The sequence below is a fragment of the Papaver somniferum genome, chromosome 7 (genome assembly GCF_003573695.1).
Source record: "Papaver somniferum cultivar HN1 chromosome 7, ASM357369v1, whole genome shotgun sequence".
In the NCBI taxonomy this organism is placed as follows: domain Eukaryota; kingdom Viridiplantae; phylum Streptophyta; class Magnoliopsida; order Ranunculales; family Papaveraceae; genus Papaver; species Papaver somniferum.
This window is the reverse complement of record NC_039364.1, coordinates 87,534,885-87,679,063: the sequence shown is the minus strand read 5'-3', so window position 1 is coordinate 87,679,063 and position 144,179 is coordinate 87,534,885. Positions and strand designations below refer to the sequence as shown.

Below are 144,179 nucleotides of genomic sequence, written 5' to 3'. Positions count from 1 at the left end.
GAAACTAGACAAGGGTGCGCTTTATTTATTAATTTTCTTGGCATGTTGCAGATTCCTTTTACTTGTGATAGCTCTATTTGGTTTTGATGACCCACGGATATTTCGGCTATTACTTTATGATACGAGGTGATTAATCCTTTCTTATGTCTGGCTGAAGACGTTAAACTTAGCACTTCTTGGGAGGTAACCCAATCTCATGCAACACGGTAATATCTTTCCTTATCTCTTTTGCTTCAAATGGTAACAATTTCTCCTTGTTCATGCTTTTAATTTTATCTTTAGAACATTGAGGACAATGTTAGATTTAAGTTTGGGGGTATGGGAGAAACTTTTTAGTTACAATATGAATAAATAAACTCCAACTCCTAAGAATTTATGCCTATTTAGGATGGCACTAACTAATCTAAGTGGAAGGAAGCATTTTGATTGTAGGAGTTGGGGAACCAATATGATTAGATGGCAACATCTAGAAGAGTCTATTCATAAAAGCACATAGCTCAGGTGTTAGAAATAACATGATAGTTTCACCATATCTCGTTGAGTCCTTTTCACTTCTATTTTTATTTTATTTTGTTTTTAAACTATGTTTCTAGAAGTGATTAGGTGGGGCCCACGATTCAAGTTGTTACCAATGCTAGGGTGAATTAGAGTGATTGAGTTACAAAGAAAAAGAAAAAAAGACCAGACCAATTATACCAAACGGATCAAAAAAAAAAAAAAATGATGAATGAAATGAAAAAGCTGGAAAAAAATAAAAAAATAAGATCAGTGAATAAAGTCGACCACTGGTTCCCTTGTATATGCTAGTTGTGTTGAACTAGAATTAGGATTATCAATCACTGGTTCCCTTGTATATGCCAGTTGTGTTGATATTAGTCAGACTAAGTATCTCAATCCATTAGGATAGGTTCATTTTGGCGGAGGCCTTCAGACAGATATGGGAACGCCGTTCACTTAGTAAACATCAAAACCATCTATGTTTTTCTATTTCCATCTTCTTGATCTATCCATGTGATTAGTTTTGACTCCGGATATTGATGTCCATAGTGCGACTATCTGAGTAGAGCTCTGTCACTTTATATGAATTTTAGTATGCTTGAGTGCAAACTCGTGTACAACAATTGGAATTTCGCATCAGGGTACTTCTTCCTGTAGTCAATAAGTATGCCCACCAAGGAGATTCTTTAGTGCCTTTCAAGGTTCTGCGTAGATAGCTAAGGTCTGGAGTAAAGGTTTTGTGGGTATACCTCTTGTAAGCCCTCCTAAGACAACACTCCGCCACTAGGGACACTTAGGGGTTTAAAGGCTTATTGCATACGCTAAATGCAATCGACGATGCCTGCGTCCGTGAGTTAGGATTTTATTTTCTATTTTAGATTTGCTCGAGGACTAGAAAATAATAAGTTTGGGGGTATTTGATAGACACATTTTTGTGTCTAATTTATCTTGATTCTATATATTGATAGTGCTTATTTTTGTACTTATTATGGTGTTTTATGTGTGTGTAGGTATTTTTGGCCAATAAACATTTTTGGAAAAATCTACTCGAAAAGTTGCGCGGGGCACCCCCATTAACACTTGCTATTCGGACCCCTCAACTGGACAAGGGGTAACCAATTATTAAGGGACATCCATTTCCAGGCAGCTGCTAAAGGGAGACCAGCACAGGATAGGGGGAGGTCCTCATCATTTGAATTCTGGTTTTGGCGGGAAACAAAACCAGCGAGCCTGCAGTTTAAGAAATCAAAATTTTGAGAAGTTTTAGGAAGATTCAACCTCGTATTTTTGTTGGGATGGACGTGATATAACTAAACAGGCCTGGTATGGGTGATTTAATCGATCAAATTGGGCTGAATAATCCGGAAGAAGAAAACAGAGGTTGACTTGTAAAAGGAAACCGTATGGAATTATTTTAGGAATTTCAGGGAGACTAAAGGCGTGATATTGTTTCCTAAGGTGATATTCTATCTAAGGAAGAGTTTCGGATGATTTGGAAGTCTTAGAAACGCGTAAGGAAGTCGGCAGAGAAGATTATTGCCGTGGCTTGCACGAAAAGAAAAAGAGGAATTTAATCGCTATTTTTAGGTTTCTGAGGAGTATAAAAGGTGTGTTCGAGTCCCAGCGAAGGGGATGAAGTAATTGGAGCAGTCGCAGAGGAGTTTGTAACACCACAGAGCTGAACTGATCAAGTTGCAGGAAAACCCGAGTTTCTGCTGCTGCTGCTGAAGAACAAACGTTGCAAATAAGAACAGCGTCTCAAATTTGTAACGCTGCTACAGTAACTTCTTTGTAACAGTCAGTCCTTTGTTTTGCAACACCATTACATCGTTGCAAACAATCAGTTTTATAGTTTTTCATTCTTTTAATCAACTTTTGGGCTAAGAACAAATAATTTGAGCAAGTGATTAATATGAGGAGCTAAACCCCATTGCTGAGGCGATGGAGGAAGCCATTTTTCCAAATATTATGTGGTAAATTCTATTTAATTTAATTTTTATAATTCTTTTATGATTATTTGCACTGAACTGAAATTGAATTTATGATTCTGATTAAGTGGTTGTGTTCTCAATTGATGGGTCATGCTTAGGTTAAGTCTTTTGATGGTCCATGCTTTCGATTTAAAACTATTGTTTTGAGAATCTACTTGTCTAGGCGAATATTAGAATCACTTCAAACGTAAAGAGTTGCATAATTATTGACTAGATTAAATCATATAAAAATTGGAGATTGGTGGAATCCTGAGTCTTAGTGCTTTTTATAATCTTGATAACAATTTCTTTTTAAGTTTTCTATTTTAATTTGAGTCTAAAATCGAGTCCACACAATCCGAGTTGAACGAACTTTACTACCACTTTCAAAACTACATCACCCGGTGCTGGAAGGTTGGAAGGAGAAGTGTGATTAGCTTTGAATGGAAGCCCCAGTAAACGGCGGCAGTAACTCTAACTGTCCTACGGTAGCGAAATTCCTTATCGCATAAGTAGCGACCTTTTGGTTGAAGCAATCCTTACTTGCTCTTCGGGAACCGACCTAGTTCCTGGTAACATTCTTGATTCATATTCAAAGATTCCCCCTATATCTGTAGGTGTTGTGAAGAACCAAAGGACCTTTTGTTGGTTGTTGACCAACGTAAAGCTATTCGATGAAAGTCGTATGTACGGCTTGGAGGGAGATCTTTCATATCTTTCGAGATCCACCCTAGAATATGGGGTCAAAAAGCCAAAATAAGTCATTTTAGCCCTTATAAAAAGAAAACTTATTCTTGAACCTCTTTCACGTAAGATTGAAGTTTCCATGGAGTCATGAACAAAGAAGAAAGGAAGCGTCAAAGCACTACCAGGCATACTTAAGAAAGAAAAGGGATGAAGCATGAATACAAAAGCGATCTAGTCTTGTTTGAACATCAAGGTCATATACATATATATTTAACACATAAACGTCCAACTTAGCGTTTATATTTCACTTCTAATTTGAGATGGTCTGATCAAAGAAAACCTAGACAGATGAGTCATTTAAAACCTAAGAACACGGCTCAGGCTGGTTTCTAGACATATATTCCGTAAAAGTAAATTGGGAACCCTTGTATATCCTCTGATCCTGGGAGACTACCAAAGTTGCAGCAATCTTCATGCAACTCCAGAAAATGCAACGCCCTTCCCTCAAAACTAATATTCAGTAGTGTAGTTCCAGGGACAACAAGCAAAGCGAAAGGAAGCTCATATGAGGTTTGAGTTAGGTAGAAGCTGTGTATTGGATGCACAAGGTAGTTATGTCCTTACTTAGTCTTAAGAAGCCTCACAAAGGGGGTCGCAGTGACCAGGCCCGGGCGACTGTTTACCAAAAACTCAGGTCTCCGCAAAGTCTTAAGACCATGTATGGGGGCTGACGCCTACCCAGTGCCGGAAGGTCAAGGAATAAATAAATCTAAAAAAATTGCAAGATGAAAATCGTTGGAAATAGCTATGTGTACTCACAATAATGGCTATTCTAAACCCTAGTTATCCTTCTTAAAACATAAGAATAAATTCTCATAAGAAGTTTCCTAGACAAAAACAAAACAAATCTAGGAGAACCTTAGATACGGTCAGCAACCAGAGAATAGACAAGGGCAAGTTCATCAAATGCTTTTTTCAGTTCGTTTTTCAGAAAAGCAAGATTCCTCAATGCAATATCAAGTTGTTCATATATGACCCCAAAATCTTGAAGAAGATTTCCAACCAATTGAAGATACATCTGGACTGAAAGATCTTTTTCATGATCAATTGCTTGAAAGCAAATTATGGAGATGGGTTCTTCGTGAAGTTCAACAACCTTGGCATAATCAAAATTATCTTCCTTTTTGCATCCTTCCATTGTGTACACCAAAATTCCAAGAAAGGTCTTGACGTTACTGAACGTGTATATATCAAAAGAAATCCTTGATATATATTTATAAGAAATTTTCACAAGGGAGCCCTAGGGTTACTTGTAAGCGTTCGGTAATGGGTCGGGTGCACAGAGTTCATGGTCATGACCCAGAAATCAAAAACCAGGGAACCAAAGGATCTACTCGTTTAAAAGCATGTCTTGAGAACAAGTTCTGAGCAAATGACAGGAAACTTTGGCTCATAAAGAGTATAACACAAAGTAGGAAATCAACTATCATTAAGGAAGAACAAACCAAAAAGAAAAAACAACAATTTTCCGGAGCAAGGCTCAAAAAAAAATATCAAAGCCAACAAAAATACAACACGGACCATTTCAAGAAGGGAACAACTTCTTGAGAGTTATGTGTATCTTCTTATGATCTAAAGGGATACACATAAGGAAATTTTCAAGTTGTAATTTTATGAGCATGAAGCTCATCAAGGGTATTGATATTTTACTTTTCTCCTTCTCGACATAAAACAGAAGTTTTATGAGGACCTTCAAAAGGATTAACAAGGGAAGGACAGGAGTTACCTGAAACGACTGCTTTTCTCGCCTTCTTGATCTTACGCTTTAGACTGTTGATACAAGTCTTGAGTTCCGAAACACAATTATTGATGTGAATATAATCAGGAACACCCATTTTTGTAACAAGATCATCATTGAGGGAAAGAGAGGAGTTTGGAGATTTTTTCTTTCTTCGAAAACTTTTTCTCTTTACAGACCTACCAGAATTATCCGTCATCCATATAATATTGTTCTTTTTACAGTTGTAACCAGAAGTTGTGTCATATTCACAATCACGAAATGGCCCATCACAACACTTTTCTTGATTAGGAGATGGACTTCTGACAGCACACTGAGAAGCAGGTTTGATTACTTTTTTAGACATCCATACAAGAATGTTATGAAGTTTTTCATTTCGTAAACGAATATGACATCTCATTTCGATGTGACCCTTTTTTACACAATAATAACAATGGAATGGAATGTTTTTGACTGTTCTCATATGAGCTGTTTTTGAAGATTTATACTTTTTGTCCTTAGGAACATCAGATGCTGAAGATAGTCTTTCACTTTTGGTAGCAGTGAAATTTTCACTGGGAGGTATTGTTAGAGCATTGCTCGGTCGAACTCGCATGCGTTTCTATCTCAAGCATGTTTGTCAATGTTAGTGATCAAAACTATAAGTCTTGATTTCTAGTATACTATAGCTAAGTCTTGGACTAGGATATAAAGTGTAGTTGAGCTCAAGAACTCCATGGCAATCATCATATAAGACGAATGACTACTCAAGGAACTGGTGGATCTTCATCAACTAAAAGGTATATGGAGACTTGAACTTATCTATCACTCAAAAGTCTATCTACTTTATCTCTTATTTTGAGGCAAAAGTCGTTTTGCTATATAGACTTTGATTATACACATTTTTTATTTTGAGCCGAGTTTATCTCTCCTATCTATTTCTCGAAATATGTTTTTGTAAGCTTATGCTTTGACCAAGTTCATCTTTACCTAGTGACGAAAGTCATGTTATGTTTCAATCACTTTGAAAATTGCTCTGACGAAAAATGGTTTGTGAATAACAACTAATATAACGTCCTCTGAGAATGTTTCAATGATTGAAATGAGAGTTTAGATTATATAACCAATGATGGATATAAGCATTGTGTGGTAACACATATATGTATAAGTCTTTTTTCCTTGAACCGAAGTTTGCGAACTTTGTTGATCAAGTGAACCGGAATAGTGGCGTGAGCTAAGTCCGCGAACTGGCGGAAGTTCTCGAACCGAGAATATCTGCTGGAGTTTGTGAACTCCTTATGGGAACTTAAGTTTGCGAACTTGAGTTGGTTATATCTAAAAACGATTTTTTGTGAACTTATTCATATTAACCAAGGAATGCTAAATGCAAACCGTGACTATATAGTTCATGAACCGATTCGAGTGAATCAAATCGTTTTTGCTTTGGTTGTGTCTTGTATAGTTAAATAAGATTTCCTTGCAATTGAACAACTCTCTAACTAGTTCATTTGAGTCATTTGAACTAGTTATGGTGAAGAAGAACATGGTTGATATGAAAGTGCTCATATGGCTAACCATTTGGTTAACTATTGTTGAACCAACAAATGTTCATGTTTTGGTACAGTTACATAAACCCAAAATAGTACATTTCATTTGTGTGTAACAGATAAGTTTTCGATCTAACGGTTGAAAGATATTAGCTTGAATCTAATCAGGTTTTCATCTAACGATGAATATTGAATGCTTTGTTACCAAGCTAACATTGATTGCAAACCCTCATTTGAAAGACTATATAAGGGAGAACTCTAGAAACTGGGAAACCTAATCCCCACACCTTCTGTGTGATACTAGTTGTATGTGTTAGAGTCGATTCTCCTTTAACCTTAGGTTTTCTTCTTAAACCAGGTTAACGACTTAAAGACTTCATTGGGATTGTGAAGCCAGGCCGATACTACTTTCTCGTAGTTGGGTGATCTGATCTTGCTGATTCTATCGTGTTGAGTACAATCGTAACGATTGGCTTGAGATCTTTATCTCCGATAGGCAAGATAGAAAAGTAGTCACAAACATCTTCGTCTCATTGTTTGTGATTCCACAATATCTTCTTTCGCCGCGTCGATTAAGATTATTGTGAGATGATTGATAATACTAGGCTGTTCTTCGGGAATATAAGTCCGGGTTATCAATTAGTTCCTGTTCACCTTGATTTATCAAAAGACGGAAAAAAAAACTTGTAGGTTTATCTATGGGACACAGATTTATCTATTCTGTAGACTTTTCTGTGTGATACAGATTTGTTTGTTAAAGTTTTCGACTTTGGGTCGTAGAAACTCTTAGTTGTGGGTGAGATCAGCTAAGGGAATCAAGTGCGTAGTATCCTGCTGGAATCAGAGACGTAAGGAGCGCAATTGTACCTTGAATCAGTGTGAGATTGATTGGGGTTCAACTGCAGTACAGACCGAAGTTAGTTTGTAGTAGGCTAGTGTCTGTAGCGGCTTAATACAGTGTGGTGTTCAATCTGGACTAGGTCCCGGGGTTTTTCTGCATTTGCGGTTTCCTCGTTAACAAAATTCAGGTGTCTATGTTATTTCTATTCCGCATTATATTTTGTTATATAATTGAAATATCACAGGTTGTGCGTTTGAATCAATCAATTAGAAACCCGACCTTTGGTTGTTGATTGAAATTGATTGATCCTTGAACGTTGGTCTTTGGTACCTTTCAAGTGATTTCTCTTGTATTCAATTAGACTCGCAGATTTCTATTTGCTTGAGAAAGAATTGAATCAAGAAAGAGATATATAACTCTTTGATATACTTTATTAAGATTGAGTCTTATTGATTCTCTTGAAAGTATATTGGAGTTTGTCCATACAGATTGCTAAGAGAAATATTGGGTGTGGTTGTTGTACCCCCTCTTTTTCAATTGGTGTCAGAGCAGGCAAACACGTTAAAGACCTTATCAGTCTGTGTTTGTAAGCGATCTAACTCTATGGGCAAGAGTACTATCTCTAATAAACGCGTCACCAGAAATAAAATTTTTGTCTCGTCTATTTCTATTAAAGAGAAAGATTCTTCAATATCAAATATAGACGAACCCTGTGTTCAAATTAGACAGACAGGCTCCGACATGTGTTCTTCCGATTACCCGTTTCTCTAAATGAATGGGAAACAACTGAACAGAGTGATTTGATTCTTAATCTTGTTAGAATCCAAGCTGATAGATTTAATCGGTTAAAACATCATGTCGATGTTCTCCTTGGTGTTGTAAGGGACTGCAAGTTCAAAGAAAATACCGAAGATCATTCTTCATGTATATCTCTTGAGGAAAGCATCAAAAAGGATGCTTTGGAAATTGAACATCGCTTGAGTAAGCTCTCTATTCGAGGATGCTCTAAGCAGTCCAACATATCAAGTACTTCTGCTACGCCTGAAAATGTTCCAGCTCCAGAAGTAAAATCGGAATCCTTTCCATCCAGAAAAGATGTTTTAGTCTCCTCCAGTCAAGGGTGTTCTACAACACATGGAAGGAAGAAATCTCCTAACGAGACTATTAAGACTATATTGTCTAATCACTCTTGTGATCAGAAAGTATGTCTCTTTTCTGAGGAAAAATGTTCTGGTAAACAAAAAGATAACTCTAGGTTGAATAAAAAATCCTTTGTTCAACTTCAACGACTTAATCCTCAAAGGTGTAACTGACATCCGTATGTCTAAACCAATTGGTTTTCGTAATACCATGTGTATGCTTCCAGGAAGGCCAGTTTGATGAGTTCCTCAAATGTTTCGAAGCAGAACAGAAGTCTTAACAAAAAACATTAAAGAAAGGAACAAGTCTCTCCTATTGTCAAAAGAGATGATAATGTTGTCCTTGATGTGAATAAGATTCCAGGAGAAAGGAGCAAAAATGATGATATGAGAAATATCCTAAATGAGATGATTGAAAGGAATAAGGAAACTATCAACATGTTGTCAATTCCCCCAAGGCAAAAATCCTATGGTAAGGACTCAAACTATGTCTCATATTTTGATGACAGTAAGTTTTATGATAATTTCTCACATCAAAATGGATCCTTTTCTAGATTCAACCGAAAACACAATTCTTTTAATGAGCTCAGAGCTCATACTTTTTCTAATTAATCACAAGGGTTAAAGAACTTACTCATAAAAATGTTGTTGAGTAAGATGTGTCAAGTTTCAGGTATACTGTTAGCATACTACTTCTGATTAGTAAAGCTATTTTCTTATCGCCTATAGCTAAACTTCTGATCTGCAGAAAAGGTTGCTTAAGTATGTTTTGTCGGTTTTTTTCTTTTGTAACATTGTTGTCTGCTACTCTTGTGCTCTAAATTACTCCTATGTTGGTATGGAATTTATTGAGCCATTTATGATTTTTCATGTAGCATAAAGATTTTTTTAAGCTTTTCCTTGGGTCAAGTTGCGTTTGTACGGGTACCCCTGTTACTGTTACGAATCAATTCCTTGAAACCTAAAGGTCTTCTTCCCTAAGAAACTATATAAATACAAAACCTCTGAGTCACGTTTGCGTACTCTAGGTTATTTTGGTTTATCAAGAATGTCGTCCTCTTCACGAGCTTGTGGTTTTGCTAAAAGCTTTCTTGATAAAGGTATTGGTTTTGAGTCCGAAGAGAGGAAGAAAAGAACTCTTGTTTAAGATGATCATCCCAATGCCTCATGTTACTATGCCTACACACATGAGGATGTTGAGAAAGGGGATATGGTTTCTGCTGAAGTGGTTCATGATTTTCTCAAATACTTTGAGGAATCAAAACTTCAGCTTGTTGATACTTTGAAAAGTCTTGATGTTTTAAGAACTGAGTTGAAAGAGGTTACCTCTAACCTTGGCCTCATAAAAGCTCACATCAATGATCTTCTCAAAGAAAATCTCTTCTACGAAGATGCAGCGGATGGTGTCAATCACAATCTCAAAGACCTCGAGACTCATGAGGATTCTGAACCGTCTTTCTGACTTCTGTTCGTGTCCGGCTTTGGCATAGGAGTCTGGTTTTGATTTAGCTTGTTTAGTTTATTGTCTAGTAAATCTTCTAGTTTTTTATTTTGTTTAAGAAGAATAACTAGAAGTTTGGAATAGTCATTATTGTGATTACACATAGATATGCCCAACGTTTTCATCTTCATGTTTTTCGATATATTGGTTTAAATTCTAAAATTGTTTGGAAGATTATTTTTGCAGTATTAATCTTTATGGTTTTATATATTGCAATTTGTTATGGGGGATATGTGTTTTTGCGTCCGTGAACTGTGATTGTCCCATACCTTGTCAAAAGTTAAGTCCTTTATATGTCGATATGCATGTGTTGATAAAAGAAGGAATGAACTTTTGACAATTACAAAAGTTAAGCCTATTATGTCAAATTATTGATGGAAGATAGGTTAAATTCTTTTGTTTACAAGGATTATGTCTATTGTATGTGATTGTGAAAATGGTGATGGAAAATAAAATGAATCCTTGCTTATTCCACGGTATAAGGTCGATCTCCGATCCACAATTTTTGTGTATCAGGTTCAACTATTCTAACTTCACCAACAATATTACCCATCATGCGCAGGATATCAGCAAAAGTAAATTCAGGCATAAGATATTTGTACTCTAACCAGTAGGGAGAAACTGAAAAATCTAATTGATGATAATCCATACTTAAATTCCACTCTTTAAGCATAATCAAGTAACCATCAAAATCCAAGCTCCTCCAAAAAGTATAGCTTCTTTATCTTCATAAACTTGAAATTTAATGACAAAGATATTGGGTTCCAAACTACGAACCTGAATCATCCACTAATTATGTCTCCGTAAATGAGGCCAAATAATTTTAGCTGCGCTCTCTGCATCCTGCCAAGACATAATACCAGAAGCATATAATTTACCAGCAAGACTGTACCTCCATTATCTAATTCCAGCTAAAATGGAAGTATTAGAGTGCATAATCACCTTTCTTGTAACAGGCTCATCGTTAATTGAAACATCCTCCATTTGTTGAGTAATATTATTAGAATCAGAGTTTGCCATAAGGATGAAGATGATGTTAAAGGAAAGAGAACTGTGAAGGGTATGAGTGAAAAGGAAACTGATACTTCTGGTTTTATAGAGAAACATGGGAAGAGGTGTCAAATTGATATGATGATAAGCATGGTATAAAAGTTTAAGAGGTGTCAAAGTGATACTGAGATATGTATTGAAGAAAAGTTTAAGAAAGTGAAACAGTCGATAAAGGTTTGTGAAAAACAAAGCAACTGAATCATTGTAGATAAGATCCAGGAAATTTTTCCAACCAGGTGAAATATAATAACAAGTATTAAGAACCCAACTCAGATAAGACCAATTTGAAGAGATATGGAAGAATCTATGCACCAGTGCAATAAAAAGCCAACTGTGAAGATGCCAACCTTGAAACTGCCAACTTTGAAGAAAACCCATGATGTGATAGGACAATACTGCAACAACAATGCGTGGCAACAAGCAGGGGAAGATTTAATCTGCCATGAGAAAGAGAAATTAAAACCAGAAATTGACACAACAGGTGAAAGGGAAGTTAAAAATAAAATTAGGTTAGAAAAAAATTAAAATCAAGAAAGTAAAAATCAAAATTAAAACGAAGTAAATACACAGAGAGATTCAGACACAAACAGAAAACAAATGATTGAAGTAATTAAGACGGATCAGATCGAAATAATTGAGAAGAACTCAAAGTTGACTAAGGTTGACCAAGGGTTTGACTATTGCTTGACCATATCCGCTCTAAAGCATCAACCCCAAACTGTCATGTTGCTTAGATGGAGCAGTTTAGATATGAACTTGGAAGAAAAAAAACTGAAGGAGAATGAAGATAAACGGAGGAAAAAAAAAACTAAAAACTAAAAACTTTGTGGTGCCCGGGATTCGAACCCGCGACCTTTAGTTCATTATGACAAAAATTCCAGCTACAACAGGGGCTCTCTTGGTTTTCAGCATGGACCATTTTCAATCTTTTTATGTCAATTGATCACTTAGATTTGACAAAAAATAGTGGTCATATAAGGTCCTCCCTCGCTTCGCTCGGTCGGCCCAATGAACTTGGTTAAAACGAAAGCTTACCAACATATATTTAGAGAAATATGTAAGCGAGTTAAACTCAGCTCAAAATATCAAATGTGTATAATCGAAGTCTATATAGCTATACGACTTTTGTCTCAAATAAGAGATAGAGTAGATAGACTTTTGAGTGATAGATGAGTTCAAGTCTCCACATACCTTTTGTTGATGAAGTTCCACAAGCTCCCCTTAGTAGTTCTTCATCTTCAATCGATGAACGTCGTGAAGTCTAATGCTCAACTACACTTTCTATCCTAATCCGAGACTTAGATATAAGTAGATTAGAAATCAAGACTTATAGTTTTGGCAACTAAACTTGACAACAAGCTTGAGATAGCAACGCTTGCGAGTTCGACCGAGCAGTGCTCTAACAAATGTTTATTATGATTAAAAGTAAATATACTTGTACATTAATCCTAATTAGTTGACTTTGATCGTATAGTCAATCGGTCTTGTATCGTAATCATTGTTAAGTGAATATCAAGTTGTTGTATTGTCTCGACTTTTTCCATAGACGACCGCACTTGGTATCAGACTTATAGGTTGAAATAAAAAGATTTTGGTGTATTTGGGTACCCTCGTCTTTTCATTTTCAATAAACAAAATTCGACAATTTGACCCAATTTTGTGTCAATTTACAAAATTTAATTTAATTTGCCCTGAAACGGAGAATGCACGATATCTCTGTTCCTATTGGTTGAGACTAAACCTAGGAAATATAGGAATCAATGTATTTAGTGTCCGGTGGGTACAAAACCCCAGCAAAGTCGAAAAATAAATAAATAAAAGGAAAACCGTGTCTGACTAGGTCAGTCGCAGAAGAAGCTCGGCCGCACCACTTGGTCGGTCATGCTCCGCGCCTCCTATGGCCGACCAAGTATGCTCCATGTTGGCGACCTCACGCCTCTCTTTTTAACTGACCAATCAAATCGGTCATTGCCTACATGCTTCACTGCCAATAGCCGGCCAAAATAGGCTAGTTGAGTTGTTTAGTTTTGATTAAAATTAAATCTTGGCCGCCCAAGTCAGTCGAAAAACGGTCACGACCACCCAACTTGGCCGGTCAAATTAGCAAGCCTAGCTCCTGCTACACTCGACCAATCAGGCGCTATAGTGACTACCCGTGGTTCTCATATTGTCTTGACCAATCATCAGGTCATTCGTAGCCTACATGCTCCGCTCCTAGTGGTCAGCCAAAGTAGGCTAGTTGAGTTATTTGATTTGATTAAGGATTAGATCCTGACCGCCCCACTCAGTCACAAAGCGATCACAACCATCCAACTTGGCCAGTCAGTTTAACCAGCTTAACTCCTCCCATGCTTGACCGACCAGGATCCATGGCGATTACCTCTCGTCCTTTTATTTTCTCAGCCAACCAGATCGCTCGCAGCATGCATGCTCCGCTCCAAATAGCTAGCCAAAGTAGGCTAGTCGAGATGCTTAAAAAACCTTATTAGGTCAAATATATTGCCTATGACAGTTGCGGATTCATCTCGACCGCTCGACTTATAAAGTTGATTTGACCGATCTAGATTTAATCCGGGTCGACCAATGAAACATCGCGACTGCTACCAGTCATCCTCTTCTTAACGGACCAATCACATCGTCCATAGCTTAAATGTGCAACAACCAATGGTCGATCGAAGAGGGCTGCTCAGGCTTCTTAAAATTATATAGAAAACATTTAAGACTGACTGTGTAAGTCGCATGTGCCAAATATTTTAAACATTAATTTTAGAGGATTTATGGCAGAACCTAATCGTTTATTATGAACGATACATCACATGTATCGGTTTGTTTAAAACCCAATAACAATACATTATGTCTATCAGTTTTATTTAACATAATCGAGAGAACCACGTCTTTCAGTGCTTCTCCTGGCAAGCCACGCGAGGCTTGTTTTGCTACAACCAAGTTGTGCACAAATTGAGAACATATCATGATAACCATAGGAGACAATTTGTCACCGATCAAATCAATGTTGCAAACAACAAAACAAAAGGAAAATTAAAGAGAAGTACAGGTATACCGACTCACAGAGATGTGTTGAGATCAAACAAAAAGAAAAAAGAGAAAATTCTTGCGGCAGGGAAGGCCCGAGATCTGGTGCTATCAAACCAAAAAAAATAAAAAAATCTTACGACAGGTTTCCTTCTCAGATTTCCCCAGAGAATCGCGAACGAACGAACAGTTCTTCCCCACTAGGATTTCCGCCGGACATACAGATGGGGATATATAAAACAATAATATTATTAATAAAAAGCTAATTAAAATAAAATTGCTCGGTTGATTACGAGAGTTGCATAAATAACTATCAAATCGATTTTTTTTCTGAATATGCCAAAACAGATCTGTTTCCATCAAATCAAAACAGATTCAAATTAATTTTTGCATTACTGATTTGAACAAAATAGAAGATTATGGAAAAAAATATAGATCATGGGTAAATATCAAATCAAATCAATTCCTAGTGATTTGATTCTAAGGAAAAGAAAAAAAAAGAAAAATAGGATATCTGATTTGACGATGAGGATTCCATTGATTTCAACGCAGTGTATTCGATAGCTAACCCAAAAAAAATAATCAAAATCCATTACCGCAGGGTAGAGCTCGTGGCTGATAACGTGTTGTAGTGGAAATGTAGGGAAGACAAAGAGGCAAGAGAGTTTTTTCATTCATCAGTCTCTTAGGGTTACATGGATACAATATGTATAAAGGGGAAACACTAGGTAATTAGATGAACCACACATCCATGGGTTATAGGCCCTGTAACAGGAAAAACATAATACAATATTTTTTAGATAAGGGTTACTCAAAAAAAAACAAAAAAACAACAAAAAGTCAGGGAAGAACCTACTCATCCACTGGTTTAAAGCCTTTGCCAACAATCAGTCAATAAGCCTGCTGCCTGGCTACTATCATTTTTTGTGGTCAGTTGCGGAGCGATCCATGTGCAAAGTAAAGTGACCCCTATAGCCGCTGATATGAGTGGGGTAAATGATTATCTTCTACACATGTTGACACGGACAAAGTCAAGAAAAACCTCTGAAATGATTTCAAATCCCTTTAGAAAAAGATCTTTTGTCTCATGGTAGCTTGCTCCAGTCCCCAGGCAGCCCCGCTTTGAGGGAGAGGCCGAAATTAGGATAACCTTCAGGGACCCGGCTTTCAAGTAATGGAGTATTACCAAGCACCCTTTACGATCTCGGACAGTGTATATGGTTCTAACTTCTTCTCAGCAACTGGCTTCTATGGCTTTCATGTGATTATAGGGACTTTCTTCTCGATCATATGTGGTTTCCACCTTCTCTTATATGGCATATTTTTCCCAAGGATGTGAAGCTCTTACCCGCTGTTTGACTGCTAGACTTTCAACTGTTGAAGGCTCGAAGAACTGAGTGTGAAAGACTAAGGTGGCTGCCCCTTGTTGCGTCACAGAGTTGGCGCGCCAGAATCCTTTTTATATTCTATTAAAATCATCTCTTTATTTTCTAACTCCTATTTTTTGAAATGTAATTTAATTTAACAAAAAGGGAAGATTCATGGACAATATTATGTCATATCTTTACTATTACAAAGTACCGCAACAATTCTCTCTCCTCCTCTCTCTCACACTTAGGACCGCATATGGGCGGATATTAGCTAAAATCAACCTCGCATCCCAACCTCGCACCCACAAACAACGGGCGGATTTTGTTACCCTGCCGCTACGGATTGCGCGGGTTTGGGTTTAAACCCGCTTAAACCTGCTTTATATTCAATAATCATTCACACACATGTTTTAAAGTTTAAATAAACTATTTACTTAAGTTCTTGATAACTTATAAAAACAAACCATAAACATAACTACATAAGTCTTCATTGTTAAGCTTAAACTACTAGACTTCCAATAAAAACAAGTTTAAACAGTACGACTACTTGAAAGTTCAGAATAAAACTTAAACAATAAAAGTTTCCAGACCAACAGTAAGTGACTCATGTCTCTTCTGTCATCTTCAAGTCTCTCCTCCTAGCATCCTCAAAGATCAAGGACTTCCGATACCGTCTTTTTAAATAACTCTGCAACCAAATTGAAAATTATGTTACATTCCTTTAACATCTTTACTGACAAATACAGAAAATAGAAAACAAAGAAGAATAACATTTTGAAGATTACCTTCCTCAATGCTAGAGGAATCATCTGGTAATACTCCATTAGTTTTATCAATGGTGTATATTTAGCGGGGTTTTCGGGCGGGTTTGGGCGGGTATTAGCTAAAACCAACCTCGCACCCATAGACAGCGGGTTTTTATTTTCATAACCAACCTCGCACCCACAATGGGCGGGTTCGGATTAAAAACCCACGGCTTTAGCGGGTACGGGCGGGTTTGGGTATGATGGGCGGGTCTTGTGCAGCCCTACTCACACTCCTTGTTCTCCAACAAAACCCATCAAGAACAACCATTCTCTGCTCAGATCTTATTTTCTAGGTTAGCTAGTAGTTTAGTGTAGTTTTTATTATGTTTCATACTTATGTACACCATTATGGTGGTTTTATATACTCTTTTGAGGTTTATCTTCGCTTTAATGGCGATTCTTGGTTATTGGGTTGGGTTTTAAGATCAATAGTGATGCTCTCCATGCTCTCCAACGACGAAATCATCATCTTGGTTGTCTCCGTCGACGAAATATACATCGGAATCTCATCATCAACTTATTCGGCGACGGAATCTCCATAGGTGATGTTTTTGACGATGGAAGCTTCATCACTAGTTACAAGAGATTTGAGCAAATCACTCCTACTTTGGGAGCAGATCTTTCTATAGAAGAAAAACAAACTAAATGGTTGGAAGTTAATTCCGATAAAAACCATCCTTCTTCCGATTCAATCGGATTTTATTCATACTTGTATTTGTCTTACTCCGGTAATCCTTCTCTTTCTCTTGTCGGATTTCTCGGTATTGTACTTTTACGGTATGTTCTTGTTACTTTGTATTCTCTTATTTTCGATCTTAAACTCATTGTAACCTCGAATTTTCATTAATGAAAAGGTTCCTTGTTTATCAAAAAAAAACAAAAAAAATTACTATTATAAAGCCAAGAGGTGAAATAAGGTCTTTTTACTACCATATACCCTCGTACACCGGCAAAAGAAAAAAATAATTTGAGGGTTATTTTGTCAATATGCACTATGTACTCGAATTCAGATTTCTAGTTGTCTGTTTTCAAGTTTTCTTCTACTTTCGAGAAACTTGAAAACAAATTTTAGCCAAATTGAACCAAACAAATTTTAGAGTCTAAATTGAAATGAATTTGAACTCAATATTTTGATGCCATATTTTTCTTATTAAACTCTGGATTCCTATAAAAACATATGCACAATCCGAGATGTATAACATCATCATCTACCACTTTGAATATCAACCACTAAAAATTAGTAGGAAATACCAATTAGTCCAAATAATAATATATTAGAGTGAGTTTTGTTCAGTTCACCTAGTTAACTGTCTATTTGGTCCTTTTTTTAAATATATATTATTGTTTGGTCATAAATATTACTGTTTGGTCCTAGGGTGACGTCTTCAGCGATGTCACATTATTTTAATAGTAGCAGAAATACCATTTTTTTCTCTTTTTTCTCTCTCTTAATAAAAATAAATAAATAAAAACTTAAAAGTGAAATATCTTTTGAACCACATGTCCAGAAATGATAAAATTTATATCTTCGGAAAGCCCTCGACGAGAGCTTTCCAACGAGTACCATTGTTGCTATACTTCAGAGCTTTTAATTTTTACCTTATCCTTTAGGTAAAAATGAACATATGAGTTCATTCTACAAAATGAACTGGTATAATGAACTACCATTACGAGTTCATTCTACCATATGAAATACCATTAGGAGTTCATTCTAAAATATGAACTCCTACCACGGGTTTATTCTACAATACGAATTATCATTTACGAGTTCATTTTATAATATGAACTACCATAATGAACAACTATTACGAGTTCATTCTACAATATGAACTACCACACTTAATTATTATTATGAGTTTATTTTACAATATGAACTATAATAATAATGAATTATCATTGCGGCTTCATTCTTTAAAATGAAATACTATTATGAGTTCATTCTACAAAATGAACTGCTGAGAATTAGAATGAACTAGCATGTTCAACAATATTGTTCATTCTCATATATAAACTACTATTATATCGAAAAAAGCTAAAGTTACGAAACATAATAGAATGAGTACTCGTTGTGTAGATATCGTCGACACCTTTCCGAATATATAAAATTTATTAATTTTCGATTTATATTTTGAGCGATATTTAATTTTTAAGTTTTCTTATTTATTAATGTTAAAAAAAGAGAGAAATTAGTTGAGACAAAATAAAGAAAAAAAACTATCATGTATATCACGTAAGAAAAGAGAAATGGTAGTTTAGATACTTTAATATTTTTGAATAAATAAAGACCAAACAGAACTCCCCTTTTGTTGGTGGACCAAACTAATTTGGGACCACATAAAATAGGACCAAAAGATATTTTCCCATAAATATTAACGGTCTATCGTTAGATGGTGAGAATTGATATATCGAATTGTACTCATTTTTGGTAGAAATCTAGAGCAAGCTTGAAAACCGTGGCTAATTCTTCTTAGTAAGCACAAGGATTGGCACAAAATCTTTATGTAGAGGCATCTCGTGGCTTTAACTGATTTCTTGTAAAGGAGTTTTAGTGATGTTGTATTGTATCTTTAATTTTATTTTGTTATGATTGTTCTTTCAGCAATAGCAAAGGAACGTGCATTACTTGTATCTCCAGTTCGATTTTATTATAAATTTACTCATATCATTATCCTCCCTTTACTTAGGGTACGTTTGGCACCAGTGGAGTCCAATTTTTAGGTAGTTCAAACAACCTAGAAATTCAGCTGCCTAGAAATTCAACTCCCTCTCGTCCAATATTTGTTGTTTGGCATCAAGTTTAATAGGTTGAGAATAAGGAAGATGTAGTTCGTGAAAGTATGATTTTATCACAAGAGATAAGACGACTGAAAGAGATAAAGAAGAATGAAATTTATTTCTGATAGTGTGAATCGTTTGAAATAAGGATCCTATTTGTGCCAATCTTTTCTGATAAGCGAATTTGGTTTTCTAAATTAAATCTGTCTCATTAGTACATATGAAAATCAGGAAATTGAAGGGGCAAAAAGTAGATTAGGGTTCAGTATGGTGATGAAAAAAGAAGAATTGAAACACCATTTTGATCATGAAAACTTCTTTTCCCCTAGATTATATTTACGAATAATGACTTATTTGGTCCAAATTTTTTTTCTAGGGTTTGGTATATCAATCAAAGACATGATCAATAGAAGTATATGAGATATGAGAGGAAAAACAACATGAATTTAACAATAACCAATGATTAAAACATGGGAAAATAATGAGATTTATCCAGATTAAGCTTGGGAGCTTTTATCTCTACATATGAACTTTCAGGAAGATGAGCAAAAAGTGGGGAAGAAAAAGTGAAGGATGGAAAAAAAAAGGGAGGAGTTGGAACTCGCATAGGGTGGGGTGTCGACTTCTTTTCCGCAGATGGAAGGAAAATGAGTTGACAAGAAAATAAATTCCACCCTAGAAAAGTTATGCCAAACGATGGTATTTTGAACTACCTCCTCCAACTACGTCCTTCAACTCCTTTCCGCCCTCAACTCCACCGGTGCCAAACACACTCTTATTTTAGTAAGTCATGACATGGTTTGGCCGTTTTTTCTACAAAATCCAAGTGACAACGAGTTTGAAGCTAATTTTCTGATGACATGTTCCACTTATATAGCTCTACATTCCTGCCAAAAATGAGAGTATTCCGATGTACGAAACTCCGCCATCTATAAAATTTAATTTCAACCGTTAATCTTCAACAGTTAATATTCGAAATGGTAGATGGTAGTCTTATACGTCTCGGAATGATCTCATTTTTGGTAGGAATGTAGAGATATACAAGTGGAACATGTCACTAAAAAATTAGCTTCAAATACATCGTCGCTTGAGTTTTCTAGAAAAATTGGCCAAACCATGTCATGATTATGTCAATACAACCATGTCATTGGATCCTACCCATTTTAGTAATTTATTTTGTTATAGTGAAGTACAGTCCTCCTCAACTTTTACTGATTTCATAGCAATACAAAGTAATTGGCACGTTTGTACCTTCGTTATGTTAACAAATTGAGGAGTTCGGTATTTTTATAAAAAAAAAACATTAATAATAACTTGGTCCAAAGATATTTTAGGAAAAAGTATTTGGTTTTTTTATACTTTTCTGCGCAAAATACCCAAAATGGAAATAGGAAAGTATGGTATTTAGACGGTATCAAATGTTACTCGTTTTTTACACCCATTTTTTTTTGAGGGTTATTGAACCAATCTTGTGATTCTTTTTTTTTGTGCGATTGATGACCAAGGTTACTCCACTTCATTATAAACGTACACCCACTTTCTAGGCTAGTTCAATATATCATCCGGAGTAAAAGAATTATTGGACCAATTTGTAGCAATAGTTGAGAAATAAAGCCACAAACACAAACACATATCTCTCAGCCTACTCGGTAGCAATAGTTAACAAGATTTCATTAAAACACATCAAGAGTAGAGTCGTCTAATACCGGGGAGCTAGAATCTCCTCGCTGGTATTTGATTTATCTACTAGAAGTTTAAGGTTAATACATGAAGGCGGGGTTACATCCCAATCAAAATTACCAGAAAGTTGTTTTGCTTTTTTAGCTAGTGCATCAACTACTGCATTACCTGTTCGGGGAACGAAAAAAAATCCTAAAAGTTTTCACAATATCCTGCTCTTCTTTCTACTTCTTCCAAAATAGCATTACTGCTCTAACAGATGCTTGTTGAAGAGCCATTAATGCTTTTAATTAAACTTTCACAATCACCTCCTATACTGAAGTTGGATAGCTTTTTCTCATCTTCCCAAGTTACTTCCTGCAACAGTCCTACTACCTCTGCTACTTGCGGATCTGAACATTCTGAAGGTCCTTATGTAATTAGAGTTTGTAATAAAACTGGTGAATCACTTATAGCCTGCTTGGATAACACTTTAGAAGTTGTTTTTTGACTTCTAGAAGAAAAAAATTCAGAAATCAATTTTGATATATAATTTCAGAATGACTTCTAAAAGCAAAAAAGTCAACCTTTTGTGAAAAAACATGTTACTCCCTCTGTTTCAAAAAGACTGTCCTCTATTCCATTTTGGTATGTTTCAAAATTATGTCCAGCTTCTGTTTATAGTCATATTTTTCCAACGAACTCTCTAATATGCCCTTAAGTTTTTATATTTATAAAATCTTTTTTAATGGGACCCAATCCAAAATATTAATGAAATTTGTGTAATTAAGGAAACAAAAATATCCTTGATTCCTTTTTGTATTTCCCATTTACAATTCCATAACAATTTTTGGTAGTTTTTATTACTAACAGTTTTATTGAAATAAATTACGCAAGCAATTAAGGGTAGGCATGTAAACTACTATGGTCTCCTTAATATTTTGACAAAGTCAAAGCGGACTGTCTTTTTGAAACGGAGGGAGTACTTCTAAATGCTGCTTTTGACTCCTGCTTCCGGTATCCAAACAGGCTATTAGAAAACAAGTGAAAACTTAAAAGCTAAAAAGGGACCGGTGGGACTTGAAAATGAGAGGGTAACTAGTACATTACCAACTTTTCGTTGGGGAACCTATATGGACTATTCTTGTACAATCTACATGCCCGGTTATGAAATTGTATTTAAGTTGTTTTAACAAGGTAAACCTAGTATATACCCGAATTTTACACGGACCAAATTCCAACAAGAACAAGTATTGTAATCTATATTTCAAGATACGAATTCAACAAGAACGAGTCTTGTAGGTTATTTACAGTTGATTTAGTACTATCTAGGGTTAGATACGTACAACCTGTGATATTTCAATTATAAAGATAAAATAATATAATGCGGAAAATAAATAACACAGACACTAGAGATTTTTGTTAACGAGGAAAACTACAATCTTGTAGAAAAACCTTGGGAACTAGTCTGGATTGAATACACACTGATTTAAATTGTTACACCAATTACCTACTACCAGATTTCAGACTAGATGTAATACTTGATTTAGTTGTATTCGTTCACCTATATAACTCCTAGCAGAACATCGATTTTCTTTAAGGTTATTTTGACTTGGGGTAACAAAAAAAACGACCAGAATTGCGATTGGGTCACGTTTTTTTTATATATTTTTTAATTTTAGGTCATAGGATTATGGTTGACCGTTTTGACCGACTAGGTTTTTTTTAGTTGGTTTTCTAATTAGGGTTCCATTATTTGTTGTTGATTGAAGTTTCATTGCCACTTCTAATGTAAAAACCATCTCATGGGTCTTCTCAGAAAATAGGAAACTAATGGAATTGATGCGAATGTGTTAATCAAATGGAATGAAAGAAAAAATGTGTAAGGTATGGTTTGTTAGGAGTTGAAAAGAATAAAAGGGGGAGTCTCGAAGTGGGAAGGTTAAGATACAGAAGAAGAAGGTAAAGGCATCGTGAAGAGGTAACATGGATTAGTTAGTAAATAAATCAAACTCAAATATTATATTGGTTATTTCCTCATTTAAATGAATTTCCTAATTGTCAATACGTTCAATCACGGTCCTGTGACCCAAACTCTAATTAAAATTTTATCGTGACTCAAAGACAACTCTGATCACTTTTCGTGACCCAAAGTCAAAATATTCCTTCTCTTTAGGAATTGATCTTGTAAATCTTGTGGCAGAACACCAATTCTCTTTAGAATATATTCTTGAAAATCTTCTAGCAGAACGTTAATTCTCTTTAAAAGATGCGACTGAATAATTAGGGTTTACCATTCCGTAACCTAATGGATTCTTGCTTACAAGATCACCTAAAAATAATTTAGAGATATCTTGATCTATCAAATCTAGGGTTATGAAAAACACATAGAGATAGGTTCCATAACTATTAAACATGATAGCTTCCACGTGCTTTACGATCCCCAAGTAAAGTCTTTTGAAATCTCGTTCTTGTTCGTGAAGAACAAAGATATGGAAAACTTTCAAGGGATAGTTTGTGTGATTACATGAAACCTTTATTTATAGTGAATGATCAAGGATAGATTTATTGGAAACAAAGCTACCTTGTCTAGGAAAGGAAAACAATGTGACTAAAATAGGTCTTTAGTCACGTACTCATGGCTTTAATTCGCGAATTGTTGCCAAAAGTTCGTGTACAGTTTCCTATTCACGAAATCAACTTTAGCCACACATATATGTGTAGTTATAATAAATCACTCATAACTTCTTCGTTATAACTCGGAATTGAGTGGTTCTTGGCTTGTTGAAATCGTGTTTCCATTCACACATGAGGACCTTTCCAGGGATAAAGGTCATCCTCACTAAAGTCTTGGGCTCAAATATCCTCGAGTCTACACATAAATGTATATATACCGTCATAGAAATTGTTTCATAGAGTGCGCACTTGTTTCGATAGATAGAGAGGTAGAATAAACAAAAGAATCAAGAGTTTTTATTAATCTTTAATGAAGGTCTCCAAGATTTCTTCGTGTAGTCTTCAATCTCCATTCTTCAAGGATAATTTTGACTCTATATTCTATTTCTTAATCTTGATCTAGTCTGAAACTGACTTTTAGGAGACCAAATCAAGAATGTTTTTTTCATCTAAATTTCCCAACTAAGGTGACATACCAACGCTAGTGGGTTCAACCACTCTAACAATCTCTCCCTTTGTCAATTTTAGTGAAAAACCATTTTACATATGTTCTTATTCCACTATGCTTCTTCATTTCCTCGATTTTGAAGATCCGTAGCATATTAAAAACTGATGCGAATACTCAAGTTAGAGTGCTTAGAGTGAATAAATCAACCTACTCAAGTTATTAAGCCAATGCTTAGTATTTTAGATTCCCAAAAGTACAGTTGTACCAAAACTTTGAAGCAATACTACGGTGATATGTTTTCCCCTTAGTCCTTACTTACTTCTTTTACATAATATGTAAAACCTATATATTACTGTAGATGGTGAAATCTGGATAAGGGGCAAAAGTGCCATTTCAAGACCATAGATAGAATTCAACTCTCACGGGAGAGATTAATCCCTTGTTCCTCAAGGAACTCATAGTCACGATTTCTTGTATACGTCTCTGCGAGACACTACTGGTCGTGATTCCTAGCACACATCCCCGTGAGATACTGCTGGTCACGTAGGTTTTGTAGAGCGTAAAACTTCTCAGGCAGACTTATGAACCAAAACAACCACAATTCCAGCATGTCTTCGCGAGACGCAGCTGATTGTGATGCCATGATTCCTAGTATACATCCTCGACGAGATAACGTTGGGTTCACATCTCTTCTCGAAATCCCAGAGAGATTCACATCTCTATACAAACTCTCACAAAGATTCAAATTGAAAAAGCGGGGGTCTATCAACCACACCCAATATTTCGTTTGGAAATCTGAATAGACAAACTCCAATATACTTTCAAGAGAAACAACTAGACAGTCAGACTCAATATAGAGAAAAGTATATCAAAGAGTTTTATATCTCAATCTGTCAATTCAATATGAAATCAGCAAATAGGAATTTGCGAGCCCTATTGAATATAAGAGAAATAACTTGAACGGTATCAAAGACCAATATTCAAGGATCAATCAATTTCAATCAACAACCAAAGGTTGGATTTCCCAATTGATCGATTCAACGCACAAACTGTGATATTTCAATTATATAACAAAATATAATGCGGAAAAGAAATAACACAGATACCAGAAGTTTTGTTAATGAGGAAACCGCAAATGCAGAAAAACCCCGGGACCTAGTCCAGTTTTGCACACCACATTGTATTAAGCCGCTACAGACACTAGCCTACTACCAATGAACTTCGGACTGGAATGTAGTTGAGCCCTAATCAATCTCACACTGATCAAGGTACAGTTGCGCTCCTTACGTCTCTGAACCCCAGCAGGATTCTACGCACTTGATTCCCTTAGCTGATCTCACCCACAACCAAGAGTTTCTACGACCCAAAGTCGGAGACTTGATAAAAAAATCTGTCTCACACAGAAAAATCTATTGGAATAGATAAATCTGTCTCCCGCAGAAATACCTACGAGTTTTGTTCCGTCTTTTGATAAATCAAGGTGAACAGGAACCAATTGATATACCAGACTTATATTCCCGAAGAACAGCCTAGAAATATCAATCACCTCACAATAATCTTAATCGATTAATGAAACAAGATATTGTGGAATCACAAACGATGAGATGAAGATGTTTGTGACTTCTTTTAATCTTACCTATCGGAGATAAATCTCAAGCAAGTATTAGCAAAGATAATACTTAATTAAGATAGTAAAAGTATGATCAGAACACGCAACTAAAGAGAAATAGTTGGGTCTGGCTTCACAATCCCAATGAAGTCTTGAAGTCGTTAACCTACAGGGTTTCGTGAAAAAACTAATTTTAAAGGAGAATCGACTCTAGTCGCAACTAGTATCACACAGAAGGTGTAGGGATTAGGTTTCCAAGTTGCTATATTTCTCCTTTATATAGTTTTCAAATTAGGGTTTGCAATCTAAGTTACCTTGGTAACAAAGCATTCAATATTCACCGTTAAATGAAATCCTGATTAGATTCAAGCTAATATCTTTCAACCGTTAGATCGAACTTAGATTGTTATACACAAATGAAATATATCCTCATTTAGGTTTATGTAACCGTACCTAAACATGTACACCATGTTGGCTCAACCGTAGTTAACCGAGGTTAGCTATAGGAACACTCTCATATCAACCTTATTCATATTAACCGTAACTAGTTCAAATGACTCAAATGAAACTAGTTAAAGAGTTGTTCAATTGCTATATTCTCATAGAAGTATACAAGAACACAATTGAAGCAAAATCGGTTTGATTCACTCGAATAAATTCATGAACATTATAGCCACGGTTTGCAAAGAATGCATTCCTTATTATATAAATGTATTTGTTCATGTCACAACTGATTTTAGAACTTTAACCACTCAAGTATGCAAACGGGTATGCATACTTGAATAGCCGGACCAAGTTTGGTTTTCGCCAGTATGCGGACGAGTACGCACACCTCCTAACCCAGCAGAAATTTCTGGTCATAAACCTACGCCAGCATGCGTATGGGTACACGCACTTAGGTTCCCGGACTTCTCAAACCAACAGGTACGCATACGGGTATGCATACTATGGTTCCCGGACATGGATCACATATATGCAAGAGTGCACAACATGTTTATAATCCAATGTTGGTTAAGTGTTCTAAACTCTCATTTCAATCATTGAAACTTTCTTGGAGGATGACAATAGCCGTTTTCACACACTATTAACATCAAAGAAATTTTCAAGTTATTGAAATAATCATAACGAAACATTCCAAGTCTACATCAAATGATTGTATCACACAAACCATGTAAGATGTTACTCGGCAATTTTCACATGATCATCTTTTGACTTTCGTCAAGAATATAAGATGAACTTGGTTGAAGCGAAAGTTTACCAACACATATTTCGAGAAATTTGTAAGCGAGTTAAACTTATCTCGAAATCTCAAATGTGCATACTCGAAAACTATACTAATACGACTTATGTCTCAATATAGGAGATAGAGTAGAAATAGACTTTCCAAGTGATAGATGAGTTTTAGTCTCCACATACCTTTTGTTGATGAAGTTCCACAAGCTCGCCTTAGTAGTTCTTCGTCTTCAATTGTTGAACACCGTGAAGTCTAATGCTCAACTACACAATCTATCCTAGTCCGAGTAGGGCTGCACAAGAACCGGTCTACACGACCTGAACCGGAGTAGAACCGAAAAACCGGACCGGTACCGAACCGGAACCGGCTTGACCGGTATCGACACCGGTTCTGAAATTTGAGAACCGGACTAGGCCGGTACAGACACCGGTTCTTGGGGAGAACCGTACTTGAACCGGACCATCTGTACCGGTTATTATTAGCCGTTGATATCTATCTAGGTTTTTAATCCTAGACGTTGACATCTAGATAGGATGTCGAGAAGAAAAAAAAATGAAGAAGCATTCTTCAGTTCTTCTTCGTTTCTTCTTCTCACTCAGCGGCAGCATCATTTTATCGATTCTCTTAGGGTTTGAATCAAGATTGAATATCAGTGGATCACCATCTCTATCAGGATTCAGGTCAGTATTCTTCTCCTTAGGCTTTGAAACTTTGAATCGTTTGATTGTACATTGATTTCGTATTGAACCCTAGAATATTGATTTTTTTGACATAATCTCTAGCAAACTTTTTGATTTTATGAAGTTCAAATCATGGGTATGGTTCTAATTTTAGTTTTATGATCCGAGTTTTGATTATATTGATTTTTTTAGGGTTACTGTACATCTGGTTGTATTGATTTTTTTAGGGTTTATTTTTTCCTTTTATTTTGTTTTGGTTTGTCTGATTGTCTCTCAGTAGAATTCCTTTTCTAATTTCAGTTTTATGTTCTAAGTTCGTTTGTATTTTTTTTTCTTCAGCTATTGAGAAGATTAGTCCAAAGGCCAAAGCAGAGAAGAAGGAAGAATTAGATTTTTGGGGTTCTCAAGTACTGCACAATGGCTTGTGGTATGCTCAATTTTTACTCAACTCTTATATAAAGAAACAAGCAATAAGAGTTCAGTGCATATGGATATGGATCACAATGCAGTTTAGCTATTCCTTGGCTTTACAATAGGATTTCATTTTACTCTCATAAATGAAGGATCAACATTTTCTGCAGTTTGATGTAATTTGAAAGTACATATATGATTTTACTTACCAATTCATTAATCCGGTGTGGAAATTTATGAATGCATGCTTGAAATTGGGATCTGCTAGATGTATTTCTGTCGTTCTGTTATTGGAATAGGAGATTGAATCGAGTTTTGGTGAGGGTGCATAGTGATAACCGGCTAAAAGGCTAGAAACATGATCTCCATGCATATTATTGTCCCTCACTGAAACATAATTATTGGCTAAAAGGCTAGAAACATGATCTCCATGCATATTATTGGCTCCTTGGCTCCTTGCTAAGAAATGGAAGGTTGGTAACTTTCTTTATCTTGCTGTCCTTGTTGAAACATAATTTAGATTCATTTTTATATCAAATTCTCATTGCTACTATGTAATGTATGGAAATGAATGCAGGCTAGGATTGCAAATTGCAAGTGCAGGCTTTGCAGCCATCCATTTTCGCTTGCAATGATCGCATTTCATTTCTTGTCGACTTGCCGTAGACAGACTTATGGTTGTGGAAATGTTGTTTTTTAATTTTTAGCAAATTGAACTTATTTTGGATTGTTGTTTTGAAGTTATGGAAATGTTGAACTTAAGTATGTATGCAACCTGAACTTATTTTGGATACATTGATCATATGAAAATGTTGTATAACTTAGTATTAATTTGTAACGTATTTCGGGTAAAAAAACCGGTACCGGTACCGGAGGTACAGGTACAACACCAGGTACAAGTACAGGTACCGTTCCTCAAAAAGAGGTACCGGACAACACCAAGTACAGACACCGGTTCCATAAGAGAACCGGTCCGTACCGGAGTATGTGAAGCCCTAAGTCCGAGACATCACTATAAGTAGACCAGAAATCAAGACTTATAGTTTTGATCACTAACATTGACAAACAAGATTGATATAGCAACGCTTGCAAGTTCGACCGAGCAGTGCTCTAAGACAAATTTCTCGGGAAATGTCATATAAGGTTGAATATTCTTCATCATAGGAACGAGCCTCATGTAGGAATCGAGTCTCCTTTTCAGACTCTCCACACGAATTTTGAGGCATCTCATGCCTGTTCACGTGACTCATCCTAGTCATTCTTACAGATCGGAGAATATCTCTCTATCTTGGCCAACTTAGCTTGTAGTTGCAGGAAATCCTACACTACACCCCTCATATGATTTCATTAACACTCAACTCATTTTAGATTAATAATCTTAATTTTATTGATGAATCTTTGAAAAATCTTACAAGAAAAGATAAATGAATCAAGAATAACCACTGCTCTAGATTTTCTCTCTCCTATTTACTTGTTTCTAACTCAAAAAATATCTCCCTCCTCCTTTACAACTGAACAACTATTTATAAGGAAATACATAGTGGATGACAGCTAATCTGTCCTTTATTTTCGGATATGGCTTGCGATATTCTCTCAACCTTACAAATGTTAATCTCACAAACTCTCTAATTTTCGCAGGACCATCATATCTTTCTCATGATTTTAACCGACGTCGTTTATTATATAGTTTCTGAAATTGTTCTGCGACGCTGTTGTGTTGTGTTGTTGATAATTTCGCTGAGACATTATTGCTGCGAGATTATGATCCTACATCTTGCCTCTTCTCATATCTTCTCTGCGAAGTAGAGAATGATGTGAGAAATGCCGCAGTTATCCATCATTTCATATTCTGCATTTATCACACGTATCCTTTTTCCCATCTGTTTCTTGACACGTCTTTTGTAACCGTTTCTTTTTAACCGCTTATATCTTTCCATATTAATCGTGTTTATCTTCTCGAGGAAAAATTCCCTCTATATATACTCTTTCTCACTCTCTTTTTCTTTCTTTTTATTTTCTCTGCAACTTCATCGTTCTTCTGCAAATTCTGTTATTGCAACTTTTCTTCTTTCTTCTTCTTTCAATCTTTTTAAGTTCTTCTTCATCTTCATACTATTTCCTCTGTAGATCTTCATCATTCGTAATTTTCTTCAAAATAATCTTCCTGCTAGTATTTTCCATGGATTCATCAAGGTTAGTTTTCTTTTTTCTTTCCTATGGGTTTTGCTGAAATTGATCTTGCTTACTTCCTTATTTGATGTTGTTTATGTGATTCCCATACTCTTGTTATTTCAGCAAAAGCGCCTCCAACACTAAATTCACGGTTCAGAACCCTAATATTCCCAAACCGCAGCATAAGATCGTTGTGCATAAAAGAAAGTCTGTGAATCAGAAGGTAATAAGAAACACTATTCTTTTCTAATAAAAATATTGTTGCCTCTGTTCCTTATCTGGATTGTAATTCGCAGGGTGATAAGGATGTCAATAAACCTCTCAAGAAATCTCGCCACCTTAAAACTGTTGAAACCTCTGTTCCATTCCACTTACTTATCTCTTCTAAATCTCCTGCGACATCTTCGCAAGATAAACCATCATCTTCAATTCGCGAAAAAGCTGCCTCAGACTTCATTTCTTCAACTGAATTTTCAATGATTGAAACCACCATTATTGATCCTTCTGCGAATGAAACTTCTTCTCTTCCCATTAATAATGTTTCTCAACCTTCTATCGTTGCTAGTTCTCCGCCTAAGCCTCTTCTTTTTTCGAAAGAAACTGTGGAAGGAATAGATATTGTTTTCAAAGTTTTGTCCGAAGTCCTAGATGATGGCAAGAATTCTTCCATTGATCATGTCAAGTCTAGTATTTGCGAAATTCTGAGTAAGTATTTCGGTTCTGACAGAGCTGCTTCGCAAACAGCTTTGGAAAAAGAGTGTAATGCTCTTCGCCTCGAAAATCAAAAGCTTCAGAATGTTTTGCTGGATCGTGACAACCTTCGCAAGAAGAATGATGAATTGAGAGGTATGATTTTCTTATTTGTGTCTTCAATTTGCCTTTCTAATGGTTTTTTCCTTCCCATATTTAATTATCCTTGAAATCCCTCTTTCACATGTTAAGCCTTAAACCGGAAACGAATAATGGAGATATCAATTTGAATCTGATGTTGAAGAAACCCGTGTTGATAAATAGATTTTGATGGATCAATATAACCAATTAGATAACCTTTATTCATATTCTCTTGATCATATAAATAATCTTACCAATGAAAATACCCAATTAGTTCAGAAGCAAGATTTATTAAGTAATGAAATATCTCGACTTTCTTATTCTTTAACTAAAGCTAATTTAGGGATAGAAACTTCATCAGATGAGAATAAAACCTTATCTCAAGAGAAGCGATCTTGTTTAAACAAGATGGCGATATCTTCGCAACAACTTAGCATTACTCAGAAAGTATGTGATGACCAAGAAAAATCTCTTCGCTCTTTGAGAAATGAACTTAAAGAAGTGACAGAGTCATCTATTGCTGAAAGAGATACACTCATTCAAGGTAGAATAGCTTTAAGTGTAAAGGCGAATCAACTTAAAGAACAATATTCCAAATTAGAAGAATCTTATTCTTCTTTTGCGAAGAAAAATGCCTTTCTTATTTCTAAAGAGAAAAATCTTCAGTCTCGACTTAAAGGTTTAGTTGGAGATAAATTTGATGATGCGATGGGCCATTGGGAGAATAGTTGTCTGAATTTGATTTAACATCTTATTTAGCAAAAGGAAGGTAGTCATAATATTTTGGCTGCCTTAACTATCTTTTCTTTGTCATATCTTTTTGATTTTTTCATCTTATTGAAATTTTGTATTTTACCTTTCGCAGAGTCTGAGAAGAATCTTCATTCCTCCATTTCTGCTTTGGAGGCTAAATATGCCAAAATTCACAAAGAAAATGCATTACTTGTCTCTATCCTTACTAGTTCTCGCGACCGAGCAGAAAGAAGACTTGATTATCTTGCTTACTTTAAGGATATTCAAGATAGGAATCATCAGAGAGCACTTCTTCGTCAAGTTCATCTCCGGGCTGAAGTCCTGGTAAGTGATATCTTATTGTCTAAATCTCTTCCTCCTACATCAATCGAACCTTTGGAAGTAGATGATGATGAAGTTCCTCGTCCTGCTGATAGTGATTATGATTACGAAAGTGGTGCAGAGGATAATCTCTTGGAAGATGAAGAAGAAATTCCTTCTAAGGAAGCATCTGCTGGTGTTAATCAAAATGAGAATGAAAAATAAATCTCTTTTGAAGAAGCAATTGCTGGCAAAAATCAAGATGCTAATCAAGGCGAAGATCAGAATCAAAATGAAGGAGAAGCTTGCGATAATGAGAACACTGGCGAAGAACGTCTATTATCTCCTTCTACTGGAATTAATATTGAAGCATGAGCTTCTTGTCTTATCGTTATTACTTTTTTGCGAATAACATTCTTCAACCAACTTTGGAATCAATTTTCTCTTTTAGTATTTTGCTGGTGAAAAAGATAATGTTTCTTGTTTATTGATTCCCATACTTGCCTCTCATTATCTTTCTTCCAGAAAAATAATATGTTATGAATACTTATGAATATTTTATTTTATCATGTGGTCTTATTTTGCCTTCCTAATTAAAGGTCTTATTATGCCACCTCTTATCATTGCGACAAAATCGCAGGACGTCCTTGCATTTTCATGCAAAAACCCATTGATCTTGCATTAACTTTTTCTTTTGTATTATGGCCTCTTCAGGAATGTTGCGACAATATGACAGGCTTAAATATTCTTGCGAAAATAAAGCCCCATGACATTGCCGTCTTGCGACGAAATCGCAGGACGTCTTCGCACTTTCATGCGAAAACCCATTGATCTCGTCTTATCTTTTTCTTTTGTATTATTGCCTCTTCAGGATTGTTGCACAAATATGACAAGCCTTAATACCCTTGCGAATAAAAAGCCTCATGACATTTGCGTCTTAAGACACTTATCAGCTCCCTAATGGAGGGTGCCGCCCTTATCTCCCCCTGGTTGTCCCTTCAAGGAGGCGTACTTCTACCATACAAGGTTAGCTCCTCCCATCCGGTCTTAACAACAACCAGTTGTTTTCGCAGCCTCTTATCCCTTTTACCTATATGGCTTATGGTTACGAGACTTCACCCTAAGTGGGGTTTTCTTCAGGCCGAGTGCAGTATAAGCCAAGACTTGTCAAGAATGGCAAGGTGCGCTTCAAACGCCCCTGGCACTCTTGACTCAACCGTGTACCTCGGCGCCTTGATCAGATCTGCACTCCTTGGGAGAGTCCTTATTACCTTAGTCGCCCAACCTAAGTCATATGCTTAAGCTGAGAATCCAAGGTGCCTCTCCCGGATGGGCTTTATTGACCCCAAATCTCCATGACTCAGGTTCCGGTGGCGGTGTAGCCTTTCCCTGAGCCATGCAACAGGTACCCCCTTATATGACGTACTTTAGGTCTTACATTTGCCTCTTGCGAAATTTTATTCGCGAACTAGGGTGTACGCCATAAAGGTTCGCCCCTTTCTTTTATGTCATTGTTCTTTGATTATCTCTGCGAAAGTTTCGCACATCATGATCTTGTTTTGATATGAATAATCTTGCAATTATTCTTTCAGAATCCATAACTTCTCAAAGCTTCTTACGGATAATATCTTTTTAAGTACAACCTGTTCCATGGTCTGTCAAGTCTATGACCAACATCTCTACCTTCTGGATCCATTAATCTATAAGCTCGTTCCAACTATCTCCTTAATGATGTAAGGTCCATCCCATTTTTTCGCTAATTTTCCACCATTTTCTCGCTGATATATGGTGTCTCTCAGAACTAAATCTCCTGGTTGAAATTCGCGTATTTTGACACGTTTATTATATTCTCGGGCTAATCTTCGCTGATAATTCTCCATATGTTGTAAAGCTTTTTCTCTTCTTTCTTCTAATTCATCAAGTTTGTTTAAGATCAAACCCGCACTAAGATTTTTCTCCCAAGCTTCTCTTTGTTGTCGAATAACAACTTCTGTTGGTAAACCGCTTCAACTCCGTATGTTAAACAAAAAGGTGACATTCCAGTAGCTTCTCTTCTAGTTGTATTATAAGCCCATACTGCATTATGTACTTGTTCGCACCATGCTCTGTGATGTCCTTCCAATTTCTTCTTTAATATATCTGCAATTGTTTTGTTTGTTGCTTCTACACTGCCCATTAGCTTGTGGATACAAAGGAGTAGACTTTCCACATTTTATCTTAAATGCATTAAGTAACATTTCTATGTTCTGTCCTTCAAACTGTTTCCCATTATCAGATACCAACTGCGCAGGAATTCCGAATCTGCAAATGATATTTTCGAATATGAATGTAAAGATATCTTTGTCGCGAATATGCTGTACTGCCTTCACTTCTGTCCATTTTGTGAAATAATCTGTTGCGACTATTAAGTATCTTCTTTGTCCAGAACCTGGTAAAAATGGCCCCACAATATCTAAGCCCCACTTTCCAAAAGGCCACACACTGGTTGAAGATGACAATGGTGCTCCAGGTGCATGTATTTTCTTTCCATGTCGCTGACAATCTTCGCAACGTCTTGATATTTGTTTTGCATCTTCGTGCATGTATGGCCAGTAATAGCCTTGCATTTTTGCTCTATGTGCCAAAGATCTTCCCCCTATGATTGCCAGCATCCCCACTATGTAACATTTTTAGCACTTTTTCTCCTTCCTCTCGTGTCAAACATCTGAGTGATGGTCCATTAAAGGATTTTCGGTATAGCAGCCCATCTCTTAATTCATAATTTTGCGCTTTTTAACTTGTGTGTTTCCAATCTATTTCTTGGTGTTTCTCCTTTCGCCAAATATGCATGAAGTTCCGTTCTCCAATCTGCGATATTGTTCGTTTGTTCTTCTTCTTCACGTCTATTATCATCACGTCCACTTCTTCTTCTTCTTTATTGATTGATGGTGACAGAAGTGTTTGTATTTTTATGCATCTCGCAGTTGGATCTGTCATCATGCTTGAGATGAAAGCAAAAGCGTCTGCGAGTCTGTTATCCTTCCTTGAAATGTGCCTCCATTTTATTTTTGGGATTTTCGCTGACAATTCTTCAACGAGCTTCTTGTATTTCTTCAAGGATGGTTCATTTGTAGTATACTCTCCCTTTATTTGGCGAATAACTATGCGAATCACTAGTGATCCTGGCATTTTCTAGTTTCATTTCTATTGCGAATTTTAAGGCATGTATCACAGCTTCATATTCCGTTTCGTTATTAGTGGATGCGAATTCCAATCTGAATGAAAAAGCCATCTTTATTCCTTCTGGCGAAATTAAAACAATTCCAACTCCATTGCCTTCTCCATTTGATGATCCATCTACCAATATCTCCCATCTATTTGGTTCTGTTAATAAATCTTTTGGATCTCCGTGTTCTTCTTCTATATCCATCATTTCTTCTACCGCTTCATCTTCTTCTAAAGGAAATTCTGCCAAGAAATCTGCAACAACTTGTGATTTTGGTGAAGACAAATTTCATATTTAATATCAAAGTGGCCTACTTGTGCATTCCATCTCTCCACTCTTCCTGATCTTTTAGAATTCTTCATCACTGATTCAATTGGTACTTTTGTTAATACCTTTATCTTGTGCGCTTGAAAATATATGCGGAGCTTAAATGATGCATAAACTAATGCTAAGATCAACTTCTCAATCTTTGAGTAATTCTTCTCGGCAGTATTAAAAGTTTTGCTAATGTAATAAATGGGTTTCTCCACTCCTGCGTCTATTCGCAATAACACAACACTTAATGCATGCGACGTCGTCGCAAGATAGATCAATAATTCTTCTCCTGATTCTTATTTTTGTAAAATAGTTGTATTCATAAGATGTTCTTTGATCCCTTGAAAAGCTTTTTCGCATTCATCAGTCCATTTGAATTTCGCACCCTTCTTGAGTATATCGAAAAAATATTTGCATTTGTCTGATGATCGCGAAATGAATCTCCCCAGCGAAGCTAGAAGTCCATTCAACTTCTGTACATCTTTTATTGTTGCTGGTGTTGGCATGTCACGAACTGCTTGCACTTTTTCTGGATCAACCTGTATTCCTTCCTTTGATACAATGTAGCCTAAAAATTTTCCCGATGCAACTCCAATAGTACACTTCTCAGGATTCAATTTAATGTTATACTGCCGCATTTGTTCAAAAATCTCCCTCAGGTCCTGTACATGGTCTTTGGCTTCTTTACTCTTTACTAACATGTCGTCCACGTATACTTCTAATGTTTTGTGTATCCATTTTGCGAACACCTTCTCTACCATTCTTTGGTATGTCGCTCCCGCATTTCGCAAACCAAATGGCATTTTCGTGTAACAATATAAACCTCTAGGGGCGAAGAAAGCAGTATGTTCTTGATCTTCTTCAGCGAGAGGGATTTGGTTATACCCTTTGTACCCATCTAAAGACGATACCCTATCATTTCCCGCTGCGGATTCCACCATTTGAGGAATATCTGGTAACGGAAAACTATCTTAGCAACAAGCTTTGTTTAAATAAATCAGTGAAATCTATGCAAATCCTTATTCCTTTGTTTTTCTTTGGGACAATGACCATATTCGCTATCCATTCTGGGTATTTAGCTTCTCTTATGATTCCCGCATCAAGCATTTTCTGTAGTTCTTCTTCTATTTGGGAATGGTATGTTGTTGCGATTTTTCTTATTCTTTGTTTAAATGGTCTCACATTCTTGTTAATCTCCAACTTGTGACATGCAATTGATGGATCTATTCCCGGTATCTCATCCATGCTCCCTGCGAAAACGTCTTTATATTCTCGCAAAAGGTTAACAGTTCTTTCTTCTTCTTCTACATCCATCTTGGTTCCAATTCTCAATATTAGAGGTTCTTCCATAGTCCCAACGTTTACTTCTTTTGTTGGTTCTGCGGCAGTGTAACTGGACTCGGATTCTCCCATTGGTGTTGGTTCTTTTATTGTTTTCACAGGTCCTTCTCCTTCTTCCGAAATTTCGCTGGGTATTCCCCTGCCTTCTTTTGCCCTTATCATGTATACTCTAAATTCTTCTTCTTTCTTTGCCTCCTTTGCCAACTTTCTACGAAATTTTTTCCTTTTTGCTTGTCCTTCATAATGCTTTACTTCAATTTGATGACATAATTTCGCATTGTCAACATCTCCTTTATTTACCTATTCCATTGGTGTGGGGAATTTAATACATTGATGCAACGTGATACTACAGTTTTATCGCATGTATCCATGGTCTTCCTAGCAACATATTATATGGCGATTCCATATCCACCACGCATAGTGTCACATGTGTTTTCGATCTCTCCTAGTGGAATTCGTACCACTATTTCTCCTTTAGGTTTTGTTGGATTTTCCAAAGCCATGAACAAGATATGTTGAACTGGACATTTCTTCATCTTTAAATCCCATTCCCCTGAATGCATGATAAAATATTATATCCACTGAACTTCCTGTATCGACTAAAGTTCTGTTATCCATTCTTCCGTGGATTTTGTTGTTGTCCCCTCTCTTTTCGCGTAATAGGCACTGTAATGACCAATGGAGATGTATGGTTCAAATTTTCTTTTGGTATTTCTGCCGCCATGAATGTGATTTTTTTTTTTTCCAATCTTTCAAGGATGATGTCTTTTCTACGCCATAACCTTCCTTCCTTCAAAATTTCGTTTATGTATTCTTCCTTTGATGTTTTCATGGAACTCATTAATCATTGTTTTTGTTATCATATTACACTCCAATCTTTTGTCATTTCATTGACTCTAATCATTTTTCTTTTAACTGGTTCACTGATTTATTTAATCACTTTCTTGATTTGAAAATCTCAACAACAATCTTCAACTTTCGATCTTCATGTCCCTGTTTCTAGCGCCATTATGTAGTTGCAGGAAATCCTACACTACACCCCTCATATGATTTCATTAACACTCAACTCATTTTAGATTAATAATCTTAATTTTATTGATGACTCTTTGAGCAATCTTACAAGAAAAGATAAAGGAATCAAGAATAACCACTGCTCTAGATTTTCTCTCTCCTATTTACTTGTTTCTGACTCAAAAAAGATCTCCCTCCTCCTTTACAACTGAACGACTATTTATAAGGAAATACATAGTGGATGACTGATGAGTGCTAAAAAGTGCATATTTCTATATCTTTTTGTTGGCATTTAGCTCATCTTTTGTGCATTAATTCTACATTTATCCCATATTCGTGTTTTCGTTGTTTTCAAGAATAAATACTTTTCTTAATTAATTTTGCATTTTTAGGTACTAAATAAAGCATGGTTAACTCACGGAGCGAAAAGAGCAAAGGAACGGCAAAGACTCTCGATAGGAGGAAGCGAAGAATGATTTTTGCAAGAGCCGGATCAACGAGAAGTGGGCTTGAAGAGAAGAATTGTTCTTAAAGAAGATATGGGCTTGGCATACCCAAGGCCCAAACCCTTACCCAAATCCATTTCCATTATCCATACCCATTTCCATGAGAGCCGTCAGATTGGATCCATCTCATCATCCAACGGTCGCCTCATCATTGTGCATCAAACTCCGAAGATCCCGTCAAACACCATAGTACCTAACTCCATCTGGAGCCGTCAGCTTCGTTGTATCACTTAATCCAACGGTCTCTCAGAGCTTGTCTACATCGTGCCTTTCGATTCAATTAGTATGTGATTATCCAACGGATCTCCTTGCTGCGCATCAACTTCAGATGATTCCGCTCAACACCCTAGCCATCGAACCCATCGACCTAAAACAAAAATCTCCTTCTTCCCAAATCAATTTTCCCCAAATTTCTTTCTTCTTCCCCGACCATGGCAGAACTGCTCTCTGCCTCCACCTCGAGCTTCACCACTTCCACCTTCTTCCCCGACCATCACAGAGACGCTGTCTCAACCACCATCACCTCCCCTACCTCAACCCCCATCTCCCTAGCCTATTTATTTCCCCATCTCACAACCACTGAAACCCTAGTTTGGGGTGAGTAAAATAACTCGAACTAGGGAACAATTAGAGCAGCAGAGGCGTCAATTGAAGCATAGAGAGGAGCAGGAAGGTCAGAAGAAGCATGGGTCGAGTCTATTTGCATCAGAGGGTGAGTTAATTTTAGTTATTCTCGAAACCCTAATCCTGCTGATTTGGGGATTTTCGAATTAGGTTTTGTATTTTGTTGTAAACTATAAATAGGAACTGATGTAGGATGTTAAAGGTTGTTCTTGGTTAGCCGAGAAACCCCCTAATTGGGTTTAATTTAATTTTGATTTCACTGTTAATTTTTAGGGTTCTTCTTTGCAATTTTCATTCACTGTTTAGTAGTTTAATGTTGTGTTGTTCCTGTTAATCATGTGTTGTTCCATCTGTTTTCTCATGTTCTGAGTTCACTGTGAGGCTCAATGAAGCTTTAGTGGACTGTTAGATAGTGGAATGCTAGGTTAGAGCCTTAGTGCAGTGTGTTGATTGAGCAATGGGAAGAGATTGATGCTCATAGTGCCTGTGATTGATTGTTCTGTCAAAAGACAGTCAATGCTAGGGGCAAACTAGTGAGCAAATTAGTTTTCCTCCCATTCTAGATGTATGCATAGGATTTTCAACTCAACCTAGGATCACATTGTTTGGCTAGGACACAAGGGTGGATTCAAAGCCTTAGCTTAACCCACATTTTGTTTTCACAGTCACTTGCAACTTAACTTAAGTTTTGTTACTTCTTCACACCCCTGCCCTTGGCTTAGGCCTTGGTTCCATTGTTCTTTGTTTAGTTTTCATTGTCTGTCACCTTCTCATAATACTCTTGTGCTGTTTGCTTTTGCCATTGTAAATATCCATGTTTTACCTTGGCCTAGTGCTCTGCTGCCTTGTTCTCCCCCAGCTGCACTAGGTCTTTTTGGCTTTTCTGCCCTTTTCCTTCATTGGCCTAGTGCTCTGCTGCCTTGTTCTCCCCCAGCTGCTTCTGCTGCTGCTGAAGCCACCACTGCTGCTGCTCCAGGTCCAGTTCAATTCTGGGCTACAAGTCCAGTTCACATCAAAAGACATTGAGCCCAATTCTCAGTCACTGTCTGTCATCATACTTGAGATGAAAGCAAAAGCGTCCGCGAGTCTGTTATCCTTCCTTGAAATGTGCCTCCATTTTATTTTTGGGATTTTTGCTGACAATTCTTCAACGAGCTTCTTGTATTTCTTTAAGGATAGTTCATTTATAGTATATTCTCCCTTGATTTGGCGAGTAACTAACTGCGAATCACTAGTGATCCTGGCATTTTCTAGTTTCATTTCTATTGCGAATTTTAAGGCATGTATCACAGCTTCATATTCCGTTTCGTTATTAGTGGACGCGAATTCCAATCTGAATGAAAAAGCCATCTTTATTCCTTCTGGTGAAATTAAAACAATTCCAACTCCATTGCCTTCTCCATTTGATGATCCATCTACCAATATCTCCCATCTATTTGATTATGTTAATAAATCTTTTGGATCTCCGTGTTCTTCTTCTATATCCATCATTTCTTCTACCGCTTCGTCTTCTTCTAAAGGAAATTCTTCCAAGAAATCTGCAACAACTTGTGATTTTGGTGAAACAAAATTTCATATTTAATATCAAAATGGCCTACTTGTGCATTCCATCTCTCCACTCTTCCTGATCTTTTAGAATTCTTCATCACTGATTCAATTGGTACTTTCGTTAATACCCTTATCTTGTGCGCTTGAAAATATGCGGAGCTTAAATGATGCATAAACTAATGCTAAGATCAACTTCTCAATCTTTGAGTAATTCTTCTCCGCAGTATTAAAAGTTTTGCTAATGTAATAAATGGGTTTCTCCACTCCTGCGTCTATTCGCAATAACAAAACACTTAATGCATGCGACTTCGTCGCAAGATAGATCAATAATTCCTCTCCCGATTCTTCTTTTTGTAAAATGGTTGTATTCATAAGGTTTTCTTTGATCCCTTGAAAAGCCTTTTCACATTCATCAGTCCATTTGAATTTCGCACCCTTCTTGAGTATATCGAAAAAATATTTGCATTTGTCTGATGATCACGAGATGAATCTCCCCAGCGAAGCTAGAAGTCCATTCAATTTCTGTACATCTTTTATCGTTGCTGGTGTTGGCATGTCACGAATTGCTTGAACTTTTTCTGGATCAACCTATATTCCTTCTTTTGATACAATGTAGCCTAAAAATTTTCCTGATGCAACTCCAATAATACACTTTTCAGGATTCAATTTAATGTTGTACCGCCGCATTTGTTCAAAAATCTCCCTCAGGTCCTGTACATGGTCTTTGGCTTCTTTACTCTTTACTAACATGTCGTCCACGTATACTTCTAATGTTTTGTGTATCCATTTTGCGAATACCTTCTCTACCATTCTTTGGTATGTCGCTCCCGCATTTCGCAAACCAAATGGCATTTTCGTGTAACAATATAAACCTCTAGGAGCGAAGAAAGCAGTATGTTCTTGATCTTCTTCAGCGAGAGGGATTTGGTTATACGATTTGTACCCATCTAAAGACGATACCCTATCATTTACCGCTGGGGATTCCACCATTTGAGGAATATCTGGTAACGGAAAAATATCTTTAGGACAAGCTTTGTTTAAATCAGTGAAATCTATGCAAATCCTTATTCCTTTATTTTTCTTTGGGACAATGACCATATTCGCTATCCATTCTGGGTATTTATCTTCTCTTATGATTCCTGCATCAAGCATTTTCTGTAGTTCTTCTTCTATTTGGGAATGGTATGTTGTTGCGATTTTTCTTATTCTTTGTTTAAATGGTCTCACATTCTTGTTAATCTCCAACTTGTGACATGCAATTGATGGATCTATTCCTGGTATCTCATCCATGCTCCCGGCGAAAACGTCTTTATATTCTCGCAAAAGGTTAACAGTTCTTTCTTCTTCTTCTACATCCATCTTGGTTCCAATTATCAATATTAGAGGTTCTTGCATAGTCCCAACGTTTACTTCTTTTGTTGGTTCTGCGGCAGTGTAACTGGACTCGGATTCTCCCATTGGTGTTGGTTCTTTTATTGTTTTCACAGGTCCTTCTCCTTCTTCCGAAATTTCGTTGGGTATTCCCCTGCCTTCTTTTGCCCTTATCATGTATACTCTAAATTCTTCTTCTTTCTATGCCTCCTTTGCCAACTTTCTACGAAATTTTTTCCTTTTTGCTTGTCCTTCATAATGCTTTACTTCAATTTGATGACATAATTTCGCATTGTCAACATCTCCTTTAATTTTACCTATTCCATTCGGTGTGGGGAATTTAATACATTGATGTAACGTGTATACTATAGCTTTTATCGCATGTATCCATGGTCTTCCTAGCAACATATTATATGGCGATTCCATATCCACCACGCATAGTGTCACATGTGTTTCGGTCTCTCCTAGTGGAGTTCGTACCACTATTTCTCCTTTAGGTTTTGTTGTGGATCTTCCAAAGCCATGAACAAGATATGTTGAACTGGAAATTTCTTCATCTTTAAATCCCATTCCCCTGAATGCATGATAAAATATTATATCCACTGAACTTCCTGTATCGACTAAAGTTCTGTTTAATATCCATTCTTCCGTGGATTTTGTTGTTGTCCCCTTCTCTTTTCGCGTAATAGGCACTGTAATGACCAATGGAGATGTATGGTTCAAATTTTGTTTTAGTATTTCTGCCGCCATGAATGTGATTTTTTATTTTACCAATCTTTCAAGGATGATGTCTTTTCTACTGCCATAACCGTCCTTCCTTCAAAATTTCGTTTATGTATTCTTCCTTTGATGTTTTCATGGAACTCATCAATCATTGTTTTTGTTATCATATTACACTCCAATCTTTTGTCATTTCATTGACTCTAATCATTTTTCTTTTAACTGGTTCACTGATTTATTTTAATCACTTTCTTGATTTGAAAAATCTCAACAACAATCTTCAACTTTCGATCTTCATGTCCCTGTTTCTAGCGCCATTATGTAGTTGCAGGAAATCCTACACTACACCCCTCATATGATTTCATTAACACTCAACTCATTTTAGATTAATAATCTTAATTTTATTGATGACTCTTTGAGCAATCTTACAAGAAAAGATAAAGGAATCAAGAATAACCACTGCTCTAGATTTTCTCTCTCCTATTTACTTGTTTCTGACTCAAAAAAGATCTCCCTCCTCCTTTACAACTGAACGACTATTTATAAGGAAATACATAGTGGATGACTGATGAGTGCTAAAAAGTGCATATTTCTATATCTTTTTGTTGGCATTTAGCTCATCTTTTGTGCATTAATTCTACATTTTATCCCATATTCTGTGTTTTCGTTGTTTTCAAGAATAAATACTTTTCTTAATTAATTTTGCATTTTTAGGTACTAAATAAAGCATGGTTAACTCACGGAGCGAAAAGAGCAAAGGAACGGCAAAGACTCTCGATAGGAGGAAGCGAAGAATGATGTTTGCAAGAGCCGGATCAACGAGAAGTGGGCTTGAAGAGGAAGAATTGTTCTTAAAGAAGATATGGGCTTGGCATACCCAAGGCCCAAAACCCTTACCCAAATCCATTTCCATTATCCATACCCATTTCCATGAGAGCCGTCAGATTGGATCCATCTCATCATCCAACGGTCGCCTCATCATTGTGCATCAAACTCCGAAGATCCCGTCAAACACCATAGTACCTAACTCCATCTGGAGTCGTCAGCTTCGTTGTATCACTTAATCCAACGGTCTCTCAGAGCTTGTCTACATCGTGCCGTTCGATTCAATTAGTAAGTGATTATCCAACGGATCTCCTCGCTGCGCATCAACTTCAGATGATTCCGCTCAACACCCTAGCCATCGAACCCATCGACCTAAAACAAAAATCTCCTTCTTCCCAAATCAATTTTCCCCAAATTTCTTTCTTCTTCCCCGACCATGGCAGAACTGCTCTCTGCCTCCACCTCGAGCTTCACCACTTCCACCTTCTTCCCCGACCATCACAGAGACGCTGTCTCAACCACCATCACCTCCCCTACCTCAAACCCATCTCCCTATCCTAGTTATTTTCCCCATCTCACAACCACTGAAACCCTAGGTTTTGGGGTGAGTAAAATAACTCGAACTAGGGAACAATTAGAGCAGCAGAGGCGTCAATTGAAGCATGAGAGAGGAGCAGGAAGGTCAGAAGAAGCATGGGTCGAGTCTATTTGCATCAGAGGGTGAGTTAATTTTAGTTATTCTCGAAACCCTAATCCTGCTGATTTGGGGATTTTCGAATTAGGGTTTTGTATTTTGTTGTAAACTATAAATAGGAACTGATGTAGGATGTTAAAGGTTGTTCTTGGTTAGCCGAGAAACCCCCTAATTGGGTTAATTTAATTTGATTTCACTGTTAATTTTTAGGGTTCTTCTTTTGCAATTTTCATTCACTGTTTAGTAGTTTAAATGTTGTGTTGTTCCTGTTAATCATGTGTTGTTCCATCTGTTTTCTCATGTTCTGAGTTCACTGCTGAGGCTCAGATGAAGCTTTAGTGGACTGTTAGATAGTGGAATGCTAGGTTAGAGCCTTAGTGCAGTGTGTTGATTGAGCAATGGGAAGAGATTGATGCTCATAGTGCCTGTGATTGATTGTTCTGTCAAAAGACAGTCAATGCTAGGGGCAAACTAGTGAGCAAATTAGTTTTCCTCCCATTCTAGATGTATGCATAGGATTTTCAACTCAACCTAGGATCACATTGTTTGGATAGGACACAAGGGTGGATTCAAAGCCTTAGCTTAACCCACATTTTGTTTTCACAGTCACTTGCAACTTAACTGTTTTGTTACTTCTTCACACCCCTGCCCTTGGCTTAGGCCTTGGTTCCATTGTTCTTTGTTTAGTTTCATTGTTCTGTCACCTTCTCATAATACTCTTGTGCTGTTTGCTTTTGCCATTGTAAATATCCATGTTTTACCTTGGCCTAGTGCTCTGCTGCCTTGTTCTCCCCCAGCTGCACTAGGTCTTTTTGGCTTTTCTGCCCTTTTCCTTCATTGGCCTAGTGCTCTGCTGCCTTGTTCTCCCCCAGCTGCTTCTGCTGCTGCTGAAGCCACCACTGCTGCTGCTCCAGGTCCAGTTCAATTCTGGGCTACAAGTCCAGTTCACATCAAAAGACATTGAGCCCAATTCTCAGTCACTGTCTGTCATCATACTTGAGATGAAAGCAAAAGCGTCCGCGAGTCTGTTATCCTTCCTTGAAATGTGCCTCCATTTTATTTTTGGGATTTTTGCTGACAATTCTTCAACGAGCTTCTTGTATTTCTTTAAGGATAGTTCATTTGTAGTATATTCTCCCTTGATTTGGCGAGTAACTAACTGTGAATCACTAGTGATCCTGGCATTTTCTAGTTTCATTTCTATTGCGAATTTTAAGGCATGTATCACAGCTTCATATTCCGTTTCGTTATTAGTGGACGCGAATTCCAATCTGAATGAAAAAGCCATCTTTATTCCTTCTGGTGAAATTAAAACAATTCCAACTCCATTGCCTTCTCCATTTGATGATCCATCTACCAATATCTCCCATCTATTTGATTATGTTAATAAATCTTTTGGATCTCCGTGTTCTTCTTCTATATCCATCATTTCTTCTACCGCTTCGTCTTCTTCTAAAGGAAATTCTTCCAAGAAATCTGCAACAACTTGTGATTTTGGTGAAAACAAAATTTCATATTTAATATCAAAATGGCCTACTTGTGCATTCCATCTCTCCACTCTTCCTGATCTTTTAGAATTCTTCATCACTGATTCAATTGGTACTTTCGTTAATACCCTTATCTTGTGCGCTTGAAAATATATGCGGAGCTTAAATGATGCATAAACTAATGCTAAGATCAACTTCTCAATCTTTGAGTAATTCTTCTCCGCAGTATTAAAAGTTTTGCTAATGTAATAAATGGGTTTCTCCACTCCTGCGTCTATTCGCAATAACAAAACACTTAATGCATGCGACTTCGTCGCAAGATAGATCAATAATTCCTCTCCCGATTCTTCTTTTTGTAAAATGGTTGTATTCATAAGGTTTTCTTTGATCCCTTGAAAAGCCTTTTCACATTCATCAGTCCATTTGAATTTCGCACCCTTCTTGAGTATATCGAAAAAATATTTGCATTTGTCTGATGATCACGAGATGAATCTCCCCAGCGAAGCTAGAAGTCCATTCAATTTCTGTACATCTTTTATCGTTGCTGGTGTTGGCATGTCACGAATTGCTTGAACTTTTTCTGGATCAACCTATATTCCTTCTTTTGATACAATGTAGCCTAAAAATTTTCCCGATGCAACTCCAATAATACACTTTTCAGGATTCAATTTAATGTTGTACCGCCGCATTTGTTCAAAAATCTCCCTCAGGTCCTATACATGGTCTTTGGCTTCTTTACTCTTTACTAACATGTCGTCCACGTATACTTCTAATGTTTTGTGTATCCATTTTGCGAATACCTTCTCTACCATTCTTTGGTATGTCGCTCCCGCATTTCGCAAACCAAATGGCATTTTCGTGTAACAATATAAACCTCTAGGAGCGAAGAAAGCAGTATGTTCTTGATCTTCTTCAGCGAGAGGGATTTGGTTATACGATTTGTACCCATCTAAAGACGATACCCTATCATTTACCGCTGGGGATTCCACCATTTGAGGAATATCTGGTAACGGAAAAATATCTTTAGGACAAGCTTTGTTTAAATCAGTGAAATCTATGCAAATCCTTATTCCTTTATTTTTCTTTGGGACAATGACCATATTCGCTATCCATTCTGGGTATTTAGCTTCTCTTATGATTCCTGCATCAAGCATTTTCTGTAGTTCTTCTTCTATTTGGGAATGGTATGTTGTTGCAATTTTTCTTATTCTTTGTTTAAATGGTCTCACATTCTTGTTAATCTCCAACTTGTGACATGCAATTGATGGATCTATTCCCGGTATCTCATCCATGCTCCCGGCGAAAACGTCTTTATATTCTCGCAAAAGGTTAACAGTTCTTTCTTCTTCTTCTACATCCATCTTGGTTCCAATTATCAATATTAGAGGTTCTTGCATAGTCCCAACGTTTACTTCTTTTGTTGGTTCTGCGGCAGTGTAACTGGACTCGGATTCTCCCATTGGTGTTGGTTCTTTTATTGTTTTCACAGGTCCTTCTCCTTCTTCCGAAATTTCGCTGGGTATTCCCCTGCCTTCTTTTGCCCTTATCATGTATACTCTAAATTCTTCTTCTTTCTATGCCTCCTTTGCCAACTTTCTACGAAATTTTTTCCTTTTTGCTTGTCCTTCATAATGCTTTACTTCAATTTGATGACATAATTTCGCATTGTCAACATCTCCTTTAATTTTACCTATTCCATTCGGTGTGGGGAATTTAATACATTGATGTAACGTGTATACTATAGCTTTTATCGCATGTATCCATGGTCTTCCTAGCAACATATTATATGGCGATTCCATATCCACCACGCATAGTGTCACATGTGTTTCGGTCTCTCCTAGTGGAGTTCGTACCACTATTTCTCCTTTAGGTTTTGTTGTGGATCTTCCAAAGCCATGAACAAGATATGTTGAACTGGAAATTTCTTCATCTTTAAATCCCATTCCCCTGAATGCATGATAAAATATTATATCCACTGAACTTCCTGTATCGACTAAAGTTCTGTTTAATATCCATTCTTCCGTGGATTTTGTTGTTGTCCCCTTCTCTTTTCGCGTAATAGGCACTGTAATGACCAATGGAGATGTATGGTTCAAATTTTGTTTTAGTATTTCTGCCGCCATGAATGTGATTTTTTATTTTACCAATCTTTCAAGGATGATGTCTTTTCTACTGCCATAACCGTCCTTCCTTCAAAATTTCGTTTATGTATTCTTCCTTTGATGTTTTCATGGAACTCATCAATCATTGTTTTTGTTATCATATTACACTCCAATCTTTTGTCATTTCATTGACTCTAATCATTTTTCTTTTAACTGGTTCACTGATTTATTTTAATCACTTTCTTGATTTGAAAAATCTCAACAACAATCTTCAACTTTCGATCTTCATGTCCCTGTTTCTAGCGCCATTATGTAGTTGCAGGAAATCCTACACTACACCCCTCATATGATTTCATTAACACTCAACTCATTTTAGATTAATAATCTTAATTTTATTGATGACTCTTTGAGCAATCTTACAAGAAAAGATAAAGGAATCAAGAATAACCACTGCTCTAGATTTTCTCTCTCCTATTTACTTGTTTCTGACTCAAAAAAGATCTCCCTCCTCCTTTACAACTGAACGACTATTTATAAGGAAATACATAGTGGATGACTGATGAGTGCTAAAAAGTGCATATTTCTATATCTTTTTGTTGGCATTTAGCTCATCTTTTGTGCATTAATTCTACATTTTATCCCATATTCTGTGTTTTCGTTGTTTTCAAGAATAAATACTTTTCTTAATTAATTTTGCATTTTTAGGTACTAAATAAAGCATGGTTAACTCACGGAGCGAAAAGAGCAAAGGAACGGCAAAGACTCTCGATAGGAGGAAGCGAAGAATGATGTTTGCAAGAGCCGGATCAACGAGAAGTGGGCTTGAAGAGGAAGAATTGTTCTTAAAGAAGATATGGGCTTGGCATACCCAAGGCCCAAAACCCTTACCCAAATCCATTTCCATTATCCATACCCATTTCCATGAGAGCCGTCAGATTGGATCCATCTCATCATCCATACCCAAGGCCCAAAACCCTTACCCAAATCCATTTCCATTATCCATACCCATTTCCATGAGAGCCGTCAGATTGGATCCATCTCATCATCCAACGGTCGCCTCATCATTGTGCATCAAACTCCGAAGATCCCGTCAAACACCATAGTACCTAACTCCATCTGGAGCCGTCAGCTTCGTTGTATCACTTAATCCAACGGTCTCTCAGAGCTTGTCTACATCGTGCCGTTCGATTCAATTAGTAAGTGATTATCCAACGGATCTCCTCGCTGCGCATCAACTTCAGATGATTCCGCTCAACACCCTAGCCATCGAACCCATCGACCTAAAACAAAAATCTCCTTCTTCCCAAATCAATTTTCCCCAAATTTCTTTCTTCTTCCCCGACCATGGCAGAACTGCTCTCTGCCTCCACCTCGAGCTTCACCACTTCCACCTTCTTCCCCGACCATCACAGAGACGCTGTCTCAACCACCATCACCTCCCCTACCTCAAACCCATCTCCCTATCCTAGTTATTTTCCCCATCTCACAACCACTGAAACCCTAGGTTTTGGGGTGAGTAAAATAACTCGAACTAGGGAACAATTAGAGCAGCAGAGGCGTCAATTGAAGCATGAGAGAGGAGCAGGAAGGTCAGAAGAAGCATGGGTCGAGTCTATTTGCATCAGAGGGTGAGTTAATTTTAGTTATTCTCGAAACCCTAATCCTGCTGATTTGGGGATTTTCGAATTAGGGTTTTGTATTTTGTTGTAAACTATAAATAGGAACTGATGTAGGATGTTAAAGGTTGTTCTTGGTTAGCCGAGAAACCCCCTAATTGGGTTAATTTAATTTGATTTCACTGTTAATTTTTAGGGTTCTTCTTTTGCAATTTTCATTCACTGTTTAGTAGTTTAAATGTTGTGTTGTTCCTGTTAATCATGTGTTGTTCCATCTGTTTTCTCATGTTCTGAGTTCACTGCTGAGGCTCAGATGATGCTTTAGTGGACTGTTAGATAGTGGAATGCTAGGTTAGAGCCTTAGTGCAGTGTTTTGATTGAGCAATGGGAAGAGATTGATGCTCATAGTGCCTGTGATTGATTGTTCTGTCAAAAGACAGTCAATGCTAGGGGCAAACTAGTGAGCAAATTAGTTTTCCTCCCATTCTAGATGTATGCATAGGATTTTCAACTCAACCTAGGATCACATTGTTTGGCTAGGACACAAGGGTGGATTCAAAGCCTTAGCTTAACCCACATTTTGTTTTCACAGTCACTTGCAACTTAACTGTTTTGTTACTTCTTCTCCTCCCTGCCCTTGGCTCACAGCCTTGGTTTCTTTGGTTTTGTTTCCTGTTTTGTCACTGTTTTGAATCTCTTGTTTTGTCAACTGTTAGATTCTCAAATGTTAGGATTAGTTTACTGTTGTGTGTCAATGCTAGGTTAGAGCCTTAGAGCATTGAGTTGATTGAGCAGTGGGGAGAAACTAGTGCTCACTAGTGACTGTGAGCAAGCTGGTTCTCTTCCCACTCTAGATGAATGCCTAAAGCCATTGCCTTGGCTTTGTTTTTTTCCTTCCTTTTTTTTTACTTCACTGTCTTCTTCACACCCCTGCCCTTGGCTTAGGCCTTGGTTCCATTGTTCTTGTTTAGTTTCATTGCACTGTCACTTTTCCTCATTCCTTCACTGCCACTGTTTTACTTTCACTTGTCCTTCATTTTGTTTGCTATTTTCTCCTGCTACTTCAACTTCTCCTGCTGCTGCTCCAGCTTGCTTCTCTTGCCCTGTGCTACAGCCACTGCTGCTGCTACAACTGAGCTTGGCTCACAGCACAAGCCCAGCTCATCATTAGGTTACCAAGCCCAGTTCTCAATCATTACAAAGGCCCAGGTCACTTTTAAAGTAAAAGCCTGATTCAATCAAAGCCTGAACTCAATTAAAGGCCCAGTCCAATTCAGGTTTAAGGCAAAAGCCTAATTCAGTCCACCAAAGGCCCAGTTCACTGTCAAGGGTACTCAAAGCCCATTGACATTCAAAGCCCAGTGCACTTCAAGACCAACTGAGCCCAAGCTCAGTTCACTTCATTATCAAACAAGCCTATGATCAAAAGGTACCCTAAGCCCAAAGCCCAAAAGGCTTCATAGTTAACCAACAACAAATTAGAGCCCAAAATAGCTAGAGAACTCCAAACACACCCAGTCTCTGTGGATCGACCCGTACTTGCACGAGCTACAACTGACGACCGTGCACTTGCGGTATTACTGTAGGCCCGTTTCATTTCACTCAATTTTATACGCTTTCCCGGGCCCACCAAGTTTTTGGCGCCGCTGCCGGGGATTGGTGCTGTGTTTTTCTTGTAGTTTTATTAGCTATTTTTGCATTTCACTGCATAGCATTTGCATCTGCATCTGCTTCACTTCATTTGCTGTTGGACCTGCTGTTCTGAACCTGTTTTTCCTCCGCTGGGACGCCACCAAGGAAAAGAACCAAAGCCCAACTGGGTTTTTGCAACAATATCAGAGCAGCTGGGCTGTGCTTAAAAGGTAACCCATTTAAGAGAACCCGAATTGTGGGCTTCCAATTCTTAATTGTGGGCTTGTAATATTAAAGCCAATTTTTGGGCTTTTTATTTTTTTCTGTTGGGTTTGTAATTAATTTTTGTGGGCTTGTTTGTTTAATTTGTGGGCTTGTATTTAATTTTTGTGAGCTTGTTTAATTTGGACTTGTATTTTGTATTCTGGGTTTTTAAACCCAGCTGAGCTTGTAACCGATCACGCTAGGTTAACTCGTTAGTGGGCCGAGTACCCAAATTCTAGGCCGAGATTTTGGACTCAGTTTCACCAAACGTTTTCAAACCAGCTGAGCCAAAGCAAACACAAAATCAACAGTGGGCTTGCTCCCAATTTCAAAAAACCAAAACTTTTCTCCCATTCAAAAACCAAATTTTACTTGCTCCCACATTAACAACCAAATTTTTTTTCTTTTATCCCACCAAAACCAAATTTTTCCCAAAAATCCAAACCCATTAAAAACCAAATTTCTTTTCAAACCCGACAAAACCAAATGTTACCTATAAAAACCAAATTTTTCCCAAAAATCCAAACCCATTAAAAACCAAATTTCTTTTTAAACCCGACAAAACCAAATGTTACCTATAAAAACCAAATTTTTCCCAAAAATCCAAACCCTTTAAAAACCAAATTCTGAGCTTTGTACATTCTTTACTTAGCTTTTGAGCCAATCATGAATAGATCTTTTTCTACAGTTGGGGAGTACAACAAATCCCTTAGAGAACTTGCATATGGACAAACTTCACGTTATGAACCTTCCACGGACCATGATGTAAATAGTCATAGGAATTATTATGGACATTTTCAAAGTCCCGAGCTGCAATACATGAACCCTAATGACTATTCATACATGCATCATTCATCGCAACGTGAAAATGAACATTCTGTTAGAGCCTCACTCACACAATCATCACTTATGGATCAAATAGAAGCTCGAATCACAGCTTTAGAAATGCAATCACATGAGGAATCTGTCACATCTAATTTTCTTAGGAAACCTGAAATCTATGCATGTCCCGCATGTGGTAGTTTAGACCACCCTGTTGAGAATTGTCATATTTTGCATAATTTTAGGCAATCTAGAGAAAGTCCAAGGTATGAAATGCCCAAAAATTGTGAGAATGGTAGTCATTGGGACCATAATCAATCCTTTGAGGGTTGCGATCAATATTTTGTAAACCCTAATGACCATGCACACATGTACCATTCACCACAATTTGAACATGAAGAATTTGGTACTCCCATGAATTTAGACTCCACCACAGAAGCTTTAAGACTCTGCAAGCAAGACTATGATAGATCTACATCACGAATTCATGCATATTTAGATCAGATTTTTCTTCACCTACAAAAGGAGGAAATTCATGAGGAAATGTATGTTGTCTCTAATGAAGTGTCTAGTCCCATTCATGTAAATGATGTTGAATATGAACCTAATTTAGAGGAACATGAATCGACTAATGACACCACCACTGTTAATGAGGACCAATATGCATGCTACCATGATGATGATTATGATGATATGTTAGAAGAACATGAAAATATTGTGGAACCTGTTGGTTCAAAAACATATGGCTTCTCGCCCTCGACCTTCATGCATGTTGTTCTTTCTAATACTCATTGTAATTCATATGATTTTGATATTGACATGGGATTCGTACAATTATTCTGTGAAGATGAGCATGACATAGGAATAGTTGAATCTTCTGTAGACACTAATATGCATGAAAATATATTTGATGTGTCTGATTCTCTACCTAGGTCACATTGTGATATTTCTCCTGATTTGCCGATGCATGAGAATGAATCTGTTGATGATGTTGATGACTCTGATTGTGATCTTGCCAATTTGTTTGATGATTGTGAGCATGTTGTGACACTTGTAGAAGACTTAGGAGATGTTGATGTGATTAATAATGATGTGCCTATCTTCCTACATGAGTCACAATCTGAAGGCCTTCCATCCAACCTAGATTTGGTTTGTACCGATATTGTCAAACCGACTTTTCTGAGAGTCCCCAACCTAGGTTTGGAACTGTGTGCTTCCTAAGTCCTCTTGGACTATTTTGCTTCTAAGTATAATACATCTGAGGAACCACAGTTGGAATTAGCATGTTTGCCCGTCCCTAGCACAGTTCATTTCGAGCTAGACCTTGTGCATGATGAACCCCCAAAACTGCGAGATTTTGTTTCCAAAATTTTATCCGTTGAAAAATCCAGGTTTGGGGGTAGCTCATTTTGTTTCACAGCTTCACTTGCATGCCTATCATATTATTATTGTGTGAAGCTGTTGAAACCTCTACACTTTGTCTTTTGGGTTGATCCTCAACTCTTTAGATTGTTAGTGTATGGTGAATTTTTTGTATATAATCCAGTAGATAAAAATTTTAAAAATCCTTTTGTTCCTTTTGTATATATTTTTCTAATCCAATATGATCTCGGCTGACATATGTTGGATTGTTGCCTTGAATAACGAAGTTCTAATATTGCTTTCACCGAAATCGGGTATTCTCTTTCCTTTTTCTCTACTCAACATGATCCTCTTCATATGTTGTATTATAATTTTGTTCATATTTTGAAACATTGAGGACAATGTTTGGTTTAGGTTTGGGGGTGAAAAGTAGATACTTTGATAATATGCCATAATTGAAAACAAGAACTCCTTCTTTTTGAAAAAAAAAAAATGAAAAATGAAAATAAAAAATTAAAAATTGAAAAAAAACATAAAAATGGAGCTCATTTACCTTGAAATGTTGACTCTTGTGCAAATATGTAATTATTAGGAGTCTTAGTCTAGATATTTAGGCACCCTGATTCTAGCACAATTCACATAGTGATAAGAAACTTGCACGCGCACGATCTACCAATACATGTATAGCCTCGATCTTCAAGGTGTTTGATAGGAAGTCACGATTGCCAATCACTTTAGAATACTGAACGAAACTTGACTAGCTTGTTCTTTGGTTGGTTGGGATAGAAGGTGGAGGTTACATTAAGAAAGACAACCATCGAATTTAACTGGGTGCATCAAAAAGGGCTACCTCTTGCAAAGTGTCATGTAATTTTTTTGTTTCTTTTTGTTATATATCAAAAGAGCTACCATATGTAAAAATCAATTTCAAGTTCTTGTGCAAAAAAAAAACAAAAAAAAAACGATGTATATATTCAGAAAAATACAAAAAAATCAAGTATTTATCAATTCCATTCTCTCTTGTTCCAAAAATAAAAGAGAGTAGTCAATGTAAATAAGAGTCATGTAAAGAGTCATCTTTTATGTTTTATTGTAATAAGCAAGGAAGGGTGTATGCCATTGATGTACAACGCGAGTAATTGTGAAATACCTCCAACTCATTCACAATTCTCGTAAAGTCCGGACAGCTAGCTAGATTTCGACCTTGGTTCTTAGCCTGAGAAACTATCTCTTGGTGATTAGTAGTCATAACATCCGATCTTTCTTTACACATGTGTAGATACACTTTACACTCTTATCACATGTCTTTATTTGTTATCAGTGCTAGGATTGTGCCTTTGATAGCTAGATTGACATCTCCATTTTGCTGTGAGCTTAAACTGACTTGCACATGTCACATTTGATGGAATCTGAGCTTATATTTTGACCTAGAACTTTGTAGGTACGTTCTAAGCAAACCTTCACGAGACTTAACTCGTCCACTAGGGACACTTAGTGGTTTAAAAGGCTTAGTGCATACGCTAAATGCATTCGAGAGACCAGCGACAGTGCTATAGGTAGGATTTCCTTAGTTTTTTTTTACTTGAGGACAAGTAAAATTCAGGTTTGGGGGTATTTGATGAGTGCTAAAAAGTGCATATTTCTATATCTTTTTGTTGGCATTTAGCTCATATTTTGTGCATTAATTCTACATTTTATCCCATATTCTGTGTTTTCGTTGTTTTCAAGAATAAATACTTTTCTTAATTAATTTTGCATTTTTAGGTACTAAATAAAGCATGGTTAACTCACGGAGCGAAAAGAGCAAAGGAACGGCAAAGACTCTCGATAGGAGGAAGCGAAGAATGATGTTTGCAAGAGCCGGATCAACGAGAAGTGGGCTTGAAGAGGAAGAATTGTTCTTAAAGAAGATATGGGATTGGCATACCCAAGGCCCAAAACCCTTACCCAAATCCATTTCCATTATCCATACCCATTTCCATGAGAGCCGTCAGATTGGATCCATCTCATCATCCAACGGTCGCCTCATCATTGTGCATCAAACTCCGAAGATCCCGTCAAACACCATAGTACCTAACTCCATCTGGAGCCGTCAGCTTCGTTGTATCACTTAATCCAACGGTCTCTCAGAGCTTGTCTACATCGTGCCGTTCGATTCAATTAGTAAGTGATTATCCAACGGATCTCCTCGCTGCGCATCAACTTCAGATGATTCCGCTCAACACCCTAGCCATCGAACCCATCGACCTAAAACAAAAATCTCCTTCTTCCCAAATCAATTTCCCCAAATTTCTTTCTTCTTCCCCGACCATGGCAGAACTGCTCTCTGCCTCCACCTCGAGCTTCACCACTTCCACTTCCCCGACCATCACAGAGACGCTGTCTCAACCACCATCACCTCCCCTACCTCAAACCCATCTCCCTATCCTAGTTATTTTCCCCATCTCACAACCACTGAAACCCTAGGTTTTGGGGTGAGTAAAATAACTCGAACTAGGGAACAATTAGAGCAGCAGAGGCGTCAATTGAAGCATGAGAGAGGAGCAGGAAGGTCAGAAGAAGCATGGGTCGAGTCTATTTGCATCAGAGGGTGAGTTAATTTTAGTTATTCTCGAAACCCTAATCCTGCTGATTTGGGGATTTTCGAATTAGGGTTTTGTATTTTGTTGTAAACTATAAATAGGAACTGATGTAGGATGTTAAAGGTTGTTCTTGGTTAGCCGAGAAACCCCCTAATTGGGTTAATTTAATTTGATTTCACTGTTAATTTTTAGGGTTCTTCTTTTGCAATTTTCATTCACTGTTTAGTAGTTTAAATGTTGTGTTGTTCCTGTTAATCATGTGTTGTTCCATCTGTTTTCTCATGTTCTGAGTTCACTGCTGAGGCTCAGATGAAGCTTTAGTGGACTGTTAGATAGTGGAATGCTAGGTTAGAGCCTTAGTGCAGTGTGTTGATTGAGCAATGGGAAGAGATTGATGCTCATAGTGCCTGTGATTGATTGTTCTGTCAAAAGACAGTCAATGCTAGGGGCAAACTAGTGAGCAAATTAGTTTTCCTCCCATTCTAGATGTATGCATAGGATTTTCAACTCAACCTAGGATCACATTGTTTGGCTAGGACACAAGGGTGGATTCAAAGCCTTAGCTTAACCCACATTTTGTTTTCACAGTCACTTGCAACTTAACTGTTTTGTTACTTCTTCACACCCCTGCCCTTGGCTTAGGCCTTGGTTCCATTGTTCTTTGTTTAGTTTCATTGTTCTGTCACCTTCTCATAATACTCTTGTGCTGTTTGCTTTTGCCATTGTAAATATCCATGTTTTACCTTGGCCTAGTGCTCTGCTGCCTTGTTCTCCCCCAGCTGCACTAGGTCTTTTTGGCTTTTCTGCCCTTTTCCTTCATTGGCCTAGTGCTCTGCTGCCTTGTTCTCCCCCAGCTGCTTCTGCTGCTGCTGTGCACTGCTTCTGCTGCTGCTGAAGCCACCACTGCTGCTGCTCCAGGTCCAGTTCAATTCTGGGCTACAAGTCCAGTTCACATCAAAAGACATTGAGCCCAATTCTCAGTCACTGTCAGTCCAAGGCCCAGTGCAACTCAAAAAAAACCCAAGCCCAGTTCACAATTGAACTGTTAAGCCCAAGTTCACAGTTCATTCCAAAATCATTCAAAGGCCCAAGGCCTAAAGCACTTCATCATTACAAACAAACCCACTAAGCCCAAGCACAATTAGAAGCCCAATAGCAAATTTAGAGCCCAAATAGCTAGAAACTCCAAACACACCCAGTCTCTGTGGATCGACCCGTACTTGCACGAGCTACAACTGACGACCGTGCACTTGCAGTATTACTGTAGGCCCGCGTTTCATTTCGCTTCAATTTTATACACTTTCCCGGGCCCACCAAGTTTTTGGCGCCGCTGCCGGGGACTTTGTTTGTTTCTCTAGTAGTTTTATTAGCTATTTTTGCATTTCACTGCATAGCATTTGCATCTGCATCTGCTTCACTTCATTTGCTGTTGGACCTGCTGTTCTGAACCAGTTTTTCCTCTGCTGGGACGCCACCAAGGAAAAGAACCAAAGCCCAACTGGGTTTTTGCAACAATATCAGAGCAGCTGGGCTGTGCTAAAAAGGTAAACCCATTCAGAGAACCCGAATTGTGGGCTTCCAATTTTTAATTGTGGGCTTGTAATATTAAAGCCAATTTTTGGGCTTTTTATTTTCTGTTGGGTTTGTAATTAATTTTTGTGGGCTTGTTTGTTTAATTTGTGGGCTTGTATTTAATTTTTGTGAGCTTGTTTAATTTGGACTTGTATTTTGTATTCTGGGTTTTTAAACCCAGCTGAGCTTGTAACCGATCACGCTAGGTTAACTCGTTAGTGGGCCGAGTACCCAAAAGGCCGAGATTTTGGACTCAGTTTCACCAAACGTTTTCAAACCAGCTGAGCCAAAGCAAACACAAAATCAACAGTGGGCTTGCTCCCAATTTCAAAAAACCAAAACTTTTCTCCCATTCAAAAACCAAATTTTACTTGCTCCCACATTAACAACCAAATTTTTTTTCTTTTATCCCACCAAACCAAATTTTTCCCAAAAATCCAAACCCATTAAAAACCAAATTTCTTTTCAAACCCGACAAAACCAAATGTTACCTATAAAAACCAAATTTTTCCCAAAATCCAAACCCATTAAAAACCAAATTTTTTTTAAACCCGACAAAACCAAATGTTACCTATAAAAACCAAATTTTTCCCAAAAATCCAAACCCTTTAAAACCAAATTCTGAGCTTTGTACATTCTTTACTTAGCTTTTGAGCCAATCATGAATAGATCTTTTTCTACAGTTGGGGAGTACAACAAATCCCTTAGAGAACTTGCATATGGACAAACTTCACGTTATGAACCTTCCACGGACCATGATGTAAATAGTCATAGGAATTATGGACATTTTCAAAGTCCCGAGCTGCAATACATGAACCCTAATGACTATTCATACATGCATCATTCATCGCAACGTGAAAATGAACATTCTGTTAGAGCCTCACTCACACAATCATCACTTATGGATCAAATAGAAGCTCGAATCACAGCTTTAGAAATGCAATCACATGAGGAATCTGTCACATCTTTCTTAGGAAACCTGAAATCTATGCATGTCCCGCATGTGGTAGTTTAGACCACCCTGTTGAGAATTGTCATATTTTGCATAATTTTAGGCAATCTAGAGAAAGTCCAAGGTATGAAATGCCCAAAAATTGTGAGAATGGTAGTCATTGGGACCATAATCAATCCTTTGAGGGTTGCGATCAATATTTTGTAAACCCTAATGACCATGCACACATGTACCATTCACCACAATTTGAACATGAAGAATTTGGTACTCCCATGAATTAGACTCCACCACAGAAGCTTTAAGACTCTGCAAGCAAGACTATGATAGATCTACATCACGAATTCATGCATATTTAGATCAGATTTTTCTTCACCTACAAAAGGAGGAAATTCATGAGGAAATGTATGTTGTCTCTAATGAAGTGTCTAGTCCCATTCATGTAAATGATGTTGAATATGAACCTAATTTAGAGGAACATGAATCGACTAATGACACCACCACTGTTAATGAGGACCAATATGCATGCTACCATGATGATGATTATGATGATATGTTAGAAGAACATGAAAATATTGTGGAACCTGTTGGTTCAAAAACATATGGCTTCTCGCCCTCGACCTTCATGCATGTTGTTCTTTCTAATACTCATTGTAATTCATATGATTTTGATATTGACATGGGATTCGTACAATTATTCTGTGAAGATGAGCATGACATAGGAATAGTTGAATCTTCTGTAGACACTAATATGCATGAAAATATATTTGATGTGTCTGATTCTCTACCTAGGTCACATTGTGATATTTCTCCTGATTTGCCGATGCATGAGAATGAATCTGTTGATGTTGATGACTCTGATTGTGATCTTGCCAATTTGTTTGATGATTGTGCATGTTGTGACACTTGTAGAAGACTTAGGAGATGTTGATGTGATTAATAATGATGTGCCTATCTTCCTACATGAGTCACAATCTGAAGGCCTTCCATCCAACCTAGATTTGGTTTGTACCGATATTGTCAAACCGACTTTTCTGAGAGTCCCCAACCTAGGTTTGGAACTGTGTGCTTCCCAAGTCCTCTTGGACTATTTTGCTTCTATAGTATAATACATCTGAGGAACCACAGTTGGACATTGAAGCATTTGCCCGTCCCTAGCACAGTTCATTTCGAGCTAGACCTTGTGCATGATGAACCCCCAAAACTGCGAGATTTTGTTTCCAAAATTTTATCTTTGAAAATCCAGGTTTGGGGGTAGTTTGGTTGCTCATTTGTTCACAGCTTCACTTGCATGCCTATCATATTATTTGTGTGAAGCTGTTGAAACCTCTAACTTGTCTTTTGGGTTGATCCTCAACTCTTTAGATTGTTAGTGTATGGTGAATTTTTGTATATAATCCAGTAGATAAAATTTTAAAAATCCTTTTGTTCCTTTTGTATATATTTTGCTAATCCAATATGATCTCGGCTGACATATGTTGGATTGTTGCCTTGAATAACGAGTTCTAATATTGCTTTCGCCGAAATCGGGTATTCTCTTTCCTTTTTCTCTACTCAACATGATCCTCTTCATATGTTGTATTATAATTTTGTTCATATTTTGAAACATTGAGGACAATGTTTGTTTAGGTTTGGGGGTGAAAAGTAGATACTTTGATAATATGCCATAATTGAAAACAAGAACTCTTTCTTTTGAAAAAAAAAATGAAAAATGAAAATAAAAATTAAAAATTGAAAAAAACATAAAAATGGAGCTCATTTACCTTGAAATGTTGACTCTTGTGCAAATATGTAATTATTAGAGTCTTAGTCTAGATATTTAGGCACCCTGATTCTAGCACAATTCACATAGTGATAAGAAACTTGCACGCGCACGATCTACCAATACATGTATAGCCTCGATCTTCAAGGTGTTTGATAGGAAGTCACGATTGCCAATCACTTTAGAATACTGAACGAAACTTGACTAGCTTGTTCTTTGGTTGGTTGGGATAGAAGGTGGAGGTTACATTAAGAAAGACAACCATCGAATTTAACTGGGTGCATCAAAAAGGGCTACCTCTTGCAAAGTGTCATGTAATTTTTTTGTTTCTTTTTGTTATGTATCAAAAGAGCTACCATATGTAAAAATCAATTTCAAGTTCTTGTGCAAAAAAAAAAAAAAAAAAAAAAAAAAAAAAAAAAAAAACGATGTATATATAGAAAAACAAAAAATCAGAAAATACAAAAAAATCAAGTATTTATCAATTCCATTCTCTCTTGTTCCAAAAATAAAAGAGAGTAGTCAATGTAAATAAGAGTCATGTAAAGAGTCATCTTTTGTGTTTTATTGTAATAAGCAAGGAAGGGTGTATGCGATTGATGTACAATGCGAGTAATTGTGAAATACCTCCAACTCATTCACAATTATCGTAAAGTCCGGACAGCTAGCTAGATTTCGACCTTGGTTCTTAGCCTGAGAAACTATCTCTTGGTGATTAGTAGTCATAACATCCGATCTTTCTTTACACATGTGTAGATACACTTTACACTCTTATCACATGTCTTTATTTGTTATCAGTGCTAGGATTGTGCCTTTGATAGCTAGATTGACATCTCCATTTTGTTGTGAGCTTAAACTGACTTGCACATGTCACATTTGATGGAATCTGAGCTTATATTTTGACCTAGAACTTTGTAGGTACGTTCTAAGCAAACCTTCACGAGACTTAACTCGTCCACTAGGGACACTTAGTGGTTTAAAAGGCTTAGTGCATACGCTAAATGCATTCGAGAGACCAGCGACAGTGGTATAGGTAGGATTTCCTTAGTTTTGTTTTACTTGAGGACAAGTAAAATTCAGGTTTGGGGGTATTTGATGAGTGCTAAAAAGTGCATATTTCTATATCTTTTTGTTGGCATTTAGCTCATATTTTGTGCATTAATTCTACATTTTATCCCATATTCTGTGTTTTCGTTGTTTTCAAGAATAAATACTTTTCTTAATTAATTTTGCATTTTTAGGTACTAAATAAAGCATGGTTAACTCACGGAGCGAAAAGAGCAAAGGAACGGCAAAGACTCTCGATAGGAGGAAGCGAAGAATGATGTTTGCAAGAGCCGGATCAACGAGAAGTGGGCTTGAAGAGGAAGAATTGTTCTTAAAGAAGATATGGGATTGGCATACCCAAGGCCCAAAACCCTTACCCAAATCCATTTCCATTATCCATACCCATTTCCATGAGAGCCGTCAGATTGGATCCATCTCATCATCCAACGGTCGCCTCATCATTATGCATCAAACTCCGAAGATCCCGTCAAACACCATAGTACCTAACTCCATCTGGAGCCGTCAGCTTCGTTGTATCACTTAATACAACGGTCTCTCAGAGCTTGTCTACATCGTGCCGTTCGATTCAATTAGTAAGTGATTATCCAACGGATCTCCTCGCTCCGCATCAACTTCAGATGATTCCGCTCAACACCCTAGCCATCGAACCCATCGACCTAAAACAAAAATCTCCTTCTTCCCAAATCAATTTTCCCCAAATTTCTTTCTTCTTCCCCGACCATGGCAGAACTGCTCTCTGCCTCCACCTCGAGCTTCACCACTTCCACCTTCTTCCCCGACCATCACAGAGACGCTGTCTCAACCACCATCACCTCCCCTACCTCAAACCCATCTCCCTAGCCTAGTTATTTTCCCCATCTCACAACCACTGAAACCCTAGGTTTTGGGGTGAGTAAAATAACTCGAACTAGGGAACAATTAGAGCAGCAGAGGCGTCAATTGAAGCATGAGAGAGGAGCAGGAAGGTCAGAAGAAGCATGGGTCGAGTCTATTTGCATCAGAGGGTGAGTTAATTTTAGTTATTCTCGAAACCCTAATCCTGCTGATTTGGGGATTTTCGAATTAGGGTTTTGTATTTTGTTGTAAACTATAAATAGGAACTGATGTAGGATGTTAAAGGTTGTTCTTGGTTAGCCGAGAAACCCCCTAATTGGGTTAATTTAATTTGATTTCACTGTTAATTTTTAGGGTTCTTCTTTTGCAATTTTCATTCACTGTTTAGTAGTTTAATGTTGTATTGTTCCTGTTAATCACGTGTTGTTCCATCTGTTTTCTCATGTTCTGAGTTCACTGCTGAGGCTCAGATGAAGCTTTAGTGGACTGTTAGATAGTGGAATGCTAGGTTAGAGCCTTAGTGCAGTGTGTTGATTGAGCAATGGGAAGAGATTGATGCTCATAGTGCCTGTGATTGATTGTTCTGTCAAAAGACAGTCAATGCTAGGGGCAAACTAGTGAGCAAATTAGTTTTCCTCCCATTCTAGATGTATGCATAGAATTTTCAACTCAACCTAGGATCACATTGTTTGGCTAGGATACAAGGGTGGATTCAAAGCCTTAGCTTAACCCACATTTTGTTTTCACAGTCACTTGCAACTTAACTGTTTTGTTACTTCTTCACACCCCTGCCCTTGGCTTAGGCCTTGGTTCCATTGTTCTTTGTTTAGTTTCATTGTTCTGTCACCTTCTCATAATACTCTTGTGCTGTTTGCTTTTGCCATTGTAAATATCCATGTTTTACCTTGGCCTAGTGCTCTGCTGCCTTGTTCTCCCCCAGCTGCACTAGGTCTTTTGGCTTTTCTGCCCTTTTCCTTCATTGGCCTAGTGCTCTGCTGCCTTGTTCTCCCCCAGCTGCTTCTTCTGCTGCTGAAGCCACCACTGCTGCTGCTCCAGGTCCAGTTCAATTCTGGGCTACAAGTCCAGTTCACATCAAAAGACATTGAGCCCAATTCTCAGTCACTGTCTGTCATCATACTTGAGATGAAAGCAAAAGCGTCCGCGAGTCTGTTATCCTTCCTTGAAATGTGCCTCCATTTTATTTTTGGGATTTTTGCTGACAATTCTTCAACGAGCTTCTTGTATTTCTTTAAGGATGGTTCATTTGTAGTATATTCTCCCTTTATTTGGCGAATAACTAACTGTGAATCACTAGTGATCCTGGCATTTTCTAGTTTCATTTCTATTGCGAATTTTAAGGCATGTATCACAGCTTCATATTCCGTTTCGTTATTAGTGGACGCGAATTCCAATCTGAATGAAAAAGCCATCTTTATTCCTTCTGGTGAAATTAAAACAATTCCAACTCCATTGCCTTCTCCATTTGATGATCCATCTACCAATATCTCCCATCTATTTGGTTCTGTTAATAAATCTTTTGGATCTCCGTGTTCTTCTTCTATATCCATCATTTCTTCTACCGCTTCGTCTTCTTCTAAAGGAAATTCTGCCAAGAAATCTGCAACAACTTGTGATTTTGGTGAAGACAAAATTTCATATTTAATATCAAAATGGCCTACTTGTGCATTCCATCTCTCCACTCTTCCTGATCTTTTAGAATTCTTCATCACTGATTCAATTGGTACTTTCGTTAATACCCTTATCTTGTGCGCTTGAAAATATATGCGGAGCTTAAATGATGCATAAACTAATGCTAAGATCAACTTCTCAATCTTTGAGTAATTCTTCTCGGCAGTATTAAAAGTTTTGCTAATGTAATAAATGGGTTTCTCCACTCCTGCGTCTATTCGCAATAACACAACACTTAATGCATGCGACGTCGTCGCAAGATAGATCAATAATTCCTCTCCTGATTCTGCTTTTTGTAAAATGGTTGTATTCATAAGGTGTTCTTTGATCCCTTGAAAAGCCTTTTCACATTCATCAGTCCATTTGAATTTCGCACCCTTCTTGAGTATATCGAAAAAATATTTGCATTTGTCTGATGATCGCGAGATGAATCTCCCCAGCGAAGCTAGAAGTCCATTCAATTTCTGTACATCTTTTATCGTTGCTGGTGTTGGCATGTCACGAATTGCTTGCACTTTTTCTGGATCAACCTGTATTCCTTCTTTTGATACAATGTAGCCTAAAAATTTTCCCGATGCAACTCCAATAGTACACTTCTCAGGATTCAATTTAATGTTGTACCGCCGCATTTGTTCAAAAATCTCCCTCAGGTCCTGTACATGGTCTTTGGCTTCTTTACTCTTTACTAACATGTCGTCCACGTATACTTCTAATGTTTTGTGTATCCATTTTGCGAATACCTTCTCTACCATTCTTTGGTATGTCGCTCCCGCATTTCGCAAACCAAATGGCATTTTCGTGTAACAATATAAACCTCTAGGAGCGAAGAAAGCAGTATGTTCTTGATCTTCTTCAGCGAGAGGGATTTGGTTATACCCTTTGTACCCATCTAAAGACGATACCCTATCATTTCCCGCTGCGGATTCCACCATTTGAGGAATATCTGGTAACGGAAAACTATCTTTAGGACAAGCTTTGTTTAAATCAGTGAAATCTATGCAAATCCTTATTCCTTTGTTTTTCTTTGGGACAATGACCATATTCGCTATCCATTCTGGGTATTTAGCTTCTCTTATGATTCCTGCATCAAGCATTTTCTGTAGTTCTTCTTCTATTTGGGAATGGTATGTTGTTGCGATTTTTCTTATTCTTTGTTTAAATGGTCTCACATTCTTGTTAATCTCCAACTTGTGACATGCAATTGATGGATCTATTCCCGGTATCTCATCCATGCTCCCGCGAAAACGTCTTTATATTCTCGCAAAAGGTTAACAGTTCTTTCTTCTTCTTCTACATCCATCTTGGTTCCAATTCAATATTAGAGGTTCTTCTAGTCCCAACGTTTACTTCTTTTGTTGGTTCTGCGGCAGTGTAACTGGACTCGGATTCTCCCATTGGTGTTGGTTCTTTTATTGTTTTCACAGGTCCTTCTCCTTCTTCCGAAATTTCGCTGGGTATTCCCCTGCCTTCTTTTGCCCTTATCATGTATACTCTAAATTCTTCTTCTTTCTTTGCCTCCTTTGCCAACTTTCTACGAAATTTTTTCCTTTTTGCTTGTCCTTCATAATGCTTTACTTCAATTTGATGACATAATTTCGCATTGTCAACATCTCCTTTAATTTTACCTATTCCATTCGGTGTGGGGAATTTAATACATTGATGTAACGTTGATACTACAACTTTTATCGCATGTATCCATGGTCTTCCTAGCAACATATTATATGGCGATTCCATATCCACCACGCATAGTGTCACATGTGTTTCGATCTCTCCTAGTGGAATTCGTACCACTATTTCTCCTTTAGGTTTTGTTGTGGATTTTCCAAAGCCATGAACAAGATATGTTGAACTGGACATTTCTTCATCTTTAAATCCCATTCCCCTGAATGCATGATAAAATATTATATCCACTGAACTTCCTGTATCGACTAAAGTTCTGTTCAATATCCATTCTTCCGTGGATTTTGTTGTTGTCCCCTTCTCTTTTCGCGTAATAGGCACTGTAATGACCAATGGAGATGTATGGTTCAAATTTTCTTTTGGTATTTCTGCCGCCATGAATGTGATTTTTTTTTTCCAATCTTTCAAGGATGATGTCTTTTCTACTGCCATAACCTTCCTTCCTTCAAAATTTCGTTTATGTATTCTTCCTTTGATGTTTTCATGGAATCATCAATCATTGTTTTTGTTATCATATTACACTCCAATCTTTTGTCATTTCATTGACTCTAATCATTTTTCTTTTAACTGGTTCACTGATTTATTTAATCACTTTCTTGATTTGAAAATCTCAACAACAATCTTCAACTTTCGATCTTCATGTCCCTGTTTCTAGCGCCATTATGTAGTTGCAGGAAATCCTACACTACACCCCTCATATGATTTCATTAACACTCAACTCATTTTAGATTAATAATCTTAATTTTATTGATGAATCTTTGAACAATCTTACAAGAAAAGATAAAGGAATCAAGAATAACCACTGCTCTAGATTTTCTCTCTCCTATTTACTTGTTTCTGACTCAAAAAAGATCTCCCTCCTCCTTTACAACTGAACGACTATTTATAAGGAAATACATAGTGGATGACTGATGAGTGCTAAAAAGTGCATATTTCTATATCTTTTTGTTGGCATTTAGCTCATCTTTTGTGCATTAATTCTACATTTTATCCCATATTCTGTGTTTTCGTTGTTTTCAAGAATAAATACTTTTCTTAATTAATTTGCATTTTTAGGTACTAAATAAAGCATGGTTAACTCACGGAGCGAAAAGAGCAAAGGAACGGCAAAGACTCTCGATAGGAGGAAGCGAAGAATGATGTTTGCAAGAGCCGGATCAACGAGAAGTGGGCTTGAAGAGGAAGAATTGTTCTTAAAGAAGATATGGGCTTTGGCATACCCAAGGCCCAAAACCCTTACCCAAATCCATTTCCATTATCCATACCCATTTCCATGAGAGCCGTCAGATTGGATCCATCTCATCATCCAACGGTCGCCTCATCATTGTGCATCAAACTCCGAAGATCCCGTCAAACACCATAGTACCTAACTCCATCTGGAGCCGTCAGCTTCGTTGTATCACTTAATCCAACGGTCTCTCAGAGCTTGTCTACATCGTGCCGTTCGATTCAATTAGTAAGTGATTATCCAACGGATCTCCTCGCTGCGCATCAACTTCAGATGATTCCGCTCAACACCCTAGCCATCGAACCCATCGACCTAAAACAAAAATCTCCTTCTTCCCAAATCAATTTTCCCCAAATTTCTTTCTTCTTCCCTGACCATGGAAGAACTGCTCTCTGCCTCCACCTCGAGCTTCACCACTTCCACCTTCTTCCCCGACCATCACAGAGACGCTGTCTCAACCACCATCACCTCCCCTACCTCAAACCCATCTCCCTAGCCTAGTTATTTTCCCCATCTCACAACCACTGAAACCCTAGGTTTTGGGGTGAGTAAAATAACTCGAACTAGGGAACAATTAGAGCAGCAGAGGTGTCAATTGAAGCATGAGAGAGGAGCAGGAAGGTCAGAAGAAGCATGGGTCGAGTCTATTTGCATCAGAGGGTGAGTTAATTTTAGTTATTCTCGAAACCCTAATCCTGCTGATTTGGGTATTTTCGAATTAGGGTTTTGTATTTTGTTGTAAACTATAAATAGGAACTGATGTAGGATGTTAAAGGTTGTTCTTGGTTAGCCGAGAAACCCCCTAATTGGGTTAATTTAATTTGATTTCACTGTTAATTTTTAGGGTTCTTCTTTTGCAATTTTCATTCACTGTTTAGTAGTTTAAATGTTGTGTTGTTCCTGTTAATCATGTGTTGTTCCATCTGTTTTCTCATGTTCTGAGTTCACTGCTGAGGCTCAGATGAAGCTTTAGTGGACTGTTAGATAGTGGAATGCTAGGTTAGAGCTTTAGTGCAGTGTGTTGATTGAGCAACGGGAAGAGATTGATGCTCATAGTGCATGTGATTGATTGTTCTGTCAAAAGACAGTCAATGCTAGGGGCAAACTAGTGAGCAAATTAGTTTTCCTCCCATTCTAGATGTATGCATAGGATTTTCAACTCAACCTAGGATCACATTGTTTGGCTAGGACACAAGGGTGGATTCAAAGCCTTAGCTTAACCCACATTTTGTTTTCACAGTCACTTGCAACTTAACTGTTTTGTTACTTCTTCACACCCCTGCCCTTGGCTTAGGCCTTGGTTCCATTGTTCTTTGTTTAGTTTCATTGTTCTGTCACCTTCTCATAATACTCTTGTGATGTTTGCTTTTGCCATTGTAAATATCCATGTTTTACCTTGGCCTAGTGCTCTGCTGCCTTGTTCTCCCCCAGCTGCACTAGGTCTTTTTGGCTTTTCTGCCCTTTTCCTTCATTGGCCTAGTGCTCTGCTGCCTTGTTCTCCCCCAGCTGCTTCTGCTGCTGCTGTGCACTGCTTCTGCTGCTGCTGAAGCCACCACTGCTGCTGCTCCAGGTCCAGTTCAATTCTGGGCTACAAGTCCAGTTCACATCAAAAGACATTGAGCCCAATTCTCAGTCACTGTCAGTCCAAGGCCCAGTGCAACTCAAAAAAAACCCAAGCCCAGTTCACAATTGAACTGTTAAGCCCAAGTTCACAGTTCATTCCAAAATCATTCAAAGGCCCAAGGCCTAAAGCACTTCATCATTACAAACAAACCCACTAAGCCCAAAGCACAATTAGAATCCCAATAGCAAATTTGGAGCCCAAATAGCTAGAAACTCCAAACACACCCAGTCTCTGTGGATCGACCCGTACTTGCACGAGCTACAACTGACGACCGTGCACTTGCGGTATTACTGTAGGCCCGCGTTTCATTTCGCTTCGATTTTATACACTTTCCCGGGCCCACCAATGACATATAATCTGTCCTTTATTTTTGGATATGGCTTGCGATATTCTCGCAACCTTACAAATGTTAATCTCGCAAACTCTCTAATTTTCGCAGGACCATCATATCTTTCTCATGATTTTAGCTGACGTCGTTTATTATATCATTTCTGAAATTGTTCTGCGACGCTGTTGTGTTGTGTTGTTGATAATTTCGCTGAGACATTATTGCTGCGAGATTATGATCCTACATAGCTAAAGAGGATATTTCTCTCTCTACATATCATCACAAAGGCTGACTCAGCTTCACACAAATGGGGGGATAATAATTAGGGTTTTGGTTTGGCGGTCTACGACACGTGTGAGAAATACCCGGCTTATTTCTCACCGCATAAGAGAGTAAAGGCGGTGGAATAATGAGATAAACTCAACCTAGTTTATCTCTATCTATTCCTGAAGAGACGGGATAATTGCTCCGCACGACATGAAAAGCAATCCTTATCTTCACCAACCTGATTTAGAGAATTCAACTATAAATAGGTCCTCTATTTTTTCAAGCTAAGATCATTTTTCTCATAACCTCTCAGATCTCTCTCTTTGTCTGCTTCCCTCCCTAAGAACAGCCCTAAACCTCTTCCTTGTGACTGAAGCAGCCTTTGAACGACCGATGTGCGTGGTTTAGGCGAAGATTGTTCGTGCTCAACCTGCCTTAAATCACTTTCAGAAACCCTAACATCCCACTTTATCCTCTCTCATATTTTAGGTAACTACATTTTGGAGACCACAGTGGGCGGTTGTTCACTCAGTTACATATTCAATCATGGTCTCTTACGAAGGAAGACGATTCCACCAATCCAAACACAAAAATGTTTCATTGATTCAGTCTCTGTAAATCCATTACAGACTTAGCTGAGAGAGTTATCCATACCAGCACTTTTTCTCTCTTTCGAGTTTGGCCTTAGCGAATAGATTAGTGCGTCTCGTATCACGTGGATCTTTTCCTGCACAACAAAACGCCCTAGTAACCTATTTTCACAAAAATCTACTGCTAATCCTTGAAAACTTTGGGTAAGCACCAAGGAGAACTCCCAAAGACTACAGAATCTTGCAAAATCTCATATCAACATCCAGACTTATCTCAAAACGACTTTAAAGTTACCAGTAGGGATATATCCAACAAATCTAGATCGAGTACACGTTTCCTAAAGAATGAGTAGTAAAATTGATGATGATGGCACTGACAGGATCCTGCTTGCAATTGACCTCACCGGAGAAGATAAAGCTCATTACGAACGCGACAATGCAAAGGAGAAACCATCCAACCCACCTTATCACTCTCAAGGACCTCAAGGACCAGATGACTCACTAAACTTGGGATTCTGATGAATATTTTCTCCAAAATTCGTTTAGGTCAAGGGCCCTTAACCGGATCATAGGGGACTCGGAAAGTTTACTTCACTTTACTATTTTACTTGTAACTCTTTCATTCTGTATCCGATTCACCTAGTTCTTTTCCCGTCAGATTTTTCTTTTCGTCATCTACAATATAAACTTAGCGAAAACTTGGAAAGGATCCAAAAAATTCGTGATCTAGTCTAAAGCATTGTAGATCCACATAGGGTCATAAACCTCCAACAAAGATACATATTGTCACCCTTCCTACTTTAGATAATCATCATGAGAACACGACAGAGTATAAAGCGAAACTAGATCCCAAGACGAGGCTCAACCGGAACTCATCCTTATTCGAAGACCCAAAGCTGGTAGTCAATATGCTGCCTCAACACCCGTTATGTCAGAAAGAAAAGGAACTAGACCTAGGAGTTATGGTCAAGCCTCGATGAGCCTCAAGTTCATCTTTACCAAAAACATCACATTTCATTTTCCGATGAAACCTCAGTTCACCTAAGACGGAAAAGGATAATATCTTTACAGCCGAATCTATCAAGCGAAAAGAAATCTGAAGCGATACTCATGAGGCCAACAATTCAGATAGAAATTCATTACTTGAAATACAACTGCAACCAACTACTATCACTGAAGTAAACAAGGGAAGGATCTGAGACTGTATCTCCAAGTCATTTTTTGTGTGCAGTTCCGTCAATAAAAGCCTCCTCTCTCAAAAAAGATATGCTCGGAAGGCAATCCCATGAGTCAGAGTCAAACGTGATTAGAAAAGGACAACATATGACGATCACTTACAAGTTCCTCATGTCAAATACGATTCTACCGCATGAAGAAATGCCTAGAAGATTTCCATAGAACTATCTCATCAACAACGTCATCACAAATCGATTGTTTAGCCACATTTATAGTTTTGCTAGTCCTAGAAGGTGTACACGGTTCTTAATTTTGGCTTACCATATCCCAGAAAAAAGACAGGTCTCGATAGATGATTCAACTACATAAGTTCGCATGAATCCTTGTCAAGACACCTAGTAATGGCCGAACAACAGCTTCATCTTATGCAGGAAGACACATGCGGCCATTACCTCGATATGATTCTCCACGGACGTCTCCAACCCATAGAGTATCACTTTCCCACCTTGAAGACTCAATCGCATACGCTACAAGGGTCTTAATTCATTTTTCGAGCATCCCGAGTCAATGAAAATCCCTATTCATCCAAAAAACTGGGGACTGACGAAGAACCATGCATCATGCATCTTTGTTACTAACATGAGGGGGCTCAAACATCCATCTCCTAGATGAAATACTCTTACATCATCAACCCAGAGATTCCAGTGCAAAACAAATTGGTAGAATTCAGAACGCTTGAAGTTAGATACTTCTTACTAGAGGTGTATGAACGATATCCTGTCCGAGCCTCAGCTCCCACGGTCGACCCTCAGGAACAAGCACTTCAACCCTTGATATCAAAAAAAGAATTGCAGGATGTTATCCCATGAGAATGAACTCAATCCCATGAAAGAGATGCCGAAATACTTATACAAGTCAAAATCAGGTTTTGTCGCATCCAGAGAAGGACTCACCCATCTAGGGTTTCCATCATGATCAAGAAAGCTAGGTTTTACAAAACGTTGTATAAGGATTTCATAAAGGAAGCATGTACCGATATTACCCCAACGTGTTAGAATGGTTTCTCTGCTCAAGATTCACGGCTGAGACAAATTAGGGTTTGCTGTGGGTCAAAAATAGTTTGTGGCTTATTTTCTCTCAAACCACATCATACTTCATCCAGACAACTCAAAAAACTGGGACAAATGGGTTGATAATTCGACAACGCGCTCTTGATAAAAAAAAATATTCGTCTACGTCTCTCCTACCATATGTTAAAAGGGCATGATGTTTCAATACACGATCCAACAGATATCATCAAAACACTTGAAGGAATTGTTGCTAAATAGATATGGATTCCGATTTTTAACTTCACGTGGATTTATCACCAGAAAAACAAGCTCCAAATCCTAATTTTACTTTAATAAATGAAAGTCAGGTTTATTATGTTCGATAGTTGGGGTCAACCACTGATAATGGATGTCAAGCGAAGTTTCTACAGCTTCTGGAGTGAAGGTCGCGCAAAGGAGGAACACCTATTACGAATTTCACTTAGGGTTTCACCTACTCGCATACCCGATGAAGTGATATACTCGGATGTCATTCCTTTAACAGATGCATACGGGAAAGGTTCAAAGAGAGAAAATATCAACCCTGAAGAAAATCATCCAGCAAAGGCCCCTAGAGAAAATCTTTTACTTCATGTTCAGTTGCTTAACTTCTGCCTCTACATATCGAGCCGCATGGTTAGCATGTTCCAGCACTTCATCTGTCATACGCTCCTCAGATTAAGAACCTCTCTGAACTCAATTCACCCAGAAGGACCCTGACAGAATTGAGCCACTCTCGTGATTGCCTCATATTGAAACGAAGATTCTCATCACGTGCGGTCGTCAGGTTTTCCAGATTCATAAGATCATCAAAAGCAAGACCTTTCAGAGTTATTCTCCTCATGTCACCAAAATTGCCAACAAGTGTCTCATCTGAAGTTAAAGAAGACATGGGTCCCGTGAAAATCACCACAGGCCGTTGTCTCTCTGCACCAGAATCTCTTTCTGAAAGTCCTATGAAATTGTTGAATCCCGCTCATCCCCACTCTACCAAGGTCGAACTCGTTCTCACCGTAAAGAGTATGCTACAAACGAGAGAGGAATCATAAGAATTAAACTAAGGGAGCAACAAAATACTACTAGGATTTTCTCTATATGAGGACCGTCCTTCCCGCCCAAAACCTTGTCCTCATACAATCCCTTAAGGTTTTGTCTCATCCAATCCTTTTAATACTTGTCCTCTCTTAATCCATTCAAGCCTAACCTCATGCCTAGAGTCATATTATTATCAATAAATCTATCCCACATCTCATGGGATACTCACGGATTTGTTTGGCTCCACACTTTCACAAAGGATCAAGGAAAAATACGCTTTTCTTCATAATAAGGAGTACAAACGTAAAATCAAAGGATGGGGCATGTCTGTCACTTAGGGAGGCCAAAATCACGGCCTATTTTAATCTAAGGAAGGGTAATGAAGTCATAATACTCCAAGGGTCATGCTTGAGGCGCCGGGACATGCTAAGAGTTCAAGGATTGCAAGAATTTCTCTTACAATTAGGATTGATGTACATTACAACGTGAAGACTTGAAGACTAATGATAATCAGTAAGGAAATTCGGTTACTCCCTGAAGAAAATATGTTCTCTTATATCTTCCCAACAACATATCAAAAGGGCGCCTCAAGCGGAGAAACGATCCAGGAGATGTGGCCCCGACAACAAAGTAAGTGCAATCCGAAAAACTCCTGAAATTTTACACTGGAATTATAAAGTCAAAAGTATACATGGATTTGATTGGACAAACAAACTCGGAATCGAGTCATTCTTTTTGAATTAGAAAGCGTATCCTCTTTTATTTTAAAGTTGGGGCCGGGGACTCAAATAGGAGTCCGTATGAAGATTTTACATCCATTTTCCCTAAGTATCTCAAATCTGAAGTTTTATGAAAAACAGTTAAACGAAGAGAATCCTTGACAAATACGACTACTACTATTCATTTGATGGTCGAAGAACTATGCATCAGAGATGATTAAAGAGAAATAAAGTTCAAATCTTACCGAGGATGCCTCAATGAAGAAATAACGACGGGTATCTACATCAGCTAACGCAAGATCATTAACTATTAGCTTCTACATTATCAATTTGAAGATTAAAATCGCTTTGAAAGACGAACAAAGCTATCATATAAGCAAGAGGAATATGTTCAACACATTCATGCCACAATTATAATTCATGGGTCAAGAATTAAATTCAAACATTGAGTATACTAAAACGGTTTCCTGCAATACCAGTTATACTTCAAACAAGGAATTTAAGTGTAAATAGAATTTGTGGGATGAGGTGGACCGGTTTATATACATTACCACATCTAAAAATACTTTTGTTTTCAATTTGATTTCAAAAAGGAAGCCTTGAAGCAAAAGGAAAAGGAATTAGAGCAAAAAGAGGAAATTAAGGCAATTTGGGGACTGACGAAGGTCAATAAAGACGCATACGCTACAAGGGTCTTATTTCATTTTCCAAGCATCCCGAGTCAATGAAAATTCCTATTCATACAAAAAACTGGGGACTGACGAAGAACCGTGCATCATGCATCTTTGTGACTAACATGAGGGGGCTCAAACATCCAACTCCTAGATGAAAGACTCTTACATCATCAAACCAGAGATTTCGGTGCAAAAAAAATTGGTAGAATTCAGAACGCTTCAAGTTAGAGACTTCTCACTAGAGGTGTATGAACGATAATCGGATATCCTGTCTGAGCCTCAGCTCCCACGATTGACCCTCGGGCACAAGCACTTCAACCCTTTATATCAAACAAAGAATTTCGGGATGTTATCCCATGAGAATGAACTCAATCCCATGAAAGAGATGACGAAATACTTATACAAGTCAAAATCAGGTTTTGTCGCATCCAGAGAAGGACTCACCCATCTAGGGTTTCCATCACGATCAAGCAAGCTAGGTCTTACAAAACGTCGTATAAGGATTTCAGAAAGGAAGCATGTACCGATATTACCCCAACGCGTTAGAATGGTTTCTCTGCTCAAGATTCACGGCTGAGACAAACTAGGGTTTGCTGTGGGTCAAAAATAGTTTGTGGCTTATTTTCGCTCAAACCGCATCATACTTCATCCAACCAACTCAAAAAACTGGGACAAATGGGTTGATAATTCGACAATGCGCTCTTGATAACAAAAAAAATATTTGTCTACGTCTCTCCTACCATATGTTAAAATGGCATGATGTTTCAATACACGATCCAACAGATATCATCAAAACACTTGAAGGAATTGTTGCTAAATAAATATGGATTCCGATTTTTAACTTCACGTGGATTTATCACCAGAAAAACAAGCTCCAAATCCTAATTTTACTTTAATAAATGAAAGTCAGGTCTATTATGTTCGATATTTGGGGTCAACCACTGAAATCGGATGTCAAGCGAAGTTTCTACAGCTTCTGGAGTGAAGGTAGCGCAAAGGAGGAACACATATTACGAATTTAACTTAGTGTTTCACCTACTCGCACACCTGATGAAGTGATATAAGGAAACCGAGGCTTTTCCTTCTTCAAAAATTCCTCCAAACCGTGGCCAAGGCCTTCCCCACTCGTGTAAACACTTTCCAAGTCCAATGGGACGTCATCCATTCCCTCAGAATTTTTCAGAAGAGAAATTTGAAAAGAAAATTAGAGTTTTGACAAAATAGCCCTAATTTCAAGAGTCCGACAAAGAAAGGGATTTCTCCAAAAAGTAAAAGATCCAAGCCACTCACACGATCAAGGATGATTCTATAAAGCATTGGGACGTCATATATTCTCTCGGAATTTTTTGGAAGAGAAAAATTAAAAGAGAATTAGGGTTTTGACGAAATAACCCTAATTCTGGAAAGATGGATGAAAATTGGATTTTTCTTCTTATAACAGGGAGCCAAGCCTCTCCCTATTTACTTGGAAGGTCCCCTACACCTCTGTTATCCCATTTTTGCTCATCACTTTTCAACCAAAGCGAGCTCAAAGAGTTTCGATTATTTTTTCAAAGAAGGCTGCCCTGAAGTAACCAGCGACCGACCAAGTGCTCACACACTCATCCCAATGGATTTATGCACATGCATATTAAGTTCTTTAATCGATCAAAGAAAAACAGAATTGAAACAGAAAGACGAAATTTCAGAGGAAGTTAAAAGGAATTTAACTTAAACAGGGAGTTCAAGTTCATAATTTCGAAAAGCAGGACCACACATGTGCCTATCTCTCTCGCAAGTCGTGATCATGCCTAGGGAATCTCAGGTATCTCCCATGCTAAATAAAATCAAGCTCATATTGGTTTTTGACGAAAATACCCTTGGTTTCAAAGATAGGCATTTTTTCTCGGAAAAGAGGTGTCTGATTAGTATAAGGGATTGAATGAGCTCTCGTCATACAAGGTGATAACCCCTCAAGAGATATGCATCCCTACCAACCTGTTCAAGCATCTCCAGAGTGTTCGAAGGAGTCAGACGCGGATTAAAAGAGAAATTAGGGTTTAGGTGCAGTACAAGCCTGAATTCAGAATTAACATGGGATAGGGACTCCGTAACTTCAAAAGTAAGTGCCAATTTATTCTCATAGGATTTTCCAACCTCATGGACAGCCAGGAAGCCGCTCAAATCCCTCTCTTCCCCAAATACTCACTTGCACAAACTCGGAAGCTCAAGGATGCACAAAGAGAGGAAATTAGGGTTTTGTCCAAGTAAACCCTAATTCGCAATTCTAGTCTCTCCAGACGAAAATTTTACTTCATTAATGCTCAATTGTCATGCTAGTAATGTTTCCTAACACAAAATCCCAGAATGCTCCCAAGTCCAGAAGTTGATTCGAAGTCCAGAGAAAGCAAAGACTAAGCATAAATTCGGGGACTCCGCAAGTGGATTGCAATTTCGCGCATGAACGATTCGTAACCATCTATATACTCATCATAGAACAATCAAGGTTCTACTCTGAGTAGGGGACTTAATGTAGCCAGTGAAATCTGGATAAGGGGCAAAACTGTCATTTCAATACCATTGACAGAATTCAACTCTCACGGGAGAGATTAAACCCTAGGCACTCATAGCAATGATTTCTAGTATACATCCCCGTGAGACACTACTGGTAATGATGCCGTGATTCCTAGCACACATCCCCACGAGATACTGCTGGTTACGTAGATTCTGTAGAGCGTAAAACGTCCCCGACAGACTTATGAACCAGAACCAACCACAATTCCAGCATGTCTTCGCGAGACGCAGCTGATTGTGATTCCATGATTCCTACTATACATCCTCGACGAGATACTGCTGGTCATATAGGATCTGTAGATGCGTAAAAACGTTCCCGACGGACTTATGAACCATAGCAGAGATATGCATGTCTCATGTAAGCATGACTCACCCTATTTGAGATCAAGGACTGATTCCTAGTACATTATCGCGAGATACAGTGGTCATGTCTGCTCTGGGCTCTGACTCGATTTACTGAGGTTTCCGAATAATTCCTAGGACATACCCGTGAGATACGCTGGTTATTCTGCCTCCGTTCCCTTTCGACAGACTCCTAAAACATCCTTTCGAGATACACTGGTTTTGTTGGCCCCATCATATGGACACACAGTTTATTCCTTGCACATCTCTGGAAGATATGTTGGTCAAAGACAAGTGAGCCAAAGTCTCGCAGAGACATTAATTGGGCGTACAAAGCCTTTTCTCTCTCTTCAGGACGAGTCTCAGTTGACCACAAATATATTCAGATCCGTTAAGAAAATCTTTGTAGATATTTTGATTTGTCCTTAAAATCTCGGAGAGATTCACATCTCTCTGCAAAATCTCAGAGAGATTCAAATCCGAGTTCACATCTCTCTGCAAAATCTCAGAGAGATTCACATCTCTTTTCAAAATCTCGGAGAGATTCACATCTCTTTTCGAAATCCCAGAGAGATTCACATCTCTCTACAAACTCTCAGAGAGATTCAAATTTCTCGAGAAATATCAGACAAGGTTGAATATTCCTCATGATAGGCACGAGCCTCATGTAGGAATCGAATCTCCTTTTCAGACTTTCCACACGAATTCTAAGGCATCCCATGCCTTTTCACGTGACTCATCATAGTCGTTCTTATAGATCGGAGAATATCTCTCTATCTTGGCCAACTCGGCTAAAGAGGATATTTCTCTCTCTCTACATATCATCACAAAGGCTGACTCAGCTTCACACAAATGGGGGATAATAATTAGGGTTTTGGTTTGGCGGTCTACGACACATGTGAGAAATACCCGGCTTATTTCTCACCGCATAATATAGTAAAGGCGGTGGAATAATGAGATAAACTCAACCTAGTTTATCTCTTTCTATTCCTGAAGAGACGGGAGAACTGCTCCGCACGACATGAAAAGCAATCCTTATCTTCACCAACCTGAAATTAGAGAATTCAACTGTAAATTGGTCCTCTATTTTTTCAAGCTACGATCATCTTTCTCATAACCTCTCAGATCTCTCTCTTCGTTTGCTTCCCTCCATAAGACCAGCCCTAAACCTCTTTCCTGTGACTGAAGCAGCTTTTGAACAGCCATTGTGCGTGGTTTAGACGAAGACTGTTCGTGCTCAACCTCCTGTAACTCGCTTTCAGAAACCCTAGAATTCCACTTTAGCCTCTCTCAGATTTTAGGTAACTACAATTACATAATGCTCCAAAAATCCATATGTTGTAGTAAGATACTACTTAATAATTCTCCCCCTTTTTGTCAACAAAATTGGCTAAGGAGAAAAACATGCATCATAATGAATTAAACAAAAGAGTTATCAAGACTATATCACATACCAGTTTTTAGCTTAGACCATTTCACCAAGTACACTCTGCGTCTTCATCAAGGAGATATATAGGTACAAGCATCTCCTACAATTCCACATCCACTCTCCCCATAAAGATATGACAATTAAGCACAAGGTCAAAAAAACTCTCCCCCATTTTATGTCATTCTCAAGAGAACAACAGAAACGTCCTTTTTCTGAAAGAAAATGATTTTGATGTTGAATTTTAGCAATCTCACAAGGAGATATGAGCTAAGAATCAATCATTAAAAGTTTCTCATGAGACCGTGTTGAACAATTTAGAACTATCTCATGGTAATCAAAAAATACACATTATGTAATCATGAAGATCAAGAATTGTGATCATCTTTTCTAAGATACAAACTTGTAAAAGCAAGATTTGATTTATTCTTAGAGGAAGAATAATTCTTTTCCGCAAGGATTTACACCAAGAATGACTACCAAAAGCGTATGAAAAGATATCATTGACAAAGAAAAAGATGCACATATAAGCCAATAAAAACCGTGCACCATAAGTTCACATATGGACCAAGAAGGTTGTGGAAGTTCAAGCAATAAGCGTGTTCAATAACACTCATGACTAAACAAAAATCCACAAATACAAAGTGATTTAGTGAACAAAGTTGTCTTAGAAGTGTCTATGAGAGTTGTAGCAATAAACATACTTATAAAATATTTTATGAGCATTTGCAAAGTTCACCACTGGGATGGCTGGTGATATGGTTAGTAAAACCGTTAGCCAGTACTGGGACGGTTGGTGAAATGGTTGATGAACTGTTAATTCAGGGTGCTACGGTTCGTGAACCGTTGGCTATTTCACCAACTTAGATCACCACGGTTCATGAATCGGGTTGGTGAAATGTCCCAATCTGAAATTTACAATATGCGAACTGGTTCGCCAACCTTACTATATTCCAGATACTCAGGTATTTATGGTTTGCGAGATAGTTCGCCAACCTACCCTAAGTCGAAACTATAGTAGTTCTGAATTTCTCTCTTAGATGTTTGAGACCTTCCCAAATGCCATAGATATAAATATTATTGCTTGGGAAATTTTCAAATGATACATATGACAGAAAAATAGTTTTTGAACAATAAATTGTTTCGAACTAAGATTGTTTACGACCAATAAACATCCATTACTTGAATTGTATTTCGAGAGATTTGTCAAGACAAGCTTGAACTCGAAATTTTTTCTTTGCAGTAAAACCAGAAGAAAAGTCATCGACTTTGTTTGCTTATTCTGGCCTATATATTTAAGAACTTAAACACAAATCGTGTTAGGTAAACATGAATAATACACAAGGAACATGGATCATTAGCTGCATTTGTTGGTCTATAATAAATATTTCACCTTTGATTCATTATCTCTTAACTAATGGTGATGATGTACCCGTAATTTGTATGATTGTCATGTCTTGAAAGTTTAACCCAGAAAGCGTAACCTAAGTTTAAATATCAACATTATGATTAGGTAGATTATCTAAGAGCATATCCTTCTTAGCTTGTTATATATAATTTTCCATGGATGTTGTTCTCGTCTCTTGCTTAGGAGTCAGTAGGCAGGGATAACTCTACAAAGAGCATAAGAAGTGTTGTTACCCACATCGAGTCATTATTTTTGGACTCGCTATTAGCAATGTGTAACACCTTGGTTCAGATATAAATTGAATCCTTTTAATTTATAGATGCATAGAAGACAATCATGACAACCACACTTGGATTTTATTGTAGTAAAACCATTTAATTAAAAGGTTGTGTAACCTCTTAAGCACGTACTCATCTCTTTGGAGCATTGGCTCAACAAGATAGAGATAAAAATTTTGTCTTCAGAAACATTGGGCATTTGCCTTTCAAGTATGTTTTTAAACAATTAATCATGATGATACTCGGATTTCCACCAAATCATTTAGTGAAAATAAGAGCACCAATAACAAAAACAAAGTTTTTTATATATATTAATGGATCACGACATCAAGCATATTAATAATAGAATCATAAAGCTTGCTCAAATTTATAGACACATATTATAGAAGAATCAAATTATGAAACCTACAGCTTCACATAATATTCAACATCTTGCCCAACATGTTATGTGCTCCCTAATTTTTGGGTTTACCCTCACCATATTTCGTACTAGGGAATTTCTTGGTGAGAGTGGACTTACAACACAACCAAGTCATGTTGGGTGAATATTATTTAGTTCACCACAGGTAGCTGAAACAAAGTTACTTATGATCTATAGGAATTTTACAACTTCCTTGAAAATTTCAACGACTTTTCTATACCTCATTAAGATGTTGTCCCTTGTCGCGCTCTTTTCTGGGAGATCCTTCTTAATGACACATGTTGCTATTCTGGTATTCTTTGGCATCTATTTCTGTGTGGTTTTAGGAGAAATGAATTTCTTTTTTCACCCAGTATCGTTACGAAACTTCCTCGGGGGAATACTGGAAAATTGTTATTGTTAGAGCATAGCTCGGTTGAACCCATCAAGCATTGGTATGTCGAGTTTGGTTGTCATATTTTATTGAACCAAAACTCATTTAAAGAGTCGCTTGATTATTTACTAGAGTCAACTTCGTATATGTTAGCTAGAAAGTTACTAGGATATGAGACTTACAAGTATTACGTGAAGACTTGAAGAATGAGAGGAAGTAAAGAGCTACTACGACGACATCATCCTTCCTCTTGAGGTTAGTAATATTTGACTTGAACTGTTTCATTCCTAACTGATAGGTGTAGAATACACCTTGATTTAATATCTATTGGTTATTCTTTCTTTGTTATTTTTCTTGTGAATTATGAAATTTACGTGTGTTTTGAGTTTTATAGGTATTCTGAAGTCATACGGACGAAATGACGAAGAAATTGCCTAAATAGAGCAACAAAGGGTATAATAGTCATTTCACAGGCAAACACTATTGGGATCCAATCCAAGGTTAAGGGGCAACTCTCTTGGAGGAGTATTAAAGACAGTCCAACCAAAGTTAAGGGATATCCAGTTTGTTAAAAGAACCAAAGAAGATACTCGGGCACCATCTGGGGTGGCTCTTATGTTGGGTGTCTCAATCCCGCCCACCTCATAACCCTACATCGACAGACAACTTTCCTCCCAATTCATTACATTTGTGTTTTCACCTGAAATTGTGAAAGAAGAACAAAAGGGCGTCTGCTGTGGATCCGAGAAATTGAGAGAAATTGGAAGCAGTTCAGATGAAGAGATGAAACTTAGGGAGAAGAAATCAGAGATGGCGATGAATTGTAGAAGATGAATCAGAGATAAAAAAACTTAGGTTTTGCTGTAAATCAGATCGAGAAATTAAAGATGGTGGCACTGTTGAGAAGCAAAGCAACCAAAGAGATGGGTTTTCTGTGAAGAGTAAGCTACAGGAAAGCAGAGAGATGGGTTCGATGCTGTTACCATGGTGATTGTCAAGGGACTAGAGGAATTGATGGTGTTGAACTGCTAATTGATTGAGAAGAAACAGTAAAAGAACTCAATGCTTCTGCTCATGGGTGTTTGAAGGAATTGAAACAATTGTTGTTGAATGAAAATGGGTTCGACTGGAAGAAAGGAGATGGACCAGGGTTTGCTATGGGATTCTACTACTTCCAAAGAGAGTGGGTTGTGATGATTCAGGATTGTGGTGACGTTGCCGGAGTATAGAATGGAAGAATCAGAGAAGAATTGTGTTGATTTCCATGGGTTTGAGTGGAAGAAGGGAATGAATCTGGTGATGCAATTCAATGGATTTGAGTTCATTGAAGATACTGATGTTGTGCAGGGAACGATGGAGTGAATGAATGAATTGAATAGATGTATGTTAGGATTGTACAGGGAGAAGAAAGGCCTGAATTTGGCCGAGAAATGACCAGAATACAGAGGAAATTCTGTCTGACTCTGATTCTCCAGTCTGGTGAGTCGACTCGGCGATCCAGTCCTATAACTCAGTTGAGTAAGACCGAGTAGAAAGCTAACTCGGCTGACTTCTTCTTTCCTTGAACCCCTTAACTAATGGAAGACCGTCATCTTGACAGTTAACTTTAACATAATCTATACACTTTTACACCTCTACACACAATACTTGTGTTTTTGCTTGCTTTTCAAAATTCCCCTTTTAATTATTTGTGTGAACTTCAAAAAAATTCTTCTTTTAATTATTCGTGTGAATTTCAAAAACATGAGTAGATAATTTTCTTATTGATTGAGGATGAATTCCTAGTTCTTGACATGTTTTGAGTTTTGTTTTAAATGTACTTTGAAGTTTTCACACGATTATCGTTTGTTTTTGCTAATAAGAATGTTTATGCTTGATTTATATGTCGTTTAGGATGCATACTAAATTGATTTGTTAATTGATCTAAAGCTAGTGAGAGTTAGGGGATAAGTAAACGTTTCTTGACTCTTTACATAAGTAGAAAACACGAGACCTTGCGGAGGGATTCCGTGGAGCAATTGTGTGTGAAAACAACGTTAGGAATAGACCTTGATCTAAGAGTTTAACTACTAATATCAACCTAATAAATTCATGAATCTTAATGCGTTTAACTAAATTACATCTTGAGTGATCTACTACTAGCTGGTTTGGTAAATAGAATCTGATAGTCGAGAACTTCCATATCCGGTAATACAAGGGATTTAGGGGTTAACACTGATCTAGCTTCTATACCTACAGTTGGTGATAATCTGTGACTAATAAAAAGTGTAAAAGAACATAACTTGATTCATTGTTTTGCAACGAAGAAGGATTCCTTGATCTAATCTCTCTTATTGATTTCAACTTATACTTTTAATTGCTTTATTTACTTTCTTTTGCTTTTAAAATCTAAAACGAAAAACCCCCATTTTTGTGACAACCTTACAACTAAAAATCTCTTGCTCCTCGTGGGAACGAACTTGAATACACTATATTACTTGTTAATTAGGTGGAAAAATATTAATTAATTTGTTGTGGTTACGACGCGCATCACTACCGTATCTTTCAAGTCGTGCATATTGAAAACATAAATGCGAAGCTGTGAATGATTATACTCTAGTTAGACATATTATTAAGGAATTACATACGAAGTATAACGTCTATCTTTTGAACTTTCTATATAAGACATCGACATAATCGTATGAATGCTATTGTGATTATGTATAGGTATGGGTGAAGATTTTGTCCTAGGAAACAATGTTTTACAAGGAAGTACAATTCATAAACTTGTTTTGTGAATCGAAAGGGAAATCGCTAGGCTTACTGGTATTGTTATTCATTGCAAATCTTTGGATTACCAATATGTGTGTTTAGTATAACCGCTCATAACTTGTTTATGTATCTTGGTAAAACTATTCACAATGTCTGACTTTTGTATTGGTATGACTTTTATTAGTGAAACCGATCTTAAGTAATCACCTGAGATGGTATGATCGATATTTTGTAATTGGTATGACCAACTCTAGACATTGGGTAACCGATCGTAGTAAGAGGTGCAACCGATCACAAGTATGTGGAATCGATCCTTGTAAGAGGTACAACAAGTCTTAGTAATTGGTAACCTATCCTATGACTTGTGCAACCGATCACAAGTAAATACCATAATAATGTGGTAATTGATCCTAGTACCTAGTTAACCAATTTTTGGAAAGCTAGTGTGACCGATCCTGGTACCCACATGGACCTAGAACCGAAGCTTTGTGTTTTGGCAGAACCGTGAAACCCATTAATGCTGATTTGATAGGATAATCAATCACATAGATCTCGGAAGTCAGATGAACCAATTCTAAACTTGTTTGGAAGTATGGAAAATCGGTTCCAAGATTGTAAATATGAAAAAGGATTTACAAAGTAAAGATTCGACATACTTTGAACATGTGAAGTAATTCTTATCTTTTATTGTTCAAAGATATTCCTTAATAACTAAAGGAGAATCTCGGATCGAAATAAATTGAGAATCTTTTAATTAAGGTTTTTAGTTTTTATATGCTTTTAATTTCCAGCAATTAAATGCATACATTTAGGAAATAAAAATTGGTAATGTGCATTTACTAATTGGAGATTTTCTACTGAGATTTCGGTCAATATTTGGACAGTGCATTTCCAGGAATTATGAAAACCGATTTTGGCTTTATTGCATATCTTTGAGAATATTCGGTTTTGGAAATTCCTTGGTGTCCAAAGTTCCTTGGTCTATAAATATTGAAGTTTGCATTTTGAGCAAATTAATCCTCAGAGCCAGCAAAACTACCTAGTTATGTTGTTACTGGTGGAGCCATCTATTCGGAGAGGAAAGTACCTTAATTAGGCGAAATCTCTTACGACCGCTCGTTTTAAAGACTTCTTTGGGATTGAGAAGCTCTACGAGTACCGTTGGTGGGAAACTAGATAATTGCAGTTTATTATTAAATTTAGGTTGATTTTATTGACTAACAGTTGTTGAACTTTGATTGCACCTAGTTTTTTTATGCTTGTGTTTGAGGGTGAACGGTTTCAGCTGATTTTGGTAATTTCGGGTGTGTGGATGAGAAACGAATTTAAACCCTAAACAATGTACTGCAAGGGAGTACTTTAGATTCGAGAGATCAATCTGTATGAATCCGGCCTAAACCAAGAAATGGTCGTTCCAGACTTGCTTCGGTCACAAAGTGAAGGAGAAGGGTTGGTTTTGGGGAAGGAAGCGAAGAAAGTGTTGAGACCAGAATAGTTGATTCTGGAAGAGTAGTTGTTTTCTACGACTTGTATCAGAAAATGGGAAGCTAACAGATGGAAAGCTAGTAAATGTTTTCTGAGTGTTGTATGCTCCCTGACCTGAACTTGTTGTTCGGTGGAAATAGGTAATGCCTATTTATACAAGTCGAAGTGAAACGTACTCTGGTCTCATTAAGAAATGGAAAACGGGTGAGTAAATGGGAGTAGGTGGTAACCGGTAACGCCTGGAATTGATGTTCTATAAAAGAAAGTGTTTCACCATTACTCCCTGTATTTACTAACCGCCTCATCCTTATGATACTTTCTTATAACTGGCGTAGTGTACGCCGCACGCTGTATACCGCCAAACCAGTACCCAATGAGCATCCCCTAGTTTGTGACATGCGTTGATGTCTCAAGTGTTTTCATGGAAAACATGTAGCATGTTGTTGTCGTCTGGCAAGTCGATCTTGGGAGACTTGCCGGCTCGGTGACCTTCGACGGTCGAGATTTTGCATCTTAAGAGGAAAGGTATTCGTTGATTATTACAACCCTTCATTTGGTAGCCAGTGGCATTAAAGCATGCTCGGTATGGCTTTAATATGGTCTGGTTTAGGCGCGGCCAAAAGTTAGGGTTTTGGCTTTGTTTAGGCGCGACCAAACTAGGGCCAAAAGTTGTCATGCGTTAGCTGGTAACCTTTGACGGCTAAGATCTGCATCTTAGATGAAAAGGTGGTTGTTGATCGTTTCAGGCCTTCGTTTTGGCATCCGCATAGGGAAGGACGGTATGGCATGGCGCGGCAAGGTGGTTGGCATGCCATTGGCACATGTGGCATGGCATGCCTTGGCGTGGCCAAAACTAGGGTTTTGGGCCAAAGGTTACCTTGCATTGTCTGGCAACCTTGGACGTCTAGGATTTGCATCTAGGATTGAAGGGTGGCCGTTGATTGTCGCACGCCTTCGTTTTGGTAGCCGCATAGGGAAGGCCGGCATGGTATGGCGCGGCAAGGTGGTTGGCATGCCATTGGCACATGTAGCATGGCATGCCTTGGCACGGTTTGGCGTGGCCAAAACTAGGGTTTTGGGACAAAGGTTACCATGCATTGTCTGGCGACCTTGGACGGCTAGGATTTGCATCTAGGATTGAAGGGTAGCCATTGATCGTCGCACACCTTCGTTTTGGTAGCCGCATAGGGAAGGCCGGCATGGTATGGCGCGGCAAGGTGGTTGGCATGCCATTGGCAGATGTGGCATGGCATGGTATGGCGCGGCAAGGTGGTTGGCATGCCATTGGAAGATGTGGCATGGCATGCCTTGGCGCGGTTTGGCGTGGCCAAAACTAGGGTTTTGGGCCAAAGGTTACCATGCGTTGTCTGGCGACCTTGGACGGCTAGGATTTGCATTTAGGATTGAAGCATGGTCGTTGATCGTCGCACGCCTTCGTTTTGGTAGCCGCATAGGGAAGTCCGGCATGGTATGGCGTGGCAAGGTGGTTGGCATTCCATTAACACATGTGGCATGACATGCCTTGGCGCGGTTTGGCATGGCCAAAATGGGTCAAAGGTTACCATGCGTTGTCTGGCAACCTTGGACGGCTAGGATTTGCATCTAGGATTGAAGGGTGGTCGTTGATCGTCGCACGCCTTCGTTTTGGTAGCCGCATATGGAAGGCCGTCATGGTATGGCGTGGCAAGGTGGTTGGCATGCCATTGGCCATGTGGCATGGCATGCCTTGGCGCGGTTTGGCGTGGCCAAAACTAGGGTTTATGGCCAAAGGTTACCATGCGTTGTATGGCGACCTTGGACGCCTAGGATTTGCATCTAGGATTGAAAGGTGGCCGTTGATCGTCGCACGCCTTCGTTTTGGTAGCCGCATAGGGAAGGCCGGTATGGTAGGGCCAAGGAAAATGACGTGGAAGGCTTGGCATAGTGGGGCAAAGGGTTTGGACGGCTTGGCATGGTGGGGCCAAGGCAGAATGGAGCGGACGGCTTGGTATAGTGGGGCCAAGGCAGAATGGTGCGGACGGCTTGGCATAGTGGGGCCAAGGCAGAATGGTGCGCACAGCTTGGCATAGTGGGGCCAAGGCAGAATGGTGCGGACGGCTTAGCATATGGGGCCTAGGCAGAATGGTGCGGACGGCGTGGCATAGTGGGGCCAAGGCAGAATGGTGTGGATGGCTTGGCATAGTGGGGCCAAGGTTTTGGACGGCTTTTCATGGTAGGGCCAAGGGTTTGGCATGCCATTGGCGCATGGTGCGGCCAGCATGGCTAGGGCCAAGGGTTAGGAATGCCATTGGCGCATGGTGCAGCCAGCATGGCTGGCATGCCTTGGCGCGGTAAACGTGGCTGGCATGGTTTTCCATTGGCACAGTGGTGTGGATGGCGTGGTTGGCATGCCTTGGCGCGAAGATGTGGATGGCATGGTTTGCCATTGGCACAGTGGTGCGGCTGGAATGGTTGGCATGCCTTGGCGCGGAGATGTGGCTGGCATGGTTTGACATTGGCACAGTGGTGCGGCTCGCATGGTTGGCATGCCTTGGCGCGGAGATGTGGATGGCATGGTTTGCCATTGGCACAGTGGTGCGGCTAGCATGGTTGGCATGCCTTGGCGCGGTAGTATGATAATTAGGGTTTGGCATGGATGATGTTAGTCAATATTAAGGGTTTATCCGTGGAACATGACTCATGTAAAAAAAAGTACCCCGATAATTCTTATGTAGGCATGCTGATTGATTCAATAAATGTGTTAATGGTCATAGTGACGTCATGTCGGATGTACAGTTTTACGATTGTAACCCAAAGCTAAAAACCACCATCAACATTAAGTCCCCTGCTTAGCTCGGAACAAGAGCATTGTTGCGAGGTAAGCATAAGATGGTGACATGCTAGGACAAAAAATCGAAACAACAAGTCATGATAAGATGGTAAGGAAAGTCCAACTAACCTTTTTTGAGAGGTAAAGAGAGTTTGTACTTCCGGTGTTGGCGTCCTTGCATAAATTGTACTGGTGGTGCAGACCGTGGAGTGGTGAGATGAAAATTGTCGGCTTAGTCTGGCCATGCATCACCTTGGATGGGTTATGGAAAATCGTGAGGCAGGCTTGGCGAGTTTGTTGGTGTTGGTGCGGCAAGTCATGGCGCGGCACGATGACGCAAGGCATGACACGGTTTGGTGAGGTAAAGAATGCGCAGACGGTGGTGCAAGGCATGACACTGTTTGGTGAGGCAAAGCATGCGCGGTTTGGCGTGTGGGGCCAAGGCAATGGCGTGGGCGCTCTTGGCATGGTGATTTTTCCTCGCGGGCCCGGTTGTCTCTTTTCCTTACTTGACTCAAATAGGAAGTCTCTTTCTAATAATGCTGGTGCTGTCGTTGCTGATCGCCTGACAGCTTCATTGAGCTCAGAGAATGTCTGGAAACACAGTTTCTCTAGCAAGGCGCGGTAAATGGGAACCATACCGTTGCTTGAACCCTGAATCTCTTAACGAAATCATTTGGATGTTCGTTGTCCCGTTGGTACATCCTTCCTAGGTCCGAGAAGGTAACTTGTTTAGACACAAAGTAGTATTTCTTGTAAAATGCGGTAACCATGACATCCCAGTTGGGGATGTTGTTTGGCGCGAAGCTGTTGTACCATGTGTACGCTCTTCCAGTAAGCGATTTCGAAAACTCCCTCAGACGAAGAACGTGATTGTATTCATGTTCGCCTAGGAACTCCAAGAAACGAGAGACATGTTCATGTGCATTTCCGGCGCCGTCGTACATGGTGAATTGAGGAGAGGAGTATCCTCTTAGAAGAGGAATCCTTTGTATTTCAGGTGGGTAAGGAGGTTAATGCTGATACATGTCTATTTCATCATTCTTGATTCGATTCCGGAGAAGTTGCTCCAGATCCTCTCGTGTGACAAAATTGGATGGCTGACTTCTTTCCAATGGGGTTCTGAAACAAATCTCCTCGTCCGCGGAGACGCGTTCCGCCGAGGTGCTAGCGTCGGGGGTGTTGGAGGCATTTCTAATCGGCTCTGGAGGGCGTGACTCACACGGCAGAAGCTCTGTCAGGGCTTTTAGGAAGACGAGTACTTCTTTCTGTGTCGAAACCATATCCGTCTGGGCTCTAGCGAGAACCTCCTGTCGTTCCATCAAATCAGCGATGGTGATATAGGGTCGGCTTCCTATGGTTCCTCCGGTTTCTCGTCCCGTTGGTGGGGTAGTTGGAGTCTTAGTGGCGGTTGGAGGTGCCATGCTTGACGAAGCGTTAGGAGCGGTAGCGGAAGCTCTGGCCCTGGTGACTGGTGGCGTAACGCCTGAAGGAGCGCTTTCAGTACTGCCAGGATTAGCAAGTTGCGCAGGGATATTAGAGGCGGCAGCGGCTCTGGCCCTAGTGATCGGAGGTGTTACACCTGAAGGAGTGGTTTCGGTATTACTGGGGTTAGTAGGTGGCGTAGTGATGCTGTTAGAAGTAGTGTTAACACCAGGGACAGATTCTGCGTTTGTGTTCTTGGCAGCTGATCCGGATCTGAGTTCCACCATGTTGGAGTTGGAAGTGAAAGGTGATATCGGAAATTTGGAAATCGATATTGCAACCAAGAGATTGATCTCCCACTGTGGTCGCCAATTGTTTGAGGGTGAAAACGATTTCTGCTGATTTTGGTAATTTCGGGTATGTGGGTGAGAAACGAATTTAAACCCTAAACAATGTACTGCAAGGGAGTACTTTATATTCGAGAGATTAATCTGTACAAATCCGTCCTAAACCAAGAAATGGCTGTTCCAGACTTGCTTCGGTCACAAAGTGAAGGAGAAGGGTTGGTTTTGGGGAGGGAAACGAAGAAAGTGTTGAGACCAGAATAGTTGATTCTGGAAGAGTAGTTGTTTTCTACGACTTGTATCAGAAAGTGGGAAGCTAACAGATGGAAAGCTAGCAAATATTTTTTGAGTGTTGTATGCTCCCTGACCTGAACTTGTTGTTCGGTGGAAATAGGTAATGCCTATTTATACAAGTCGAAGTGAAACGTACTCTGGTCTCATTAAGAAATGGAAAACGGGTGAGTAAATGGGAGGAGGTGGTAACCGGTAACGCCTGGAATTGATGTTCCATAAAACAAAGCGTTTCACCATTACTCTCTGTATTTACTAACCTCCTCATCCTTATGATACTTTCTTATAACGGGCGTAGTGTACGCCGCACGCTGTAAACCGCCAAACCAATACCCAATGAGCATCCCCCAGTTTGTGACATGCGTTGATGTCTCGAGTGTTTTCATGGAAAACATGTAACATGTTGTTGTCTTCTGGCAAGTCGATCTTGGGAGACTTGCCGGATCGGTGACCTTCGACGGTCGAGATTTTGCATCTTAAGAGGAAAGGTAGCCGTTGATTTTTGTAACCCTTCGTTTGGTAGCCAGTAGCATGAAAGCATGCTCGATATGGCTTTAATATGGCCTGGTTTAGGCGCGGCCAAAATTTAGGGTTTTTGCTTTGTTTAGGCACGACCAAACTAGGGCCAAAAGTTGTCGTGCGTTAGCTGGTAACCTTGGACGGCTAAGATCTGCATCTTAGATGAAAAGGTGGTCGTTGATCGTTTCAGGCCTTTGTTTTGGCATCCTCATAGGGAAGGCCGGTATGGCGTGCCGCGGCAAGGTGGTTGGCATGCCATTGGCACATGTGGCATGGCATACCTTGGCGTGGCCAAAACTAGGGTTTTGGGCCAAAGGTTACCATGCATTGTCTGGCGACCTTGGACGGCTAGGATTTGCATCTAGGATTGAAGGGTGGCCGTTGATCGTCGCACGCCTTCGTTTTGGTAGCCGCATAGGGAAGGACGACATGGTATGGTGCGGCAAGGTGGTTGGCATGCCATTGGCACATGTGGCATGGAATGCGTAAGCGCGGTTTGGCGTGGCCAAAACTAGGGTTTTGGGCCAAAGGTTACCATGCGTTGTCTGGCGACCTTGGACGGGTAGGATTTGCATCTAGGATTGAAGGGTGGTCGTTGATCGTCGCACACCTTCGTTTTGGTAGCCACATAGGGAAGGCCGACATGGCATGGCGCGTCAAGGTGGTCGGCATGCCATTGGCACATGTGCCATGGCATTCCTTGGCGCGGTTTGGCGTGGCCAAAACTAGGGTTTTGGGCCAAAGGTTACCATGCGTTGTCTGGCAACCTTGGACGGCTAGGATTTGCATCTAGGATTGAAGGGTGGTCGTTGATCGTCGCACGCCTTCGTTTTGGTAGCCGCATAGGGAAGGCCGGCATGGTATGGCGCGGCAAGGTGGTTGGCATGCCATTGGAACATGTGGCATGGCATGCCTTGGAGTGGTTTGGCGTGGCCAAAACTAGGATTTTGGGCCAAAGGTTACCATGCGTTTCCTGGCGACCTTGGACGGCTAGGATTTGCATCTAGGATTGAAGGGTGGTCATTGATCGTCGCACGCCTTCGTTTTGGTAGCCGCATAGGGAAGGCCGGCATGGTATGGCGCGTCAAGGTGGTTGGCATGGCATTGGCACATGTGGCATGGCATGCCTTAGAGTGGTTTGGCGTGGCCAAAACTAGGATTTTGGGCCAAAGGTTACCATGCGTTTCCTGGCGACCTTGGACGGCTAAGATTTGTATCTAGGATTGAAGGGTGTTCGTTGATCGTCGCACGCCTTCGTTTTGGTAGCCGCATAGGGAAGGCCGGCATGGTATGGCACATCAAGGTGGTTGGCATGCCATTGGCACATGTGGCATGACATGCCTTGGCGCGGTTTAGCGTGGCCAAAACTACGGTTTTGGGCCAAAGGTTACCATGCGTTGTCTTGCGACCTTGAACGTCTAGGATTTGCATCTAGGATTGAAGGGTGGCCGTTGATCGTCGCACGCCTTCGTTTTGGCTCCGCATAGGGAAGGCCGGCATGGTATGGCGCGACAAGGTGGTTGGCATGACATTGGTACATGTGGCATGGCATGCCTTGGCGCGGTTTGGCGTGGCCAAAACTAGGGTTTTGGGCTAAAGGTTACCATGCGTTGTCTGGCGACCTTGGACGGCTAGGATTTGCATCTAGGATTGAAGGGTGGCCGTTGATCATCGCATGCCTTCGTTTTGGTAGCCTCATAGGGAAGGCCGGCATGGTAGGGCCAAGGAAAATGGCGCGGACGGCTTGGCATAGTGGGGCCAAGGGTTTGGACGGCTTGGCATGGTGGGACCAAGGAAGAATGGTGCGAATGGCTTGGCATAGTGGGTCCAAGGCAGAATGGTGCGGTGCCTTGGCATAGTGGGGCCAAGGCAGAATGGTGCGAACGGCTTGGCATAGTGGGGATAAAGCAGAATAGTGCGGACGACTTGGCATAGTGGGGCCAAGGCAGAATGGTGCGGACGGCGTGGCATAGTGGGGCCAAGGCAGAATGGTGCGGATGGCTTGGCATAATGGGGCCAAGGGTTTGGACGGCTTGGCATGATAGGGCCAAGGGTTTGGCATTCCATTGGCACATGGTGCGGCCAGCATCGCTGGCATGCCTTGGCGCGGTAAACGTGGATGGCATGGTTTTCCATTGGCACAATGGTGCAGATGGCATGGTTGGCATTCCTTGGCGCCAAGATGTGGTTGGCATGGTTTGCGATTGGCACAGTGGTGCGGATGGCATGGTTGGCATGCCTTGGCGGGAAAATGTGGCTGGCATGGTTTTCCATTGGCACAGTGGTGCGGCTAGCATGGTTGGCATGCCTTGGCGCGGAGATGTGGCTGGCATGGTTTGCCATTGGCATAGTGGTGCGGCTGGCATGGTTGGCATGCCTTGGCGCGGAGATGTGGCTGGCATGGTTGGCATGCCTTGGCGCGGAGATGTGGCTGGCATGGTTTGCCATTGGCACAGTGGTGCGGCTGGCATGGTTGGCATGCCTTGGTGTGGTAGCATGAGAATTAAGGTTTTTCATGGATGATGTTAGTCAATGTTAAGGTTTTTGCCGTGGAACATGACCCATGTAAAAAAAAGGTGCCCCGGTAATTCTTACGTAGGCATGTTGATTGATTCAATAATTTTCTAATGGTCATAGTGACGTCATGTCAGATGTACAGTTTTACGATTTTAACCCTAAGCTAAAAACCACCATCAACAACTTGAGAATCTTCTCTTCTGATATAAGATTCACTCAAACTAGATCGAAGTATCGACGGGGATATTTAGACTATTTGTAGATCTAAAGACGTCTTGTGATAATCCATCGTTAACAGACTTCGTTCTGTGTGTGATTGATCACAAGAGATTCAAGTTGTTTGTGTGCAGGTGTTTATTGAAGATCTAAGAAGATCTGAAGACAAGGAAGATTTCTTATTTGAGTTCATAATCTTTGGTGTGCACAAAACTTGATCGGCTGGGGATCCAACTATAATCGATTTATCTTTGTGATAACCTTGATTGATTAGTTGTGTAGATCGGCATCAATATATTGTCTTTGTGACTAAGAGTATTGATTGCAAAATCTAAACCCAACTACTCTGGTAGTTGGATTTTTAGATAGATCTAAGTACCCGACAAAGGAGTTTATTGGGATAGACGGAAGATCCTTTTGATTGATCACAAGAGATTCAAGTTGATTGTGTGCAGGTGCTGATTGAAGATTAAAGAAGATTTGAAGACAATAAGACTTTTTGGGTTCATAATTTTTGGTGTGCACAATACTTGTTTCGGCTGGAAAGGGATCCAACTATAATCGGTTTATCTTTGTGATATATTGGATTGATTAGTTGAGTAGATCGACATCAATACACTTCTTTTTGATTAATAGTATTGATTGCATAGTCTAACAATTAGTTTGGTAGTTATTGAGAGATTGATCTAAGGACCCGACAAAGGAGTTTATTGGTTAAACGGAAGAGACTTTGTCAGACTCAAATCACGTTGTTTGAAAAGAGTTGTTACCGAACAGATTTGTTGTTCCTTTACTGTTTGGAATACGAACCAAAGGAATTGTTCCAAGTGAGTGACTTATTAACAAGTTGGAGGCGCAGGTATACTGAGGAAACTAGGTGAAATATAGGTTTAGTTGCTTGGTCTCAACTATACGAAGTTGGTTTAGATTTTGTATAACGGCTTAAGTCTGAGAGTATTCAATTCTGGACAAGGTCCCGGTGTTTTTCTGCGTTTACAGTTTCCTTGTTAACAAAATATTGTTGTGTCATTTATTTTTATTTTCCGAAATTATAATTATGTTTATTACTACCTCCGTCCCTAATTAGATGACCTAGTTAAAATTTACTAGTAAATTTAGAAATGATTTATCTCTCAAACTATACAACGGATTTTCGTAAACTTTGTATCATTGGAAAGCATTTTAAAACACCTATCTAATGAATATAAATATGTCTATCAGATTTTATATATTTCTTATAATAATACTAATCTATCACTCCACTTATTTATGGTATAGGTCATCTAATTAGGGACGGAGGGAGTATAATTTAAAGTAAATTACACAAACGTTAATTCCAAATATACTTGATATCAATCTATAAAGTTTGGTTAAGTCCGAAGCTGTTATCAAGTATCATACTTCGTTGTTGTATTGTCTCGATCTTGTATCCATAGACGATCACACGAAGTGTGAACCGATTCGTTGTATTGTCTCGACTCAGTGCATAGACAATCACTTTCGGAGAAACGACTTATAGGCGGAAAAGTTTTAGATTGAGGTATATTTGGGTACCCTCATCTTTTCAATTGGTATCAGAGAAGGCAAATACGAAAAGATCTAACAATCTGTGTTTGGTGCGATCCAACCTATGAGAAATGAACTCGAATTCTCATGAATCGACTTTGATTAACGTACCGCCAATATTTGATGGAACAAACTATCGATGGTGGAAATCTGCTATGATATCTTTTCTTCAATCACGAGACTTTAATACATGGCTATTATTCGTCGATGGTTATAATTGCCCGAAAGTAGAAAATTCGGAAACTGAGTTTAAACGCTTAGTGGAGTATTCAAACGAAAAAAAAAAGGCTTTTGCTAAGCAGAATTCAGATGGTTTGAATGCAATTGTACATGTTGTATGTCGTGATCTACAACATCATGTATCAACATGTCAAACTTCGAAAGAAACTTGGGATAATATTCAGATCGTATTCGAAGGAAACACATCAGAGAAAGAAGCTAGACTTCAAACTCTTACGTCCGATTAGGAAAACCTTCGAATGGATGACAACGACACTTTTGAAGAGTTTCATATTAAACTCTCTAAGATAATTAATGCCTCTTTCTCACTTGGAAAGCCTATTTCTGAAAAGGATATAATATGCAAAATTCTCAGATCCTTGTCACCTAGATATGATTCTAAGAAGCATGCAATCATAGAAGCAAATGATCTTTCAACACTCTCATGAAGCACACTCGTTGGAAAGTTAAACATCTTTGACCATGAATCACAGTCTTTGCTTTTAAAGCTACAAAAATTCTGAAAGCTCCAATGGAGAAAAATAGACAGATGGATGATTCAGATGAACAGATTGCAGAAAATTCTGATGATGAAATTTAACAATCATTATCACTGATTACTAGACAGTTTCGAGATCTCTTAACGAAAAGAAATAAGCGATTCATAAAGGATACTCATCGATCTTCTCGTCCACATGATCAAGTCCATGTCAAAAAGGATTAGGAAGAAGATGATGAATATCAACCTCAGTGCTTTAAGTGTAAAGGGTTTGGTCATATAGATAAAGACTGTCCCAATCTTAAGAAATACACTGGAAGCAAGACTCTGGATGTAACTCTAGATAAGACCTCTGATTCATATGATTCTGAAGAAGAGGAAACAACTAATATTGCATTAGTTGTCAATCTTATTCCTTCCTCCTCCATTAGTGATTTAACCATTTTAAGAATAGACATGTCTTACGATGTTACTAAATCATCTAACGGTAAAGGGAAAAATAAGAAAAGTTGCAAAAACTGTCTCAAAATAGAATTGCTAAAAGTTACATATGCAACCCCAGTCAATCTCAAGATACTTCGTTAGTTCGAGGTAACAAACAGAGACTTTCTCATACTATACTAGATCAAGGACACTCTGGTTGTTCAAAATTCCATAATGAGAGAAAATCTCATACTAATACCACCTGATCGGTATTAGAAATCTTTCCTCACCACGTGTGCCAAATATTGTGAGGAAGAAGAAAGATCAAGGCACTTATGTGTAGATTATGGGAATAAAATTTAGTAATTGAAAATATTTGAGATATTCGTATTTATAGGAATATTATATTTTTGGAAGTATGAAAATTATAAAAATATCCTTCTCCTTCTTTGGTCATTCCTTGTCCGAACTATGAGTCTGGATCCAGTGTCTTCTCTTGATAAGATGATAGATCAGAAAGATCACTTCAAGAATAAGTTTGCATCTTCTCTGGATATTGAGAAATCAAAGAGTAAAATCAAAAAGAGAGATTGTCTTAGCAAGAAGGAAAGAGAGAATATGCTGAAGAAAGATCAGTGTATTGAAGCATTGACACCTGTGTTCAATCAAAGACAGAATTACATGTTCTTGCAGAATCCTTCACGAAAATTTCTCAATTGCAAAAAATTCTGGTCAAACAACAAGGTTATCTACTTGAAGAATTTCACAAGCTGAAGACTGAAAGTAATAATCTACCTTCCTCTAGCATTGAGATGAAGGATTAATACAGGAAAATAGACATCAGTTTTTGATTTCTTTCAATAATTGTATAAGGTCTATTTTGAATAAAACTATCTATTATTTATGAATAAAATTATTATTTTATAATTTTTCTTGTGATAGTTTTTCGATTACATAGACTGTGCTTGAATGCTTTATATTATTGCTATGTATGTTATAGGATGTTTGATTTCGGTTTTCATAACCTTAATATTCGATCTCATGTGTGTGAACCTTTATGATTTGGGTTCATTTAGCGGGAATGAGTTCTAGCCCACGTTGGTAGGATTTATCAAAGGATCATAAGGGGTTCCGGTTGAAACTAATATGTGAAAAAGTCACAATATGTTGAATCATTTTTTGGTTTAGCATAAAATCATATGTGTTTCGGGGTTTCAACTTTTGCATCGCATTAGTTAAAACCAATTTTCAGCCTTTCCCTGGTAAAGGTTGGTCTTTTGTTGTTGTTCTTTTGTCTTGCGAGAGGATGACAACACAACGGGGGAGAGTTCTATGTGAACTTGCGCTTAATGATATATATTTCTGGGGAGAAGAGGATGCGGAATCTGAGGTAACGAATTTGTTGGTTAATCGTTTTCCTGTTTAAGAAAAGCCTGATTTTATTGCATATATATATTGCTTTTGCTTAACAAAATTTCGGTACAATTGATGTTTATCCCATTCTTTGTGTATGGATGTATGTGTGTGATTCAATTGTTTCCGGTTAAGAAAAACTATTGTTATCTTTCTTTATGGTTTGGTATCAATTGTTTAGGCTTACGAAATTTCGGTGCAATTGTGGTACTTTAATGTCTATATTTGTTTCAATTGCTTCCGGTTGAGATAAATAATTATGCAAGATGATTTATTTGGTTTGTATGAATTGTTTATGGCTTAACAAAAAGGTTTCGGGATCAATTGTTTAGTCCAATTCGATTCCAGATAAGAGAAAATAAGTTAATTATGATCTTAGTTAAACTTATCAAAGTGGAGGTTTCGGTTATTCAAGTCTAATCGAATGCCTTAACAAGAAATGCTAGTTAACTAACCTAGTACTTGTATTGTTTAAAAGTGAAAGGTATAAGTTATTGTTTAAATAATTAGAACCTGATGAGAAAAATAAAGTTAATTCTGATCTTTATTTTGGTCTTATCAAACAAGCGATTGTATTTGTGCAATCAGTTTAGCAAAAGAACCAAAATACTTAGTCAATTAATGATTTGCTAAACTATTAGGGAAAATTGCTTCGGGAAATTGTTTCCTTGGTAACATGTAAAAACAAAATTCCTTTGTAGTTTCGGTTTTGATATTGGTTATCTAAAATGGTGTGTGGAACCCTCGTGCTTAACTCTTATAGGTTGCAAGTATTTTAGATTTGTAAGATCCTTTCGGTTTGTCCTTTATTTGCTCGTACCTTTGTCATTTTGTGACAAAAGGGGGGAGAAATATATGGAGTAAACAAGTGATTTGGTATCACTAAGGAAAGGACAATTGTGCTTAAAAGTTATATCTAACGAAAGAGTAAAGCATAGACTAAGGGGGAGTGAAATATCATATTGATATTTGTAGTTCTTAACTACAAAGGGAATAACAAAGACGTGCGGATTGAAAATCTATGTATCTTACCTTTAGGGGGAGTATTAGCTTTGTTATTATAATTTCAACAGCGGCATATATGGATTGGATGTATACAGGTTATTGTTATGTTGAAACTTGGAATCAAGCGTATGTGCTGTGGCAAAAATGTTCCTACAACACTCATCGAGATTTGTACATAAATGATATAATCTTGAATGTTGGATGGCGTAAGATTAATACCTGATGGATGACTTGTAGACCGTTGAGATGATCCACAACTTTTCCTCGTGATACGTTCTTGATGATGGAAAAATTTCTACTCAGCTCTTCAATGCTCTTGGATTTCTAATACTCTTGATGAAATGAAGAAAAGGAGGGGGGTACCTGCAAAGACACTCCGATGCCTCAATGAGTAAGAGCTCTAAGCAGGTTTTTATGGAGAGAGAAGGATTAGAAATGTGTACCTTTACTTTTGAAATCCCTCATCTATTTATAGGTAATAGAGGGTATGCATCCAGTCAATTACCTGTCTGCATTCATTTTGATGACGTATCTGGACCAAATGTCGTCCAGGTTCATCATCAGAATTATGTATCTAGACATTTAGAAATGTATTTGGCCCAATAATTAACCTTTATCCATTCCCTCCTTTCAGGGTGACCAGGTCAATAATTTACTTGGACCAAATATATATCTAGATTAATTTTAACTTTTTGGATTGAACAGATTCATCCCCTTTCAAGGTACAATGAATGTAGTCACCTTTAATAAAGGCTAACAGACTTGGTTCTTAACCTTTTATGGGCTTAGGCTTCAACCCATGACCCAATATTTTTGTTTAAGGCTAATGGACCGAAGATCCTGTTAAGCCCATTTTATATTTATATGGTCCAAACAGTATGTATAATGAATTCTTGTAATTTGTTTATCCATATGATGTACGAGTTTTGTCACTAAAATTGACAAAGGGGGAGATTGTTAGAGTATAGCTCGGTTGAACCACCAAGCGTTGGTATGTCAAGTTTGGTTGTCATATTTTACTGAACAAAAACTCATTTAAAGAGTCATTTGATTATTTACTAGAGTCAACTTCGTATAGGTTAGCTAGAAAGTTACTAGGATATGAGACTTACAAGTATTACGTGAAGACTTGAAGAATGAGAAGAAGTAAAGAGATACAACGACGACATAATCCTTCCTCTTGAGGTTAGTAATATTTGACTTGAACTGTTTCATTCCTAACGTATCTTTCAAGTCGTGCATATTGAAAACATAAATGCGAAGCTGTGAATGATTATACTCTAGTTAGACATATTATTAAGGAATTACATACGAAGTATAACGTCTATCTTTTGAACTTTCTATATAAGACATCGACATAATCGTATGAATGCTATTGTGATTATGTATAGGTATGGGTGAAGATTTTGTCCTAGGAAACAATGTTTTACAAGGAAGTACAATTCATAAACTTGTTTTGTGAATCGAAAGGGAAATCGCTAGGCTTACTGGTATTGTTATTCATTGCAAATCTTTGGATTACCAATATGTGTGTTTAGTATAACCGCTCATAACTTGTTTATGTATCTTGGTAAAACTATTCACAATGTCTGACTTTTGTATTGGTATGACTTTTATTAGTGAAACCGATCTTAAGTAATCACCTGAGATGGTATGATCGATATTTTGTAATTGGTATGACCAACTCTAGACATTGGGTAACCGATCGTAGTAAGAGGTGCAACCGATCACAAGTATGTGGAATCGATCCTTGTAAGAGGTACAACAAGTCTTAGTAATTGGTAACCTATCCTATGACTTGTGCAACCGATCACAAGTAAATACCATAATAATGTGGTAATTGATCCTAGTACCTAGTTAACCAATTTTTGGAAAGCTAGTGTGACCGATCCTGGTACCCACATGGACCTAGAACCGAAGCTTTGTGTTTTCGCAGAACCGTGAAACCCATTAATGCTGATTTGATAGGATAATCAATCACATAGATCTCGGAAGTCAGATGAACCAATTCTAAACTTGTTTGGAAGTATGGAAAATCGGTTCCAAGATTGTAAATATGGAAAAGGATTTACAAAGTAAAGATGTGGACATACTTTGAACATGTGCAGTAATTCTTATCTTTTACTGTTCAAAGATATTCCTTAATAACTAAAGGAGAATCCCAGTTCGAAATAAATTGAGAATCTTTTAATTAAGATTTTTAGTTTTATATGCTTTTAATTTCCAGCAATTAAATGCATATCTTTAGAAAATAAAAATTGGTAATGTGCATTTACTAATTGGAGATTTTCTACTGAGATTTCGGTCAGTATTTGGACAGAGCATTTCTAGGAATTATGAAAACCGATTTTGGCTTTATTGCATATCTTTGAGAATATTCGGTTTTGAAAATTCCTTGGTGTCCAAACTTCCTTGGTCTATAAATATTGAAGTTTTCATTTCGAGCAAACTAATCCTCAGAGCCAGCAAAACTACCTAGTTGTGTTGTTACTGGTGGAGCCGTCTATTCGGAGAGGAAAGTACCCTAATTAGGCGAAATCTCTTAAGACCGCTCGTTTTAAAGACTTCTTTGGGATTGAGAAGCTCTACGAGTACCGGTTGTGGGAAACTAGATAATTGCAGTTTATTATTAGTTTTTGGTTGATTTGATTGACTAACGGTTGTTGAACTTTGATTGCACCTAGTTTGTTTATGCTTGAGAATCTTCTCTTCTGATATAAGATTCACTCAAACTAGATCGAAGTATCGACGGGGATCTTTAGACTATTTGTAGATCTAAAGACGTCTTGTGATAATCCATCGTTAACAGACTTCATTATGTGTGTGATTGATCACAAGAGATTTAAGTTGTTTGTGTGCAGGTGTTTATTGAAGATCTAAGAAGATTTGAAGACAAAGAAGATTTCTTATTTGAGTTCATAATCTTTGGTGTGCACAAAACTTGATCAGCTGGGGATCCAACTATAATCGGTTTTATCTTTGTGATAACCTTGATTGATTAGTTGTGTAGATCGGCATCAACATATTGTCTTTGTGACTAAGACTATTGATTGCAAAATCTAAACCCAACTACTTTGGTAGTTGGATTTTTAGATAGATCTAAGAACCCGACAAAGGATTTTTTTGGGATAAACGGAAGAGCCTTTTGTCAAACTCATATCATGTTGTTTGAAAAGAGTTGTTACCGAACAGAATTGTTGTTCCTTTACTTTTTGGAATACGAACCAAAGGAATTGTTCCAAGTGCGTAACTTATTACAAGTTGGAGGCAAGGGATACTGAGGGAACTAGGTGAACTATAGGTTTAGTTGCTTAGTCTCAACTATACGAAGTTGGTTTAGATTTTGTATAGAGGCTTAATTCTGAGAGTATTCAATTATGGACAAGGTCCCGGGGTTTTTCTGCATTTGCGGTTTCCTCGTTAACAAAGTCTTGTTGTGTCATTTACTTTTATTTTCCGCAATTATAATTGTGTTTATTATAATTTAAAGTAAATTACACATACGTTAATTCTAAATATACTTGATATCAATCCTATAGAGTTTGTGAAGTCCGAACCTATTATCAAGTATCATACTTCGTTGTTGTATTGTCTCGATCTTGTACCCATAGACGATCACACGAAGTGTAAACTGATTCGTTGTATTATCTCGACTCAGTCCATAGACAATCACTTTCGGAGAAAGGACTTATAGGTGGAAAAGTTTTAGATTGAGGAATATTTGGGTACCCTCGTATTTTCAGTTATTATGTAACTCAGTTTTTCTCTAGTTGGGATTATCAGATCTTGTCATCTTATGAACCTTAGAAGATATGGTTTTATCTCTTTTACAAAATCTTCAACTCCTTTGCAAGTGTCCTGGTTTTCTTCATTAAAAACAATTTTTATTAGAATGAGAAAAGTGATTCTTATTGTTGCATGGATGTGTATGTGCTTTCTTTGGATCTTGATGAAATTTCTTCTTTCCGTCATTAGTAGGTGGTGTAGATACTTCACTTTTGTCGTCACTGGGAGCGTTTGGTTGAGAAGAATCTTTAGCCTTGACAAATTTTGCCTCTTTGCAAATACTCAGAGTGTCTATTCCTTCATATCCCAATATCACGATGACTTCTACATGCTCCTAATATTGAGGTTCATTTATCTGTGTTACTATTCAGAGACAAGATTTCTTTTAAGCTCATATTTTCTAATTTCAATTACCTTTGATCTTTTCAAGCGCATTAACTAGATGATTCTTAGATAATTTGAATTCAACTTTGTGATCTTCTCGTTCTAAATCAAATAACAAGTTCATCACAATGTTCTCCAAATTATCTAGGTTTGCTTGAAGTACCTTCTCTCGATCACGTCCTTCAAAGATTTCTTCTTTAATACATCGTATCCGTTTGAGGTCTTGCAAGTCTTTATTATCAGTATGAAGTCTGTCATATTGAGCTTTCTTACTAAATAAAGAGCTTTCAGTTTCAGAAAGTTCTGATGACATTCCTTAATAAGTTTATTAGCAACTGGATCTTGATAGAACACTTCTTTGTGCAGTAACCAAATTATGTTTATGGTTACTACGGGCATTTTTTTGGTGTGCCCCGTCGCTTATGATTTTTGATTTGGTGTGTCTCGGCTTCACCTCGACCCGTCCCAATACATGCTTAGGATTTTTGATTTGGTGTCGCTCAGCTTTTCCCCTCCCGTCATAATAAAAAAATGCACGACGGGGAAACATATATGATCCGTCGCTTAGGATCTTGATTTGGTGTGGCTTGGCTTCGCCTCTCCCAATCCCAATGCATGCTTAGGATTTTTGGTTTTGTGTGGCTCGGCTTCGCCTCATCCCGTCCCGATGCATGCTTAGGATTTTTGATTTGACAAAATCTAGTCGGAAAAGTCACTGTCGGCCACCTGAGATTCTTCTCATTTGACAAAATATTTTTTCACGGTCCCGTTATAGTTAGCGGTCAAGATAACGACAAACTAACAGTCAAAGCTGGAAAATCGGCTATTGAGTCATAAGTCTAACTCGGCTGACTGGTCTAACTGGTCTGAATTGAAGGTATCAGAGTTGCTAAGTCGACTCGTCTGAACGGAATGCCGATCGAGTTTCGACTGGAATCTGATGAATTTCTGACCAACTTACGACCTTTCTATTCTTCACTTCCCTGCAATTCCTAAACATTCACCTAATTAAATCAAATCCATTATGTAACATGGCTTCAATTCTTTGATCTCTTTTGCTAACAAACAACCATAAACTCACAGCCATGTTGGATATTTTCAACAAACCCTTAATTTATAGGCGCTTCAGCAGAGTGCGAGAGCGTCTCGTAGGAATTTTTCTGTTTTAGGGTTTCTAATGACAGTTAGAAAACCGAACAGAAACATCGTTTTCCCAACAGACACCATTGTTGAAGAGATGTCTCTTAGCTCTGAAAAGATGCTTGTTGGAGATGAAAAGTCATCTTCAACAAATGTTAAACTCTCTATTTATAACGTCCTTGTTTTCTATTTAAACACATCAAAAACTCTCTCTGTGTTCTCTCTATCAAGCATCATCAGAATCAAAACCTGTATGTTCTTGGTTGGGTCAAGGTTGTACAAGCTTTGAATCCAACATTGTTGTAGGTCTTCAAGTATCCTGACGGAAATATTCATTGACCTATTTGTACTCGCCAATCTTGTTGGGAAGGGTCGAATAATTATCGAAAAGAATATATTATTAGAGCCTTGAACCCAGAGACAACATTCTTTTCTTCACCCTGTTTTAATGTCAATTTTCCAACAAGCCATTACACACAATCCTTGGCTGAATCAACTCATCAGCACCATCTATTCTTCAACATGCTCCATAAACCATTTGAGATCGAATTCACATCTCCAACATCATTAATTCTTGCTCTATCTCATGGACATCACTGCAACAACTTATTGGTAATCTTCTATCAATTTCTTCATCCTGTAACATATCATCTCAAACCCATTATTTACCTTAATTGACAGAACACATCTTCAATTTTACTTTCCATCAATTCATATACCCTGCGAATACCGTCTCCTCCTTAATGAATCAGGTACATCAGTAGCAGCTTCATCTCAACCTGAACAAAACCCTAACTTCAATATCTGTCATTAATCCATTGCATCAATTTCTCTTGTTCTTCAGTTGAAGATGCCGAAACCCTAATTTCATCATCTCTATGCATTCCATTTCATCTCTCAACAGCAATCTCAGGTCCCCTTCCAATCTTCATTTATTGAGCAGTGACAACACCCAATTTTCTCTTTTATCTCGGATTTACAGCAGACTCAATTTCATCTCAAATTATCAATTTCTTTATCCATTTCCTATTTCTCGATCTCAATCATCTCATGGGTTTTGTCGGAGAAGAAAAGTATGGAAGGGATTTGTTGCAAAAGGAGAAGCAAAGTATGGCACGAGGAAAGCGTTAGGTTTTTCACTGATGTATTGTATACCTAACGGACGTCAGTAACGTGCAGTTAAGTATTCGGTGTGAACTAAGTATAAATATTTAGTTATCTGAAAATCCACACGTAAGTGTTGTATACCCGCATTTTTGCTAACGGGGTTGCAAACAACCAGTTAAATATAAGGTGTAAATAGAGTGTTATTCAAATTTTAATGTTTCCACCAATAGAGTCTCGAAAAGTGTCCTCACATGTTTACTAATGTTCAAAGATTTTGTCTAATTTAATTTGAGGGGGGTATCATGCTCACTATGCGACGTGGGGGCTCATATGACTTAGAGTTTTAAGAGGGTAGATGTCAAAACTTGAATGTGTCAATACCCAACATTATATTGTCAGTGACGATATGGATTCAATTATCCAAGTATTATTAGTGATTTACAGTTCACTAGACTAATTGGCTCATTATTTTCTCTAATATGTGATTCGTTTCACATTTAGTGGAGGTAGTTTATAGATGCATTCTCATTCTCACAGTGAGCTTTCTGACGATAAGCGTTTGCACATATTTCGTAAGAACTTAACAAAGTGTGATTAGCTCTTGGTGCTTACAGAGCTCATGTAACTTTTAATCTTTATACCAATTAGGCAACAAAGATTGAGCATTTCTTCACTCGATTATTACCTATAATGATCCAATCATTGCATGTTATTATATAAAGAAACAACTCAAAAAGCATTTAACATATTTTCTTAAGAGCTTCATGTAATAAGTGGTGTGGCCTTATTACATAACAAAATAAAATTTATCTCATGTACTTTAGAGTTACAATTCATGAAGATGATATATTTTTTATTATAATGTACGGATGATCCTTATAACTCAAGTACTTTTGAGTATATTTCAAATGCTTTAGAGTATTTCAGTCTCAGAGAAACGATATTGTTTTCATTCCATAAGTATAGACAACGAATTTAATTTTTCGCAAAAAAATCTTTATTTTAGCTTTTTTAAAAATGTTTATCAAACTATCACGCAATCAATAGTATATGATCAAAACATACAAAATTAAGTTGAATAAAGACAATACAACAATCAACTTGGGCAAGTGTATTAACTGCGAAAATTTCTTATTGCAACTGAAGTTGACAACCAAGGGTATGATCTTATTTTAAAATATACTGAGGTTGTTGTCTTTTAAACTCTCTATATATCTTGTAGTTGGCTGCTACTATATGATACCTGCATTCCAGTGCTTGTACCATTCTCAGTAAATGTTTATACCAAGTTTCCAACTCTTTTTTAAATGAGTCATAATCATCCCTGTCTCATGCTCGGTAGATACATTTACTTTGTATCGCTATTACTTGAGACATAATTATCTTCTGGTCCTATTTTATAAAAGGCTTATATCCTCTACCGCAATTTATGTCTATTCTTTCACATGTTCTAGTATACCAATGTTGGTATGATTTAGCACGTATAACCTTTTGTTCTTCGAGGTTATATCCTTATTTACCCTAGCCACAATTACCTTAATTAAGTTGAGAAATTTCTTTATCCCAACAGGTATACATTGTTGTTTAAGAGAATCTCACATGCCACCCAACCACTTACATCGGGTTGAATAGCTTATTAAAGACCGTGAATCTCTTGTTAACATACTTCAACATCTACTGTTACTTTAATATAATGATTGAAGTTGAAAATATAAAAATGGAAAACAATTTCTGACTCATGTCACCTTTTGTGAATTTCTTTCCACAAAAGTTGAGGTGCTAATTTGCAACATATCTTTATCAAGTTATTGACTCTTTTATGGTCTAACATGTGGAATCCATCCCACTGAACATTCAAATTTTCGGGGGGGGGGGGGGGGGGTGGTGATTTCATAAATGTTTCAAAAACTTCCTTTCGAGCATTTCTTCGCCTGAAGTCAATATGTCGCCTTGAAAACATAGAAGCTATGCCTTCATCTTTTGAACAATACATCGTTATTGGTTGAAGGTTTTTATGAGAAGTATAGCCCTTGTATATACAAATGACTTCTGTATCAGAGACTCTTTAATGGCGCTCAAGTACTTTTGAGTCCAAAAGATCAAATTCGAATCGAATTGGTTTAGACAAAACCCGGTTAAATGTTTGGTCAAGGCCCGGTCCATTGGGTTGACTAAGTCATGGTTAATAAAATTGCACATATATGGTCCATTATATATGAAGTACTCGAGCCTATTAATAATAAGCTTGTAACTAGTGGGAATGTTATAAACACCCCTACTATCCATGGATCCTTCACAAATACCCTTATCCATTATGTATATATCCCTCACCATTTTCAAGGAAACCAATTTTATATATATTTCCATATATGCCCTATATGTATTAGACTTATCAGCATTTTCTTTTCGGATCGGAAGAAAATAAGGTCTCGATTTTCTTTCCTCCTCCTTCGAAATCACCACCACCTCTGCCACTACCACCACCCCTCCACAGCCACCACCTCCATCGCAACTTTAAACCAGAGATAATCCAATCGTGTGAGAGAGAGATTTATTCGCTGGAAATTCTCAAATCTCATTACCATGGCAATCTCATCAATTCTCTCTCATCTCAGAGAACAACAACAGAGAGATCTTCGTCGAATCTTCATCATATGCAGGAATTGAATGTTCTTCTTCTTAATTTAAACTTATTTATCACTGAATTTTTGAATATTAGTTGAATATTTAGGAGATGGATATGATTGAGTCTCGTTGTTGATGAAGGGGATCTGAGATTGTGGCCGTAATCGATGAAGAGAAAAAATTACGAACCTGTGATGGAAATGGAAACCAGGGTTTGAGTTGTTGTTTGAGCTCATCGAAGAGATGGTTGCGGTTGTTGTTAGAAATGAAATTCGAATTTATGAATATCTAGGGTTGAATACTGATGTTGAGAAGAGAATTGAATTAAACCGTGGAAATTGGAATTGAGGTGCTTGTTTCAGGTATGGATTCCTTGTACTTGTTTCTTTTTCTTTTTCTTTTCCAGTGCGATTCGAGAGAGAGATTTGAGTGATTGAATGATTTGATTGAAATCATCAACCACTTTTTCGATGAATTCTGAAATCACCAGCATGAGCAGAAAAATTTGATAATTGATCTCGTTCGTGATCCCAAATTTTTCGATTTGGTGATTTCGATTTTGAAGATTCCTAGAGTTGTATAAGTTGTTCCCGAGATTAACAGGTAAGACTGTTGTTTGTTAGGTGGTGAATTTAATTCTTTTTTTTGTTGTATGTTCTAGTGAGATATAAGTGCAAATACAATCTGTAATGGGTTGAGTTGATGACAACATATGGGATTGAGTTGTTGTTGGCTTTTGAGATGAAGTTGTTGTTGGTGGTTCAGTGGTTTTCAACTCAATTGAAGCAGATGGTGGAGGATAAACTGAGCTAAAGTACTAATTTAGATGATGTTTAGAGCTTATAGGGAATGCAGATGAACTCATTGTGGCGATGTTGTCGTATTACGGTGGTTTCTTGATGATTTAGCTGAAGCAGATTTAGCAGTAGTGATGCCAGAGATAGACTGTATGTTGAATACCAGAGATAAACTGTATGTTTGAATCAATCACAAGGGTTACTAAGGAGAGAATGCAATGGGAATTTAGAGATAGACTGTATTTTGTTGGCTGAATCGATGGTACAATGCAGTGGAACACCACTAGGGTCCTTGTGTTGATTTAGTTCGTTTGGGAGATTTTGTGCTAATTATTGTTTTTGGTGGCTAGATGGATAGAAGATGGACCTTCCGATACAAGTGGAGATGGAAGTTATGGATTTTGGCTGGTGTTTAAACAAACAGAGATGGATTGTAGCGTCAATCAACTGGTGATATAATTCACAGACAGAAGATGGAGAAAGGTGTTGGCTGAGGTTGAATGTGTATAGCTGGTTCCGATCAGTAAGATCTTTGAATTGATTGTTTAGTTGGTGCTAAATGGTCTTGATTCATAGGATTTTTGAACCCTGGTATATGAGAAAGTATGTTGTGGTCGTTGAATTGTACAACGAGAATGGAGATGGAAATCAGTGCATGTGGTGGTGTTCAGTGATACCTGCAATGGAATGTTCTGTGGGGTTCTCATAGGACCGGGAATAGGTTTACTTGAGAATTCAGGCAACAACATAAGACGGAAAAAGGTGTTGGACATCGACCAGGTTCAACTACAACAAGTAGAACAACTGAAATCAATGAACAGTGAATGCGTAGCAACTCCTAGTCTTGAGTGAGAGTTGGCAGTAGCAAATCTAGGTGATGATTGCATGGGTTTTGAGATGGAGCTATGCTTATGGAGTCAGGAAATGAAAATAGTGGTTGTATATATATTTACAATAGCGAAGATGGAGATTCCAAGGATTGATACGGCAAAAACAGTGCTTTGAATTTAAGGTTGAGAGCGTGTGATAGATTGAGCTGTTGAAGTTGGGTGTGTGCTGAAATTGAGAACGAGACAAAGTGGGTGCTATTAGAAAGCTCATCCAGACTAAAATTGCAGGTATCATTGGTGGTTTTTCTCTCATAGACTGGATATCTAGTTGGTACAAATCTTACACTAGCTCTAAGCCTTAGCCAAAATGAGTTGATCATCTTTGCAGGTTTCACTCTTTTGGCGCATTTGGAAGTTTAGACTTGCAATAGTATTTGACAATGCACATCTGCAGATTCAAGTCTTAGTGAGGCAGGTTGTTAGAGCATTGCTCGAATGAACCCACCAAGCGTTAGTATGTCAAGTTTGGTTGTCATATTTTAGTGAACCAAAACTCATTTAAAGAGTCACTTGATTATTTACTAGAGTCAACTTCATATAGGTTAGCTAGAAAGTTATTAGGATATGAGACTTACAAGTATTACTCGAAGACTTGAAGATTGTGAAGAAGTAAAGAGCTACATCGACGACATCATCTTTCCTCTTGAGGTTAGAAATATTTTGACTTGAACTGTTTCATTCCTAACGTATCTTTCAAGTCGTGCTATATTGAAAACATAAATGCGAAGATGTGAATGATTATACTCTAGTTAGACGTAGTATTAAGGAATTATAATACGAAGTATAACGCCTATCTTTTGAACTTCGTATATAAGACATCGACATAATAGTATGAATGCTATTGTGATTATGTATGGGTATGGATGAAGATTTTGTCCTAGGAAACAATGTTTTACATTCTTTTAAAGGAAGTACAATTCATAAACTTGTTTTGTGAATCGAAAGGGAAATCGCTGGGCTTATTGGTATTGTTGTTCATTGCAAATATTTGGATTACCAATATGTGTGTTTAGTATAACCGCTTTTAACTTGTTTATGTATCTTGGTAAAACTATTCAAATGCCTGACTTATGTATCGGTATGACTTTTATTAGTGAAACCAATCTTAAGTAATCACCTGAGATGGTATGATCGATATTTGCAATTGGTGTGACCATTCCTAGTCATTGGGTAACCGATCCTAGAACTTGGTGGGACTAATCACAAGATGTGTAATCGATCCTTGTATCAGGTTAACAAGTTTTAGTAATTGGTGTAACCGATCCTATAACTTGTGCAACTGATCACAAGTAAGTACCGTAAATAAGTGGTAACCGATCCTGGTACTTAGTTAGCCATTTTACGGAAATTAGTGTAACCGATCCTAGTAGCCACTTGGAAGTAGAACCGAACTTTGTGTTTGGTAGAACGTTTAAACCCATGAATGGTGATTGAATGTTTTTGATCAATCACATAGTTCTTGGAAATCAGATGAACCAATTCTAAACTTGTTTGGAAGCGTAGCAAATCGGTTCCAAGATTGTAAATATGAAAAAGGATTTACAAAGTAAAGATGTCGACATACTTTGAACATGTGCAGTAATTCTTATCTATTATTGTTCAAAGATATTCCTTAATAACTAAAGGAGAATCCTGGATCGAAATAAATTAATTAAGGTTTTTAGTTTTATATGCTTTGAATTTCCAACAATTAAATGCATATATTTAGAAAATAAAAATTGGTAATGTGCATTTACTAATTGGAGATTTTCTACTGAGATTTCGGTCAATATTTGGACAGAGCATTTCCAGGAATTATGAAAACCGATTTTGGCTTTATTGCATATCTTTGAGAATATTCGGTTTTGGAAATTCCTTGGTGTCCACACTTCCTTGGTCTATAAACATTGAAGTTTTCATTTCGAGCAAACTAATCCTCAGAGCTAGCAAAATTACCTAGTTGTGTTGTTACTGGTGAAGCCGTCTATTCGGAGAGGAAAGTACCCTAATTAGGCGAAATCTCTTACGACCGCTCGGTTTAAAGACTTCTTTGGGATTGAGAAGCTGTACGAGTACCGTTGGTGGGAAACTAGATAATTGCAGTTTATTATTAGTTTTCGATTGATTTGACTGACTAACGGTTGTTGAATTTTTATTGCACCTAGTTTGTTTATGCTTGAGAATCTTCTCTTCTGATATAAGATTCACTCAAACTAGATCGAAGTGTCGACGGGGATCTTTAGACTGTTTTTAGATCTAAAGACGTCTTGTGATAATCCATCGTTAACAGACTCCGTTCTGCATGTGATTGATCACAAGAGATTCATGTTGTTTGTGTGCAGGTGTTTATTGAAGATCTAATTAAGAAGATTTGAAGATAAAGAAGATTTCTTATTTGAGTTCTTATTTTTGGTGTGCACAAAACTTGATCGGATGGGGATCCAACTATAATCGGTTTATCTTTTGATAGATTGGATTGATTAGTTGCGTAGATTGGCATCAATACATTTATTTGTGATTCATAGCATTGATTGCATAGTCTAAACAATTATTTTGGTAGTTGTTGAATAGATTGATCTAGAACCCGACAAAGGATTTTATTGGTTAAACGGAAGAACCTTTTGTTAAACTCATATCACGTTGTTTGAAAAGAGTTGTTACCGAACAAATTTGTTGTTTCTTTACTATTTGGAATACGAACCAAAGGAATTGTTCCAAGTGCGTGACTTATTGCAAGTTGGAGGCGCAGGGATATTGAGGGAACTAGGTGAACTATAGGTTTAGTTTCTTGGTCTCAACTATACGAAGTTGGTTTAGATTTTGTATAGCGGCTTAATTCTGAGAGTATTCAATTCTGTACAAGGTCCCGGAGTTTTTCTGCATTTGCGGTTTCCTCGTTAACAAAATCTTGTTGTGTCATTTACTTTTATTTTCCACAATTATAATTGTGTTTATTATAATTTAAAGTAAATTACACAAACGTTATGTCCGAATATACCTTATATCAATCCTATAGAGTTTGGTTAAGTCCGAACCTATTATCAAGTATCATACTTCGTTGTTGTATTGTCTCGATCTTGTATCCATAGACGATCACCCGAAGTGTGAACCGATTCGTTGTATTTTCTCGACTCAGTCCATAGACAATCACTATCAGAGAAAGGACTTATAGGTGAATTTTTTTTAGATTGAGGTATATTTGGGTACCCTCGTTTTTTCAATTGGTATCAGAGCAGGAAAACACGAAAAGATCTAACAATCTGTGTTTGGTGCGATCTAACCTATAAGACATGATTCAAAGTAGAGTTATGCGAGAGAAAAAACTAAAGAAAGACTCAGTTAACGTATCGCAAGAGATTACTGAACCACCCTCAGAATCTGTTTGTGAGCAATTGCTTATTTACAAAAAGATAATTGAGAAAAATCGGGATGATTTTAAAGCATTAACTATTAAATGTGAAAGGATGTGTCAAAATCACAAAATGTTTAAGGAAGATGCTTCTCAACAAATACAGGGTCTTGCAGAAAAAGAAAATGCTAGTTTCTCTCAAACAAAAATGTTAAAAAGGAGTGTGATGTTGCTCTTAAAAAAAATTCACTTGTTGGAAGAGAAACTTGTTGAATATGATGCAAGGATTAAATCTCACCAAAATAGTTTTGAAGAGAAGGAAGGTGAATATCTCTCACGAGAAAAACGCCTTGAGGATGATCTAGTTGGTGCTCTTGATAAAATCAAGACGTTGGAAGAAGAAAATTTGTACTTGAAAAAGTTCAATGATAGCACAAACAATTTAACCTCAATGTTAGAAGCAAGTAGAAATCATCGTGATACACGAGGATCGGGCTATAAGGGAATAGATGCTTAAAATATTAGCAAAGAGGTAAAATTTGTCAAATCTGCAAATTCTTCTCAACCAGAGGCTTCCAGCGATGTCAAATATACTCATATTCCTTGTAAAGAAGAAAATCCTGTCAAGCCTAAGAATTATGTTCAACCAGCGACAATCAAAGAGAGTACTTCTGCTAATGTCAAGAATGCAACAAAGTTGAACAAAGATAAGAAGACGAAGAAAAATCATCAAGCTCCAATGCAAGAGGATCCACAAAAAGGTAACATTAAAACTCAGACTTCGTATGTTACTAAGCATTGTTGTTATTGTGGTAATAAAATGCATGTGCAATGGGGATGCAATATTCGTAAGATAAAAAATACACTTTCTTTTGTATCAAACGAATTGGCTAAGATTGCTCCCCAAAAGAACTCAGATCGGTATTGTCCTAAGTTTAGGCAAAAGAATTATTATAATGATAGTTCAAATTTTGCCTATCACTCGACTAGGTCATCTTATAAAAGACCATATTGTAGAAAAAGATATGACTTTGCAAATGCTAAGACAAAATCTGATGATCCAAATTAGAGAAAATTTGCTTCGCAAAGTATTCAAAAGGACAATCGTCCTAATGTTATGAAGGAGAAAGCTGCTCCCGCGAAACTCAACTTTAAATGGGTCCCGAAGTCCTCCATAGCCAAGAAGGGACCAAAAGTTAGTCACAAGTATGACTCTCGGCTGTTAATTGTTGGTGACAATAATTACAAGAGTTTTCTTGAAATACTAAAGAAAGACATCATGTCTGAAATCTCTTGTACTAGTGAACGTTGTGATAATGACACTCTTCATCACAAGTCAAAGAAGAAAAACAAGAGATGGAACAAGAAAAAACAAACCAAGCAAGAGGTCAAGAATGATGATTCTGTCTTAGTCACCCGTGTCGAACAAGACAAGGATCAACTCAAAACAACCTAGTTTTGTTGAATTGTGCATGCTCACCTTTGTGCTCAATCTTATGAAGGGTGAGGAAGCATGTCAAACTGAGCACATGATCTCTTGGTTATTATATAACTAATTACATCTTCGGGGAGATTTATTTTCTTCTATACTCATACTTTCTCTATATATATTTGATTTTTTGATAGAAACGGTAATTTTGAGTTTATGATGTTGATATCTACTGATCATATATGTGTAGCTCTTGTTTTTACGGTCAAAACGAGCCAAAAATCACTGAATTCGGACACTGCATGCAAAAGTTATTTTGAAAAACAGTTTCGTGTATGGATTCATGCCGTAACCGATCCTATAGAGAACTATATAGAACTATAACCGATCCTAGGGAGAACTATAAGAAATTTATCCGATCCTAGTGAGAACTATAACCGGTCCTAGTGATTGGTCGATATGAAGGAATGTAAAACTGTTTTTCCCATAACTTCTTCGTCCGAACTCGGAATGACCTCATTCTTTTTGCGTTGGTTCCATAATTCAATTTACTACAAGATTGAGGTAATTGAAATACTTGATTTTATGTTGAATATTTATGGTGTATTTCAAATTGATTTATGAGATGTATGTTTTCGGTTTCCATAACCTCAATATTCGATCTCATATGTTGTGAACTCTTATGGTCTGGTGACTTTTTTATTTAGAGGGATTGAGTTCTAGACCATGATGGTAGGCTTTATCAAAGGATCATAAGGGGTTCCGATTGAAACTCATGTGTGAAAAAGTCACAATATGTTGAATCGTTTTTGGTTTAGCATAAAAGCATATGTTTTTCGGGTTTTCAACTTTTGCATCGCACTAGTTAAAACCGATTTTCAACCTTTCTATGGTAAAGGTTTTTTTTGTTGTTGTTCTTTTTTCTTGCAAGAGGATGACAACAAAGTGATATTCCTCCCCGGAAAGATGCAAAGAAAAGGAGAAGAGGATGCGGAACTTGAGGTAATGAATTTGTTAGTTAATCGTTTTCCTGTTTAAGAAAAGCCTGATTTTATTACATATATTTTGCTTTTGCTAAACAAAATTTCGGTACGATTTATGTTTATTCCATTATTTGTATATGGATGTGTGTGTGATTCAATTGTTTCCGGTTGAGAAAAACTATTGTTATCTTGCTTTATTGTTTGGTATCAATTGTTTAGGCTTAACGAAATTTCGGTGCAATTGCGGTGTTTTAATGTCTGGTTAAGATAAATAATTATGCAAGTTGATTTGTTTGGTTTGTAAGAATTGTTTATGGCTTAACAAAAAGGTTTTCGGGATCAATTGTTTAGTCCAATTCGATTCCGGATAAGAGAAACTAAGTTAATTATGATCTTAGTTAGACTTATCAAAGTAGAGGATTCGGTTATTCAAGTTTAATCGAATGCCTTAACAAGAAATGATAGTTAACTAACCTAGTACATGTCTTGTTTAAAGTGAAAGGTCTAAGTTATTGTTCGAATAATTAGAACCTGATGAGAAAAATAGAGTTAATTCTGATCTTTATTTTGGTCTTATCAAACAAGCGATTGTATGCGTACAATCGGTTTAGCAAAAGAACTAAGGTACTTAGTCAATTTTTAAATTTGCTAAACTATTAGGGAAAGTTGCTTCGGGCAGTTATTTCCTTGATAACATATATCAAAATAAAATTACTTTGTAGTTTAAGTTTTGATATTGGTTATCTAAAATGGTATGTGGAACCCTCGTGCTTAACTCTTATAGGTTTGTAAGATTTGTAAGATCCTTTCGGTTTGTCCTTTATTTGCTCGTACCTTTGTCATTTTGTGACAAAAATGGGGACAAATATATGGAGTAAACAAGTGATTTGGTATCACAAAGGAAAGGACAATGGTGCTTAAACGTTATATCTAACGAAAGGGTAAAGCATAGACTAAGGGGGGGTAACATATCATATGATGATTTGTAGTTATATGGACTACATGAGGAAATAACAAAGATGTGCAGATTGAAAATTTACCTATCTCACCTTTAGGGGGAGTATTAGCTTTGTTATTATAATGTCAACATCGGAATTTGTGGATTGAATGTATACAGGTTATTGTGTTGTTGAAACTTGGAATCAAGCGTATATATAATGAATTCTTGTAATTTGTTTATCCATATGATGTAAGAGTTTTGTCACTAAAATTGACAAAATGGGAGATTGTTAGAGCATTGCTCGGTTGAACCCACCAAGTGTTGGTATGTCAAGTTTGGTTGTCATATTTTAGTGAACCAAAACTCATCTAAAGAGTCGCTTGATTATTTACTAGAGTCAACTTCGTATAGGTTAGCTAGAAAGTTATTAGGATATGAGACTTACAAGTATTACTCGAAGACTTGAAGATTGTGAAAAAGTAAATAGGTACATCGACGACATCATCCTTCCTCTCGAGGTTAGTAATATTTTGACTTGAACTGTTTCATTCCTAACGTATCTTTCAAGTCGTGCTATATTGAAAACATACCTGCGAAGCTGTGAATGATTATACTTTAGTTAGACGTAGTATTAAGGAATTATAATACGAAGTATAACGCCTATCCTTTTGTAGATGGTGGATTTTCGACAAAGGGTAGAATTGTAAAACTATACTCCATATTCGGCAATCGGGTGAGTATTGAGGCTCATGTGTCTCATTAAAGCGTGAAATCTCATGCCATAAATCTCTGACTGAGAAGGCTGTCTCTCAGAGTACGTGTAGATGTGTAGTCTCTCAGCTGAGACCACGGCATATCTTACGAAAACTGAGCAATTTCAGTAATTACTCCAGATCCGTCAATCGGATGAGTATCAAGACTCATATCTCTATGCATGAAAGCTCATGCCACCTCTGATGGAGAAAGTCTCTCAGAGAAGATGAAGATGTGTAGTCTCTCAGCTGAGGCCACGACACATCCCATACTGTATAGAATCGAAATATTGGGCGTCTCCTAGACAGCATGTCTGCAAGTATAGAGCGACAACGTCTTCGGGATGTAACCAGGTTTTCCCCGACTATGCAAGAGGAATATGACACTCCAACAAGTTCATATTGCTCAACCCGCAGATAATTAATGCTCCTAGACAGGAAGCCCTTCTAGGGTAGAGCCAGCAATTAATTATCTCAAATCGTCTGAATATCCAGCAATATTCTACGAGCCATCGTCTGAATATCCAGCAATATTCTACGAGTCGTCAATTAATCGCCTGAATATCCAGCAATATTCTAGGATTCCTCGTTATATTTCGTTACTTCAATCTGTGGTTCTTCCCAGCAGAATTCCACAGGTTAGTAATAAATATTCGTCGAAACAGGCATCTGAGCATCGAATAAGCCCTGACGGAAATGGTGCAAGTGTAATTAGCAGATAATGCACAAACCAACATTTTGAATGCACGAACGAGCATTCCAAAAATACGAACGAACGAGGAACCTATGCAAAATAGGGAGGGAAAATAATAATAATAAAATATTAAGCAAAAGCGCTAGGGGACTAGGCTCACCAGCCGGCAAGTCATGTCGTGACCAGTCCCGCGCCAAATTTTATATTTTATCATATTTTTATTATTTTCACGATCTCATGAAAATCCTCTCGTTCGAGCAAATTTCCTTTATTTCAAAGAAATTATCTAAATCACATGATTTTATCAAAAAATAATAAAATTAGAGAAAGGTGTCGCGGGACCGAGCACCAGCCGGCCATGTCTTGGCCGTGGCCGGTCCCACACCTCACGTCTCCATTATTTTATTATTTCTCTCAAATTATGAAAATTCCTTGATTTTATGAATTTTCCCTAAAATCATGAAAATTACCTAATTTCATGTATTTTATCTAAATCACATGATTTTAAAAAATAATAAAATTAGGGAAAGGGTCGCGGGACCGCCGGCCGGCCGGTCATGCCTTGGCCGTGGCCGGTCCCACACCTCACGTCCCATTATTATTATTCCTTCTCAAATTATGAAAATTCCTTGATTTTATGAATTTTCCCTAAAATTACCTAATTTCATGTATTTTCTCTAAAATCATGGAAAATATTAAAAAATTAGGAAAACTTGTGGGACCGGGCTCTAGCCGGCCGGCCATGCCCTAGCCGGTCCCACACGCCCATTATTTTATTATTATTTGGTGTTTGGTTTCCTGATTTCATGAAAACTCCCTGATTTCAACAAAATATCTTGGTTTTCAACAAATCCCTTTGATTTTATGAAAATTATCTAAAATCATCAAAATTACATAAAATTGGGAAGAGTGCCTTGGGACCCGCGCCCATTGGCCGGCCGGCCATGCCACGGCCATTGCCGGTCCCACACTCATTCCCTATTTTATATTTTAATTTATGTCTCTCATCTCATGGAAGTTCCCTAATTTCGCCAAACTCTCCAGTTTCATGGAATTTCCCTTAAATCAGAAAAATACATAAAATCACATAAAACTGGGAAAAGCATGTGGGACCGCGTGTCAGCCGGCCGGCCATGCCCTAGCCGTGGCCGGTCCCACACCTTGTGATTTTGTTTATTTATTATTTTCATCATCTCATGTATTTTTGCCGGTTTCAGCAAAACCATGGATTTTGCATATTTTCTCCAAATGTTGCTCAAACGTGCATCAGAAAATATCAAAATTCTCAGGACTGAAGCAGGACTATGGTGACACGGGCACATCCCCTTGACCGACCAAGGGTGACCCTGAGGCTTGCAAACAGCTGGTCCCGTGTTTTAATGATTTTAACCTAATTTGCTCAGTTGCTCATATTAGGTTCGAACTCTTTCCAAACAATTGGAAGTTCGCTCAAACGACCATCTACTGGTCCCACGACCACCAAGAGCCGGTCTCATGACCTCTTGGCGGTCCCTCATATTTTCTAATCAGGTTTTATGATTTGTGCTCACACGAGCATTATTTCAGTAAATGATTAAACCAACATTTAATCATTCTTTCACCAACTGGTCCTCAAGAGACTTTGGTTTTTGCTCATTCGAGCATCTGGGCGTTATATGGTGAACCGTCATCCCATGTAGCCGGTCATGTGATTTGCAATAAATCATTATCTCGGTAAAATTAGGGTTTTGAATCCAGAGCTCTGCAGAAACGTGATTCTGAGATTCGAACACTCTGATAATTTTATGTTGATTCCATGATTAACATTCATATTTATTTTGCTCGACCAGCAGTCAGTAACTTAAATTAATATTTTATTTGGTCCAGCTACCAACAATTCATCAAAAGAACAATATTTGTTCAAACTAGCAATATTCGCTCGAACCGGCAATATTTACTCAATTAGCAATATTCGCTCAGACTAGCAATATTTGCTCAAATCAAAGAATATTGGTTCAACTATCAATATTCAACAATTTAGCAACACAGTTTTGCTCGTCTTAGGTTATAATGATACCTCGTCTCAGCAGACACTTAAATTCATGAGTTTCGAAACATTTGCTAATCATGTTCAACTCAGCGCTACATGGACTCATCGTCCCATAAAGTCAGCAACTGACTCCACAATCACGAGATTTCAATCGTGTCACATGGGGGGATATTAACTAGGGTTTTGGTCTGGCGGTCTACGGCACGTGTGTTCACCCACGATGAGAATGTGAGCAAGTCGTGCAATCAGTTGGAAGAGTCAGCAAAGTAGTGGGTGGAAAGTTAACCAAGTCTCCGCACGATGAGTAATTGGTTTTAACACGATTTCCCCATTTCCCATTCTCTGATTCCAGCAACTGTCACACTTCATGGGATCATGGTGTTTTCAACTCCGGCATTATAAAATGTCTCTGAATCCTGATTGAAAGAACAACAGTTTTCGAACATTCGAACAACATTTCGCCAAAACGAGCAATTTCTCATCAAAGTTCATACAGACAATCTGTCGTCTACACGAACTCACAGAAATTATTCTCAATTGAGAAAAATTCAATCATTCAGAGCATTTTCACGTTGAATTCACAACACACCTACAATCTCAGATCACCATTGATCTCACGCATTTCCCAGCTTCCCTCCTACAGATCAACCCATCCTCTCTTGTGACCGAATTGACTCTGGAACGACCATTGTTCTTGGTTTAGACCGGGGTATTACAGATTGATATCTCGAACTTAAAACATTCCCTTCTTGCAGTGCATCTGTGTGAGGTTCAACATTTCGCTCGGTTCAAGGAGTCTCCACACGGTCTACTCTTCAATTCCGTAAAAACCAGCAAATCGTTTTTATCCATCCACACTTTTGAACTTCGTATATAAGACATTGACATAATCGTATGAATGATATTGTGATTATGTATGGGTATGGGTGAATATTTCGTCCTAGGAAACAATGTTTTACATTCGTTTAAAGGAAGTACAATTCATAAACTTGTTTTGTGAATCGAAAGGGAAATCGCTAGGCGTATTGGTATTGTTATTCATTGCAAATCTTTGGATTACCAATATATGTGTTTAGTATAACCGCTCATAACTTGTTTATGTATCTTGGTAAAACTATTCAAATGCCTGACTTATGTATCGGTATGACTTTTATTAGTGAAACCAATCTTAAGTAATCACCTGAGATGGTATGATCGATATTTGTAATTGGTGTGACCATTCCTAGTCATTGGGTAACCGATCCTAGAACTTGGTGGGACTAATCACAAGATGTGTAATCGATCATTGTAGTAGGTTAACAAGTTTTAGTAATTGGTGTAACCGATCCTATAACTTGTGCAACCGATCACAAGTAAGTACCATAAATAAGTGGTAACCGATCATGGTATTTAGTTAGCCATTTTATGGAAACTGGTAGCCACTTGGAAGTAGAACCGAACTTTGTGTTTGGTAGATACGTTAAACCCATGAATGGTAATTGAATGTTTTTGATCAATCACATAGTTCTTGGAAATCAGATGAACCAATTCTAAACTTGTTTGGAAGTGTGGCAAATCGGTTCCAAGATTGTAAATATGAAAAAGGATTTACAAAGTAAAGATGTCTACATACTTTGAACATGTGCAGTAATTCTTATCTATTACTGTTCAAAGATATTCCTTAATAACTAAAGGAGAATCCCAGTTCGAAATAAATTGAGAATCTTTTAATTAAGATTTTAGTTTTATATGCTTTTAATTTCCAGCAATTAAATGCATATCTTTAGAAAATAAAAATTGGTAATGTGCATTTACTAATTGGAGATTTTCTACTGAGATTTCGGTCAGTATTTGGACAGAGCATTTCTAGGAATTATGAAAACCGATTTTGGCTTTATTGCATATCTTTGAGAATATTCGGTTTTGAAAATTCCTTGGTGTCCAAACTTCCTTGGTCTATAAATATTGAAGTTTTCATTTCGAGCAAACTAATCCTCAGAGCCAGCAAAACTACCTAGTTGTGTTGTTACTGGTGTAACCGTCTATTCGGAGAGGAAAGTACCCTAATTAGGCGAAATCTCTTACGACCGCTCGTTTTAAAGACTTTTTTGGGACTGAGAAGCTCTAGGAGTACCGTTGGTGGGAAACTAGATAATTTCAGTTTATTATTAGTTTTCGATTGATTTGATTGACTAACAGTTGTTGAACTTTGATTGCACCTAGTTTGTTTATGCTTGAGAATCTTCTCTTCTGATATAAGATTCACTCAAACTAGATCGAAGTGTCGACGGGGATCTTTTCACTGTTTGTAGATCTAAAGACGTCTTATGATAATCCATCGTTAATAGACTTCATTCTGTGTGTGATTGATCACAAGAGATTCAAGTTGTTTGTGTGCAGGTGTTTATTGAAGATCTAAGAAGATCTGAAGACAAAGAAGAATTCTTATTTGAGTTCATAATCTTTGGTGTGCGCAAAACTTGATCGGCTGGGGATCCAACTATAATCGGTTTATCTTTTGATAGATTGGATTGATTAGTTGCGCAGATCGGCATCAACACATTTCTTTGTGATTCATAGTATTGATTGCATAGTCTAAACAATTACTTTGGTAGTTGTTGAATAGATTGATCTAGAACCCGACAAAGGAGTTTGTTGGTTAAACGGAAGATCCTTTTGTCAAACTCATATCACGTTGTTTGAAAAGAGTTGTTACCGAACAGATTTGTTGTTCCTTTACTGTTTGGAATACGAACCAAACGAATTGTTCCAAGTGCGTGAATTATTGCAAGTTGGAGGCGCAGGGATACTGAGGGAACTAGGTGAACTATAGGTTTAGTTGCTTGGTCTCAACTATACGAAGTTGGTTTGGATTTTGTACAACGGCTTAATTATGAGAGTATTCAATTCTGGACAAGGTCCCGGGGTTTTTCGGCATTTGCGGTTTCCTCGTTAACAAAATCTTATTGTGTCTTTTACTTTTCTATTTCAACAATTATATTTGTTTTTATTATAATTAGAAGTAAAATACACAAACGTTAATTCCTAATTACTTGATAACAATCCTATAGTGTTTGGTTAAGTCCGAACCTATTATCAAGCAATCATATTTCGTTGTTGTATTGTATCGATCTTGAATCTATAGTCAATTACATAAGTTATCTTATTGTCGTATTGTCTCGATCTTGTATCCATGGACGATCACAAGAAGTGTGAAACCGATTCGTTGTATTGTCTCGACTAAGTCCATAGAAAATCACTTTCGGAGAAAGGACTTATAGGTGGAAAAGTTTTATATTGAGGTATATTTGAGTACCCTCGTCTTTTCACAGGTTAACTAGTCAAGGGAATATTATACTTAAATCAGTCAAGATGTTGTTCAGATTATGGTTGTTGTCCTTTGGAATCCTCTTTTTTAAGCACATTTACTAAGACTATTTTGATGCATCTTTCTCCAGGGAAATTAAACTTGTAGGGTTTGGGCTGATCATGTTTAATGAAGCAGGAAACTTTCAAGGAGCTTTGTGCATCGCCGCAGTAGCTCAAGATGAAATGCAAGATGAGGCAATTACGGGTTTGGAAGGTATAAAATGCGCCAGGAAAAAAAAGATCCCCAATCTTTACTTAGAAGGAGATAGTCTCAATGTAGTGAAGGCAATCAATAGTAGCTTAGGGGCTGTAAAATGGACAACAAACAGTATCATCTATGACTCTCACTAACTAGAGAGAAACTGGATATCGATTATATCATCACAGTGATTTACCTAAAATTACAGGTATCATTGGTGGTTTTTCTCTCATAGCCTGGATATCTAGTTGGTACAAATCTTATCAATGTTCCCCTGTACTATGAGATTGTTCGCACGACAGCCAAAGGTAAGAAAATCAACTCACCAACTATTGTTCTTTATTTCTTTTTTTAGCATCACACATATTTTTAGAGCAAATGCTTCCATATTTGGTGGGCAACTTGAGCCAGTTGATTCCAGATTTTGAGGCAACTTGAGCCAGTTGATTCCTGAATTGGAGGCAACTTGAGCTAGTTGATTCCAGAATTGGAGACAACTTGAGCTAGTTTTTTTTTTTTTGAGACAACTTATATCTGTTGTTTTCATATTGACTTTCGGTTTTGTTTTTGATTTGTTTGAGTTTGTTTTTGGGTGTGATTTTGATATGTCGTTTTGTATTGACGAATTTGTGGTGCAATGGTAGCACAACTGACTATATGTCAGGAGATGTGTGTTCAACTCACGCTAGATTCACTCATTTATGTATAATTTTTCTTTTTGGGGATAACTTTTGCTAGTTGCCTCCACATCTAGAGACAGCTTTGGTTAGTTACTTTCACTTTTGAAGACAACTTGAGATAGTTTCCTTAGATTCAGTGACAACTTGTGCTAGTTGCCTCCACTTTCGAAACAACTCGAGCTAGTTTCCTTAGATTCGGAAACAACTTGTGCTAGTTTCCTCCAATTTCGAAACAACTTGAGCTAGTTGCCTCAGATTTGGAGACAACTTCATCAAGTTGACTTCACATGGTGGTAGTTATGGCGGTTGTGGAAGAAAGTGGCGATGACGGCGGCGGTGGTGTAGAAAAGTGGCGGTGACGGCGGAGGTGGTTGGTAGGAGGAAAGTGGTGGTTGGCGGTGGTGGTGGGTAGTGGCGGTGGTTGGTGGTGGTTGACAGTGGTGATGGTGGTTGGCTGCGATGGTGGATGGTGGTCGGCAATGGTTGTGGTTGTCGATGGTGGTGGTTGTCGGCGATGGTGTTGGTTTTTGGCGGCGGCGGCGGTGGTGTTTGGCGGCGGCGGTTGTTGGCGGCGGCAGTGCTAGTGGAAATTGGTGGTTAGTGGTGGAGGGAAGTAGAGGTAGTGGTTATTTTTATTTTATTTTGAATAGTGGTTAGTGGTAGTGGTTTTGAATATACACTACGGAAAAGAGGGTATTTTAGTAATGTATTAAGCCCAGGGGTATATATTAAGTTTAAAAGGGTATTTTTCAATGAGCCTCATATTAGGGGTATATAGATAATATTCCCTTTAAACTATTAGCATATAGGCCCAAATACATTGTTAACCCTAAAATTGAAAATGTCATCATCCAACTGTAGTGATCAGAAAACAATCGTACCCATGTCCGATGATGATGAAAAATTTACATAAGATGCATAACAATATTTAGCCAAACATAATAAAAATTCAGGGTAATCCAATGGCTATATAAAAAGATATTTTTGAAGCCGTATGATTCTTCAAATTAACTTTTCTGTGGACACATCTGGAAATATCACATACTTTGGATTACTTCTCATGGTTGAAAATTTATCAAAATTTTACACTATATCAATAAGGAAAATATATAACGCATACCAAAAAGGGGCAGGATCCAATGACGTGGTTATATTGACATAATCATGACATGGTTTGGCCATTTTTCTACAAAATCCAAGCGACAACGAGTTTGAAGCTAATTTTCTGGTGACATGTTCCACTTATATATCTCCATATTCTTGCCAAAAATGAGAGTATTCCAATGTACAAAACTTCACCATCCATAAAATTTAATTTCAACCGTTAATCTTCAGCGATTGATATTCAAAATGGTATATGGTAGTCTTATACGTCTTGGAATGCTCTCATTTTTGGTAGGAATGTAGATCTATATAAGAGAAACATGTCACCAAAAATTTAGCTTCAAATACATCGTTGTTTGGGTTTTGTAAAAAAAATGGCCAAACCATGTCAAGATTATGTCAATATAACCATGTCATTGGATCCTACCCATACAACATAATCCAACGGTTGGAATTCTTAAAACTTAGGTTCTCTGACGCTGTTATAAATTAGGGTTTTTCTGAACGTAGACAGTTTTAAATTAGGTTTTGGATATTGCATCATATTACTATTTAATTGAAAATTTAAAAAAGTACGTAATACTTGATTGGGTTAAACATATTAAAATTTTGTGAAAATCTAACGGTCAAATCATTATGTTTGGTAATCATCCATTCGTGGAATATATACTATGAAAACGAAAATTTTTTGTTAAAAGAGATACCTGGTAACACATCCATAATATGAAGAAAAAAATAAAATCAAAACCATTTGAGGGGAGATCAACACTCATGCAAGCGGATGTTCTTATTTTTGGGTGGGCTAATTGGAAACACGCATGTGTTGACCTTACAAGGGTCTCGCCGTTAGTAGGTATTGGACATGGTACTTTCACGGTTGGACAAGCAACACTAAAGGTTGCCTCAGGTAAGATATCGAAGCATGAGAAAACGTGCATTCACAATGGACATGCTTTTATTCCCTTTTCTTTTGATACTTTTGGTTACCTAGCTTCAGAGGCGGTTGGACTTCTCAAGAGAGTTCAGAAAGTCATGCACAATAATGTCATGACTCCTGGTTCGAGAGAGTTTGGTTTTAAGATGATAGGTTTTGCAATTCAAAAAGGACTTGCGGCGCAGATTGTTGCTCACTTGCTGCTATGTAATTATCATTAATTTTTTTATTCTTAAATTTAACAATAATAAATGTCATTCCTGGGAAAAAAAATCAGAACCACGCTAATCTTCAAAAAGTAATCCAACACTGATATCGAATGATAAAAAAAAATTACACAATTGATAGAGTCGTGCTGATAACGTGTTGTAGTAATATGGAAGCACCAGAGATAGGCAATAGAAGGAAAACTTATTCATTAGATGTAAGATACATATTACATAGATATAAGTCTCTATATATAGGTTAGGCTGCAAATCTTGGTTACATATATATGAGCCGCATACAAGGGCCAAAGGTCCTACAAAAAATAAAAAAATAAAAAAAAATTAGTTTCCTTTTATGGACAACACTTATAGGTTTACATCAAGAACAAAATATAAGCATTTGCAAATGGCCACGCTCCGTACTGTTGTATTATTGTACCAAGCTTCAAACCCGGTGCATGCTAACTGGAATAACTAATTTACATAATTTATTACGGGAAACGTTGGATGGAAACTAAACATTTACAAAAAATAAAATATAAATAAATCAGTTACTCATTACAATAGGATCTGATTTGATATCCAAATGAATGTTGCTTTTTTTTTACTTTCTAATTTCGAATTTTAGCATGCGATATCGGAACTAAGTTATATGATTTCTTACTTTTTTCGAAGAAAATTGCCAATATTTCAGTTTGTATTGCTATATAAGCAGAAGGTTGAAGGCATATCGAATATAAGAGGAAGGTTGAAGGAATATCGATGAATTTGGTCAATATAATAGTAACAAAACACATTTGTGTTAGGGCATCGCTCGGTAAAACTCACAAGTTTTGGTACGTCAAACTTGTTGTCAACTTTAGTTCATCAATACTATTTCTTGATTTATAGTCTACTAAAGTCGGTCTTGGAATAGAAATTGAGCATGGTAGTTGATTGTTAAAATTCACCAATCTACCTTGAAGATTGAAGACTGAGGACGACGTCAACGAAAACTTCATCAACATAGGTATGTGAAGACTGACTATCCTATTTAATCGTATTATCTACCATTCTATCTACTGAAACAAGCCATATGACTTTAGTATAATGACGAAGATTACAAAGAAAATTCAAGCTAAGGAGTAGGTCAAGTTAGTTCTTAAAGACCACAAACTCTTTTACTATTTCGCGAACTTGAACTTATAAATATAAAGACTTTATTTTTAAATTTCAATTAACTCGCATGCACGAACTGATTTGCGGACTAGTTGATTTTGATATACTAGTGGACATTATTTAATTCAAAGGTACATGAACTTATTCATAAAGTTCGCGAACTAGCTGATTTTGAATGTTTCCAATACATCTTTTGTGTCCAGGTACACAAAATATTTTGACGGTTCACGAACTTGCCAAAATCAAAAGGTTCCTGAGTTTCGAGATGACTTTGAGTTCACAAACTGATTCGGTCTTATGATATATTACTCTACTTATTTATGATGGCTCTCTGGAAGACCACTTGGTGCATTAATTATACCTACGGTTGCACACATCTTCTTTGTAATTTAAAGAAAACTTCATCGATATAAATAGAGGACTCCCTGCACATTAGAATCTCAATCCTAGAGCTTCTGTGTCTTAGTTGCGTATAGATTCGTCCTCTAAACCTACGTTTGCTCTGGTAAAATGTTGTATGTTACGACTTTGAAAGATTTCACCAAAGAATCCGTGAAGCCCGGACAGGCTATCTTGTACATGATAGTTCTTATTATCCAGATCTTGTTCTTATTGATATTTTAGTTTCCTAACTATAAATCAGGAACTTTGAAATGACGAGGGAACTAAAACCACAATCTTAATCAACCTATGCAAGATACATCCTGTGTAATCTAATACATACAAGAACTTTCAAGGAGATTACAACAGCAAGATGCACACTTGGTATATAGTGTAAGTTCAAGGCCGAACCAAACTATGAGATCAAACCAAGTATTTGATTAACATACAAGTGTATTTACTTTAATTATAAAGACAAAGCAATATAACATGAAAGTAAAGTAAATCACACAACACACAAGATTTTGTTCACGAGAAAAACTGCAAGACATAAAGAACCTTGAACGTAGTATAGTTTTGAATAAGCCGCTATACAATCACTACTAGAACTTCGGATAGTTGAGACCAAGTAAATTATATAGTTACCCAGCTTCTTCAATATCCCTGCATCTACAACCAATCTGGTCTATGCACGTGACTCCTAAGATAGAGGCCACTATCTTAAGTAGCTTCACCTACTATGGAGACTTCAAGCACTAAATCTATTTGGATCGTATTCCAAAATAGTAAACGACTAATCTATTTCAGTAACCGCTCTATCAATCTCAAGAAATAAACTAGAAATATTGTTGAGTAGAAAGGCTTTTCTATTTAATTAATATAAATTCCTTTGTATCGGTTTGATCAACAAAGATCAAAATTACCAAAAGAACCAATCTTAGTTCCAAACTATCAAAGTAGATCTCAAAGAGAAATATACAAAGATCGATTGTTGATATATACAACAAGCTATAAAAGTCTATACGAGATAAACAAGCTTGTCAGATCCCAGTCAATCAAATGTGCACGAAGTTATCACAAAGATCAAAATACCAAAAAGTAAATCTTTTAGTCTTCAATCTTCAGTCTCAAAGTACCTGCACAAGCAACTAGATTCCAATTATGGTCGATCAAGCACATATTTGAGTCTGTTAAAAATTGACGATCACAAGTCATATCTTCGGATCTAGGTGCAATAAGATCTGATATCATTGATCCTTGAACTAGTTCGAGTGACCTTAGTCAATCAAATTAATAATTGAAAACTAAATAACAATGCGATTTAGTTTCGCACCAACGATACTACTAGAAACTTATTGATCCGAAAGAAGTCTTTAAACGAAACGCATGTAAGAGATTTCACCTAAATAGGATACCCTCTCCTAAATAGGATACTCTCTCTCCAGTGAGTATTACGAGAATACTACTAGTGGGCTTCCTCACACAAACGTTAGGTTCCATTTTTTCAGGGATAAGTTTGTAAGAATGACAAACTTCAGTATATATAATGATCAAGGTAGTTTGGACAATAAGGAATCACCTAAACCGAAAATGCTAAAGATATGCAGTAAATGCTATTTTTGGTTTTGTAAATATTCCAGTTGTAATCGAACTAATATACCAAAATCTCTCTTGGATGACAACTTGATATTAGCTAACATATAACGTATATTTTACTCATATAACAATCGAAGATGTGCTTATCCACCGGGATATGAATGACACATAAATTTTGAATATCACAAAGATATTTAAAAATAAAATATTTCGGTTTGAGATCTCACCTTGGGTACCGACAGAAATACTTGAACATTAAGTACCACGAGTTTAGCACATGCTCAAATACTATGTCGACGTCTTGTGAACTTTCTATATTAACCAAACCATATTTCCAATAGTTATCCAAATCCTAAGTTAATAGCCGAATTTAAAAAAGACTAAAAATAAAATCTTATTTGGCTAATCATAAGGATTGGTCCTCGTAAAGATCCTTGGGACCGGTCCTAGTTGTGATCCTTGATAAGGGATTGGTTCTACTAGAGATCCTTAGGATCGGTCGTAGCTAGTAAAGATCCTTTGATTCCTTTCAACTATGAAACAAGTTTCTGAAGTCTACTTCCTTAAGCTCATGTAGTTAAACATAGTTTTCTAGGTATTGAACCAATCCGAAAGTTCAACACACCAATTAACAACAAGTTATCAATTAATGTTATGTCTATGAAGTCCAAATAACTAAACTATACTTCATAATCCAATATACCAAAGTTTGTGTAAAGCCACTAGTATATGCTTCCTTGACACTCTGACCATAATGAAATGATCAAATTACTAATACTAGAGACACATATACATTCTTCATATGTTATGTTTTCAATATAAATGACTTGAAAGAAACGTAGATAGAAATTAGACAAGTCAACTTTGTATTACTGTTAGAGCATTGCTCGGTCGAACTCGCATGCGTTGCTATCTCAAGCACGTTTGTCAATGTTAGTGATCAAAACTATAAGTCTTGATTTCTAGTCTACTATAGCTAAGTCTCGGACTAGGATAGAAAGTGTAGTTGAGCTCAAGAACTCCATGGCAATCATCATACATGACGAAGGACTACTCAAGGAACTGGTGGAACTTCATCGACTAAAAGGTATGTGGAGACTTGAACTTATCTATCACTCAAAAGTCTATCTACTCTATCTCCTATCTTGAGACAAAAGTCGCTTTGCTATATAGACTTTGATTATACACATTTGCTATTTCGAGCCGAATTTATCTCGCCTATCTATTTCTCGAAATATATGTTGGTAAGCTTTCACTTTGGCCAAGTTCATCTTTACCTAGTGACGAAAGTCATGATATGTTTCAATCACTTTGAAAATTTCTTTGACGAAAAAAGGTTTGTGAATAACAACTATATAACGTCCTCTAAGAATGTTTCAATGATTGAAATGAGAGTTTAGATTATATAACCAATGTTGGATATAAGCATTGTGTGGCAACACATATATGTATAAGTCTTTTTTTCCTTGAACCGAAGTTTGCGAACTTTGTTGATCAAGAGAACCGGAACAAGATCCGTGGACTCAGTCCGCGAACTCAGTCCGCGAACCCAGTCCGCGAACTGGCGGAAGTTCTCGTCCCGAGAATATCTGCTGGAGTTTGAGAACTCTTTCCGGGAACTTAAGTCCGCGAACTAAGTCTGCAAACTTAAGTTGGTTATATTTAAAGACGATTGTTTGTGAACTTATTTATATGAACTAAGGAATGCTAAATGCAAACTGTGGCTATAAATTTCATGAACCGATTCGAGTGTATCAAATCGTTTTTGCTTCGATTGTGTCTTGTGTAGTTATATAATATTTCCTTGCAATTGAACAACTCTCTAACTAGTTCATTTGAGTCATTTGAACTAGTTATGGTGAAGAAGAATATGGTTGATATGAAAGTGCTCATATGGCTAACCATTTGGTTAACTATTGTTGAACCAAGAAATGTACATGTTTGGGTACGGTTACACGAACCTAAAATCGTGCATTTCATTTGTGTGTAACAATCTAAGTTTTCGAATCCAACGGTTGAAAGATATTAGCTTGAATCTAATCAGGTTTTCATCAAATAGTGAATATTGAATGCTTTGTTACCAAGCTAACATTGATTGCAAACCCTGATTTGAAAGACTATATAAGGGAGAACTCTAGCAACTGGGAAACCTAATCCCCACGCCTCCTGTGTGATACTAGTTATATTAGCTAGAGTCGATTCTCCTTTAACATTAGGTTTCTTCTTGTAAACCAGGTTAACGACTTAAATACTTCATTGGGATTGTGAAGCAAGACCGATACTACTTTCTCGTAGTTGTGTGATCTGATCTTGCATCTTTTATCGTTTTGAGTACAATCGTAACGATTGGATTGAGATTTATACCTCCGATAGGCAAGATAGAAAAGTAATCACAAACATCTTCGTCTCATCGTTTGTGATTCCACATCATCTTCTTTCGCCGCGTCGATTAAGATTATTGTGAGGTGATTGATAATACTAGGCTGTTCTTCGGGAATATAAGTCTGGTTTATCAATTGGTTCCTGTTCACCTTGATTTATCAAAATACAGAACAAAAACTTGTAGGTATTTCTGTGGGAGACAGATTTATCTATTCCTGTAGACTTTTCTGTGTGATACAGGTTTGTTTATTAAAGTCTTCGACTTTGGGTCGTAGAAACTCTTAGTTGTGGGTGAGATCAGCTAAGGGAATCAAGTATGTAGTATCCTGTTGAGATCAGAGACGTAGGAGCATAACTGTACCTTGGATCAGTGTGAGATTGATTGGGGTTCAACTACAGTCCAGACCGAAGTTAGTTTGTAGTAGACTAGTGTCTGTAGGGGCTTAATACAGTGTGTGTTCAATCTGGACTAGGTCCCGGAGTTTTTCTGCATTTGCAGTTTCTTTGTTAACAAAATTCTGGTGTCTGTGTCATTTCTATTCCGTATTATATTATATAATTGAAATATCACAGGTTGTGCGTTTGAATCAATCAATTGGAAATTCGACCTTTGGTTGTTAATTGAAATTGATTGATACCTGAACATTGGTCTTTGGTACCGTTCAAGTGATTTCTGTTGTATTCAGTTAGACTCACAGATTTCTATTTGCTTGAGAAAGAACTGAAACAAAAAAGAGAGATATAACTCTTTGATATACTTTATTAAGATTGAGTCTAGTTGATTCTCTTGAAAGTATATTGGAGTTTGTCCATACAGATTGCTAAGCGAAATATTTGATGTGGTTGTTGTACCCCCGCTTTTTCAATTACTAACCTCAAAGAGAAGGATGGTGTGTTCATCAATGCCGATACGTCTTCAGGTTCTTCAGAGTAACACGAGAAAGTGTTAACATTCTAATGTTTCTAGTTTAACCGAACAAAGTTGACTCTAATAATATAATCAAGCAACTTCGAGTTTTGGAGCTAAAATAGAACCAAACTTGATATACCAACGCTTGGTGGGTTCAACCTAGCAATACTTTAACAAACTTGATAGATAGAAATCACAAAGTACTCAGACTTTGTGATTCCCCAAGATAGATATCTAAATCAATTTTGGTTTGATTTGTTCAAATTGTTCTTGTGAGGTAGTATTGATTAAGCATCTTTATAAGTTTTGATGAGAATAAGTTCAACTTAATATTGAGTTTGCTTGATATCTTCTTTTCTTTAAGATCTCCCATAAGCATACAGATTCCCATAACTTGATTGAATATCTTTCTGAAGGAAATCGAATAGGTTTTCTATTAGATGCAGAATAGTCATAAAAGTCTTCACTTAGGTTGAAGAAACTCCTAGACCTGTAAAGGACGTCAACTAGGAATTGTCTTATGTTAGGTCTTGCGATATCCAAGAGACATAAATGAGCACAACTGAAGCTGAATTACTCATAGGGTCGACTCGGTATCCACTACATTCCAGTCTGAAATCTGATAGTAGGCTAGTGTAGCAACTTAATACAATATGGTGTTTAAGTTCTGGACGATATCCCAGTTTGTTTTTTCTTATTTGATTTTAGTTTTCCTCGTTAACAAAATTTCCTTGTGTTATTTCTTTTTCCAATTATATTGTTTATCTTTCTAATAGAAATATCACAAGTAGTATGTTAATTAGTCTATACAGTTGTTAAGCCTAAAAGACTGTACAGAACCTACAAGATTTATTCTTGAGAAATCGTATCTTGAAAGATAGGTTACTAGACTTTCTATTGTTGGAATTTGGTTCATATTACAGTTCGGGTACATACTAGATTATTACTTGGGTATTGATTTTTGAAATCGTCCAAGTTAAACTTATCTTCATATCAGGTATCAGATATTTACTGTTGATCTCTGCTACTAATTGTGACAAGTTTGTGCATACAGGTTTTCAAATTAAAATTTGATGTTGTACTTGGTTCCCCCTCTTTCAACTTGGTTATAAATACCTTATATTAGGATCCATTACTCAATTTGTAATTTTATATGCAAACTTAGAATCTCTAAATCGATGGAGATGCAAAGTGTTTCGGCACTGCACGATATATGTGACATGTATTTGAGGGTGCCTGGCATGCCGTGCGATCTTATGTTAGGTCAAAGAACCAAGTGTGTCTTATTATGCTGGAAAGATTTTGTAGTGAAAATCTTAAAGAATACATACACATAGATGATTTATCATACACAAATATTTCATAGTTGCTTATTGTAAAATAAAATCTGGTCATTTATTTTTGGGAAGATTACCTATAACGATGTTCATGAATGAGGTTTGTTGCATTCATGTTGTAGGATCAGAATCTCGCACAGAAGAATATGCTTGCGAAATTATTAACAACACATCGTGAAGACATCGCAGGATGATTTCAGAAACGACATAACAGATGACATCAACTTAAACATGAGAAAAGTGTGATGATCTTGTAAAAATTAGGAATGTTGTGAATGTTAGATTTGTAAGCTTGCGAAAATACCGCAAGCCAGATCCGAAATTAGGGGAAATCTTAGCTGTATATGAGATGTCATCCACTAGGTGGCATCCTATATAAAGAGAAAGGTAGGAGAGAGAAAAGGAACTGGTATTATTATTATCTTCTTATTCTTACCCAAAAAACAAAGAGAGGGAGAGAGCTCCAATTACTCATTAATGGAGTCTCAATGTAATTCATATGTAATTCAATGATCATAGTAAAACCTAACCACGTGGATGTAGATCAAATTGATCGAACCACGTAAATCTTGTATCTTATTTTCTATTTTCATTATCTTTATCTTTATTTTCATATCAAATAAGTTTAGATCTAGAAATTATAGTCATGATAATACAAGGGGTGTGTTGTAGGATTTCCTGCAACTACATTTTTAGCGCTAGAAACAGGGAGCGAGTAAAGGATTTATCCTTCCTGTAACTTGGTTCAAGAAATTTCCATGAAGATTAGCTACTGTTAATATTTTTCTAGATCTACAAAATTTAGGTTCAAAAATGGAAATTTTATGGAAGAAATCACACTTTCAGGGAGTAAACATCATCAACAATTCAAAGACATGAAAAGAGTGAGAGAGAAAATTGGTTTTTGTGGTGAAATTTAAGGAAAAAATGGAAGTTTCAGTGGAAGATTTTCATGTTCAGGAGAAGAAGGCAAATGTGAAAGAAGTTAAGGAAGGAAGAAGAAGAAAAGATAAGAGGCAGGCGCTGTAATTTTTGTCACAAACAGAAATTCGCACAGATGGTTTAAGGCTGAGCGAACAACAAATAGGTCACGGGTTCGAATTCGCAGAGACACATATTTTTCATTTTCTTCTCATTTGCATGGGAGAAAGAATAAGGAAAAAAGTGATGCGTTAATTTCACAGAGAGGTTCTTGCACAATTGGTCCAAAGAGCAGTATGTGCGTTCGTGGTTGCAAGTTCGAATTCGTCTGCGAACATAGTTTTCTTCTTATTTACAGAGAGCGAAAAAATGATAATTTCGCAATATTGTTTCATTATTTCGCAAACAAGAGGCAGCACAATTGGTCATCTTCGAAGTTAATGAGTTCATGGTCGTGTGATCAAGTCCCAACACATGCGTATTTTTTCGCACAGATATTTCTTTGATTACTTCGGACAGAAGAGAGTTGATGATAATTTTGCAAAGAAGAAGCTTGCACAGTTGGTCAGGAGGCATGAATGCAAGCAGCATGTCGCGGGTTCAATTCTTTCCTCTCGCATCTATTTTTGCTAAGCGACATTTATACTTCATGCAACGTATTTTTCGCGCGAGATTGACAACAACAGCGAATCACATAAAAGCTAAGTACCACTTTCCTTGAACATTTTACTTTTACAGAAAATAAAAGATTTTTGATTTGATTTACAAAAAGTCGCACGATTACAAAGATTTCAATTTCAAAGATTATAAAGATTACTAAGATTTCAAGATTACAAAGACTTCAAAATTACAGAGATTTCGAGATTTCAAAATTACTGAAAACTGAGAAAATTCAATTTATATGTTTCTCTAGAATATTTCTTTTGTAGAGAATAAAAAGATTTTTGATTTGATTTACAAAACGCGATAGAATCGCAGAATTACAGAGATTTCACAACTACAAAGATTTCAGAGTTACCATGTATTAGAATTTCTCTTGAATATTTATTTTGATTCAAATGATATGATAGTATGAAAATGAAAGAATGAATGAAAGAGATGACAGAAATGAAAGAATGAATGAAAGAGATGACAGAAATGAAAAGATGAATGAGAGAACAAAGAGACGCGAAAATTTTGCAGAAACAAAAAGAGAAAGGGGCGAACCTTTATGGCGTACACCCTAGTTCGCGAATACAATTTCGCAAGAGGCAAATGTAAGACTTAAAGTACGGCATATAAGGGGGTACCTGTTGCATGGCTCAGGGAAAGTTTACACCGCCCCCGGAACCTGAGTCATGGAGATTTGGGGTCAATAAAGCCCATCCGGGAAAGGCACCTTGGATTCTCAGCTTAAGCTTATGACTTAGGTTGGGAGACTAAGGTAATAAGAACTCTCCAAAGGAGTGCGGAATCTGATCAAGGCGCCGAGGTACACGGTTGAGTCAAGAGTGCCAGGGGCGTCTGGAGCGTACCTTGCCATTCTTGACAAGTCTTGGCTTATACTGCACTCGGCCTGAAGAAAACCCCACTTAGGGTGCAGTCTCGTAACCATAATCCCTATAGGCAAAAGGGATAAGAGGCTGCGAAAACAACTGGTTGTTGTTAAGACTGGATGGGAGGAGCTAACCTTGTATGGTAGAAGTACGCCTCCTTGAACGGGAAACCAGGGGGAGATAAGGGCGGAACCCTCCATTAAGGAGCTGATAAGTGTCTTAAGACGCAAATGTCATGAGGCTTTTTACTCGCAAGGGTATTAAGACTTGTCATATTTGTGCAACAATCCTGAAGAGGCAATAATACTAGAGAAAAAGATAAGACGAGATCAATGGGTCATTACAAGAAAGTGTAAAGACGTCCTGCGATTTCGTCGCAAGACGGCAATGTCATGGGGCTTTATTTTCGCAAGAATATTTAGACCTGTCATATTGCCGCAACAATCTTGAAGAGGAAATAATACAAAAGAAAAAGTTAAGGCAAGATCAATGGGTTTTTGCATGAAAGTGCAAAGACGTCCTGCGATTCTGTCGCAATGACAAGAGGTGGCAAAATAAGACCTTTAACTAGGAAGGAAAAATAAGACCACAGAAGAGGGTACGCAAATAAACTTGCGAAGATGATTATATGTAAGCAAATAATCTTGCGAATATGTATATGGAAATGAAACTGAGGCAGTGAAAATGCCGCAGACTTGATACTATGATCATACTGTTATGAGATACTAATATTGCATGAAAAAGGAAAGATGAAACACAAGTAAGAACTTGTGAGGAACAATAACTACACGAAGAGGAATGCATACACTAAAGAAAAATCCAGATAAATGGAGAATGAAGGCAATTTAAAGCTACATCAATTTTAGACGGCAAAATGAGCTAACTAACACAAACATTAACTATACATTGCAATAGATAAGCATTCTCATCATACAAGCATCATACTCGCATCATAAAAGCATTGCATAAGCATTTCATAGCATAAACATCGCATACACATTTCATAACATAATCATCACATAAGCATTATATTCGCACAAGTACTTTACAAAACTGTACGGAATAATATTGCAGAATTTCGTAATAATATCGCATAATTTAGCAGAATTATTCAGGATTACTCAGAATTTCACAGGATTATTCAGAATTTCACAAGATTATTCAGAACTTCGTAGAATGATACAAAACTTCGCAGAATGATTCGAAATTTCATAGAATGTGTCAGAATTTCGCAGAATGTGATTATTTCGAATGATGTGATTATCTCGCTCAATTATTTCGCACAATTATAAGCAACTTGAAGAGATTATACTATTGCATGAGCACAAAACATGAGACAGAGGCAAAGATTAGAATAAGGAAATAATTCACACATTCAACATTTTCTCAAGGATTCTACCCTCATAGATAAAGAACATAGGCAACTATGGATTACCAAGAAAACATTTTATGTTCTTTATCTTCTCGGCAAGAATCACCAAAAATGGAGTAATAATTTCTCATGAATAGAGGAAATGCTTATTATTCTCATTCAAGGACGGATACTTCTTATATTTCGAGGATTGAGTACTTCTTATACTTCTCAAAGGATACTTCATACTTCATACTTCTTATATATTTCGAGGATTGAGTACTTCTTATACTTCTTCAAGGATACTTCATACTTCGCATACTTCAAGAGATGATACTTCTTATTTACTTCGCAACGCTCCGGAACTTCACAAAAGAATAGAGGCAAGTACGTACTTTTCAAGTCCAGTATTCTTTCGCTCGTTCCTTCATCAACAAAGATCAAAGACTACTCCAACAACACGTATCTCGCTCCAACAATTACAACAACGGATTTTTTCTTAAAGATCGCTTTTCAAGCAATATTCAAGAAAAAAGAGGCAAGATGTAGGATCAGAATCTCACACAAAATAATATGCTTGCGAAATTATTAACAACACATCGCGAAGACATCGCAGGATGATTTCAGAAACGACATAACAGATGACATCAATTTAAACATGAGAAAAGTGTGATGATCTTGCGAAAATTAGGAATGTTGCGAATGTTACATTTGTAAGCTTGCGAAAATACCGCAAGCCAGATCCGAAATTAGGGAAAATCTTAGCTGTATATGAGTTGTCATCCACTAGGTAGCATCCTATATAAAGAGAAAGGTAGGAGAGAGAAAAGGAACTGGTATTATTATTATCTTCTTATTCTTACCCAAAAACCAGAGAGAGGGAGAGAGCTCCAATTACTCATTAATGGAGTCTCAATGTAATTTGTATGTAATTCAATGATCATAGTAAAACCTAACCCCGTGGATGTAGATCAAATTGATCGAACCACGTAAATCTTGTGTCTTATTTTCTATTTTCATTATCTTTATCTTTATTTTCATATCAAATAAGTTTAGATCTAGAAATTATAGTCATGATAATACAAGGGGTGTGTTGTAGGATTTCCTGCAACTACACATGCGGTACAAATATATTTCAAGCAATGATAACATATCCACAAATCAATATCGTATATTTAAAGTCGGTAATACATAAGTTTAGAAGTTGAAAGAGCTTACATTCTTAATTTTGGCTATTTCCTCGTAATTCTTCTTGATATTGAGAGATTTATTCCTAGCAAAAATGAAGAAACAATATTTATATTTGAACTTGTGTCTCGAAGTTTGAACTTGTATCTTTTAGAAGGGAATGTCTCAAAGACTGAAAGGTTGTGTGCCTCAAAAAGTGAGAGGTTGTTTCTCATTTGGTATGCGTTTTAGGTTTGAATAGATGCGACTTTTCATGTATGGACATGCTCCTCTACTATGGTTACACCTAAGATTTGATAACATAGCGATTAATTATCAAAAACTTGTGGTGTAGCGTAACCAAAATTAAGATTGATTATGGCGTTGATATATGGCGACTTGGGTTCCTATTATATACAAAGATTATTATTACGTAATCAGAAATAATATACAAAAGTCGGACTCCTGTTTATGATACCACTTGTTGGTACATTAGGAAGGGTAGATGTGAACATCTTCAGGAAAACTTTTCCAAATGCTGCTAATACTGCCAACAAAGTAAAACAACATCTCTGCTCTTACAACGTAGTCATCACAGTCCATGACACATTCTCAACAATCCATACTTCAATAGAGATACCAGACTGGTTATTGACAGATAAAATGCTTTCCATACAGAAAAACTTGGCATTCAGATAAGCATATATTAGGGAGAATAATGATAATATTTCTACCAAAACTAACATTGGACTAATTACTGTGTCCTTCTCGCGATGTTACATAGGAGTTATAGGATATCATTCTTACAGACTCAACAATGGAAATGAAGCAAGACAAGGAGCCGATTTAACTTTGAAGTGGAACAATAAACTGCATAGAGTAAATGTTGATTTTGAAGTTGAGGACACTAAATTTTGGATTTCATCAAGAAAGTATATGAAAAAAGAGGTCTAGACAAGGTTCTCACTGAGCGTCATCGAAGTATAAGCCAGCTTAACTATGGAGACGCCAGTGAAGTTCCTTTTGTGTTGAGAATTTTAAATCTTATTGAAAGGCACGATACTATTGCGACAGCTGTAACAAATATATTAGCCAGGTTTCTTTTAATCGGGAAGGACCCAGCCAAATCAGCTATTTGATCAATTAAGGATAAAAAATATTATTAATTGTGTCTTGCCCGATATGACCAGTCCTGATTACCACTTAGAAGTTTGCATAGCTCAATTGACATACCAAAAGCATAAAATGTGAATTGTGTCGTGCCAGCATGTTTATTATTTCTCTTTTACTATCGTGCTTATGACATCACTATTTTTTCTTCCTTTCACCTTTTCTTTTCTTTTTTACCTTAATGTAATGTATAAAGTCTTCATGATCAGCTGGAAACATCGTAATTTTTGGCTCAGAACCGGCTCTGCGTGTTGCAATTGATACACTTATTAATATATACTAGATTTTGTGCCCGTGTTACCCAGCGGCATCTTTTTTTCTTTAACATTTTCATTAAAAATGTGTCGCATTTTCAAATGGTCGTTCGCCTCGTCCCGTCGTTTAGGATTTTTAATTTAGCGTGGATTTCTGATTTGGTCTTAGAATCTTTAATTTAGTGTGGCGTGACTTCGTCTCATCCCGTCACGATGCTCATCTGGGTGAATTGTAGAGAGTTCCCGCAACAACACGGGATTTAAAGAAATATTGTTACTACTTACAAAATGAGTTACTACCAAATCCAATGATCAACCAAAAAATTTAAATAAGCAAGAGGTCAGATACTAACCATTTTAGATCAACCCAATGATCTGAAAATTTCAAAAATTACATAAAATTGAAAAGTGCAAGACTATCGAATTTGCTGGCTACCTTTCAATGTTATTAGTTATTATTGGGTCGTAACCAAGAACTTAAATCGTGCAGCTAAATACTAATTTACAATATTGAGGTTTACATTTAAATCCAATTTTCAATCGAATTACAACATTCAACTACAGAGTTCCATTTAATCTTTTGGTAGTCTAAGATCTTAATAATTACACTAAACACACCTTTCTTGTACGGGTTAATACCATACCAAGCCCTTAATGCAGTATTGATCCACATGGTAAACTAAATATCTCCTCTTGTCGAAATGCTCCAGTATATATAAACCGAAATATATTCAGTTTCTCCTTCCTCTCTCGTTGTCCTCATGATGATTGTGCTCTGTCCATTGTATATCAAGACTTGCTTTTCACGACTGATAAAAAATGGATGTAACCCAATTAGTTTTCCTTACATAAATGTAAATGCTCAGATAGAAGCACGCAGCACGCAAACAGGCAAATATGGAATGATATTTAAGAAACAACAAACAGGGAAGGATATATTACCTGGCCAAACTAACATTCTAGTACCCCAAGACAATCACGGGTACATCCATTTGTTTCTCTCACGCAGACAATTCAACGCGAACTATCATGCCCTGGATGAAGCAAACATCTCAAGCAATTTCCCGCATATAAAAATTCAAATAGTACATCTCAAGCAATTTCCTGCAGAGAAAAATTCAAGGAGTACACTATTTCCTGAATACATCTAAGAAACTCTCTGGAGTAGATCATAATGGTTCTTACCACTGCATAGGAGTCTCACCGCTTACATAGTTTTCATCCATTAGATGAATTACCAAATTCATCTTCATACTCAGCTATTCGTATAAAACCACGACCCCCATCCTCCCTTATTATGCTGCAAATTGATTGAAAATGTTTATCAACAGACAATCAACAACTGGAAACCAATTGAAGTTCATCTTATGAGGTATTACTTTGCAGTTTTCCAGATACCGATTAATAACTACATCAACAATGATTTGAATTGGGTTAGCAACAGTTAACAGATGAATGTTATTCATTGCTTGTTTGATAATGTTACGACTATGCCATATATTTGAGTTCCAGTAGGGACCCATTTACCTTGGTTCCGTCATGCAATCTGTGTTACACGCTGGACTCCAAAGCAGACTTTCCGTGTCCTTTTTGCAATGCATGTACTGGCCCATTCTGCCCAACTCATTGTCTCGTAAGAACACTTATCATTTTCTAGTTCAAGATAACTATTAAATAAGCAAATATACATAGCATCGCATAATTTAAAATTTGAAAGTCTTTCATAACAATTACCATGATTGAAATTGTATCTGCCTTGTTCACCTCCTTGTCAACAGTTAGAACACCCACATTTTCAATTGTTTTATTAGATTAGAACAAAATTTATTTATCCTAAAAACAATTATATATGCACTGTAACTGTGCTAAACTGTAATTTTAGAGCTGAACTATGACAGATTTTTCTCGTAAGTGGTAAGTATTTCTTACATTTCTTAGCACGATAAAGTCATTTTCTTAAATAGAATGAGATTATGAAAATTTACAGTAATGGTAAAAGCTTAAGGAACTCGCTTGATAAGGCACAATAATGACCATTACCATGAAGTGAAATCAGCATGAAAATGTCTGGCATAACTGATTATTTCATCAAAGTCGGCTGATTAGGCACAATAATGACCATTACCATGAATGTCAGCAACCACCAGAGAAGCAGGTTCGGAAGACTTATTCTGTTGTTTGAGTGGTTCATCTGTTTGAGTATGAGTATTGTCTGTGTCACTTTCAGCTCCAACGAACGCCCTTGCTAAAAATCAGAGCTTGAAAATATTCGCGGCCAATAAAATAATGAAGAAAATGGACATAAGAAAACAATATAGTGCCAATTCCATATAAAAAGTCATCAGAAAAGGAGTTACCTTGGAGAAAACTTGGTGTGGCAAGATAATGAGTCTCTTCCTCCAGTTCCAACAATCATTATGTGGTCCATGTTATTTTCACCAAGTGCTCCCAATTTATTGAGCTCAGGTTAGACAATCTTCCGGAATTCTGGACTATTTTGTCTCTTATACTCGGCATACATGCAAGCTTGGCAATCACCACTTCAATTGCTAGGCTAAATAGACATGTAAGCGTCAACATCTCTCAACCGTGTGCCCTTTCTATTGCCCGCTCTACACAATTAGTTAAAACATAGGTGGCTTCATTGTTATTATTAGTAAACGCATGAAACCCAGAGAGTACATATTAGTCTGTTGTCCAAGTATTCTGTAGTACCAAATCTCCAAGCAGAATTTTCATTTCCTTATCACAAAAATAAGGTGTTTCAGAATAGTTCCACCAACATCACCAACACCACCCAACACCAACATCATTCACCACACCCACCATCTATATTTCAGTACCAAATATGCATCAGGTTAATGTACTTCTGATGACTTTTTATACGAACTTGTAATCTCCCACCCTAATACCTTGAAGATTCTGCGACTCTAGTGCATCTTTTGGACCTGAAAACAAAGCAAAGAAGAAAAGAGTATTCAACTTTTAAATAACATAACCAAAACATTATAATTATATATGTAAGAGGTGGGTTTTAAGATTACAACAACCTTGTAGCGATTAAAACTCAAGAAAAAATCATAAACATCATACACGTTCTTAGCAACAAAAAATCTAATTCATACTGGCAATGATAAAATTGTATAAGACCTATAGGTTGAATTAGCACCCTGCAACATCTTCAATACATTAACACCTGCACAAAAGAAACCCAATTTAATAGATAGTGTGTAACGTACTTGAACATCAACATACATTTTCTCTAGAAAGTATACAGTTGTTTCTGTTTATGATTACTGGCAGAACTTCTCCACCACTGCTACAATCAGTACCCACCATATTCTGTTTTAAGAAAATTATGTGAGATATGAAAGTAATGTCATTATTTTAGTATAAAAACTTGCTTGGCCGCGAAGGAAATAAGAAATTAGAGCATATTACACTCCAATACTGAACTTCTCCTTTCCTGCAATGATTTCCACATTCAACCATTCACACACACGTTTTCACATTGTCGATGGCAAAATTCATCTTAACTTTCATATCCATGGCTTTTCCAATTCAATCAACAACTGCAAACACAATGGCACAGTTATTCCCTTGTCGTCTCTAATCCAGATCAAAACTTTAGTAGCCCCATTTCAGTAAACTGTGACGAAGTCTAACAGATCTTAATTGCATATGAAATGCCTTATGGAGCAAAATAGAAAGCCTGAGCTTCCTGGCAAGCCTGGTTCTTTTCTAACGTAAGTCTGGTATTTCATTGGACCATGGTACCTATGATTAAGTGCACAATAGAATACCTTAACTGAAGCCCATTGTCATTTTCTGTTGTCAAGAACAAAAATTATCCCTGATCCACTTTTGGATCAAACTAAAGTTTAAAAAACACAAACCAAATCAAACCAAAATTTAAAACTGAAATTTTATTAACCCACATAAAAAAAGTTAAAAATTATTTAATATGAAACAAGATTTCATAGAAGGCAAAAAAAATTGTTTACCCATGATATGACACTGCAAAGGATTATCCTTCTCCACCACAAAATCATACCTAAGATTACATCTACATATCACAAAACAGAATTTGCAGCAAAAACTCCAGCTTGAAAGAATAAAAAATACCCACCTTTAACCTAGTATCAGCTGCACGATTAAAATAATCAGCAAATCAATAAAACAAATTATAATCAGTACTAACTTAGAAATCATTCTCCAACAAAACTAAACATGGGTTAGGGTTTACTGATTAAGAGAAACGAAAAGACAGAAAGAAAAGGGTTAGGGTTTACCAAGAACAAA

The 144,179-nt window shown here is 37.5% G+C and overlaps 1 long non-coding RNA gene across 1 annotated transcript; it reads right to left on the bottom strand.

Annotated features, from left to right (window-relative positions):
* Nucleotides 1–140,607: 140,607 nt before the first annotated feature.
* Nucleotides 140,608–141,076, bottom strand: LOC113300438. The gene is made up of 3 exons (XR_003335799.1): nucleotides 141,063–141,076; nucleotides 140,820–140,911; nucleotides 140,608–140,686 (listed from the first exon to the last, which is right to left on the bottom strand). It is a non-coding gene; the product is annotated as an uncharacterized LOC113300438 (long non-coding RNA).
* Nucleotides 141,077–144,179: the final 3,103 nt, after the last annotated feature.